Source organism: Saimiri boliviensis, chromosome 5 (assembly GCF_048565385.1).
Source record: "Saimiri boliviensis isolate mSaiBol1 chromosome 5, mSaiBol1.pri, whole genome shotgun sequence".
NCBI classification, from domain to species: domain Eukaryota; kingdom Metazoa; phylum Chordata; class Mammalia; order Primates; family Cebidae; genus Saimiri; species Saimiri boliviensis.
Window position 1 is genome coordinate 83,900,997 of NC_133453.1, and position 144,179 is coordinate 84,045,175.

The following is a 144,179-nucleotide window of genomic DNA, read 5'->3' on the forward strand; positions in this document are numbered from 1 at the left end:
CAGTCTGCACTACTGAAATAGCTAGACTTTTTAAGATACAGATTCAGATTGCTCTTTCAATAAGTCTGAGGCGATGTTCAATAACATCTCAAATAATGTTGTTGCTGATCTTGAAACCACACATTTTAAGAAGAGCTAATGCTTAAGATCACATGCAAACACACACCATTTTCGAAGAGTCAAATTTTTCTATTAGGAAATTTATATTTAAACTTAATTGCTTTTGACTTGACATCATATATGTTGGATGTACTTTTCTTATTTTGAAACATAAAAAGATGTATCATTCATTACTCAAATTTCAAAAGATAATAGTATAGATAACACTGAGTAGCATAAAATGACCATATACAATTAGTAAATTTATCTATTAAAAAAACTCTGTTAATTTTCCAATTTCAACATTATTATATGAATAGACACGATTTAAATCAGTGAAGTGAGCTTGACAACCAATGTCATTCCACTGTTTGTTATGAAAATAGAGTAACATTTTTGGACTACTTTGTCTATGCTTATAAGTTTGGCTAGTACTTTAAAGGCATCACCTTATTTAATCTTTATAAATGCCTATTATGTGAGTTCCAGTTATTATTGTTTAAAGGAACATAATCGAAATTTAAAAAAGCAACAAAACATGCCCATTTTTGTTCACCTAGAAAGTAGCAGACCTGGCATGTAACTCAGGCAATTTGACTCTATATATCACACTCTAGTCTGTAGCAAAATTTAATGACAATCTTGTTAATGAATGAGTGGCTTGAAAAAATTATAATATATAAGTCTATGTATGAAGCATTTTTTTTTTGTTGTTGATTTCTTGCTGAATTAGCCATGATTAGGTCATACTAAAAGTAGTTAAAGAATAAAACGCATTGGCATAATAAAATAGAACTTATTTTTTTCAGCATTTAGAAATTCAAAAGAGTAATACTAGAGATGTCAAGGACTCACGCTTATTTTATCTTATTTTTCTACCTTATTCAGCTTTAATTCCCAAAGCTACCTAATGGTCCAAGATGATGAATGCTAGAGCCTCATCTAGTTTTATCTGTATCATGGCCAAATAGAAGTAGAAAACAGGAAGACACATGAACTCTCATTAAAACACTTCCTAGCTGATGTACTGAGCATTTCCATTTATAACCTATTGGCCAGAACTTAATCCAGGGCCATATCAAGTTGCACCTTGGCTGTTCAGGAAAATCCTGCAAGTCTTTGCCAAATTGATTGACTAGCAATCGATGAGTCATGTCAGATCCACAACTGGACTTTAGTCAAGCATGATTGGCTTTTCACATTTTACCACCTAAGATGATTTGAATTTTGACATAGATAGTATTAAATAGTCATCATATAGTTTTCTCTTTCTGACCACAGAGGATGATTACATTTCCCAGACCCATGTGATATTAGATTAGATATAAATGACTCAGAATTAGCCAATGGAATATGAATAGTAGCGATGTGAGAACTTCAGACCTGGGCCTGAAAAACTATATCAAACAATTCTCCCTCTCTCGATGCAGCAGTTTTGGAAGGAGTTTTTCCTAAATTTTGTATCTTCAGGTTGTATAGGACTCACTGATCCACATTGCATTTTGTGTGAAATATAAACATTTATTGTCTTACACCTTCTAAGTTCAAGATATATTTGTTACAATAGAATAACCTAACATACATGATTATTACAGGAATTATTATGTAGAGTAAGATCGTGTGTAAATGTCATTCATAACATCAAGAATCAATTTATTAAGCCTTTTCACTGTATCAGGTACCTATAATAGATGATACAAATACAATGATGATGACCCAAATGTCCTCCTCTCCATGAGTTTACAAACCAGAAAAGATCTCATAAAGTGGTAATGTACTTCCACACTTCTGTAGTGGAAGATCTCAACTGTACTAACATGGTAAGTATGCCATCAATTCTCAAAACTCTCTGAAAAGAGCTGTGGATAGTTACATTGTCTCTGGTAAAGGAACAAATGAGGAAATAACTTTTAGACAAGGCTAAGCATGTAATTAGAATGAAGATAAGAAAGTATAATATTAAGAGCATGAACTCTGGACTCAAGTTGAGTCAATTCAAACCTTGCTGTACCACCTACTTTCCTTCTAGTTTGGACAAGTTATGTAACTTCCCTGAATCTCGTATTTCTTACCTGTTAAATAAATATAATAGTCCCTACCTCAAAGGATTATTAAAGAGATTACATGGGTTATTTGTAAAACTATTAGGGCAGTGGCTGAAATAAACAAGTATTATGTAAGTACCTGTTAACAATATCTGTGGACTATATTTTCCTTTCATTCTCTTAACCAAGATTCCTCAAAACTTAGGAGTAAGACTTCATACTGTTACTCAATCATTTACTTGTAATTTATAATATTAGCAAGCCATTAAAATGTTGCCTGACATAAAAGCAGCATTTTTCATCTTTGTTTATTTTAAGATCTGTCAAAATAAAGCACAATAATATAAAGGAAGATCTAGACAATCAGAAAACATTCTAAAATTAAAATTGTTCTTGTTGCTATGCTCTATATTTTATTGTCTTTTTAATGTAATATATGTCTGAGCTGCTATCACACAGCAACCCATTGTCAATAAGCTGTCAGATTTAATTGATCTGTATTGTAAAAATATCCCTGAAAAACAGAACTGTCTCACATTAAATTAAACTCAAAAGGGGGGAAATTTTGTTTCATTCAAAACATATTTCACTAAAATAAATACAGGCACAAATTTCAATGTTATAATATTTTAGTGGAAGGAAATCAAGTGCTTTGCAGAGTTGGATACTCTGTAACCTATTTAGTATTCTCAATTGATGAAAAACACATATGTTTATCTAGGCCACAAGAAAATTATCACTTTGATAAAGGAGGGATGGCCTGTTCTTGTAGGAATTTCTCAAAATTCTGCTATCTTAACAGAAACAAAAGTGGGATCAAAAGTGTTGTTTGTTTTTGACAGAATACAGAAAAGCATGTTTATTTACTGAAGAGAATAATTTACTAAGACCTGTAGTATTTATTCGAGTCTAGCTTTTAAGGACTAGAAACAGCAAGTTATGATTTTGTCCATGATTAAATAGAGAGCAAATAATATCTGTAAACACAATCACAATTTAATCATCTTGTCTAGTTAATACAAATAGGAAGAGAGAGATTTATCAATTATTAAAGCCTCTGACTTCAAACTTGATGTCATATGTATTTAAAGGGCAAAACTTTTAAACCTTTTTTTTCCCTCTCAGATATTTTTGTATCAAATTATCACATATTAAAAATGTAGTATATCAAGTACAAGAAAAAATTTCAGACACTGAAGATCAGTCTTTCAAACTAATGCAATCAGACAAAAATTTTAAAAAAAGAGTTTATTTTCTTCTATCCAAAGTAACTCGGTAATGAAGACCCATATCCTATATCTTCTCACTTATAAGTGGGAGCTAAGCTGTGGGTATGCTCACAACAGGATCAAAACCTCACATGTCAATATTAACCTCGAATATAGGTGTCCATCAACAATGGATTGAATAAAGAAAATGTAGTACATATAACCATGGAATATTATGCAGTCACAAAAAGGAAGGAAATCATATCCTTTGAAGCAATATGGCTATAGCTAGATTCCATTATCTCAACTGAATTAATGCAAGAACAGAATGCCACATACCAAATATTCTCACTTAAAAGTGGGAGCTAAATATTGGGTACTCAGGTACATAAACATGGCAGCAATAGAAAATGGAGGCTACTAGGGCGCTAGGAGAGAGGAGGACAAGAGTAGAAAAACTAACTTTTATGTACTAGGCTCAGTACCTGAGTGACAGGATCTTTAATATTCCAAGCCTCAGGATCACACAATATATCCAGGTAACAAACTTGAACATGTACTCCCTGAGTCTAAAGCAAAAGTTGAAAAAAAAAAAATAGTAGGTAAAGCCATCTATATAACTGTGTCAGGTAAACCATGACATATGACTGAAATAGTTACTATTCTCACCACCCAAAATAGAAGAACTGCTAAAAATCTGGAATTGAGTAGAGTCTTGAGAATGGTATTGCCTTTGTATTACAATCAGACTTAATCTTACACTGCAGGCTGCTGTGGAATTAACGAAACATAAAAGCAAGCCTTGAAGAAATTAACTTGATTACAATAATTTGACTGTGTACCAGAACAAAGGTCAACAACTTCTAGGACAATACAACAAAATCAAGTAACAAACAAACAAAAAACATTAAAATGTCTGACATTTGAAAGAAATATAGTTTGACCTAATCCATAGGAAAAATATTAATCAAAACAGATGGTTAAATAATACAGACTTTGGAATTAGCAGAGAAACATGTTAAAGCAACTACTATGAAGGTACTCTATGTGTTGAAAAAGCTCTAATAAATTACAAAAATGAAGAGGGAAAAAAGTGAAAGAAAATACTTGAAAACAAACTACTAGATCTAAAAATTAGAATATCTGAAATGACATATTAGATTTTACCTAAAGAAAGCAGAAAAAGAAGAGCAAATAAAACCCCAAACATGTAGAAGGAAGGCAATAACAAATAGCAGAAGAAATTGAAACAGAAAAACAACAGAGAAAACTCACAAAAGCCTGATTTTTTGAGAAGATAAATAAAATTGATAAACTTCTCACTAGAATAAGTAAGCAAAATAAGCATAAACAATTTACCAATCACAGGAAAAAGAGGGGTCAGCTCTACTGATCCCAAAGACATTAAAAAATTATAATAAGATATTTTCTAAAACTTTATGTAAATAAATTTTAAAAATTAGAAACTGTCAAATTTATTAAACTACTCATTACTAAAACTTATTTAAAATAAATAACTTAAATAATTTCATATTTACTTAAGAAATTAAATTTATAGTTAAAAATCTTTGCTCCAAAAATTAATAATAAGTTCCAGACCAAGAGAATTTCACTGGTGAATTCTACAAAACTTCAAAGAAAGAAATAATAAGACATTTTATAAGCCCAAAGGATTATAAATCATTCTATCATAAAAATACATGAATACTTATATTCACTGCAGCACTATTCACAACAGTAAAGACATGGAACCAACCTAAATGTTCATCAGTGGTATACTGGATAAAGAGATGTGGTACATATGTACCATGAAATACTATGCAGTCATAAAAAAGAAGATGATTACGTCCTTTGCAAGAACATGGATGGGGCTGGAGGCCATTATCATTAGCAAACTAATACAGAAAGAAGAAACCAAATACGCATGTTCACATTTGCAAGTGGGAGCTAAATGATCAGAACACCTGAACATGCAGAGAGGGACAAGAGACACAGTTGCCTACCAGAAGGTAGATGGTAGTAGGAGGAAGAAAATTAGTGAAAAAAGCTAATGAGTACTAGGCTTAATACCTGGGTGATGAAATAATGTGTACAACAAATGCCCAAGACATGGGTTTACCTATTTAACAAACCCGCACACATACACCTGAATTTAAAATCAAAGTTAATAATAATAATAAAAAGGTATTCTTACAGGCATTTCCAGAAAATAGAAGAAAATGGGGCAATTCCTAACCATTTCATAAAGCCAGCATCATCCGGTTACTAAAACCAAAGACACTATGCAAAAGACTACTGATCAAAATTCTTCATTAACATGGATGCAAAAACCATTAGCATATTTTAGGAAAAAATCCAGACATACACAAAAATAGAATGCAACAAGAACAAGTAAAGTGCATCACAGGAATGCAACATTAATGTAACACTTAACAGTCAGTTAATTCAAGTTATATTAAAATATTACAAAGGAAAGTTAATATAATTTTAATCTATGCAAAAAGCTACTTTATAAAATTCAACATGATAAAGAGCACTAAGGAAATCTTTAAAAAGCAAACCCCTCAAAGCCAAAAACTACAATCCTTCTGGAGGAAACATGAAGAAGAGGCTAAGTGGCGTTAGGTTGGCAAAATTATCTTTAAAGAGAACTCAAAAAGCATGATAATAAAATAAAAGATTGCTAAGTTGGAACTCATCCATATTAAAAGACACAAAATTAAAAAGACAAGCCACATTTTGGAAGAAAATATTTGGAAAACATCAATCTGTCAAAAGACCTCTAACTAGATGATGTAAAAAATGTTCACGATTTGGTATTTAGACTAACCATTGAAAACATAGAACAAAGATTGGATACTTCACCAGTGAACATAAAAAGATGACTAATAAGCATATAAATGATGCTTAACATTATTCAGCATTAGAGAAATACAAACTAAAACTACAATAAAATATTACTAGCATATACTTGAATAACAGTAAAGACGACCAACAACACCAAGTGTCAAACACATGGAACATTCATATATTTCTCATTGGAGTGCAAAATGATACAACATCTTTGATAATTAGTATGGTAGTTTGTTACATAGGTAAAATATAATGAACTTATTATACAGCAACCAACTTTCAGATATTTACCCAGGAAAAATGAAAACATAAACCACAAAAATATGTACTCAGGTGTTCCTAATAGCTTTACTCAGAATAACTGAACACTAGAAACATTCCAATTTGAATATATTAGAAAAACAAAATGTGGTTTATTTATATAATAAAACACTACTCAGCAATTAAAATAAGTGGAATACACATAGATGCAATAACATGGATGAATCTCAAAAGAATTGGGCTAAATTAAATAATCCAGACACAAGAGTCTATATACTGCATGATTGCTTTGGAATAAAGGTATAGAATATACAAAGCTAGAGTTAGAAAGTGGCTGAATGTTTGACAGGGGCTGAGGAATAGAAGGAGGTTATGACTGCAATGGTACAAGAGGAAAGCATTTGGATGATGAAAATAAATATTTAACCCCTAAAACACAGAAAAGGAGAAAGAAGGAAAGAATGAAGAAATTAATAAAGGCAAAATCTCTAGAACTGACTACCGTGTTTCTATAGCCTGTTTATTTGATGACCCTTTTATTCTGAGATACCTAGCATCTTTTCAATAAAAACTACTTTTTGTTTTTATTTTGATTAAGTTAGTTTTTGTTATTGGCAAATCATCTTGGTTCATAAAAGTGGTCCCAGGGAGTTAGGTGTAGGAAATAGAACTTTAGAGAAATGTATAGCATTTGGTGTTGGATAAAAGCTGAGGTAGCTGAAAGAAAATGAATTTGGAAAGATTGGAAGTTCTTGTTACATAGTGTTAGAGAGATAATGGAGCCTCATATTTATTTTCTTAGACCAAGTACTCACTAATAGTGAAATTCTAGGTGAGCAAAGAGCTGCTACCATAAAATAATATGAAGTGGATAAGGAATGTTGGCATTGTACCCCCAGAGGGTTACTTGGGATGGCATTGGATAACTCAAAGTGAGAGAAAGCTAAGATCAAATCTGAAACTTCTTTATTTAAAACGCTAAATGAAACACAGATCCCTTTTGTGACCAGATCGAAATAATTTCTGTTTGTACAGAGTTCTGGTGTTGTTGCTGCACACTAACGCCGAAGATTGCTTTCCATTACATACAAGATAAAATTCACCAAGATGTCTAAATATAAAACTAACACACAAATTCAATAGCTTTCCTATTGAAAAGTTTAGTAAGTATATTAGAAGAAGTATCTACAGTAGCAAAAGAAAGATGACTCACATAGGAATAAGGGGAATTATAAGAAAATGAGCAAAATCACAATGCAGTTGGAAGGGAAAGAGCAAGAAGTGTGGGAGAGACAAGAGGGAGGTAACAAAACTGTTGGTAGCAGCCCTCCTCTGCAGTTTCCTGCCTCTGATCATTGTGCCTACCAGCTATATCTCTGACTGCAGGACACTCAAAAGCCAAGCATTAACGGCCTAGATCAAAAAATGGAAGAAAGAGTACATTCAACAGATATTTATATTTTTTGAAGAAAGGGAACTTCTAACTGAAGGGGAGTTTTAGGGTAACAGATGTGAGTGTGTTTACCAGAGAATAATTCTCTTTGTCTTGATATTCCTGGGGTTTGTATTGCACGAAACAAGAAAGACTGGTTGACCCTTCATCTTCAAGTATAAAATCTTGTTAAAAGCCTTTCTTTTTCCTGGTTTTAACTTGAACTTTCTAGAGGCAGTAGGAAAACCGGTAACTCAAAAAAGAAACACCGGCTGGAGCGCTAGCTCATGCCTGCAATTCCAGCACTTTGGGAGGCCGAGGTGGGTGGTCACTTGAGGTCAGGAGTTCCAGACAAGACTGGCCAACGTGGCAAAACCCCGCCTCTACTAAAAATACAAAGTTAGACGGGCGTGGTGGCAAGTGTCTGTAATCCCAGCTACTCAGGAGCTTAAGCCAGGAGAATTGCATGAGCCTGGGAGGCGGAGGTTGCAGTGAACCGAGATCGCGCCACAGCACTCCAGTCTGGATGAGACAACGAAATTCTGTCTCAAAAAATAACAAAAAAAGGAAAGAAAAGAAAAAGATCAAAGTTTTGTTTGTTTGTTTGTTTAAAGTGAGAAAAGGCATTCTAATGTAAGCAATACTAAGGGACTGAAAAATTTCCACAATGGCCCCCAGCCGCTCATTTTTAGTGAGTTTTTTTCATATTTTAGGAATTGAGAAATGCTGTGTAGTACTTTACAGGCCCCAGATAGAAAAGTTTTATCAGTTTCCCAAAGTCCCAAATGAGTAACAGACCCTATACTTGAACTCAGGTATGTTTGCATCCAAAGATGGAGATTTATTTTACCAGTTTTAATATCTGAATACTACTTTGATTTGAACAAAAATTCCTCATGCTCACTCCTATTTCTGACTGCACCACCTTACACTTAAAGTAGCAACAGCTTTCACAAGGGTCGTTCATTTAATCCTTTGGGGAAAGGGAACGGACTGGTTATAGAGATGACTTAAAAGGTAAATTACTGGCCGGGCGCGGTGGCTCAAGCCTGTTATCCCAGCACTTTGGGAGGCCGAGGCGGGTGGATCACAAAGTCGAGAGATCGAGACCATCCTGGTCAACATGGTGAAACCCGGTCTCTACTAAAAATACAAAAAACTAGCTGGGTGTGGTGGCGCGTGCCTGTAATCCCAGCTACTCAGGAGGCTGAGGCAGGAGAATTGCTTGAACCTAGGAGGCGGAGGTTGCGGTGAGCCGAGATCACGCCATTGCACTCCAGCCTGGGTAACAAGAGTGAAACTCCATCTCAAAAAAAAAAAAAAAAAAAAAAAGGTAAATTACTTAAGGTCATCAATTTGGATATCAGATCTCAGAACCAAATACAGGTTTTCTGATTCCAAGTACAGTGATTTTTCCATTAATTAAAAACGTCATTGACTATAAAGGAATTTAAATTTATTCTTACTAACACCAAATGTTAGGGTTTATATTCAATGTTTTGACTATATTCATCTTTCAGTCTCTGTTTACCATTATTTTTAATGATAACATTGATATTTAAAAGTTTTGTAGTCCCTTGAAATTTTAATAATATAAAACCTGCCTCGGTCTCCAGGAAATCTTTTAATAGTTGATTATTGTATAAATCAGTACGACAATAAATAAAAGAATATTTCAAACAGTCAGGTTAAAAATTAAAAGATGGCTGAATCACACAGAAAATGCATAAATTCACCACAAATAAATCAACCAACTTGACTCTAGCTCCATTTCAAATATGTTCTTTCAACATAAGAAACACTGAACCTATAAGAGAGTATATTTGGATAAGCTAGTGATGCTTCTTTCAAGTAATAAGAATAAAACATTCTCTAAACCATAGAGGTGTTTTAAATATGACACCTACTTCTAAATTTTTCTTTATCTGTGTAGTTTTGCCATCCTGAGCTTTTACGATCCTTTATTCTCATTTTCCTACCTTCCAAATGTCTTAGCCTGGCCTTTTACTCAATCTCACTTACATGAACAGGTCTTTTACAATAGAAATAGTTAGCATCAGAGGAAAAATCTATTCACCGAAGATAATTGAAAATTCCTAGGTACTTCTCCATCTTGTTACCCTTCAGCTTTCTTCTCCAAATCCATTATTTTGGAAAGTAAGTTCTATCCAAAGCATAGCTTCTCAAGTTTGATTCTCCCTTTAACCAATGGCCATCCACTATTATAAACTACAATAGAGGTCAAATTACAGACAAAAATCTTCCACTTCACACATACAGTGATATCCGAAAGGGGAAGTTATTTGACTTTACAAGGAAATGGAGGAGGAGAATTATCCAACACTACATTTTGTTGCCATAGCCACAATTATGCAGTATGTGTGAACATGTATGTACATACTCTATGTTTATAAACCTATCATTCATTTTGTTATGTTTGGCAGTGAGATAAATGTAATTCTTCATATTCAAAAGAATATACAAATTTACCTGTAAGCAGATTTGGGTACCTTATGGCTTGAAGCAAAAAAACCAAAAACGAAAACAAACAAACAATAAAAACCATTATTGTTTCAATGACAGGTGCTAAAAAGAACTCTATTTTCTCTTTTTAATGCAAAAGAAATCAGGAAATTAATGTAAATTTGTGGGAGTTAACCAAGTAAATGACTTTCCAGGACTTACTCACTCACCTTTTTTATAAAGCAGTTTCCCTTATTGTTAGGTTATTTAGTGACAAGAAAAAAATTGGTAGATGGTTAATGCATTAGCAAATAACCATTACTTGTACACAAGAGTTCTATCCTCACTCTGAAGTGAGTACATGTACAATAGAGCAAGACAAGGTTATTGTCCTGACACAGTTATGACATAGATTGGGAGAAACTGATGAAGTATATGAAGCAATTACAGAACAGTCAAGTGCAAAATAAATTCAAAGAAGAAAATTAGTGAAAGTGGAAGAAGGCAGATAGAATTTCTTTGACAAGGTTAACTAGAAGGAGAGGAAGAGGGCAAGGAACACGAAAAAGAAATGATATTTAAGAGGCACAGACCAGGCGAGGTACAGTGGATCACACCTGTAATCCCAGTACTTTGGGAGGCACAGGCAGGTGGATCACCTGAGGTCAGGAGTTCAAAACCAGCCTAGCCAACATAATGAAACTCCATCTCTACTAAAAACACAAAGTTTAGGTGGGAGTGGTGGTGTGCACCTGTAATCCCAGCTACCCAGTAGGCCAAGGCAGGAGACTCCCTTGAACCCAGGAAGCAGAGGTTACAGTGAGCCAAGCTCTCACCATTGCACTCAGCCTGGACAACAGAGTGAGAACCCATCTCAAAAAATAAAATAAAATAAAGCACAGAGTATGTACAATATGTACAATGCTTTATTCTTGGCACAGTCATAGTCCCTGAGCTGGGCTTATGAACTGAAGAAGTAAGAGCATTTCAGGAAAGCAAAAAAGCAACAATTAAGATACAAGAATTGACCTAAAGAGGGTAGATTCTATGGACAAGAAGCATGCTTGCTTTCCTGAAATAAGGTGATGTTAACATGGGATTATAGAATAAAATATGGATAAACTTGGGGCAGAACAGGCTATATCATTTGTGGGACCCAGTGCAAAATGAAAATGCTTGATGTTTCTTCCAAAATTAAGAATTTCAAGACAGTGACAGCAGAGTATTAAGCAAGCAAATACCCCTTCTGAGTGTGGGGTTCTGACCATATGCCCATGAATCCAGCCTCTGAGGTTGGGGAGGACATTACACAGGCCCCCTAGAGTTAGGTACAAAAGCTTCATATCTTTCAAGCAATAGGAATCTTGCAACAGGGAAAATATGCTTTAAGAAAGGGAATAACTTGCAATTACTGACTTAAGATTTTCCTGGCAGCATCACATAAACTGAATTGTGGGGAAGCGTCAGATTAAAAACAAGGTGAAGGGTTCAGAGATTATTATAGTGATGTATCCTAAGGAAGATGCTTGCACAAGGATGGTGCAGAGGAAAAAGAAGAAAAATGGATATATAGAACACCATGAACCTTACAAAGAAAAAATTACAAACACAGACATTTTTGTTTTGTTTTGAATTGGAAGAATAAGAAAACAAAGGCAACACATACAAAATAGCATTGTGGAAAGGTGCAGGCATTGGTGGGAAGTTAATGAGATCAAAGTGGGTAGTTGCCAATTTAGGAAAAAGTTTAACATCTACATCAGAATTCAGATCAATTTAAAGAATTTCTTGTATGGGTACATGTAATGCAACACATTATTTTACAAAATGGTGATTTCCTGTCACTATATTTGTTTAAATTTTTGACCACTGTGTTACTTTCTTATTACTCCTCTAGCAAATTACCGCAAACCTGGTGACTTTAAAGAGCATCCGGTAATGGCAGTGTTGTGTCGCTTTTGGAGATATTGGGAGAAAAATTTGTTTCCTTACATTTTCCAGCTTCTAGAGCCTCCCTGCATTCCTTGACTCATGACTTTGTCCTCAAACTTCAAGGCTGGCAGTGTAGGGTAGAGAAGAGTTAAGGACATGCCATCCCAAAATGTGCTGCTTTGGAATTTTTATTAATTTTCAGCTGAAGTCAATTGAGAAACAGTAGATGCAGGACAGGCTCTTTGATTTGCTTCTTTATGCCTAAGAATAGGCCGTAAAATTTCCCATGAGAAAGGCATACGGAGAAGAGACCATGCTATCACCAAAGACTGAGAGTTGAGGCTGAAATGGATGTATACAAACACACTTACTAAAAGTAACCCCGATCTTACCCTAGGCCCATTCCCCCATATATCTCCTAGCCAATTCCTCATACTTCACTACCCTTTACCCCAACTCCTTTGTCTTGTTATTTTTCATAAATTTACCATTTATCTAAAAATTATAAAAACTTTCTGCTGTCATCACTTCTTCAGGTATTTATTCTTTTGTGAAGGCCCCCAAGTACATGTAAGAATTTATTAAAACTTGCATGCTTTTCTGCTGCTCATCTATTTTATGTCAGGTTAAATCTAGCCCAGCTGGACACACTGAATGGGTAGAGAATTGTTTCCTCTCCAAAAGTTCCATCTTGAAATCTCTCTCTCTTTTTCACACACACACACACACACACACACACAAACACACACACACACACACACTCCTTTACTTTTGGTATCTTTTCTGACGCTGACTCTCCTACTTTCTTTTCTTATCAAGAGTCTTGTAATTACATTGGATGCCCCTGGTTAATCTCGGACAATCTCTCCTTCTCAAAATTTTTAGTTCAATCATATCTGCAATGTCTCTTTTGTCCTCTCAGTTAGCATAGCCATGGGTTCTAGGGATTTGGATGTGGAAATCTTTGTGGTGGGTAGTCATTATTCTGCCTACCGCACAATCAATGTTAGTGATTGTTACTTGTTAAGAGTGTAGGCTAACTTTCATTTAGTTTTATTTAGCGTTAAGATTCTATGGTTTATAAGAGACTTTCTGCAATGTGAAGAAAGTAGGAAAATGAGAAAGTCAGAGCAGGATTATAGGTTTGATTTAGCTGAATTTAAGCTATCACACTGAATCAGTTTCCCAATTGTGAGGTTAGATAAGTGAATAGTACATTTGGGGGAGTTAAAGGTGGCTATGATGGTTAGAGGGGAAAGTTGTAAGAGGTGTAGAAAGAAAATACCAAATTTGATATAATGATATAAAAGTGTGTGGGGTAAATTTTTAGACATTGGTTATATGTCTGAGCCCAGAGAACATTTAACTTATAGCATAAATAAGGTTTGGAGGACACGATGTTTTAGTTTTATAGGATTTCCAAATTGATGCTGCCAACTGGTACAGCAAGAAGCAAAACATAATTCAGGAATATCATTTATCAGGTAGAGAGGTGGGTGAACATATTGAAACACATAGGATGAAACTCAATGGAAAATCACAAAGAGTAATTTGCTCAACATAATTTTATTGTGAGAATAGCAAAAGAAAAAATGACAGAGAGAGAGGGAAAAGCCAAGAAGGAATCATATAAAATGTCTCTGGCTTGCAAATTTTATGCCAAACTACTTCTACTTCAAATGAAGAAGAGTTTTCTGGAGGGGGATGGATGGGGATTATTATTTTGTGTAGCCCAATTATGTATATGACAACTGCCATGAAATATTGTCCAGGGTAAGGAAATAGACAAAAGAAGAAAAAAAAAGAAGAAAAAAGTACTAGGTATACTTTCAGTCGAGCACTTAGTATTTGCTATTGAATTCCCTGGAAATTATATGGCTTTATATATGTGCACTTTTGATCATCTATTGACTAGGTTAATTTATATCTCTGTGGGGCTAGCTCCACAAATTAAGTTGTAAGAAACTGATAGTGATGCAAATAATTTTCATCTATAGAAATGCAAATGAGTTTTGTCAGGGAGAGATACAAGTAATTTCAAGATACAAGTGATGTCCTGTAAAAATTAACTTGACTAAGAGAGAAGACCCAAATAAATAAAATCAGAGCCAAACGAAAAAAGAAACATTACAATGGCTATCACAGAAATATAATGGATTGAGACTGTTATTAACAACTATATGCCAATAAATTTGAAAAGGAAATGGATACATTCCTAGATATATACAACCTACCAAGATTGAACCACGAAGCAACAGAAAACCTTAACAGACCAGTAACATGTAATGAAATTGAAGCAGTAATAAAAAGTCTTTCAGCAAAGAAAGTTCTATACTGGATGGCTTCACAGGCTGAATTGTACCAAACCTAAGAGAATTAATACCAATTCTTCTTAAACTATTCCAAAAGATTGAAGCAGAAGAAATTCTTCCTAACTCATTTTTTTTTTAATTGGATTCTTTATATCACAAAGGATAAATGGCTGAGGAGATGGATACCTTATTTACCTGGATATGATTTTTGTGCTTGTATGCCTGTTTCAAAATATCTCATGTACTCCATAAATGTATACACTTATGATGTACCCACAAATTTTAAAATAAATAATAACAAATAAATTTAATAAAAAAGAAGAGAAGGCGGAGAGGTAAGTGTAATTAGGAGGTGGCAGAATTAGAATAAAGGAGTTTGGTTCTGTGTGTGAAGATGCCACATCCTGTCTTATGGTGTTCTAGACACTATGGATAAGGCTCTCAATGGAATGTTCAGTAGGCAGTAGTAGGTTAGTGAACAGATTTTTTTTTTTTAATGGGTTTAGCTAAATCTGTTTTTAAAAACCTATTTATAGCTTAAGACTATACCAACACTTGGAATAATGAGTCCCTTAAGCTGACTCCCCATGGTGGAAATTAAGACTTCCTTTTATTTGTCCTAAATCCTTCTCTTTCACAATTAGAGGGGAATGGGGTAGTGGGGAGAGGCCCAAGGACCAGAACACTTGGATTTAGAAAATAGGCTGAAGGGCTGGGTGCGGGGCTCACGCCTGTAGTCGCAGCACTTTGGGAGGCCGAGGTAGGTGGATCGCTGAGGTCACGAGTTGGAGATCAGTCTGGCCAACAAAGTGAAACCGTGTCTCTATAAAAAATACAAAAATTACCCGGTCATGGTGGCGGGCGCCTGCAATCCCAGCTATTTGGGAGGCTGAGGCAGGAGAACTGCTTGAATCGAGGAAGTGGAGATTGCAGTAAGCTGAGATCACACCACTGCACTCCAGCCTGGGCCACAAAGCAAGACTCCATTAAAAAAAAAAAAAAAGGAAAATTGACTGAAGTCCAAATAGTGTTTGACTGTTTTTGTTTGTTTTTCTTTTCTTTTCTTTTTTTTTTTTTTTTTAATAAGAAAAAGAACAAAGAAGAGAAAGAAAGAGAAAGAGGAAGAGGGTGAGAGGATGGGGATATTGCTTTATTGCCCAGGCTAGAATGCAATCTAAATATGGGTATGCCTATAATTGTCCTTAATAATGGAGACATAAAAGAAAATGAGGGAAGAGAATAACAAACAAGGAGCCAACCAACATTTCATTTAAACTTCTAAATTGATATGATGTGGTACTGATTAGAGTGTATATTTTGTGTATTTAAAGTGGAGAGTTCTATAAATGTTAATTATGTTTACTTGTTCCAGATCTGAGTTCTTCCTAACTCATTCTACAAGGCCAGAACAATCTTGCTACTCAATCTAGATAAAGTCACAACATGATAAAAATGATACAGGAAGCCTCAACGAAATACTAGCAAACAAAATCCAACAACATACTGAAAATATGATCAATGAAAGGATGGTTCAACATATGCAAATCAATAAAAGATATATGTAACATCAATAAGATGAAGGGCAAAACCTTCATACTGATCATCTCAATAGTGCAGAAAAAGCTTTTATTAAAATACAACATCTTTCATGATAAACACTGTTAATGAATTAAGTACAGAAGAAAAGTACCTCAATGTAAAAAGGCCATGTATGATAGATCTGCACCTAATACCTTTGAATGGGGAAAAAGCTTTCAGAACCTGAATAAGGCAAGGATGCCACTTTAACCACTCTTATTTAACATAGTCCTGGAAGTCTTAACCAGAACAATTAGGCAAGAGAAAAAAATAAAATGCATCGAATTAGAAAAGAGAAAGTCAAATTTTCCCTCTCTACAGAGAATGATCTTACATATAAAAATCCTGAAGATTCTACCAAAATATTTCTGGAACTGATAAACAAGTTCAGTCAAGTTGCAGAATACAAAATTAATATACAAAAGTGAGTAGTGTTTCTACATATGAAAAATGAACTATCTAAAAAAACAAATCAAGAAGGAATTCTATTTACAATAGCTGCACAAATAATAAAATAACTAGGAATATATTTAACCAAACAGGCAAAATTACAAAACACTGATGAAATAAATTTAAGAGGGTACAGACAAATGAGAAGACATCCCATGCTCTTTTTGTGAATCTGAAGAATTAATATCATTAAACTGGCAATACTACCCAAAGCAATCTACAGATTCAAGATAAGCCTTATCAAAACACCAATAACATTCTTCACAGAAATAAAATAAACATTATCAAAAAAGACCCCAAATAGCTAAAGCAATTCTCAGCAAAAACAACGAAGTTGAAAGTTTCAGGCTATCAAACCTCAAAAATAAACTGCAAAGCTGTAGTAACCAAAACAGTATCACACTGACATAAAAACATACACCTATACCAGTGGAACAGGCTAGCAAACCCAGAAATTAATCCAAATATCTATACCTAATTGATTTTTGACAAATGTGCCAACAGTATTCACTGGGGCAAATACAGTCCCTTCAACAAATGCTTCTAGAAAAACTGGATGTCTATATGTAAAACAATTAAATTAGACTCCCACTTCTTACTCAATACAAAAATCAACTCAAAATGGATCAACTATCTAAATGTAACACCTAAAATTGCTCAAATTAATAGATACAAACATATTGGAAACACATCAGGACATTGGTCTGGGAAAGATTTTATGAATAAGACCTTGAAAACACAGGCAACAAAAGCAAAAATTTAAAAAAATGGGATTATAGCAAACTCAAAAGCTTCTGCATAGCAAAGGCAACAACAGAGTAAAAAGACAACATTATGAATGGAAGTAAGTATTTTTAAAGTATTCATTTAACAGGGCACTAATGTGCACAATGTACAAATAATCCAAACATTTCAATAGCAAAAAATCTCCAATTAAAAAACGGGCAAATGATCTGAACACACATTGCGTTAAAAAAAAGAATAAATAAATGGCCAATAAATATGTGAAAAAATTCTCAACATCACTAATAATCAAAGAAATGCAAATAAAAACCACAATGAGATATCATCTCACCTCAGCTAGAATGGTCATTATCAAAAAGACAAAAAACAGCAAGTGTTGGCAAGGATAGAGAGAAAAGGGAACTCTTAGACACCGTTCGTTGGAATGTAAATTAGTATAGCCACTATGAAGAACAATATGAAGTTTTCTCCAAAAAATGCAAATATAAATACCATATGACACAGCAATTTCACTACTGGAAATCTATCCAAAGGAAAGGAAATCATTATATTGAAGATATATTTCCACTTCCATGTTTATTGCAACACTATTCACAAGAGCCAAGATATGGAATCAACCTAGGTGTTCAACAGCAAATGAATGGATAAAGAAATTGGTAGATACACATTATAAAATACAAGTCAGTCATTAAAAGAAAGAATGAAATTCTGCCATTTGTGGCAACGTGGATGGAACTGAAGAACATTATATTTAGTGAAATAAGCCATAAACACAGCACATGTTCTTGCTCATATCTGAAAGCTCAAAAATGTTGATCTCATAGAAGGAAAAAGTAGAACAGATGAAAGTAGAAGTGTCCTACTCAGAGAAAAGGAATAAGAAAATATTTGTTAAAGGAAATGAAATTACAACTAGATAGGAGGAATAAGTTCAAGTGTTCTATGTCACTGTAGCATGAGTATAGTTATCAATAAATATGAAGTTTCAAATAATTAAAAAGAAGATATTGAATGGTCCAAAAATAAAGAAATGATTAATGTTTGAAATTGTGGATATGGCCAATTATCCTGATCTGATTGCTCTACATTTGTGGTCCAAAACATCACTTTCTGCCCCCCTGAATATGTACAATTATTATTTGTCAATTAAATAAAACAATATTAAAATACAGAAGAAATAACCATTAAAAAATTATGATACCAAACACTACATTTAATAGATCTTAAAATATTAATCAGTTTTGCATCTGTTAGTGTTTCTGATCTTACACACATCCATGCACACACATATAATCCTCAAAATCTCTGAACTTCTCTTAACAGCAGCTTACTAGTTCCTTCATTAATTAAGGAGTTGACTAAAGCCTGTTTTTTTCTGTGTGTGTTAAATTTATATTTGTTGTTATGATCTAATTATGTGTGCCCTCATAATTGTACATTGAAATCTAACTTCCAAAGTGATCATATTAGGATATAGTACTCAACATGGTCTAACTATGTGTGTTCCTCCCCCAGAACTGTACGTTGAAATCTAACTTTCAAGGTGATGATAATAGGATGTAGGACTTTGGTGATTAGGACATAAGGAAGCCCTTAAGAATGGAAATAGCATCTTAATGAAAAAGGTCTCCCAAAATTTCCTTGCCCTTTCCACCATATGAGAACACAGCAAAAAGGTGCCATTTATGAGAAGGTGAACTCTTCCCAGTCATTGAATCTTTGTCTTGAACTTCCCAATTTTGAGAACGCTGAGAAATAAATTTCTGTTGTTTATAAAATACCCAATTTATGATGAAATGGGCTCTGATTTACAATAGTTTTGCTTAAGTTTTTGAATTTACAATGGTTCAAAAAGATGCATTCTGTAGAAAACCTACTAAATATGAGCACTAATACAACCATCCTGATTTTCACTTTTAGTAAAATGTTCAAAAATTACATGAGACATTTAATACTGTATTATTTTTTAAAAAGCTTTACATTAGATAATTTCGCTCAAGTTTAAGCTAGTAAAAGTGTTCTGAGTATGTTTAATGGTGGCAGGCTAAGATAAGTTCAGTGTACTAAATACATTTTTACCATGATTTTTTCAACTTATAAATTTACTGAAATGTAATGCCATCATAAGTCCATCTGTATTTTGTTATAGCAGCCCAGTTGACATAGTTTTACCTTTTTGAATATTTATATTTTAACATAATCCATTAGGTGTAATACAGATGGATAAAATGATCATTTTAGGAGCTTTAGTTTTTAATATATGAATTTAAACAAAGTAGGCCAAAAAGGGTCTGAATCTATAACTTGACAAACAATGTTCTCCAACCACTGTCTGTATAAGTATTCCAAAATATAAGCTGACTTACATGGTTCCTTATTCATTATGGTATTGATTCCAAAATTCTGTCCATAAACACTTGGAGGGATCATTAAAAATTGCCTCAATTGTCTGAGACTCAATATTTCTTAAAGAAATTTCATTTTGAATGTCCAAGTTATTTCAGGAAAGAAGCAAAATCTTCTAAACTATCAATACTTTCTTTTTTACAAGGAGAGGTCATGGGTATTAAAATGAAACTGAGCATCAATTATAATTATATTTCTCCCCACTGAATTTAATCAGAACATATTGTTTTGATAAAGAAACATTTTTGGTCTCAAATTTCATTCTCAAATGTGAGCAACCGAAATGCATGTAAGAAGTGCTAAGTAAGAAGACATTTGATTTTTTTCTTTGATTAATTACATACTCAGTAAAATTGTTGTTAGTATCATACTGCCATGATATAACCTTCGTGTTATACAATAGCCATATAAAATTTCTTTAAAAAAACTAAATTTATCCATCTGTTTTCTCAGTTATATGATTTATATGATTTTGAGAATGCAGAAGCTCTACAACAGAACACACAATAAAGTATTTAACAGTGCTGAAAATTGCTCTATGGCAGTGAAGAGCTAAATAAGGACCATTTAATTCCATCAGTTGTTAACATGCAAATTCAAAACAGAAAAAAAGTCTACATACAAGAATTTTGTCAAAAATTAATGTTTTCTACTTGTTAGTAGGTTATAAGAGCAAAAAATAGATAAAGTTTGGATCTACCACACTTCATACTTATTTATTGCTCCACGTTTCTACAACTAAATTTGTTAACCTGAGTGTGAATGTTTCAAACAGGAAAAAAAATCAGAATAAAATAAACTAAAAGGAATAACAAATATGTGAATACATATAATCATATTCACTGGAAATAAAGTGCAGATAAAATGGTACTTACCTTAGGGCATTATTCATTATCACACACATGCATATATATATACACACACACACAATAGTGACACATTTGGGAAAAAACATAGACAAAGTGAAGAGTTCAGAAGAAAGGATTGAGGAAAGGTTTGGAAAGCAAGAAGTATGAGGAAAGCTTAAAAGAACAGGGCATGTTCTGTCAAATGAATATCGTAAAGGGAGAATATGCTATTTATCTACAAATACAAAAAGAAGTGATAGAAGACAACCATCAGTCATTCTCATTAGTTGACAAGGAGAGAACAAGAATAGACGGTTTGAAAGAGGGAAAGCATGCAAAATTGAAGAAATTCTCTGAACGAAGTCTGTAAATCCAAAGAACAAGCAATCCTATGACTATAGTATCTGTTGTCATTGAGAAGCCAAGATTGATGTTAGATGCCTATTAAGAAAGGTTCATAAATAATTAAGTTAACCCTGTCTTACTACAAAGGAGTTAATAATAGATGTAAACAAAAATTTCCTTCCAATGTTGAAATCCAATTTTACTTCTTTCTCTGACTTATGGAGAAGTGGCTTATTTTAACCTTCTAGCTTATATTTGAAAAATACTTGAATTATTTATTTATTTTAAGACAGAGTCTTACTCTGTCACCCAGGCTGGAGTGCAGTGGTGCAAGCTTGGCTCACTGCAACCTCTGCCTCCAAGATTCAAGGGATTCTCCTACCTCAGCCTCCTGAGTAGCTGGGATTACAGATGGGTGCCACCATGCCCAGCTAATTTTGTGTGTGTGTGTGTGTTTAGTAGAGACAGTTTTTCTCCATGTTGGTCAGGCTGGTCTCAAACTCCTTACCTCGTCATCTGCCTACCTTGGTCTCCCAAAGTGTTGGGATTACAGTCATGAGCCACTACACCCTGCTGAATTTTTTATTTTAAAATAAAGTACAAAATAAAATTGAAAATAACCTATACTAGATTGGATGATAGATTAGCATATACAAGCATGAGGAAAAATGATTTGTGAGTTATTTTCTGGTCGAGAAACTGAAAATGAATTAGTTTTCCTATATATATGTATTAATTTAATATATCAGACACTGTACTATGTACTAGGCATTAATATAAATTATTTGAAAGAGTAGAATTCAAACACAGTTTCCTGATTTTCAGTATCTCTGGTATTTTACAGAATGATATTTCATCTAATGACTAACCATCTCTCAGATAATGTGCTCTAGTTGCAAAGAAACCACATAAAGCCATTCTCTTCTAAGAAAATAGCAGAATCAGTATAAGACATTTTCTCTACCGTTAATAGAATCACCTTTACAGATGCAGAAAAATACAACAAACTTGAGCAAAACTTTGAGATTATAATTAGGGTATAAATAATAGAAAAAACTTTAACAATGTGTATTTCACTAATACAGAATTCATTATTTGACCATAAACTGCCAGAACGTTATTTTTTCCTTGATAAATTTCTTTCTTTCTTTAGAGAGTGTGAATTAATAATGTAAATAAGATTGCAAGAGGATCCTTGAAAATACTTAGTAGAACAAACTTTCTAAGCACCCTCAAGCACTTTAGAAGGATCCATTTCCACACAATTGATATGCTAATTACAAACCATTAAATCAAGTCAAGAATATGTATTGGATAACACTTTGTTAGTTTAATGTGAGTTAATGTACGTACTTGAAATAATAGAACTCTGTTCCTTTTTAAAATAATATACTTTCATACTTTTTTTCTTAATTGAGATTAAGCTTCCTCCAATTAGTACAGATTAATGACATTTTACAGGAGTCAATATTTAAGAACCAAGAGGTATTACTGACTCTTGTTTTATCTATTCGTGGTCATAAAAGGGCTTTCGGTTTGGGAAAAGCAATCCTAGAATTGATACTGATTACTATGTTACAACTGAAATAGTACTTCCAAACATGATAAAGTAACAGATATGACAAATTTGGATACAATCCAAAACAAAATCATTAATGACTTTTAAATACATATATATGCCTAGCAGGTAAAGGAGAAAGGATATCTTTGCTAGCCAATGTTGAGAGAAGGCAACTTTTTATATACTAAAGAGATTATCTAAGGAAATATGAGTCTTTGTTTCTGCATCTGTACATGAGTACAGGCCTTCCACCTCTCTTACTTGCACACATTCATAAAGCAGCATTAAAACAAGGGCAAGACAGGGATGTGGCTAATTTACACATCATTAGAGCCTATTTTTATTGAGGGAGGAAGGAAGTGGGAGAGGGGCAGGACAGTGTAGAGAAAAATTAAGAATCTCCACAGTGCTTTTCATCATCATTGCTAGTTTATTGTCCATCATAAAAAAAATGGCACACTAAAGGTTACAGGGTTTACTTCTAAAGAGATGTTTATGAACCAGGCTAAACAACACTTCTCTTTCAAATAATTGAAGGGATATACTAACTATGTGCTTTAGTACATTTGACAAGACAATATTACAACATTTAAAAAATATTTTGTTATGTGAAAGTTTCAAAGAGCACCAAAGTAGAGAGGAGCATAAATGACTATCTCTTTACCTGGTACCAGATTCAGCCTTTAATCAAAATGTTGCTTATTCTTTAACTCCTTCAGATGTGGCACTCTTACTATTACTTTCTGTCTCTTGATTTCAGCCTTGTTCATTTTTGGTGAGTTACATAAAACAAATGCCAGAGATTAACTCTCACCTGACATCTTTTGATGTGCATAAAAAATTTATGGACAATTTATTGATAATAACTTTTTTTTTTTAGAATCCATTTACCATTGTAGTTTGCTTCCTATATGTCTTTGATAGCAATAGGAGGCAGAAAAGGCGTAGGCAGCATGGGAGGGTCCCCAGTGAAACCTCACCTTCAAGTGGAAGACAGTTGAAAATCAAGCTACAAGTTTTCTGTAAGTTCATGGACCAGATTGAGAACCTCTCTTCCTGTTTGGCATACTTTCCTATGATTGATCCCGGCCCTTCACCTATTTTATATATACCTACCCCTCCCTAATTGGTTTGTTACACTGTTGTACACCTTCCAGTGGTGCTTTTGTTTTAGCCTGTTGTTTTTTTTTTTTTTTTGCATAATCACAAACAAGTTAGCATGCACCCACCCATTCTGAGCCCATAAAAATCCTAGATCCAGCCACACTTGGAGAGAAACCACCCAACTTCAGGTGGGGATCACCCCCACATCCACCCTCCACTGAAAGCTGTTTTGTTGCTCAGCAAAATTCTTCTTCACACTCCTCACCCTTCAACTGTCAGCATATCCTCATTATTCTCGAATGTTGGACAAGAGCTCAGGACCCACCAAATGTGGGTACAAAGAAAGCACGGTGGCCCTCAGCCCTCCATCAGCAGAGAGAAGCTGCCCTACATTATGGGAAACAGCAGCGGGGCTGAGCCAGCTCCGGAGTCATGGGCTTGAGCTGGGCAATAGGGCTGACAGAGTTGTTAATGTACCACTATCTGCCTGGGCAGGGTCATCACCAGCTGGAGGACTTCAGCTGCCAAAGTGACTGAGAAAAATCCTGTGTCATCTTTGTTCTACCAACTTAAGTGGATAGTAAATAGCTAGAAGGCAGTGACTTCTTTTCATTTAGGACACAGTAAATGATACCATATTGACAAATTTTACTTTTCTTTTGAGGAATTGGTGGTGAACTAGGTGCTGTGTTCAAAATTATTTCAGTTTTTGTACTATCTGATTTTTTAAACACTTTAAAAAGTTGCTAGCTACTGGAAAAGGGAAAAATGTGTTTAAAAGACAGAATCATTATCTACCAAAATCTTGATACTATCCTGACCTCAGCAGAGAAGGAACATTGTTATCAAAATTTGTTCATATTCACTATTGCTTTAACTCAGTCAAGATAAGAAATGTTTCTCATGTTTAGAATATTCATTTGTTTATCAGTTTTTTCCTCTTTCCCATCATTTAAAATAATATGACAAGAGACATGGTTTTGAAATCATATTTTTCAGCTCATCACCAAATTTAATTTTGTGTCTTCTGTATTTGCTCTTCAGATAAAGTAAAAATAGCAACTGTACCTTTAAATGATTCTCCCTGCATATTGTTCTCTTTAAATATTTTATTTATTTAAAAACAATATAACCACATTAATATTTATTTAGACATTTTTAGTAATCATTTTCTTTTTCATATAATGAGAGATTACCATAGGCTAATTCAGTGAATGAAGCATTTCACATACAAATTTTTGCATTATCTGATAGGTTTTCATATGTAAATCACATGCATCTGTTTATCTCCGGTGAATGGTGTCAAATATTCTCATTGCAAAATGCACCTTAAGTAACATTATCTTCCTAATGACTTTTCTTTTCCCAAAGAAAAATTGGTTATTTGTGCCAGATATTTACAAATTGTCATTCAAAAAGAGTTTTTTTGTTTGTTTTTACTGGACGGCATCAGAGTAAAAAGGAAAATGAACTCTGAGGTGAATTACCATTATTACCATTATACAAACCTTGAGGGGTTTTATATTTAAGATTAGAAGATCTCAGGAATACACATATCTGAAACACTGAAAGTGGAATGTTTCGATGAAAAAAAATTCCACTACATATAAAGGGTTTTCATTAGACATCAGGCACTTAAATCACATTTACAAACATGGAAAGACAAATGCTCAAACATCTGAAATAGTCTCTCTACACTCTCAAGTCTTCTTTGAATTCACTGTGTGGGTGAAATCAAAGCACAGAACAAACACTGTTTTGATATGGCTTTGAAGATGATAACAGCTTCTAACAGAGAAAAAGGCAGCTTTGCGTTTGCAGGAAAACGATGATTGACGTGACTCTCAGCCCAAGAAACTTTACCTTTTAATGAGTGCTTGGTGAGAATCTCTCATCCCATGTTTTATTTTTGAGGGAAGCTGCCTAACTAGATCTCAGATGTCTACGGCTGCTATTCAGGATGTAACACACACTCTTTTAAGAGGTGACATCTTTTGATCCAAATGAGCACATACAGGATCCAGATGTGTACAGGAGAGTTTAAGGTGAACTAAGAAGACTTTTTTCCCATCATATGCAAACTTTTCTATCAATCTGTGTAATGTGGTCCCCAGATAGAAGAGCTTAATTAATACTCTAGTAATTATTAAAATAATGGTCACTAGAAGTAAGAGATTTAATTTTCTTTTCTGTTGTTGTTTTTATCTTGTCTTTATTCTTTGCTCGACCTTGGAATTTTATGGTGTTGGTAATAGAAGCATTAATCAGCAACCTTGCTGTCAAAAATCTTAGTCATAAAAAATCTTCCTATATGTTGCTAATTTAGTTTTGAAACTTCCAACTTTCTCATACATTTGTTTTGTTTTTGTAATATTTTTGAGGACTCAAGTTTAAATTATTTTATGTTGACTCAGATTGCTTGAACCCAGGAGGCAGAGGCTGCAGTGAGCTGAGATCATGCCACTGCACTACAACCTGGGTGACAAAGTGAGATCCCATTTCAAAAAAAAAAAAAAGTGCTTAACATCATGCTTGTATCTTAGGGAGATATTAAGTTTAATTTCTGTTAAACAAAAAAATTATGTCTCCAAACACCAGAGATTATTGAAAATTTCAAATAGTTATACGTTCCCCAAATTATCTTTAGAAATAATGACATTGTAGAATAGATAAGCAGTTTCAACTAAATTTGGTGGCAGAGACTGGCTGGATGCCCTATAATCCTGTTTCCTACATTTGGACACACACAAAAAGAGTACATTTCTCAGTTTTTCCTGCAATCGGGATTTTTGGCTATTGGTATATGGGTGAAAGTCAGATATTCTCCTTCTAGGCTTGAAAGAAATTTCCTATGAGTATTATTATGTCTCACAAACAGTGATTCACAGGCCAAATCTGATGTGACCAGACATCTGGTTTTTAATTAAAATGTCCTTGGAACACAGCTATGCCTAGTTATTTACAATTATCTATGGCTTCTTTTCTGCTAAAATGGCAGGTTGAGTGGTTGCAACAGACACCTTATAGATAAAAAGCATAAAATGTTTACTATTTGGCCCTTTACAGGAAAAAACATGCTGACTCTGAGTTAGGAAGAGGCTCCAAGATTGACTGTTGTGATTAGAAGAAAAGAAAGTCAGTGATATTAAGGAAAACATTTCAGAAATTTATGACTTGGAGTAAGAACAATATCCATGGAATGTCTGTACACTTGAGTTGCTAAAGTGGTAGCTGTTTGAGTAAACTGACACAAAGAACAAAGGAATGTATGTCTGTATGTTCTCGTATATGTAAATAATGGAACCTACCCTACCAAATTACACATGCACTCATATCTTTTTTATTTTTTCTATTAATTTTCTTTTTCTTTTTGTTAATTCCTGTAGCCCACAATGCCTATTAGCAGAAATTTCACAATATTTTTCTTAAGGCCTCTCTACCACCTCAAATTGAGCAAAGACCCTATCAGTTATTCATGATAAAGGGAAAGAATTTTTTACTTTTTTCTGGTTGCCAGACTGAGACAAGTAGAATGTTCTTCTTCTTTTCTCTCTCTCTCTCTCTTTTTTTTTTTTTTTTTTTTTTTTTGAGACAGAGTCTCACTGTTGCCCAGGCTGGAGTGCAGTGGTACTATTTTTGCTCACCGCAACATTTGCCTCCCAGGTTCAAGCAAATCTTGTGCCTTAGCTTCCTAAATAGCTGGGATTACAGGTGTCTGTCACCACACTCAGCTAATTTTTTTTTGTATTTTTAGTAGAGACAGGTTTTCACCATGTTTGCCAGGCTGTCTTGAGTTCCTGGCCTCAAGTGATCTGCCTGCCTTGACCTCCTAAAGTGCTGGGATTACAGGTGTGAGCCACCATTTTTGGCCCAAGAAGTAGAATCTTAAATGGTTCACTATTGGTGTTATTTCTTGCAGTTGCACAAGGGAGCTTTTGGAAATTCATTCTACACACATCGATAGGCGGCATTGGTTACCACCGCTGGCATAACATTGTTTTACACTTTGAAACTCCCAGTTGTGATTTCAAGCTGAGCATCAAGGTTATCTTAGTTAATATTAACTAACTCTTTTTTTCTAAGTTCTAACATTGTTACCCTCGGGCCAATAATCTGGAAGAGTTTCTAGCATTAGCCATAAACTAGGCCAAAATCAGTTCCAACTAACAAACTCTTAGTGTATTAAGGGTAAATCAATTTGTCTAGATTTTTCTTCTCATCAACAAAACTTATATTTGAGACTCTCGATTTATTGCTTGGTCCCGGGACAAGAATGTCTCCAGAGTTACTGTGCAGATAGGTTCGGTCTCTAACTCTGAGCTCTGCATAGTGTTGTTTCTTGCTAAATCACATGAGGAAAAAAAAAAAAAAAAGTTTTGTTATATCCTAAGCTCACGACAATGAGTTTTTACTTGCCCCATATTTGCATAACTAAAAGGGTCACACAAATGACTCAGGGCAGAATAAAGAAGATCCACACCATGATGACCTTTCACTTCTGCAGATTCAGAGCAGCTGCCAGCCTGGATGGGCAGCATAGAAACAAAACCATCAAAACAATTACAACAGGGAAAAGTTTACCTTTCAGCACTGGTGTATGTTTGTAAATGTTTGTATGTGTGTATATGTGTTTATATGTGTGTATGAACCTGTGCACATGTGTCCATATTTATGTACAAAATTACATATAGATATATTTGAATAGATATATATTTGATATTAATCACTTGAAATAAATATACATAAATATAACCAATTTTATCAAAGTAACTCAAATAGTACTTATAAATTATGTTTAAAAGGCCACAATAAAAAAAAAGTTTATGTTAAAAAAAAGATTCCTTCACTCCACATCTCTAATTCTCAACTCTGCTCATTTGGCTTTTGATTATAAACTTCAATTCTATATTATTAAATAATAAATGCATAACTTATCAAATTAAAAATAACTAATCAAATTTCTCTTTTGATAGTTGCACTATTTTATTTTATTATTTTTTCAACTGAATTAACACAACTTCGGGTAAAAGCAAGTCAGTGCTTCCGTTTTATGGCTGTGTATGTTACACATTCGTAAGAGAAGAATGATACTCTTTCAGAATTACTTTATTTTTGTTGGATTAATGATAGCATTGTTTTTCATTTTGTTATTGGCAGAAGGTGTTCAGGTACTTGGCATCTTGAACAAAGAATTGAACAAAATGCACAAACAAGCAAAGAAGGAATGAAGGGTTTTTTTGAAAATGAAAGTATACTCTATAGTGTGAGAGTGATCCCAAGCATAGGAGCTCAAATACCCCATTACAGAATTTTGGGGAGTTTAAATACTGCCTAGACATTTCCATTCATTACTTTAGGAACGTCCTATGTAAATGGGGAAGATGAAGTAAAGTTACAAAGTCATTTACAGCCTATACCCTATTGAGAGGATATTTCCTGTTATAGCTGAAGTGTGAATTTGCTTTATGTTCTCTGCCTCCAGACCCTATTTTCCTGCCTCATCATCCCCCTGAAAGATGTGATCCCCATTAATCTTTCTGGGAGACAGGGGGTGATGGTCTTTTCTCTGTAACTGCTTCATGCTGGCTTAGGGTATAATTCCTACCTACTGGGGATCACGGAACTCACCCTGCTCTGTCTAGTGAAGGCAGGATTGCTTATGGCCAGGGGTGGCGTTTTCACATGGAACTGGCTGGAACCTTTGTTGCATGATCATCTGAAGCTTGATGGTCTCTAGGCAAAAGGAAATAAATTTGGTTAAACGATTTAATGGGGACTTCAGTGGGTGGATATCTATGCTATCAGAAATGTTTGTTACAGAGATTTGCAGGAGAAAAAACAAAACTTGATTTGTTCTAGAATCTATGTGTTTCCTTAAAGTCTTAGCACAAGTGACTCCATTTTGGTTTGGTTTGCTTTGGCTTAGTGGGGCCTAGAGCATGAGCTTAGTCCAAAACAATGGCCTCCCAGAATTTTGTTTAAAAAATTACACTTTTTGATCAGGTTGTCACTTAGGTGAGAGTGTGACCAAAACTTAAGGGCTTAGCGCCACTCTCAGCATCATTTTGGGTTTCTGGTCTTAGCAGGTCATTTATAGCTAATGGTGTCCTCATGGTTGCACATTTCTTTCAGCTCCTGTTATTCCAGCTGAAGAGAGACCATATGACATTCTACAGATGGCTGCAGGCAAGCATCTAAAACCTTTGGGAGAATACAGTATACCAGGAAGATTATTATTATGAATATTTGGTGAAGAATACCAAGAGTTTGGAGCTCCTTACCCATGGTCCCCACAAGTCAAACCTCCTATAATCAAATAGAACAAAGAATGAGCTAGATGATTAACTCCTTGTTAATCTCTAACAAGAAGATTAACAGTCTCTTTGTTAATCCTCTGTCACTGAATTTCTATAATCGTCATTTGATGTATTTCTCCATAGGCCACAAGTGCCAGCAGCTGCACAGATACTTCTCTGTTCAGCCAATTTTATTATTTAGCATAACCTTCACAAGAGAATTTAAAATCTGTGTGTAACTGTATCCTTTAGAGTATAATATGTTATAGAGCCTATCACAAGGGATACAGGTCTAATCATTGCTTCTTTAAACCATACAAAAAGAACCTAACAAATGATACCCTTTAAGAATAGTGAAGGCCTTCTGGCAATGTTCTCTTTAATGAATGATGTGGATTAAGAGGAGTGAACCAATGCTTTGTTTTTGATTATGAGGTAACACGTGTACCATTGAAGTTTCTTACCTAGGTTGGGCCTTCATTTTTTTATCTGTCAAAGTATAAGGACATGGCTGGCTGCAAACACCTTAACAAATAAAAGTACACCCCATTTATGCACATAACAGACCTCTTTTCACTTTTAATGTTCATAGAGGCATAAGCAAGAAAGAATATTCAAAGATGTAAGTTCCATGACAATAGGAGTCTTAAATTGTAAGCTTGGGAAAAGCTGTTTATTTCAAGGATGCTATCCTCTTCTTGGGAGAAATTTCCTTGGTTAGTTTTACCTTAAGGTTTCCAATTGGTGCACAGCTCCAAGAGCATGGAGAGACCCTTCTCAGCTTTGAAATTATAAACTCAAATTTCAAGGTCCTGAAGTTTTGTTGTAGTGTGGATGACAAAGAGAGTCTTTCTCTGTTTCCAGAAGACTCAAACCTTAAAACGATTTTTTTTTTAATTTTAACCTGGTGAAAATATACTGTAGCATAATCATCTGCTGTTATAACATCAGCCCTCTTGCATGGGGAAGCTTTTACACAACCAGAAAACATGCATTGAAAGTAACAACTGAGGCCGGGTGCAGTGACTCAAGCCTGTAATCCTAGCACTTTGGGAGGCCGAGGCAGGTGGATCACGAGGTCAAGAGATCGAGACCATCCTGGTCAACATGGTGAAACCCCATCTCTACTAAAAATACAAAAAAATAGCTGGGCATGGTGGCGCATGCCTGTAATCCCAGCTACTCAGGAGGCTGAGGCAGGAGAATTGCCTGAACTCAGGAGGTGGAGGTTGTGGTGAGCTGAGATCGCGCCATTGCACGCCAGCCTGGGTAACAAGAGCGAAACTCCGTCTCAAAAAAAAAAAGAAAGTAACAACTGAATGAAATCCCTTCATAAAATGTTTAAATGGCCAACTAGGAGACCAAATGTATGTGGAGCTTTAACTGTTATCCCAGGAATATGAGATCAAGCATTGGTTGTAAACTAGTTTAAATAATTTCAGTATTAGCTAGTTTAACATGAAAATATTTTCTTGATATTTAATTAACTTTTGCTCTACTTGAGTTAGTAGTTTTATACAAGGAAATTTGGTTATTTCTGTGGTTTACAATAACTTAATTTGATAACCATGTAAAATGGTTGAAATGGTTAACATGATAACATAACAAGGTGAAATATCAAAAATAATTGATAACCCATTACTTAGACATTAGAATTTTAGAAATACCATATGATTTTAGAACATATATTAGTATTATTTACAAAAATATAACAAAGAAGAGTGAACATCATTTTGGAAATCTCGTGTAACTAAGCATTTGAAATAATTCTGTTTACCTCTTTTCTGGATGTTTTCAGGGATCATCTGATCCATCCAGAAAGCCAACCATTAGAAAAACAATTTTGAAACTGAAGTTCAATTTTGAAATTCCAGATTACCATAATATTAATTACTTTGTCAAAATGGTACTGAGAAATTTTAAAGCAGTAAAAACTTTGTATAATGTTTTACAAAACAAAACAAAAAAACATATTATACTGTTTTTACAAACCTTGCATGTAAAACTGTTTCTAGTAGTCTTAGTTGCATGCAACAATGGTGACTTAGCATTTTAACTTTAATGTAAAACCTGGTAAGTTTTGTTCTGATAAGGTCTGACTATTTCCAGCATAGCTAGGGGTGTAGCCAACTCCACATGTCCCCAGATCTTTCCAAACTGAAAAGCAGACAAGTTAAACAATTTGCAAACACCAAAGAAGCAGTTTATGACCTTAAAGCATTTAGCAAACCTAATATTTGAACATAACTTAGATCACATGTTTACATTTTGAAGACAATTGTATTTTACCAATAATCTTTAAAACCATCTTTATTTCCCAAAGTTTACTCAAGTCACATGAACTAAATAAAAGGCATTAAGTTTTTCACTTTTTTGACAAAATATTTGATTTAAACTCTTATTATTATTAAAGCAATTAATTTAAAACATTACAGAGTTTAAAGCAATTAATTATTATTATTAAAGCAATTAATTTAAAATGTTAACTAGTTTGCACAGAGAGAAAGAGGCCAGAGACTGACTGGTAAGAAATCCTTACCTTTTCCCGGCATGTCAGGTTTCTGGGTTCTTTCTCCCTGAGCAGTCCAGGTGACTCTGCTTGACTGTATGCAAACATACACATTGCCATGAATTAAGAGTATTCATAGATGGTTTACAAATTTTGGAGAAACTAGGCAGAGAGACAAATCTGACTCGAATTTTGTTTGTAAAAGTAAAATCAATACACTTAAAGTATCTGAAGGCTTGAAATCTGAAAAGTTAGTTTAAGGATAAAAAATTAGTGTATTCTATTAATTCCTACAGCCTGACAAAAGTAGCTTAGGAATTCCAGATAAATGGAATGAATGATGAGTTGTTAGAAATGCATAGGAAAGAAAGTAACTATTCACAGAGTCAAATAAAAGCCTTCTACTAGATACTAAAAAAGCTTCCTGATTTTGTATATATGAATACACAAGCAAAGCCAAAGGAGAATAAATAGCAAATAATCGAAAGCTAGAAGCAAGAGCAAATAATCAACAACAGAAAAAATCTCTAAATTTTCCCACTCAATTTACCCTGGAGACTACAATGTTACCTAGGGCCCTAGAAAACCCACATAGTGAATATTTTATTCCTGATACACAATTCAATATCCTTAAGTTCACCGATATCATTATACATTCTGGGCAATCAAGAAATCCACTTTAGGCACATGACCCATAAGTACTCCAGCACTCTCCATGCAAAACAGTATACAGTGTGAAGCAATGCAAGCATGTATGTGAAATTTGGCTCCACGGTAAATTCAGTTTCATGCTTAACTATATTTAAAAAAGAATTGCCAAACTGCTGAAATATTTTTACAATACTTCTTGCTTTAATCATGACTAAGAGCTTTTGAGGAAGGAGACCCTTAATCCTCTTTAGCTTCTAAGACCCCTTCTTTCTAGACTTCTACATTGAACTTCAATAGGAGAAGTAAAAGCTGGCAGATCTGGGTGCCACCCTTAATTGCGTTCCTGTAGATCACAGGCATGGTATGGAGGAATCTTTCTGGAAGGCATTGTTTTTGCTTAAATATGATCAAATCTCCACCTAAGTCACATACCCCATGCCTATTTCATGGATCAAGATCTTTTCACATGTAATTTCTAGAGTTGTAAGCCTTTAAAAGGACAAGGATTTTCTTTGTGGTAGAGCTCTGCTATTGGGGCATTCGGGTCTGCTGCAGCTCCCAGCTGAATAAATCACCACTTCTTTCCCAGTTTGTTGTTTGAGAGGTTTGTTTGCAGTCTTTCCTACTTCACTTTAACTATGAAATGTTAATTAACCAAATGTTTTCAATTCTTTATCAGGTTTTAAAGAATATTGTATTATTTAAACTTTTCCACATCTTCCTCCCCTTCTTAATGGTTCCTTACTACATTGTTTCATAAATAACCTTTTCAAATCTATAATTTGAACTAACTTTTAGACAACTTCTGAATTAGACAAAATTTTTCTTTCTTTTTTTTTTTTTTTTTTTTTTTTTACTAATAACAGAATGCTTTTTGGCATATTTTGTATACAGAATTATGTGTTAACTAGAATCCTAAAACTTTAGTGAAACCCTAAAAAGCAAGAAATCCTGAACTATCAGATATGTGTATTTACAGATAATAACAATTCCAGAATTTTAGAAACATCTTGCCTTGTATTACAACCCTTTCTTAATTGGAAATGATAATTTACAGAAAAAAGTTGACCTAAAGCAATTATCCTATTCACTATACTTAATTTTTTCCTTTTTTCTTTTTCCATTTATGTATTTATGTATGTATGTATTTATTCATTTATTTTTGAGACAAAGCTCACTTTGTTGCCCAGGATGGAATGCAGCGGCAAGATCTCGGCTCACTGCAACATCCAGCTTTTGGGTTCAAGCGATCCTCCTACCTCAGCCTCCCAAGCAGTCCAAACCCATGCCATCTTGGCCCCTGCATCGGAAGAAGGGGAAGACAAAAGGAAGCAGGTTGACCCAGTTTTCACTGGTCTCTAGGATAAACTTTGTCAGGCTTTCTTTTAAGGTCCGGTTCATTCGTCTGACTTGCCCTGAACTCTGAGGATGATAGACACAGTGCAATTTCCAGGATACACACAGGGCCTTGGCTAGGCCTTGAGAAATTTGTGCAGTCAAGGTGGGCCCATGGTCCAACCCCAGCTTTAGAGGGAGGCTTAACCGAGGAATAAGGTCCTCTAATAGTTTTATTGTGACCACCAAAGCAGTCTTGGACCTAGTGGGGAAGGCTTGGACCCATCCAGATAACATATCTATAAACACCAGGAGATGTTTATAGCTATTTGCTGGGGGTTTTATTTCAGTGAAATCTACTTCCCAGTGCTCTCCAGTCTTACTCTGAGTCTCACTCCTACCTGGCTAGACCTGTTCCCTCCTGAATTTACTCAGGCACATACATCACACCGTGTAGTAGTTCTCTTTATAAGTTTATGTAAGTGGGGAATGTAGTATTTGGCTTTTAGCAGCTCAGTTAGTTTGGACTGTCCTAAGTGAGTGGCCTGGTGTGTCCTTAACTAGGGCCCATCCTACAGCCTTGGGGACCACAATCCTTGTGTCCGGTAGAATCCACCATGCTGTGGAATCTTGTGTGCCCCCTTGTTCTTTAGCAAAGTTTTCTTCATCAGTACGTAGGGGTAGGAGGCAGAGTTGGGGCTGGCAGAGTTATAAGAAGAGTCAGAGGTTTTATTGGTCCCAAGGCTGCCTGTCTGGCTTGTAGGTCAGCCGCCCTATTTCCCCTCACCTCTGGTGAATTTCCCTTCTGGTGTTTTTTGCAGTGCATTAATGCCACTGCCTTGGGCTTCCATACAGCCTCTAGTAGGGCTAGGATTTCTTCTTTATTTTTGATGTTTTTTTTCCCCCTCTGAGGCAAGTAGTCCTCTTTCTTTATAAATGGCTCCATGTACATGAGCAGTAGCAAAGGCATACCGGCTATGTAGATGTTAACAGTTTTTCCCTCCACCCAGTCTAAGGCCTTCGTCAGAGGTATGAGTTCTGCTTTTTGGGACGAGGGTCCATGTGGAAGAGCCTGGGCCCAGACAACCCGTTCTGGGGTGACTACGGCTGCCCCGGCATACCTGACTCTGTTGACCATGAAACTGCTGCCATCCGTATACAGTACCTCCTCTGGGTTCTGCAGGGGGATGTTGGTGATGTCTGGTTGAGCAACTTGGAGGCCGTCCATTGTCTGTTGGAAGTCGTGTATGGGCTCCTCCGGCTCACTGTCTGGTAGTAAGTAGTTTGCTGTCTGGTAGTAGGTTTAAAACTGTAATCTTTAAAAACTTGATGCAGGGCTGGTCCAAAAGTAAAGCCTGATACTGAACTATGCGGGCATTTGACATCCATTTTTCTGGAGCTCCATGGAGTAGTGACTCCACCACGTGGGGTGTTACTAAATTGAACTCCTGCCCCAAGGTTAGTTTGTCCGCCTCCTTGACTAACAGGGCTGTAGCTGCCACCGACCTCAAACAAGTCGGCCACACAGAGGTTATGGGATCAAGTCTTTTTGAAAGGAAGGCGACTGGCTGGGACCATGGTCCCAATGTCTGGGTGAGCACCCCCTTAGTGACTCCTTGTTTTTCGTGCATAAACAACTGGAAGGGTTTAGAGATGTCTGGCAAGGCCAAGGCTGGGGCCATAGTCAGGGCAGTCTTGTGCTTGTCAAAAGCCCGTTACTCTATCTCTGCCCACGTCAAGGGCTGATTTCCTCCAGTGCAAGCATACAGGGGCTTGGCTATTTTGGCGAATCCCAAAATCCATAGCCTGCAGTACCCTACCACCCCAAGGAATTCTCAGACTTGGCATTTTGTGGTGGTGGTGGGTATTTGCAGCACCGCTTGGACTCAGCTAGGTGCCAGTGCCTGGTTGCCCTTTTCTGTGATATAGCCCAGGTAAGTAACTTTCAGTTGGCAGAGTTCGGCCTTTTTAGCTGAGACCTGGTAGTACAAAGTCTTTAGGGTCTTTAATAATGACTGGGTGGTCTCTTTACAGGCCTCCTGGGTTTTTGTAGCCAAGAGTAAGTTATCCACGTATTAGAGTAGGGTGCACTCAGGGAACTCAGCTCAGAAGGTGGCAAGATCTGGGCTAAGTGCCTCATCAAACAGAGTGCGGAAATTTTTAAACCCCAGGGGCAGTCTTGTCCAAGTGCGTTGCCCTGAGACCCCAGTATCGGGGTCGGTTCATTCTAAAGCAAATATGGGCTGGCTAACAGGGGCCAGTGGGATGCAAAAGACTGCATCCTTGAGATCCAAGACAGTATAATGGCAGTGTTCTGCACCCAAGAGACTTAGGAGGGGGTACAGATTTGGAGCCGTAGGGTGGACAGTTTCCACACGTTTGTTTATCTCCCTTAAGTCCTGTACAGGCCAATAGTCCTTTGTGCCTGGTTTTAAGATGGGGAGTAATGGGGTATTCCAGGGGGACTTACAGGTAGTAAGGACCTCTCCTTTTAGGAGTCTGGTTATATGTGGAGCAATTCCCCGTCTGGGAAGGGCTGCTATTACTGTGCCTTAGTAACTTTTTTGTTTTGTATGGCTCCAGGAGTATTCCTGTTATTAAAAACTTCCTGGACAATTTCCAGCAATTGGGTTAAATTTATTCCCTGGAAACCCTCTAACTTCTGTAACTTTCTTTTAATATCTGGGTCTGACTGGGAATCAGAAGCCAGATTGATGGTCCACTAATTTTCTGGAGCCTCAGGGTCAACAGAAGTGTAGGTGTGAGGTTATGGAAAACAACCAAAAACTAAATTACCCGAGCCTCCAGTGAGGTAACCCGAGCCTCCAGTGAGGTAACTGAAGCCTCCAGTGACATCTCGCGGTAGGCTTGCCTGGTCAGAGTTGCAATGACCACTTTTGGTCCCCCGACTCAGGCCCCCCAGTGGACCGGTCCCCAGACCTGACTTACCTCCGGAGGTTCCCGGGACACTGAGGAATTTCAGGTGAATGTCAGTCAGGTAGTCACTCATCCTCCATGGGGCTGAAACTCTGGGGCCCTGGAACATCTCAGGGGGTACCTCCCCTAGAGGTCCCCAAGGTGAGAGCGGCTGCCCGGGCGAGACTCTGAGATGGCTTTTGTCTGGTGATGGACAAAGATAAATCTTGGTGGGACCTCCAAAATGTACTGGCCCGAGCATAGAAAGTCAACACCAAGACAAAAGTATGCCAAATTGCAGGATCTTTATTGCCGGTGGCCACAGAGGACTTGCATCTCTCCAACCCGTGGCCCCGAAAGGAGGGTGTCAAGAACTTTTATATCCATAAAACCACCTCAGGAGTGAGGGTGAAGGGCAGGAATGGGGGTGAGGGGCTTCAGATGTTCTGAGGGCTAGTGGATTCTGTAAATCACCTCCTGGGTGGAGATGAGGGTGAGGGCCTCCAGACACTCAGAGGGCCAGGGGACTTTTGACATTCTGATTGTTACTTAAGTGGTACACAAAAGTCAAGATTAGCATTTGTTTACATATTGCCTGGGTAGGGTGGAAATTACAGTCTTTAATTACTTGTTACAAGTAGCAGGGGCCAAGATGGCATGGGTTTGGACTGCTTGCCTGTCACATTTGGGTTACAGAGCAGTTTCAACAGAAGGCCGAGGTATGTTTGAGGTATGCAGTTTTATGGGGCTTTTACCATGTCACACTAGGAAATAGCTGCTAAAAGCCTGAAAGAGAGGGGGGAAAAATGAAAAAGTCCCTGGTCCCCTAAGTGAACAGGGTGGTGGTGGTCAGCCTTCTCCACATGGAAACTCTAGCTTCACTGGCCGCCGCCAGAAACATGCAGTTGCTTCCATGTTTAGGTGCTGTCCACCAAGGGTCCCAATTTGGAAAGGAAAAGAGAGAGAGAGAGAGAGAGAGAGAGAGAGAGAGAGAGAGAGAGAACCACTGTGTGAAGCAGAAAGGGAGAAAAATGAATCCCAAATTTTGGGCTTACTTCTTTCTCCAGGTTGGCTTCCCAAAATATGTCACTGGTAGAAGGTGTCCAGGTTCTTGGCATCTTGAACAAAGAACTAAACACAATGCACAAACAAAGCAAGGAAGGAATAAAGGGTTTTATCAAAAATGAAAGTGCACTCCACAACGTGGGAGTGGGCCTGCGCATAGGGGCTCAAAGGCCCTGTTGCAGATTTTTGGGGTGTTTAAATACCCCCTACAGGATTTCATTTGTTACTTGAGTATGCCCCATGTAAATGGAGAGAATAAAGTTAAGTAACAAAGTCATTTATAGTGAAGACCCTATGGAGAGGATATTTCCTGTTTTAGCTGAAGAATGAATTGGCCTTATGTTTTCTGCTTCCAGATCCTATTTTCCTGCCTTGGTTTTACTTAGTGCTCCATGTATTATTTTATTCTTAAAAAAAATGCTCCAGCAGTTATTTTCAATGACCACCAATATTTTTGAAAGCTCAAGTCGATATTGATAATGATATTGATATTAGCTAATCTATTATGTTTTTCCCACTTCGTAGTCTATCACTTGCTTTGTCATCTAATCTTGCCTAGTTGAATTTTAGATACAGACCATAGCTGTCATCTTCACCTGCCTTTTTCTTTGCTCTATGTTGGCTCTGCTGTTTCTTGAACCTGGTGTTTTCCCCTTGATTTACTTCTCATTTTCGAAAGAAGATTCTCTAATACTTTCCATGAAAAAGAGAGCACCTTGTGTTTTTTAAAAAGTAAGTCTGAATTCTTCCCTTACAGTTGTTTAATAACAAATATAAAATTCTGAGTTAAATTTACGTCATCATTTCCAAGGCATTTCTTCATAGTAAACTATCAATAAGGTTACTGTTGAGAAGTTTGATGCCATTTGCAATCCGTTTTTATTTCCACTTTTCTCTGCCTGTGACTTCTGGGATTCTCTCTCTCTCTCTCTCTCTCTCTCTCTCTCTCTCTCTCTGTGTGTGTGTGTGTGTGGTCTTCTCTTTTATCTTCCTCTTCCTTTCTTCCCTTCTACATCCCTATTTCTGGATGTTTTCAGTGCATCCTCTCAGTTTTTACTATTGAAACTTTCAAACATATGGAAAGAACAGTATGAAGGACTTTCATATCCCTTATACACCTATCCCCCAGCTCCAAGAATCAATACACACCCATCTCACTTCGCCCTTCCATCCTTCCATATCGCCTTCATTGCTATATACTCACCATTCACAGTAAATTATTTTTGAGTAAATCCTCACCTTTATATCATTTTATGGATTAGAATGCATCTCTAAAATAAAAGGACTCTTTCTTTATTCCTTTTTTTTCTGTAAAGAAGATAGAAAAAGAAGCCTGAAGAGCTGACAATTTAGTGTTTGAAACATTCAGATAATTCCCTTAAATAAGATAAGAATTTGTTTTTCTTTAATGTAAATTAAACCTGCAGGTAGACAGTCCAGGACACGTTTAGTAACTCACAAAACATTGGAGGTTTAGGACCGTGCCAGTGTCCAGACCTGTCCTTTCAGCCCACTCTGGAGATTCACACAATTCCTGTAAAAACGGACTGCTTCCCATATGCCTCTCAGCCTGAAGACATTCTCAGGACCTTCCCTCTAAGTCATCAGCTTATATCCACATGGCACAGAATGACTACTGCAAAAAGTCCTAAATTCATGCTGTGTTCCAAGTACAACCATGGAGGAAGGGGAGAGAAGACTGTAACATCTTTCTTTTGAAGAAACAGAAGTACAACAAACATTTCTGCTACACTTGTATTGACTAAATACAGTCCGATGATCAGAACAAACTACAAGAAAAGCAAGGAAATGTCGATGGATGATAGATAGATGGTGATGAATAAATGCATATGTACATACAAGTGGATATAGACATACATGCACACACATAATATTTATATATGTGTGCACTGTCATATACTGATGCTCACAAAGTAATGTATTTTGACCTGATGGGGAGAAGATAATGGAAGCATTTAGTATTTTCTGTATTTGACCCTGTGCACCTCTTCTCTTGGCTGATTTAATCGGTATCTTGTCCATGTAATAAATCACAACTAGGAGTGAAATAGCTTTCAGTGAGAGTCTTAGTGGCTGACCAAAACTTACAGTGCTTTGAGAAATTTCCAATCTTGCAGTTAATATTGGAAGAGAGAAGGATCTTGTGTGGATTTTTTTCTCTAACTGTACAGTAGCCGGCACTCTCATAGTTAATTTAAGAAGTGAGTGCTCAGTCTATTAGCACTGTTCCCTTTAACTTTGCAGTTGACAAAAGTGTTCACAGTATGTATCAATCTTTTGAAACGTGAAGTGTCTTTTTCGGGGGTGGGGGGAGATGGAGTCTTGCTCTGTTGCAGGGTTTGAGTGACATGGTGTGATCTCTGCTCACTGCAACCTCCACCTCCCAAGTTCAGCAATTCACCTGCCTCAGCCTCCAGTGGGATTACAGGTGCCCACTCCCACACCTGGCTAATTTTTTTGTATTTTTAGTAGAGACAGGGTTTCACTATGTTGGCCAGGCTGGTCTTGAACTCCTGACCTCATGATCTGCCCACTTCGGGCTCCTAAAGTGCTGGGATTAGAGGCATGAGCCACCATGCCCAGCCAAAGTGTTATTTTTAAAAGCATAATCATGTAATTTAACATCAATGAAATTAATTTCTGATGAAAAAGTGGTCCGTGCTATATAGCATGAATCCATAAAATAGTCATGGATATTAAGAATCATAGATATGTCAACTTGCCAGATGCAGTGACTACTTGCCTTGGTATAAGACAAGCTAGAGGCTGCTTTTTGTCATTTGGGCTTAGGTTGTCAGCAGACTCAATGCCTTAACTAGAGGAAATAGTTTCCCAGAGGACATAGAAAATTAAACAGAATATTGTTAGTGTACGTAAGAGACATTTTTGCATGTCTCTCATCAGCAATTAGAGAGTTCCTGACAAATGTAAGAAAAACATTGATCAAGTTCCAGAAGTGTAGATTGAACATATTCTGGCATAGGTGTGTCCAGATAAGGAAAAGATGTGTCATAAACATCATTCATATGGGCAAGTCGCTCGCTGTCTTAGAAGCGCAACAGGACCTCTTTTGACTAACAAGATGGCAAGTGTTCATCTTGTGTGCCATTTTATGCCTAAGTCATCACCTCAAGTGGACACTAACATTCTCGTTCTATTGCACTTGAAAATATATTTTTCAAAATTTAATGCTTTAGAAAATTATTTCAATTAATAACACCAATGGCTTCAGTGATGACCCTAATTTTTGTTAAACTCTATGTGAAAGAGCATCTGACTATTGTATCCACAAAAATATTTTTATCCCTCCATGGTAATGTAATGGGTGGGCTCAATTACTGCAATCTATAAGAAAAGACTTCCATTCAATAAAATCTTCAATTTTTTTTCCTAATTATACATGTACACATGGCATAGAAGTTCTTCTGACTACATATAATGTTTAGTTAAAATTATTATTAATACCATTTTGTTTTCCTCCTATAAACAACTTAGATGGGAAAAACATACAAAAGAAAATGCTACTTTCCACCTTTTTACTATCTTATAGCTGCCTGCCTGTTGATAATGATTATAATTAGAATTTAGTTTTCTTTTTAACTCTACTTTAGAAGTAAGTAGACATAGAGATTACTTGTATTTAAAAACATATGTAATAATGGGATAGGCCAGGCTAGGCTGTATTAACAAACAAAGTAGTTTCTCAGTTAAGACATAAAAAGTTATTTCTCATTCAGGCTACATGTTCAAAGAAGGTCAGTGCAGAGATTTTGTCATCAGGTATCCAATATGACAAAGTCTCCACCATCTTGAATGACACCATCTCGATCACTTACTATCCATCATAATAGTCAATATTTTAAAAAATATTTTCTTATTATCAACCATACATTGGTGATAAGATATAATAGAAAGGTCAGCTGGGTGCGGTGGCTCAAGCCTGTAATCCCAGCTCTTTGGGAGGCCGAGGCGGGTGGATCACGAGGTCGAGAGATCGAGACCATCCTGGTCAACATGGTGAAACCCCGTCTCTACTAAAAATACAAAAAACTAGCCAGGCGTGGTGGCACATGCCTGTAATCCCAGCTACTCAGGAGGCTGAGGCAGGAGAATTGCCTGAGCCCAGGGGGCGGAGGTTGCGGCGAGCCGAGATCGCGCCATTGCACCCCAGCCTGGGTAACAAGAGCAAAACTCCGTCTCAAAAACAAAAACAAACAAACAAACAAACAAAACAACAACAACAAAAAAGATATAATAGGAAGATAACTTTCAGAAAGCACTGAAAAGTCAAATCATAAGTCTATATTACAGACTGTCCAGCTGGATGAAGAAAGGGTCACTTCAATTGGAGAGGGAACACAAAGTACACATAAATGCTTTTTTAACCCTTTTTTAATGATAGAAATCTTAAGATAATTTTTTCTTATCCACTGTACTACAGAAAACTTGTGCATTGCAAAACATAAAAGCTTAAAACAATAAACCTGTCCCATAATATAATAATAGGAACATTCAAGCTAAATTTAGGGATTTTAAAAAGTGGTATTTTGGAAACTGGTAGGAAAAAAACAGATCACTGAGAATGGTACGAATTGGGATCCTCACCAAAGACAAAAGAGAGAACAGAGAATGCTGGCAGGTTATAAACTAATATACAAAATCAGGCATGTTTATAGGTGATTTTCTGGGATATTACAGGCCTATTGTTTTACTCACTGTCTCTGAAATATATCATTCTACATCATGTTGTTCTAACTCCACATTGATTCATAGGTTCCAATTGCCAGCTTCAGGGTGATAATAAAGAACACTAGGGAAAGGTAGAAAATCTCACTCAAGGAGTCTGTTAGTTGGCCTGAAATTGCAGGAGTCTAGTAAACTTGAGTACTTTGATTATTCCTTCTGCTCTCTACATCATTCTGTGGTAGGGTTCACCCTGAATAGTGAGTGCAAAAGTGACTGTGGGGTCATTTGACTAATGTCTGTCTTCGCTGGATTAGGGGCGTTGTGAGGACAAACCAATGTCTGAGTTGCTTACCACTTTACATCCAATGTCTGCTGTGTGTTGTGTGTGGAATTAGTGTTCAATAAATATTTTATGAGTGAATAATTGAAAAGTGAAAGTTTACATGAAGTTTTCAGATTTAGAGAAAGTGAACAAATGGGATATGTTCTAATTCAAGTGAATTTTATATCTTTCAAAAATACATATCAGAAACAACTTTCAAATACACCTTGATTTGCTGAAAGGAGAAATTTAAAAAATTAAATACAAGAGTTTACAATACTTAAACTTATAGACTATATACTGTAATACCTGAAAAATATAAATATATGAAACATTCACTTTCAGATATATGTTTTTCTCGATGAAAATGCTGCATGACGTGTATTTGTACACATTTAATTAATTATGTGTTTGAACAGTTCCATTGGGGAGCAAATACAACATTTTCTAATATAATTGCCTGAAGCTTAAAAAACTTGAATTATTAAGATTGGTTATTTTATATAAGGTTCTTCAGATGGTTTCTATTTAAAATATTTTTCTTAGAAAGTTTCATCAGAAATGATTTTCTGCCCCTTGCAAAGCTTACATCTTACTTATAACTCTCTCTAATACATGGAGGGCTGGATAAACAAGAATAAGTGAAATACACATATCCCTAGTGTGATTTTAGCAATTAGCTTCAAACTCTTCTGCTACCAATTTTTATGGGAAATTTTTGCAAGTAATAATATCTACTGATCTAAATTTTCACACCTTTTCCCTTCCCCTGCCAATCTCACTAACAAGCAGGGAGTAGAAATACTAACAAGGTGATAACTGTCCGAAAGGTGGACAGCAGGAAGAAAAAGAGGAGGAGCAAAAGCCTTGAATAATTGACAATCTAGATAATCAGCCCCCAAATAATTACAATCTTACTGTATTCTGCATGTAATTTAGAAACAAGTCACATTATTATGGGTAGAGATGGTTTAGGTATTAAACTGAATATTGGCATGTTAACAATTGTAATACATTTGAGATTACAATAGTAATTTTTTTCTTTATAATTTGAATGTTTAGTTTTTCTTCCAAAAGATTTAGTGCCCATTGGACTGTTGTACAAAAGTTAAGCTAAGGTAATCCATAATTCTTTCCTTGCACTTAACAAGAAGTACATGTAAGATATTTAACAATCTTGCTATTTTGGCAGAAACTCAAAACAAACATATGTAACAGTTTTCAAGAGAAATATCAAGCAGGCAGTGCCAAATCAAGGCATTATATTTAGTTTGCTGTAAATAATATGGTGTTTGCACATACTCCATTCTGAGACTGGTCCCGTGTACTTTCTAAAATTAGTAGAATACAGGACAACACCTTTCTTGGAAGCCAATCATAACTCATTTTCTGATTGAAAACTGTGTCCAAAGCAAATGTAGATAAAGAACCAATCCCTTCAAATTAAAGCTAACCAAAGACAGTGATGCATAAGTAAAAGTATTTAAATTATTGAGGAAACTTCATCCATGATATAAACATGTGAAAATTACAGTGCCTTAAAAACAGTCTGTTCCCATGCTTTTTGAAGACATCATCTGAGGTATATTTGTGGGGAACAACATTTCATACATAAAACGAAAGACCCATTGATTAACAGGAGCATGTGTGTCCTCAAACAGAAGCATGTGTATCAGAATTTTTTTTCCATCAGTGAAAATGTAATTTACCTAATATTTGGTATTTTTTAACACATAATATATTCTTAGTTTTAAAGAGTCCGTGTTTTATAAAATTATCCTAATAATTTTACATGTTTGTTGATTGAATTGTCTCAGATTAATTAAGACATTAAAGATTGGAAATACACTGAGGGTCAGCTAAGAAAAGACAGCTAAAGAGAGAACTGAAAGTTGAATCATAAGGTACTGTATTATAGACTGCCCAACTGGATGAAGAAAATGTTAATTCAACTGGAGAGAGAACAGAAAATGACAACAAAAAAGAAATGATAAATGTTTGAGGTAATGGATATGCTAATTACCCTGATTTAATCATTACACATTGTATATATGCATGAAAATATCACTCTGTATCCCATAAATAATACAATTATTACATGTCAATTAAAAATAAAAGGAAAACAAAGAATAGTGACAAAAGTCAACATTTCATGAGGATGGGTGGCTTCTTCAATCTGCTAATAATCTTTTTGCTGAATGAAATTGATGTAAATATTTTCCTGGTAATAACATGTCATCTCCTCTTCCAGTTCCCCACATTCTTTTTTTTTTTTTTTTTTTTTTCTAAATCCATTACCTCTCTTATGTGAAAGCACCTAGTAGAATACCTTTCATATGGCATATTCTCAGTAAATGCCAATTGCCTTCTTTTCATCTTCTGCTCCACTCAAAACACAACTGACATACTGTGTCAGTCTTTAAAAGGAAAGTTGACAACTGAGCACATTTAGAGAAAAGTTACCATAGTCAAAATTTGTCATTGTCAACTGCCCAGCATCTGGATTATCTTCCTAACATAACTAGATGTTAAAGTAGAAATTTTGACCTAAATGATAAGACATCAAAGTGACATACTAAACAGAAGGGAGAGTTTCCAAGATTATGTGTGAGAACTGGTTAGATGCTCCTAAGCTATGCAAATTCATTGAATATATTAAAGGATCGGAGTTTGTAAAGAAGATTTTTAAGAACTTCATATGTGTTTTGAGTTCTCCTTTTTCAAAGGAGAGTGTAAGAATAAGCCTAGTTATCACCTCAATCCTCAGGAAACAATTCAATGAGACTAGTGATAACCTAAATAGAATCTCTTGTGTTATTAGAAGTGACAGAGTGAAGTGGTAATAAATGTCAAAGACAAAAAAATAAGTTTTCTAATTTGATTCTGATGGGAAAACCAAAAACAGGTAGCTGAATTTGGGTGGCCTACATTCTCAGAATTTTAAAGACAAAGTTTTGTATGTGCTTCCCATGGACTAGAAGTTGGCCACATGAGAAAGAGTAGTCTTCCTAAACATTTGGTTAATGTGCTTTATGACCTCTACAGGGCTGGAAAGTAGAGACATGTGAGAGAGGAAAGTTTTTATTAGACTAATAATGATTTAAGTTTCCATTGCTGTGGAACCCTGTGAAAGTCTTGTAAATATTAAAAGCTGCACATAGTTGTAGTTTAAAGAAGTTAAAGGTGGCTGGGTGTGGTGGCTCATGCCTGTAATTCCAGCATTTGGGAGGTCGAGGCAGGTGGATCACGAGGTCAGAAGATCAAGACCATCTTGGCTAACATGGTGAAACCGTGTCTCTGCTAAAAATGCAATAAATAAATAAATAAATAAATAAATAAATAAATGCCCAGCCTGATGGCACAACCCTGTAGTTTCAGCTACTGGGGAGGCTTAGGCAGGAGAATCTTTTGAACCTGGGAAGCACAAGTTGCAGTGAGCTGAGATCATACCACTGCACTCCAGCATGTGTGACAGAGTGAGACTCTGTCTCAAAAAAAAAAAAAAAAAATCTAAATGTTCAGAATACGGTACAGGATTGAAACATACATAATTTTTATGGCAACTTAAACAGCTAAAAACTCATATATTTCAACGGCAGGAATGAGATAGTCAATAATAAAATGCAAAGTTTGGGTCTATGTGTTGCTAAATTGCAATGCTAATTGAATTTAACTCCTTGTCAGATCTCTTATGTTATAGGGTTTTGATTGGGACTTGAAATGGGATGTATGAGGAGATTAGCCATTTTTGTAATACTCTGATTTTCCAACTCCTGCCAAATTGGACACTCTTCTGCTGACTGAGGCAGCATTTGGAACTTGACTTCTGGTAATGATTTCACTTGTGAGAGTTAAGTTCAAGGTGATACTGTTTCGTGCCTGTATCATTTTCCTTTTTCCTTTTTAATTTTTTTCAGTGTTTTCTTTCTTTCTTTTTTTTTTTTTTAAGAGACAGGGTTTCACTATATTCCCATGGCTGGACTTCATCTCTTCGACTCAAGTGGTCCTTCTGCCTCAAGTAGCTGGGACTGTAAGTTAATGCCATCACAAAGGCTACATTTCTCCATTTTAAAACACATAACCAGAGCCAAATCCCAGCAACCTATAGAGGACAAATTATAATGTCAAACTCAGAAGAGAAGGATTACACACCAAAATAATTTCAAAGATTTATTTGTTTATTTAACTAGGAAAACATTGAAGACCATGTGTGTGAATGAATGCTAGGACAAAAAGCTAAGAAAATAATTTCATAACATGATAAAATAAATATTAAATTATAGTGTCCAGGCATTTTGTATTCAATAATCTAACTTGAACAGCTGAGAATGGTTCTAAATGGTGAGTCAATTTGTTGAAACCTGGACTCAATATTGATCAATAATAAATGAGATTGATATCATAGATATTCCTTAATAAGATGTAGAAGAAATAAACGTTTTAGGGAAATTGAAATAATTGAATCAATGTCTCAATTTTAACCATATAACCATCCCCTACTAATGACAAGAGGCCCAGAAGACACATTTTTTTTATATATTGTCCTTGAAAAATACACTAATTAGAGAAAATACATGAGATTTAATCTTTGGTTTTGTTTTGAACACTTTACTGGATACTCTCTGTAGGCTAGAAAGGGCTTCCTGATTTTGGTAGTTCTACCCAATACAGTGTTCTCAATTAAAAGACCTGAATCAGTTCAAATGACAAGAATACCTTAAATGAAGAGGCTGTGTAGTGGACATCAAAATAGCATCACATTTGCGTTCTATAAGCTTTCTATTAGTCTTCCTAAAAAGCATCTATCTATTGCTCTTTATTATGTAGTTTAGAATTGAAGAAGGAAAACACTCAGACTTTTGGCTTTGAGTTACTTCTGATTTCTGGGGAGCCAGACACTGACTGTGAAAGCCAGATATCAAACTTCAGTGGTTAGATGCTAATGGAGTTTTGCCCAAGATTACTTATGGTAGGCTTGTTGGGCCTACAGACACATTCATGTTTATTTATTTTAGAAATTTATGTATACTTGAAATATATAGTCTTTACAACTGAAATGATTTCCACATTTGTTCCCTAACCAGTGAAGTGAGGTCTCTTATTGTTAGGAGTAATAATTTAAAATCACCAGATATTTGCTTCTCTACCAATATGGTAAATTAAAAAAAATAGAATTATAATCAATAGCAGTGTTATTTTCCTCAGGTAACATCATTTTTTCTGTTTTTGTGTACCTCCTTTAGTTCTTAAGGACCATGATCATCTTTATATGCCACAGAATATAACACTGTCTTACAGTATTTTTATGATCATGTTTACAGAACCTAGAAAGAAAGAATTAATAAGTACTCTTAGATGCCTTGTTTAGACATATATAGGCCAGCAGATAGGATAAAAGACAATAGAACTACAGGGTTCTGCTCATAATTTGGGATAATAAGGCAACAAAATTAGAATTGGCTTCATTTTATACCCCCAAGTTCTGAGACATAGGTGGTATGCTTCCTCTTTGGTTTTGGAGACAATATATATAATATCTTACATGGATGTTACCAGGTAAAGTGAGAGGCTTCCATAGGAAACCCTTGCATATGCTTTATTGGAACATAATACAGCTTTACAAGTCAACCCCAAGGCAGCACATCACTCTTTCATGCTGCCATCCAAGCAGCTCTGCACCCTGTTATCCTGAGATACCACTGGGAATAACGAGAACAACATCCTTCCCCTCTCCCTCCTTTCCCAAATGCACACAACTGCAGAGGAGGCATAGCCAGCCCCCACTGTGGTCTCTGTCGAGGCTCTCTTGCTAAGCTTGAGATAAAATGTGGCTACCACCACCTCTCTCCCTTACATGATTGAGGAGAACAGGGGGTACTTGCAGCACATCAGTAATTCATACAATTCCTTTGGGATGTCGCATTTGTTGCAACTTGGTATGTGGGCAGACACTTCAATGTCAGCAACTTATTGTATATATGTGGAGATTTTTAAAGCATTTCTGAAAATTTATTTAAAAATTTAAAGTAAATATATACCATTTAATAGGCCCAAAATATTCCTATATTAGATTATTCTTTTAAGATAGCAAATATTTTATTGTATAATTTAGTAAAACTAGTAGAACTTTCAGAAGTATGCACATGCTTTAAAAAAAAATGCCTCTTTAAAACAGTTTCGCCACTACCTCTCCTAATCCGTCTTTAATTCATTCTCCACAAAGCAACCAGCCATAGTATCAGGTCATACATACTCTCCTGCTTCAAGTCCACAACTACAACCATTCATTGTTCTTGGAATAAAAACAAGTTCTTTAACATAGGCTTGCATGTTCTATCCCCAGCCCTGTCCCATGTCCTGGTTTTCCTAAATGATTGTGCTCTGGCGAATTTCGTCTCTTTCTGTTTCTCTGACAAATAAAACCCTTTCTTATTCTAAAGCCTTAGGTCTATTACTCCCTTGGAATGCTTTTACCAGCCCCATCAGTCCTTCCCTCCTTTTGTTTGCTGTTTTATTGTCATTCTTTAGTTTTCTTGCTTAACTTTTGCTTTCCTGAAATCCCATTGAGAATGTTATTTCAGCATTCAGCATCCAACTTATTTATTTTATAGTACTTACTGCCATGTATAATTATATAGGTATGTGCCTGTCTACTTAATTTATTATTTGTGTACCCTACTAGACTTTAAACTCCTTAAGTGCAAAAACTATGTAACTAGTATTCATTTCAGGGGCTGGGAGACAGTAAATGACTATTGTATTATACATTAAAAATTGAATGAACAAAATGTATGACAAACGCCAACTAATAGATACTGGAAATTTTATTTAATCTCTTTGAGCTACAGTTTTTCTTCACCTATAAAATGTTTTTAAAACTATCTACTTTGATGGGTTGTTATGAGAGTTAAATAATATAATATGAAAAACTCTAGGATACTAATAAGAATTGCATTCCACCAACTGATCCCATCATTTTCACATACATGTCTTTTATTCATTTGTTCACTTGATCATTTATTCAACGAATGCTGTTTAATTTTCTATGTTCCTTGCACTTTTCAAACATTGGCAATATAGCAGTAAACAAGATGAAATTCTAAAGGTGAGAGACAGAAAATTAGCAAATAAGCAAGTAATATGTAGTATACCAGATAATACTAAGTGTTATAAAGTAAAATATAGCAGGATAACAGGATAGGGAGTTGGGTGCTTGCTGCTTTAGTTAGTGTGATTAGCAAAGGGCTCTCAAAACAAGGTAACATTGAATCAGAGGCATAAAGGAAGTACAATATCAAGGCATAGCATATATTGGAGAAGTTCTGGGCAGAAAGGACAATAAGTGAAATGCCCTGAGGTGGGAGGATGCTTCTCATGCTCTAGAAACAGCAAGGAAGTCAGTGAGATGGGGAGGCAGTGATAGATGGAAAGAGCGGCTGGGGATGAGATCAGACATCAGTGGTGGATAGTGGGAAGGAAGATAACATAGATTCTTTTAAGGCATGAGAAATATTTGGGGTCATTCTTTAAAAAATGATAAACTTCTGGAGAATTTTAAATAAATGTGTGAATTGACCTGGGATATATGTTAATGGTTCTAGTTCCTGTGTTAAGTGCAGGCTACCAGGTGCTAAGGGTGGAATAATCTAGGAGAGGGATGATTAGTGGTAGAGAGAAAGTTAGAATCGGTCGGATTTCTGAGATATTTAAAAGAATTGATAATAGAGTTGAATGTGGTGTCAATAATGATTCAATCCTTCTTCTTGCTCCGTGGAAGAATGTCACTGCTACTTAATTTGGTGGAGAAAACTGGGGAAAGAATAGGTAGCAGTCGGGCATGGTCAGACAAATTTAGTGCTCACTCTTGGAAAGCCCAGATATTTTTAAAATCCTGCTGTCACTGCACTGTATTGCTATGTGCATTTTCCTGTATTTTATGTGCCACATTTATAATTATTTTTGCTAGATTGATAAGGCTAACTCAGTGACTTAACAGCTGTCCACTGCTATCAATTTAACAAATCCTCCTGAACTGGCTGATTGGGTCTTTTTGAGGTGCTCTAGTGTTGGGATGTGTTATACAATGACAGATAAAAGAACTTTTGTAAAACTTTATGAAGTTCACCTCTCTTCTGATCTTCAATTTTTGACATGAAAAGTCTATTGTCATAAATACTGCAAGATTTCCAAACCAATGTAATATGTAAGTAAGGATTGGCTTAATTTTCTAAACTGTCAGGAGTTTTAGGTTCAGCTGTCTTCTGTTTTGTCTGAGCCTAGGTCAGCTCAGTTACTTTCATGTCCAATCACATGTTAGGGTTGTATGTTTGATCCTTACTACAGACATTTTGCTTTATTTTGATCAAGAAGTACAAACCAAAACCCTGACTCCAACAAACTGCCTTACAAATGCAAAGAGAACACTGCATATTCTTCACCACAATCACAGAAAAACCCAAACACACATACACATTCTAGCTTAACATATGTCTTTACTTACCAAGAATAGCACACATAAGTGGTTTGTTCCATCACCCTGAGACTCTGATCTTGGTAAGACTGTAAGAGCAGCTCCCATTCAGTAAACTAGCCCCTTCAGATATTGTGATCTGAGTGTGATTTTAGACATTGTGACTCCAGGGGATCGAAGAATGGATGGTAAAGGAAGGGATGTGGTCCAAATGGCTAGGCTGAAATATTTTCTGTGTAAAAGACAAAAAATTCCATTCAACAAGAACTCGTTTTTCCTCACATCAAGGTACAAATTCTACAGTGCAATTTTGAGGTCCAAAATAAACCTTATGTATTTAACTTTAAGAGACACATTCTCAGAACATTAGACATAAAATGTAGTAAACTCTTCAGAAATAGGTTGAAGTACAACACATATCATAATTTATTTTTTTATAAATTGAAGTTAATGAAAGGTTTTCTCATTGTTTAGTGTGCTTATGTTTATTGTCAATAGTTATCTCCCCAATAATCTTTCTATAAGAGCTCTGATCAATTATATCTAATGTATTTTGGTGCCTTTGGAAATAGTAATTGATACTAATTGTTTGACAGAACCACTAGAAAAACTATTTGATCATAGGGCTGCACATTCACATTGCAAAAATCTCTTTAATTTTTTACTCCACACCTTCTGCTACTTCTTCCAGCTAAATATATTTTAAGTTTATATTTTTATAGGAAAGGGTATTTGCAAAGTATTTTTTTTCTAATAAAAATTTAACTTGAATGATTTCTGTAATCTCTTGACTGGGCCTTTAAAAATTGATGTCCCAGGAGTCTGTGAAACTAAATCAGAAAGAAGGAAACCTCACTGCCTTTTAGAATTCCAAAGGTCTGGCCCACAGCTCTATGAGGTCAGGAGGTGGGATTAACCTCTCACATTCTAGTAATGGTTTTAGAAGGACTCTGAAAATTCACATATGATTAAAAACATCCAACTCACTGGCACTCAAGAAGAATATGGAAAGTAAATTTCATTTGTTTAACTTCTCTATCTAATGTTGCTAGGCCAAGCCACCTCAGCCATGATCATAGATTAGAGATCCATATACCTATCTGTCTGTTTATCATTTCTCAACATTCCATAATATAGCTATAGCAGTTGTTTAAAATTTTCTTTTCTCAAACTAGAAGAGTTCCTGATATCATCTTTTCTAATTTCCTTGTTTTCTGGAGTGCTAAAATGCAGACTGTGTGTCACATACTTAGAAAATATATAGAATACTGTATTTAACTGTCTCAAAAATATTGACTTATAATGGTTATGTCAACTCTGAAATATCCACGTGGTAAATTATGTAGAAGAAAAATATTTCACAGTTGGTTATTATAAATTTATCTAAATAAATGTTATTTTATTTGTACCTTCCATTAAAAAGAAAATATCTTGAACTACGTGTTGAAGCTTTTCTCTATGGGTCATATAGTGATATGTGATTAGAGTTATATTTATATTTTTCTTAAAAAGGTAAAATGTTATTCTATGTTTTGGCAAAAGGTTTACAGCATTTTTATAAATGTTATATTTGACTGTCTCCAAAATTACTCAATGCGTTTTCAAATGGTAGATCCTGGGTGGAAGGGGGAGGCAAAATTAACTATAATATTAAACATAGCTAGTGCTAGTATTAGTGTTTGACTCAGCTAAGAGAAGTTATCTGTTTAAAGACTACACATCTTAACATATTCAAAAATGTGCTATAAAATGTATTAATTAGTCATTGTTTTACATGACCAGAGCTTTCCTCCCAGAGGGTGGATCATACAACGTTTACTCATGGTGATGAGGCCATCCGTTATCTCTTTCCATCAATACTATGAAAATGAATGTGAATTATGACAGGTGTAGAAAGTAATAGCCATTCTCATTTTCTCATAATTCAATATTGTTTTCTTCAGTCAGTGAAGACTTCACTTCTCTACCCTGGACTGCTGTGCCTTACTATCCAAGGAGAACATTGATTTTTAACTAAGAGTGGAAGTAGGGGGCTGGCGAGGGCATCAAAAATCCCTGTTTAAAAATACTTATTTTTACTCTCTATCACTAGAGAATGTGATTTAGTAAGCTTTGGAAAGCATCTTGAATTGTGTATTTCTGAAAAAAATATTGATTTTGATGGATGCCAAATTTAATACTGTTAGGGTATTTTAGAACAATATTATAATGTGAGTTCACCAATGCTTAAAAATACATTCAAGATATGTCTAGTATCCTTTTTCTACTGCGATTCAAAATGTTATCCCAAACACCGTCCAATGAATTAAATAGTTAATACTTAAGCCCTCTTTGCTACACCGAAGTGTTTATTTTCTCATCATCATTGTGTAGATATCACAACTTGCAAGTTATGATTTCCCGTATATGCTTAAATTAGTATTGTACTATAGTTCTTAGATTGATTCTATTAAAACTAGAAAGTAGTAATTCAAATGACTTTTGATAGAGCAGTTTTTTATACATCCATTTTTAAAATACCACAGCCTCCATTAACTTGGGCAACAAAACATTTATCATTATACCACATTGCATTACAAATATGTCTAAGCATAAGGATTATCTGGTCCCATCTCAGACTCTCTGAGGGAGAGGCAAGAAAATCTTTATCTTTAGCCAATGCTCCTTGTGGTTATTATAACCAGACTACTCATGAAAATAATAAACAAGACTATAAGTTCCTCAAGAGTGGGAATGACAAAGTGTTCGATATTATGCTACTATTTGTTTAATGTTTTTTAAATGAAAGAATTAAGAGTGAATGAAAGACTATATGAATGAAACAATAAATTATGGACACACAATTCCACAAGTATTAAATAAATAGCTTTCTGTTAATGTAGTTAGCTAATTTAGCCCTTGATTTCTGAGCAATATTTTAGACATCATGCAAAGCAAAGCAAAATATGCATGTGACTAATAAGGAATTTTGCTGGAGGTGAGCCCTCTGAGCTGACCTCCAAACTGAGAGACGCAGAATCTTCTGCTGTCAGTCTGCTTTGGCCTTTGTAAACTAGCAGACTAGTCAGAGAAAGACTGAGCAAAGCTGAAAACTGTTTGTAGATTATATATTTTGATGAGCATTTAAAAGATCAGTTTGTCAATTATAGGACCTGTTTAGAACCATGTGTGTATATGTGTGTACATTTACTCACTGATCTATAGAAACATATTTATTGTTTACCAATGCAAATAATTTGCATGAGATTTCTTTAGCTTTGTCTACATATAATCACTATAAATCTATGATCTCTAAAAGATCTGAAAGAATCTGTTCTTTTTTAAATAATAATATGTTAACACTGTGCTATGGATTTTCTCAGATTGTGTAACAGAATACAATGAGAAGCTATGTTGAGATTAAAAAGAAGAATGTGTGCACTTGTGTGCATAGGCTCTTTCAAGAGTATCTTCATATGAACGAAATTAGTAGGAAAGAGTCAGAGAAAAGACAATGAAATAAATGGATGAAGGAGGGTAGCAATTGTAACACGGAGGGCAAGTGTGTCCCCAGATCATTAAAGTAGGGTCAAGGAGATGAGACGTGAAGAGGCTGGAATGTACTGTGGAAGCCTACCCAACTCTCTCCTGATCTGTCCCTCTGCTTCAATTCCCAGACTTCACACTGCCTCAGCTCCTGCTTTCTCTCTGAAGTGATTCCATGTAAGAGATCCAGCACCTCCCATCCTGTGTCTCTTTTTTTCTCACTGTCTGATGGCTCTTGAGCCTGCTATGCTGCCATGGGAACCTGCAGGAGACAGTAGGTGCCCATTACATTTATTCCCTTTCATCCCTTTTTGAAAATGAATTAAGCGTTTTCTGTTTAAGCTAGCATAAAAATGTGTTCTGACTCCAGAGTCCAAAAATTTGCACGTTCAAGATACTTAATTTAGCATTGAAAAGCATAAAACATGTGACTGCTAACAATGTCAGCCTTGAAAACCATACTCGCAAATCTTGGTCATTAACCAATATTTACACAAGTATGATCCCTGTCAGCAGTCAATTTCTTCTGTTAATGAGAAATAGCTGAGACTAAAAATAGTAGGCAGTATATGTATTATGATGACTAAAATGATAGGTTCTATAATCATATGTATGTGGGTTCAAATTCTAACACCACCTTAATACGTGAGTTGAGGAAGTTATTTTACTTTTGTAAAACTTGGTTTCATAAATCTGTAAAATGGATTGCCAGAACCGAATGGTCTCATTAGATAATAGAAAGAGGTTAAATTAGAAAGTTTATGTAAAACACTTATTGCAATGTCTGATACACTAAATCTTCAATACATATTTGATATTTTTAATAGCAAAATGCTCTGCCCTACGGAAGTTAATTGTGGAAAATGAAGAGTTAGTGTTTTTGTACCTACCAAAAATTACACACACACATACCCTCTCTAATTTTTAATGCCATTAACCTGTAATTTAATTCCTTGTCAGTACATAACTATATATAGCTGATATATTTATGTAATGAATTCAATTCCAAATAATCCTATAAATGAGATAAGAAAAGACATTTTTAACAAGTAGAGACAAACTGAGAATAAATAATTTTCTTTTAAGGTTGCATGTTAGGATCAATGAAGTCAAATGACTTGGTATTTTAATCATATAATGCACATGATTTGAAGAATAAATTAGTTTGTATACATGGGTACTAGGTTGATTTATTCCAGATATCACCAATCTTAATTAAAATATTCTTTTATCAGAGTATTTCCATTTCTCATACAGAAACAAGCTCTGCTGTTAGAATATTCACTGTACTTTTAAGATTTAATTTTATATTTGATATACAGAGATGTTATGCTACAAAACAGAATTTTATGTCATTCATAAAGAGAAGTGAACTGAGAAAAGTAGTTTTTTGGCCTTTTTAATGCTATTACTATGATATTTCAGTGCTGATACTTACCATATCTAATTAGTAAATTGCACAAATACAACAGGAGTTTGAATAACATGTTATGAATTTTCATTTGTACACATGTGGCTTTTGGAGCTCTGCCATTTCCTGAAATAGGAAGATTGTTCTGAATAGTAAACAGTAAGATTTTCTGTTTTAGCTTCAACTTTAATTTGTATCTGGCTTGAGAAATGTGATCAAATTATCTAATCAAAATCTTTGACACCGTCAATAGGCTTTTTAAAAATAAAGACAATATTGAAATGAAGCCTGCAAATTAATCTCATTATCTGCATAAAATTGAATTGAGGACTAAAATAGGGCTTGTGCCTGGCAAAGTTTAGTTTTCAAAGATGATGTTGACATACATATTTTTTCTGTTCCATGGTGGCCCTTGGATTAATTTCAAATCTGATATTTAAAATGAAATAAAATGAAGACTAAGTAGCTGATCCCAGAGCAGTCATTTTCAGTTTTCTCCATCTCATCGAGATAGGATGATTTTGCATGTGTGTATGTATGTGTCTGTATTATATCTATCTATAAATATATCTGTACACATATTTTGTAGATATATAGGTATACATTTTCCTTTGAAATGTAGATTTCTTTATAAAGAAATATATTTATATTAACAAACATTTCTGTAAAGATCTGAGTGTGTGAGGTATCCTGAGAATAAAATACCTCTAATTATTGTCACCTTGATCTTCAGATTCCAAATGCTTTCCATTTTTACTAAAATGTCAAATTATTTTTTGTGTAAAGAGAAAGCACTCCTTGCAAACTGCCAGATTGTATACCTGATTGTTAAATACTGCCAAATTTTTAAAGCAGATAAAACCTAACTTCTTACATTTAGGAGAAGCATTTATCCCATCAGAAAGATGTGTAGGGTAATATCACCTTGAATTTATAAGAATTGACTATAAAAATAATTATTCCCTTACATAGTAGTAAAGTCCAGGCAAGTTTTGGTAGTATCATTTTACAGATTAGCAAAATAGAGATCTGTGATGCTAGAAGCTTTCCAAAGGTGACATAGGTAATAAAAATGGCAGAGATAGGAACCAGGTTTTCAAATTTTGGTCCCAATATTCTTTCACTGTGGTTTCCCACCCTCAGACATTTGTGCCTACAAAGCAACTACTCACTGCCCACCAGTTATCTCTCAAGAGAACCTTGTGTTAATGCAAAATGAACTCGTTTTATAAAATCAATAACACTATTAATGCATTGTAGATTTTTTAGTGAAATAAATTTATAAGCCTAATAATTAAAGATTATGTCTATCTTAATCCAATCCTTTTTTGAGGGAAAACATCATCAAGGCAATTTATACAAATAAAATTGAAGAATGCTTACACATGAATCCCTGTAATTTATGAGACAACACATTTTTTAAAAAAATTTACAATCATGCTAATAGAATCTACATTTCTAAAGCCATCTACTTTCTTTGAATTTGTCTTAAAGCACATTGTCTTACTTTAAGACAATATTAAAACACAATTGTAAACAAGTATGCTGCAAATAAAATGACCATTGGTTATTACGGTAATTGTAACAGAATTATTTGGTATCAGGAATTTATTTTTAAAAACTCTGTGAGAACTGAATACAGAATTAATAATCAAACAATATAAATGGTGGTCTGGGTTGTTTATTTCAGGTTCTCACTTAAAATATATTTAAAAGATTCAAAATGTGTCACTGTGATGGACAAAATTAGTTTAACCAAGTTAAATTGACATTAATACTAAACATTATATTTAAAAACAAAGAAAATTATGTTACACGTAAACTTTTCAGACAAAGTTCTATGCCATGTGAAGACACTCTATTTTCCCTAAGGGTGCTGATATAAATAGCTCTATTTACAAGATTTCATGCAACATATATCTCTTTCAAGCTTCAGGAGTAAATTTAAAATTGATAAAGAAGTAAAAAGCTAAAGCCAGTGTATGTGAATCTAAGGTTCCGTATGTAAGTGTGTGTGTGTGCCTGTGAGAGAGAGGGAGAGTCCTAATGAGGAAGCTCAGGAGATGCCCATTTGAGAAATACACTGAAGAGTATCTTCACTGAAAGAACTTAAATCATATCCATAGTAGTTCTTTAAGACGTTCAGGGCAGAACAATAACAATGGAAATATCCTTCAGCAGACCAATGTTTTTATGTAGATTATCTTTTATTTCTTCAAAGAGAAAACTTTATTTTTTTCTACACAGAAAATGAATACTTATAAATTATATCAAGAAATAAGCTGTATATAAATTGACTTTGGAATACTGTACTAAAAAACTTTAACTTGCTTCATATAAAATTTAAAAAGTTGATCAGAACACTGGCTAGTAGAATTACAACTGGGTTTCATTTTCAACATCAGTATTCATTAAGCCACATTATAAATTATAAAACCATACAAATAAACAATATGAAAATGGTTATCTCATTCAGTTTCAGTAGTTACATGTGCTCTCTCCAGAAATATAAATTTGAATACAGAAAAATTCTGAATCAGGAAGCATTTTACTTTGTGATCTTTAAATGCATTAAAAGGAATATGAGAACATAAACAAGAGGAATTATTTGACATTGTTGTCCTGGAGAAAACTGTTTTGCTTTTAACATCTTGGTAAGACTGTATGATATGTGAACAAATTTCTGAATAAATTAATAACACATTATTTTACAAGGTAAAAAGACATTCAAATTTGAGCTTAAAAATCTTGACCCTAGGTACTTTGTCAAGAAAGTTATCTAAAATCTGTTAAATGTATGTAATTAATTATATTGCTGAACATTTTAGCACTATCAGTGTTGAGAATTGTAGCTACGAGCATCTGACTTTTCCTCCAGGTAACTGATCATTGCAGACTAACTCAGCCAGTCCTTTTTTTACAGTTTCCTCTTGCCCATTAGACAGCAGTCTAGCAGAAGTTTGCATTATAAATTCTTGCAGAAATTCTTCTGCTTAGTGCATATTCACAGCTAAATCAAGTTTTCATGTGTAATCTTAGTTTTTGTGGTTTAAAAGGTCTGTAATGTTTACATGTAGTTCATTAATTAAGCTTATAGTGAACTATTAATTAATTAGGTGGTTTATATTATTGCTCACTCTGTCCTGCGGTTTTAATGTTCTCTTCATAGAAATTGAGAGTGTGTGCTCTGAAGGTTTCTGTTAGAAGAATGGAAAGAGTTAGTTTTCCAGACTCGTGGGAAAGTACTGATTTGGAGATGGAGGAGGGCATTTGAAAAGGAATGAAGTAACAAACCTAGTCAGAAAGTATATACTACAGCTGTGTTGCAGTCTGCCAAAACAACTGTGCCCTATTGTTTTAATAAAACAAAAATATCATTTTGTGGTGTGGGTATTTCTAGCATCCCTTCTTGTAAATAGGAACCACCACCCACAATGCATTGTACTTTTTCTGAAATATGTAGATGTGATGTACAGTAATCACACACAGAGTGTATGGATGATATCACCTAAGTGTGGTCTGGGTACACTTTATAATGCATTTTGGATTTGTATTCATTTAAAAATAGCATGGTATTGCTTTTTGATAACACTCATAATGGAATGCTTTCGCTTCTTCAGTGGGTTCTCACTTAGAACAGGAAAAGTGCTAGATTATGATAACGTATGAAAACAAAGCTAAGGCCTATTTTGGAGGTGGAAATGGGTTGCTAGGCTTATTGAACTGGTCTTGTTGATCTAAAGGAAATAAAGAAGTAAACAAGACCCTCTTTCAATAGAATGTCACTTAATTTGATTTTAATGTGCAGCATTAATGGAACTAAATCATAAAAATATCATGTGTTAGCAATGCCCTGTATATCCCAAGGCCTTCATTAGCTTACAGGAAGCTCAGTGGAAACTTGGAAATACTAACAGAAAAATGACAGAAATCAGGTATGCTGTTTTCTGGTTTTGCTTCAAGATAATAATAATAAAAGTTTGGCTTAGGCATCCATTTACATGTGAAAAGTGAAGAACACTGAGCTAGGCAGAATCCAGAAGCCAAGATATAGCCAGCAATGTTTAAGAGAAAGAGCCCCGGCTGTAAATGTGCACAATATTCCACATTATATACATGTCATTTCTGAGTACTGTTGGAACGATGTGGTGTCAAATCTGTATGACAGATTGAGGTGAAAGCTGGGAAGAGAGAGCTTGTGAAAAAGCAGCCCTGACTGAATGGGGCATCCTATAGAATTTATCCTGCAGGCTAAGTAACCAGTTTCAACACATAAAAGGGAGAGGAGAACCGGGATAATTGTCTACTAATTTAACTAGCTCATTTGGTCATTGTATTATTTAAACTGCATTCAAGTGTAACAATGCCATCTAGTGATGAGATTCTAAACTTATCTTTTAACTGAAATCCTGGTTAAGGTTAGATGGCAAGTGTTTGGCTATTATATAGCACTTTAACTTAATATTCTATGAAATAATAGAGCACTCCCAACATCTGTTTTAGTGTTAGATAAATTATCTCTACAAGATAACACAGATAACAAAATGAACTCCCCCTTTTTGCCTTTTTATGCAGCCTTCTTTTTATGTGGGAAGTTCATGTTCAATAGTAAAACATCCTATGATTCTCCATCAGTCTGTGACCTGAGTTTATAGCATCTCTGATATTTGCTCATTCAATAGATCTTTACAATCAATTCTAGTGAAAGCATATCTTTTATTTAATCTTTGATTTTCAAAAACAGTCTTTGTAAAACTTCAGCTTTTACCCTTCTCCACTTTTTGCTTCCAGCATAAAACCAGTTTTTCTAAAAAATGGAGGTCAAAGTTTTTCAAGATCATAGTTCATGTTTCTCCATGGCAATGATTACTTACCACATAGTCCCATAAAAACTTGAAAACATCTTATACCTTTATTGAGAGAAATATAAATTTGCCATAATGTACATTTCAATTGTAAGTGCTTGCCTGAAATTTGGGCAAAAGTGATTTAAGAATAAGAACTGAAATCAGTGAAAACAGATTTTAGGATTATCTTTACTACTAGTTAATTATATAAGCTTAAATTTAAGAGAAGAGTTCTTGAACTTCAGTGTCTTCTGAAATGAAATGTGTGGATCAGACAAAGTAATCACTAACATATTCTCAAGTTACAAACTTCTGGGACTGCCAAGTAGCTGAAAAATAAAACTTAAACAAGTTCAGCAACAGGAAGAGTTTACTTTGTTCTACTTACTGGTCTTTGTGGCTGCACTCCAAGACTTTGAACTCTTCAGTAGATATTTGATACTCTATCAAAATGTGTGTTTTGATAGATTATACTTAATACTTTAAGCATATCATCTTTAGACAGAGAACAGAGTAAGGGAAAATATCTCAGTGCAAGATAAAAATGTGTAACATTCAAAATATTGCTTCATATCCATTTTATATCAGTGATATTTTAAAGTGTTTTAGATAGACATATGACCTCAAAAATGAAAAAAAAAAAGTTACGATATAAAAATGTTGCATTGTCCACTTTCTTCCCACACAATAATGAGTACTTACATTGTATCTTTTTTTTTTTAACCTTTCATGGAGAAAACAAAGTTTATATCCAATCTCGAAAATTTCAGATAATATTACAAAATTTTCTCAATTATCTAATATATAAGCTTTTTAGAAGAGGAAAAGGTGCTTTCTGATACCATGAAAACCAATGTATATTTTCAGTTTATATGCAGAAAAATTAAAACATCCCTATTTTAATAGTAATAAACTGATACTAAGACTTTCTTTCTGATAAATAAATTAAAAAGTCAGCATTAGATCTTCTTCAAATAACTAAGGGTCATTTGGTATTCACTTTATTTTAGTTGTTGTTGTTCTGTAAGTTTTATTACTATCTTTCATCTTCTCCATCATAGTAACTACACAATATTAAAATAAATAGCATATTTTTCTTATTTTAAGTGTTATAAAATGAAATTACTTTTAGTAATCACAACAGTGTTGTGATTATTTACCTACTCTTTTCAGTAGTTGCATATTATAATTCAGGATTATTAGTGAAGAATAGGTGACTGCAAGTCCAAATTATTTATCATATATATAAATCCGTACTTTGTTGCAGAAATTTGTTTTTAATAACAAACCAAACAACACAAAAACATAAACAAGGCAGGTATAAACTCTACCTAATAATGTGACTTGAAAGCAATACTTGGTAAATTACAGCTTCTAATCCCAGATAAAAAACAAAGACCAATACAATAAAAAGAGATATGCTAGTGGTTCAATAGCAATGTTAGGAGCATACCTGTTGCATTTTATAATAAATATTTTCTTTGAAAATATTTATAAACTAAATTTTATATTTGTAAAGAAACTATGTGTTCAATAATTAATTAAAATTAAGACACATTATATGTTTTAAATTCTTCCTCCAACTTTTTACACTTTTTTCTTTTTTATCTGCTTGCACATACTCTCTCTTGTGTGCCCTCTCCTTTTTTTCTTCCTTTGCTTTCTTTCTAACTTGTTATTCTTATGTTATTTCAAGCAAAATATATAATTTTATTGATAAACTCTCTGGTTTCATGAATTTTCTTACTTTTTTTAGCCTGAGCTACAGTAATAGATGTAGATCCATAAGACTTTGAATAATAAAATAATACATGTGAAGAATTTTAATTTGTTTGGAAGAAACTTATTTATTTGAAGTTATTAGACTTTATCATGCTGATAACCTGCCAGACTTATAAATCTGAATTTTTTGGGGGGGCTTGGTCAAGGGTTTTTTTGCTTTAATACATGCCAGTTTATTTCCACAAGTTGCTGACAAGAATGAAAAACTGGCTGATAATTAGTTCACTAACATATTTTACAAATATTTACTGCAATCAAATCACTCTCTAAAATTCCAATATAAATTTTAATACATATTGAATCATTTTGAAAAACCACAGGTTCTCTCTTGCTGCTCTATCGATGTGGTGCCTAATTACTACTATATTTACTATTTATTTCACCTGAACGTCTCTATGGTTATAACAACACAATCTTGATTTAATCAATTAAGAAGTAGAAAAATCAATAAAGCAACTAGATGTTTTTCAACACATTGACAAAAAAGATATTTAAATTTGTGTTCTTTTTTAAACCTGACCTCAGCTGTTATTCGACTAATGTGATCATATTGGTAAGTTGCAGTTTTGTGCAGTAAACAGATCTTGTATGTTATAGACTCTTGGGACTAACTAAAGCAATAGGCCTAGCTTGTCTGTAAAGGCAGGCTTATACATTCCGAAACTACTCAAATGGTTGATTTAGTAGAATTACAGATAATAGAATTATTCGTCTAACACATTTGGCTTTAAGGATGGCAAAGAAATTGGTTTATGGGAAAATGTTTCATTACTCCAACTGCTGTTTTTGTTTGTTTGTTTGTTTGTTTGTTTTACGTTATCTGAGAAGATTGGTAATATCTAGCCAGAGAAAAGGAAGAATCGGTAAAGTAACAAAATAAATTTTATAAATATGAACAACTTAGTCAAAGAAGGCTCCTGCCATCATCATCTTAGGATTCAATTGTTTGTCAAAGATTTCAACAGTGCCTCCTTCATGTATATGAAATAAATTTAACAGTTATGAAGTTGCAAATAACTTATATATTCACAAATATAATTTTTGAAAACACAATTTCTATTATTTAAATGAATTAATTTATCAATACATTCATTTTCTTTGTGATTGATTTTGTATGCTTGTATCCTTAGAAAGAAGTTAAAAAATATCCCAAAAAAGAAGGAATTTACTTTCAGTTTTATTTGTGTATTCAAAATTTCTGTGACTTTCTAAGATATTGAAATTAGATGATAGCTAAAATAGCAAAATTAAAACAGAAAATGTTTGTTTCTTTTCTTTTGCTGTTTTGTTTTTTGGATTTATTTGGTTCATGATTCAACTAGTCAGAAATTATGTGAACAGTAAGGGGAGTCTACACTGTTAGCTAGTCATGACGTAGAAAATTTAGCAATCTGATACAGGAATTGATTTTTAAAAATAACGTAATGAATATTTCAAGCAAATCATGTCAACATTTTTTCTTATCTTTAATGTTTTAAGTTATTATAAACTATGATTTGGTAGCACACTTCATCATTCCTTTCACTGGTCATTTTTCTTTTTCTGAACAAAAATAAAAATAATACCTAAAAATTATTGGGTAAACTGTATTTTGTTGTATGTGTTCTAAATGGTTATTACTGACTTTAAATTACATACATATGAGAAAAATACCAATAATTTGTAAATGAGCCTAGAAACATTCCATGAGAATATGTTATGTTTTAAATATACAGATTTTTTCACAAAAAAAGTATGTGAATGAATATGATTCAAATTCAAATGATTCTACTAAATGGCCTTAGAAATAAACTCTTAGCTTCTCATAATTTTCCATTGCTTTATTACCCTAATGAAACAGCTTAAGATTCCTTAGAATGTGTATCTCAACATGGACATATTTTTTATACTTTGGCTCCATCTAGTAGAAACTGAAGAAATTGCTTGAAGATGTGACTTCTCTTTTTATAGGACTTAGAGCTGCATTTTGTGGTAATGGAAATAAAATTAAGGATGGCAAATAAAATGTATTTATTATAATGTGGCATCTTATTATTTGAAAATGTAAACTACTATTCTATATTGTGACATATGATTTTTCCTAGAGTATATCAATTGTTTATTATTTTGACAAAATTCGGGATTTTGCCATCTTAAGTTGTGGGTGAATAAAAACAGTTTTAATTCTTGTTTCATCACTTTCTCCTCCAAGTTTCTGACTACATAACATCATAGAGTCAACTTCCCTTCAAGACAGAAGGTAAAAACTACTTTTACTATATTTTCAACGTGTATGTGAACTAAATGAGATGTGTATACAACAGATATGGAAGCCTGTATAAAAGTTCGTTTTGGATGCGGAGCAGGTATCAGCTAAATTTTAAAGATGAGTAATCATAGGAAGATTATAGAGCTTTTCATATTTAAAAAAAATATTATCAGTACATCGATAGTTCTTGGATTCTCATATAAAATGTATTTTCTCTTTTTTATTGCTCTTTTTGTTTTTTTGATTCTTGAAGGTCACAGTAGTTCCTTGACTGCTAAGACTACAATATCTGCAATAGAATGTGTGTTTTCTATAATTGCTTTAAACAGGTAAACGTGCTCTAATCAAAATGACCATTCAATCTAAACAGAAAACAACCTTCATTTTTTTCCGGGAGAACATGTAGTGTTTAAAACAACATCCTTAAGGTTGTAAAGGAATGGATAATTTAAAGTAGCTGATGGGAATGACAATATGAGTTGTACTGCCCCAAATCTAATTGCCAATAAGACCGTGTCTGTAGTTTTACTGCCTGAAATAATTCCCACATAGGCAGCTAATATACCCTGCAATACAGCCAATTCAGTCATTCCTGACACTTCACCATCAACACTGATCAGTGTTGCTTCATCAGTTGTGTCATGAGCAGCCATTGATTTCAAGATGGCTAAACTTATTGGATCACCACAAAATGATTCAACTGGTTAGTGCCTGTACATATTTCCATACTTTGCTTATTGGTGGGAAGCATAGAAAATTTTAGAGATGTGACTAGTGAATTGGTTTGACTATTTAAAATTGTAATGCAGTCTTCTGAGTAGAGAGTAGATCATTTCTTTTGAAAGGAAAACTTTTTGAAAAACACAGTGGCTGTAAAAAGTTATGCCACTATCAACTTGATTTTGAATAGCTTAAAAAATAAACTTAAATAAAAAATACCATTGAATTGTATCAGAATGGAAGAGGAAAGATATTTTAAAAGATATGCTTCATAATAAAACATCCTGATACACTGTTGTAGAGCTAACGTCTGATAATCAACAGTGAACATTTATTTTGTCATTATAATAACTCATACATATGTTTAAAAACTCCTAACAATACAAAATTCTGTAAAACAAAATAAAATATAAAAGTTCATCCACTCTTGGCCCCATTTCCTAAGGTTAACATTTTATTTCATTTTTGTTTTTAGTTCTTTAGATTTTCATCAAACTCGAAATACAATGTTTTAACTCTACTTCTGTATATATCTAATGAAGGCAGGATTTATTGTGGCACAGATTAAAGAATTAAGCATATTTATACCACCTCATTTCATTTGCTCATGTAAACATTTAGTTTCCCTATTTGTTACTTTTTCTCCGTGAGGAAGACACTTAATGAATTTCTGTAATGATCACTTTAGCCTGTGTAGTGAGCACTATATCAGCCAAGAAAATGGCCCATATATACTTCTCCACATGTGGTTGATTGACTTTCACTTCTTGTGGGTTTTCAGTTCTACAACTACTTTAGGATTCAAGATTATAGAATCTATTTATTGCCTGAAATATAAGCAAAACTTCAATAACCTGTATTTATAAGTTGATTATAATAATTAAAAATTGATAAAAAAGATTTATAATATAAATATACTTTGATCATTATTGATAGCCATACCAAACACTGTTTGATATACAGTATATAAAAAGAAACATCATCTTTGTCATTAAGTGTGTATCATTAAAAAGAGAAGGTGCCAAGCATCAAGTTCAAATGAATTCTTAAGCTGTGTTCATTGAATAAAATTACATTATGTTTTAACTTACTTTGTAAGCTTTTATTGTAAAGTTTTACGTTTTACTTTGTTCCTAATTTCTTCTCTCTTTATTTTTTCCCGTTTGTATGTGACTGACTAGGCATAAGAAAGTCTTTCATGGCCGGGCGCGATGGCTCACACCTGTAATCCTATCACTTTGGGATGCCGAGTTGGGCAGATTGCCTGAGCTCAGGAGTTTGCGATAAGCTATTATTTAAAAAAAAAAAAAAAAAAAAAAAAAAAATTAGCCGGGCGTGGTGGCATGCACCTGCTACTTGGGAGGCTGAGGCAGGATAATTGCTTGAACTTGGGAGTCGGATGTTGCAATAAGCCGAGATTGCACCATTGTACTCCAGTCTCAAAAAACAAAAAAACAAAAAAACAACTTTTATTTTCTTAGCCATAGGTGTGCTAACCAATTGCCAAAGTTTTCCAGGACAAGACTATCTAAATATTGATTCTAATTTGCATTTTTAAAATATGTATGTTTATGTATTTCTATTCACTAAAAAGACTCAATTAAGAGAGGTTTAAAAAAATCACCTACAATTCTATCAATCATAAATTACTAAGAGTCATAACTAACTTTACCATTTTTTATATATATTTCCCGATATTCTGACTGCATGCATCAAGAATGCAGGATAGCTATTGAAGTAGAAATATCAATTGATAGGCACAAAATTTCAATAGACATAAAATGGCTACACTATGTATGCTGTATTTATAAGTAGACATATATTACATAATTAAATTTAATTAAAAATACTATAATTGAGAGGATTTTGGGGACATGGTGCCAGTGGCAGAATCACTCTCAAATCTTTCTGAATTCACACACACACACACACACACACACACACACAGAGAAGAAAACCAAGCGTATAGAAAGTAAACCAAACCTACAGACATTTAAGACATACTAGACTTCAAGATGATTCTAGAGCCATTCCACACACCAGATTAACAGGTGAGGCAAATCACCCAAAGTCACAGGGCCATATATTAAAATAATAATAATAATAATTTATCAGCATTTGACACACTGAGGGAAAAAAGAAGAGCTAGAGACATAGGGATCAGTTTAAAATCCTTTGAGAGAAACACATAAAAGAATGAGAACTAGATTAGGTTAGAAATAGAGGAAAGGGGATCGAAAGAATAATACAAGTACTTAGTAAATGTTTGATGATCTCTATAAGCCAAGTCTGTGAAATTTACATCTCATTGAATAAAGAAGTAAAGGAGATTAAAGCAAGAACCAAAATCGACCATTTCAGTTGGCCCTGTTACAGAAAAGAAATATTTTGGCAGCAAATGCTTCCTCAGTAAGCAAAGCCCATCAGTTTCAGTGAAGCATTTCTGTTAATAACTTGTCAGAGGGAAACGGTGTGGATGTTAGGTATCCATGCCAACGTGTGCCAATTTCTCACTTCTCAGAATATTTTGCCAAGGTATAGATACAGAATGATTTCAGACTTTCACAGGCAAGGGAATGTGGACTGAAACAAGACTTCAAAAAATTTAGGCCGTCACAATCTTATTCTAATATTAAATCAGAATATTTCACTTCATTTCATTTACGACATTTTTGCACAGTTGTTTTTAATTGGCATGCAGGGCATCCATTCACTTAATGAACAATTATCAACTTTTTAAAATCAATCCATATTGTGCTTGGTAGTAGGAATCCACCCTGTGCAACTTGTGCTAATTAAGTTTGCCTTCTTAGAAATAAAATATTTTACTGCCATCTGCTGGCATAAGGTTATAATAACTCTAGAAATCTAAACTGTGAAGGTGAATGTTGTTCTGATAGGGATGCATGTATACATGGGGGACAGCTTTCTAGTACGTGTATTCCTACACTTTACACAGTCAGTGTCATGCAATCCCATTTACAGATTTAACATAGTACATCCCATTATGGCCAAAAAACAGTCACATCATGAAAATATGATTTTAGGGACCCAATCCTGTTTGAAAGAAGGCTGCTAAATTTTTAAAAGAAGAAGAAAAAAAAAAAGCAATGAAAATGAAAACAAGATCTCAGGAACAAAGTCTCTACCAGATCAAATGGCAAAGAGCAAAGTCCTGTTGCTGAGCCTGCATTCTATAAATGTCTGATGCCTGTGCTAGGCATCAGGCAGGAGCAGAGGCCACCCAGGAAGCTGAAGGCTCTAATCTGAAGATTTGTAAAACCATTTTATATCCACTAGCTCAATGTTTTCAAACATGTAAAATGTTTGGAAACTTAACTCAAATAAAATTTTATATAAGATCTCAATTTAGACAGAAGAATAAGTCTCTGGGTGATGAAGAGGTAGAACAGAGGAGCAAAGCCTTTTCTGCTCACTCTGTTGTCCATTTTCCACCTCCTGTGGAAACACTGATAGTCCCAAGGATTTCTATCAACTCCAAAACAGATAAGGATCTATTACAAATCTCTTTCCTCCTTAGATTATTTTTACTCATCCAATGTATTTACAGCTTATATTTCCTATGAAAAAATATTATAAAAGATTCTCCAAAGTGTGTACAAATTTTCACAGAAAAATATATCTTTCTGGAACATAAATCTATGAAACAATGATTTTAATTTTACTTGAATGCACAGACATCAGAGACTAGAGAAACAGGATTTAAAGATTCAAAACTACCTTCAAAGTTGTATTTTAATATGTAAGGAGAAATAATCCTGCATATTACCATCCCATTGCTAATATAGCACATTAATATATTTACTACCTCATCCAAATGCTACCATTATATTTTCATTACCCTAGAATATAACCATTTAGGCACAATTGCCATCTCTCCATTAAAGGAAGTAAGAAATTCATCTATTGTACAATTCTAAACTGTGAATCCTTTTTCAAGTTAAAACAAAGTCAAAGATGGAGCCCTATAGAAATAGAGAAAATTTGATGAGAAAAGAAAGATGAGCGATAAATGGTGTGATTATTGCTCACAGTAGAGAGAAAGAGAAAGAATTGAATTGAGGGGGAGTATAAGAATGTCATAGTTTGCTAAAGTTGAAACAAGAAACCATTTATTCAATTTTGCCCAATTTCATACCTGGAAAAGATTTTAATTTATTCTAGTATAGTTAGCCATATTTGTGGGTCAGAAATCATTTCCATTTCCTTTGTTACAACACTGAAAAGGAATGATAGATAGAGGCTCATGGCTGTTTTCTTATATTTTATATTATTCCAAAACTCCATATACTGCCAACTATAATGTACTGAAATTGACTTAATATAGCTATGAGGTTAATATTTCCCATGCATAAGGGAGGACAAGTTATAGTTAATGGAGACCTATTGACTAGTTATTGACATTAAATGTGAATCTAGGTGCCTTGATTTCAAAAGTCAAAGTCCTTCAATATCAAAATCATGTTGTCTATCTTCACTGACAGAAATCTCTAGAATGTCTGTTTTATTCACTGTAGCATGTTTACAACCACGGGAGCATGTAAATACATTATATATACTCATTGTATATGTATTCAGTGTGTGTGTGTGTGTGTGTGTGTGTGTGTGTGTATAATCTCACTATTTAGAGAGAAATTTTATTTCCTAAGCCTTAATTATATCTCTCATGACTATTGTATTTTCTGAATACTCTAAGAAACTACTGTTGAAGTAGAATAGTAGGGGGTAGGCATGATTGAAAAATATGTGATTTTCTTCATGCAACTACTTAGTTAATTGTAAATTTTGAGTTAATTTTAAGTGAAGAAGAATAGAAAATTGTAAATTTTAAGTTAATTTTAAGTGAAGAAGAATAGAAAATTGTAAATTTTAAGTGAAGAAGAATAGAAAACTGTAAATTTAAAGTTAATTTTAAGTTAAGAAGTATAAAAAGAGTTTCTTAGAGTTTAGTGGAGATAAAGAAAGAAGTCAGGTGTTTGGGCAAGAGAGAACTTCAGTGAAAGAAATGCAACATCTGAAACTTGTTTAATGTAGATATATGAAAGGTAATATAAACACTGCTCCATTTCTTCAGTAAAAATCTACGTTTTCTTGATATTACATTAGAGAGTTTAATCTGTTTGAGTATGAGACACAGTCAAGAGTTCTTCATCTTTAGCAGAAACCAAGACTGGCCAAGGAGATATTATGCTTGAGATACTGTAGCCACTAAGCCATCAATCTAGCTATCCATTCCTTAAAGTATTTTTGGAATAAGGTGGAAGATAAAGATATTTTTATATTTGTACATATGTACAGTCAATAAGAGGTAAACACTAGATAACTTTTCAGGTAGACTAGAACTGTGCATTCTTCCTCCCAACTGGATATTATGCATAAAAATAACAGTGAAAATACTATTAAAAAAGTTACCAAATAATGATAATTGTGAATAAATGAATATAGATATATCAAGTTTTCTGCATTTTTTTTCACTTATTTCTACTTATACCACTTCTAAAATTAGCCTTTCTATCTCATGTAAGTCACAGAAATTGGAAATTTGTACTTTAGAAAATACAGTATATTCAATTTAGGTTGTATCTAATCGATAGGAAAACATTTATTGTAGATGACACAATTCACATGAAAGTACTATACAACACATTTGAATAAAAGAAAATATGTTAAGAAGGGTGAATGCAATGTTTGAATTATTTTTGGCATTAATTCTACAAGTTATTTTCATTACACTACTAAAATGTTTGATATTTTAACATCTTAAGTGTATAAAATGTGCATTTAATTTAGATTTAATAACACGAGTTTTGCTTATGAAAGCTAAGTCAATTATTGAAAGCATTTCCTAAGGTTTAGCAATTATTTAAGAGCTGCATTTACTCTAAAGTAATTAGTTCAAATGGCATGTTCATGAAAGCAGATTTAGAACAACTTTACATATTAGTATGAAAGGAAAATGTTTAATACTAGCATAGCTAAAAATATTCAAATTTATTTGATCTGGCAAGCATTTTACTTTCAACAAAGGAGAAGTAGATATTTTAAAGTATATTTGTAACATTTTCCAGATACAAAATTGACATATTTATGGCTAGAATTTTGTATAAATAAGGTCAAAATTAATTGAAACAATGTAAAATTTAAGGGAGTTCTTATTTTCTTTTTATTAATGTTATCAACTTTCTTATTTGAATATCATATAAGCAAAAAGGTATAGCTTATGTGTAGGTATGTGTTACATAATAAAGAAGGAACAAAACAAAAACCCAGATACTTATGACTCAGTACTACAAATAAAGTTGAATTCCCTGCTGTGCATTAACTGATCACATTGCCCACCCTTCTTTAAAGAAGTAACCACTGCTCCCAATTTTGTTTTACTCATTCCCATGTTTTGCTCTATAGTTTTACAAAATACATACTCACACACTACACTCATTTAATATTGTATTAGTTGGTTTAACCGTGTGTGTGTGTGTGTGTGTGTGTGTGTATGTTGTGTACACACAAATACAAAATTGAACTTTTTCTTCTGTGATAAATCTATTTAGTTTATTTTCTTTTTTTTTGTTTTTGGGATATTTAAATGCTTGAAGCAGGAATTAATTTATTTTTATGATATTACAATAAATGTTCTGCTGTATATATTTATTCATTGCTTCTTCAGTTAAGAATTTTTTTAACTACTTTTTCTGCCATTACGAACAAAGCTGTTATTAGCTGTTTTTTGTTTGTTCGGTTGTTTCTTTTTTGAGACAGAGTCTCACTTTGTTGCTCAGGCTGGAGTGCAGTGGCATGATCTTGGCTCACTGCAATCTCCACCTTCTAGGTTCAAACAATTCTCATGTCTCAGCCTCCCAAGTAGCTGGTAGTACAGGCATGCCACATCACACTCAGCTAATTTTTCTTGTCCTTTTATTAGACAGGGTTGGCCAGGCTGGTTTCAAACTCCTGGCCTCAAGTGATCCACCTGCCTCGGCCTCCCAAAGTGCTGGGATTACAGGTATGAGCCATTGTACCTGGCCAGCATTCTTGGAAACATTTCTGTCTCACATGTGTAAGAGGCTCAATCATAGTGTTAGAGTAGATAGCTAGGCAGACATGAGCAGGACAGGAAAGTCCCCACCAAGGAAGGTCAGGCAACCATCACGTGATGGTCAAGCAGTTATCAGGTTGTCTCTCTAAAATAATAATTGCTCATAACTGATGCCAGGAAAAGGTGGTCTCCTAATAGATAGAAAACACCTGAAACTGGTGGTCAGCAGCTTTCCAATAAGATCTCGGGAGCTGAGAAAGTGGGCTCAAGCATGCACACAAAGAGGCAAAATGGCAGAGTTTAACAAGTATTCCACCTTCCTCTGGTAATACTCTGCTGTTAAGGGAAATAGCCTTAGTGACCATGCACATAACTTCAGTAAGCACATTGCACATGTGGCCCTTTCCAAATGAGGTTGAGGTTGCTGCAGACCCCATATGGATATGAAGACATTCTACCAGTAACACACTCACTTGTACTTTAAGACTCAAAGTCGATAACTGAGCTGCCCCTGTCATTGCTACTAACACTCTAGGAAATGTAGAGACTGATGGTGCTGCTGACTCTACCTGGTCTGCCTCAACATCAATATGATCATAACACTGAAGTTCCTTCTTCCACCTCTGCTCCACACACACTCCAGTTTTTCCCATCTCAGAGCCTTGAAAACCCCCGAGACCAGCATATATCCTCCTCTCTGTCATATTAGTCTCATTACTCTCTCCAGGATTAGCTAGTTCACAGGATGTTTTGATATGGAATCGCTGATTTTCTAACAAGAGAATAACTGCCCCATCCATTCAAGCATTGAGTTTGCTATAGACCCACCTGATTTACCACTGCTGACATACCTTGGTGTCTTGACTTCTTCTGCCCCAAGCATTCAACCTCCAGAGTACGTTAGCAGTGGTGAATCAGATGGGTCTGCCCAAACTCAACTCTTGCCTCTTCAGAAGAAATAATTCAGCTGAGGGACATAAGGCAGAATGAGAAACTGAGACAAATTTTAGAGCAGGAGTAAGAGTTTTTTAAATAGCTTTAGAGCAGGAATGAAAGAAAGTAAAGTATAATTGGAAGAGGGCCAAGCAAGCAACTTGAGAGACCCTTGACTTGAGGTTTTATATGTTGGCATGATTCCAGGGTTTGCATTTCTCCTCCCCTGATTCTTCCCTTGGGGTGGGCTGTCTGCATGTGCAGTGGCCTGCTGGCACTTCAGAGGGGCCACGTGTTCAGTGCGTTTACTGAAGTTGGGCACATGCTCATTTAAGGAGTTTTTCCTCTTACCATTCAAGTGTTCCCAGAAGAAGGTCATATATCAGTTAAACTCTGCCATTTTGCCTCTTAATATGCATGTTTGAACTCGCCTGCCCAAATCCTGAGATCTTATCCAGAAGCTGGTGATTACCAGCTTCTGATGTTTCTATCTATTGGGAGACTGACTTTCCTCGGCACCTGCTGCAAGCAGCTATTATTTCAGAGAGACATATTAACAACCACTTGATCACCACCTGATGGTCCCCTGACATTCCTTGTGGGGAAACCTTTTTAGCCCTGCTCATGTTTGCTTACCTGCCTACTTTAATAATAGAATATAATATGTTTAACTTCAGTAGTTTTTCAAACTACTGTTTGTAATTTTTGTTTTCTTTTTCTTTTCTTTCTTTTTCTTTTTTTTTTTTTTTTTTTTGAGACAGAGTTTCGCTCTTGTTACCCAGGCTGGAGTGCAATGGCGCGATCTCGGCTCACCGCAACCTCCGCCTCCTGGGTTCAGGCAATTCTCCTGCCTCAGCCACCTGAGTAGCTAGGATTACAGGCACGTGCCACCATGCCCAGATAATTTTTTTTGTATTTTTAGTAGAGACCGGGTTTCACCATGTTGACCAGGATGGTCTCGATCTCTTGACCTCGTGATCCACCCGCCTCGGCCTCCCAAAGTGCTGGGATTACAGGCTTGAGCCACCGCGCCCGGCCAATTTTTGTTTTCTATAGTGCTTGTTCTGCCACAGATTTATATGAATTTGAATTTTTCTTATTTTTTATTGCCATGATATCTGATAATATTAAATTCTATTACTTTCTTTAATTTTTTAGAGTAAAAGTATAGTTATTTGTGGGTTTTCATTTTTATTTTAATGAAATAAAGCTGAATAATTTCCTATATTTTAAAATCCGCTATGCATTTTCTTTTCTTGGAGATTCTTGCTTATGTATTTTTCCATTTAAATACTGTGTAGTTTTTAAAAAATTTACTAATTTTAGGATCCCTTTATATATACTTGATAGTACCATTTTATAGTTTTTATATGTAGCACGTATCTTTTCCCAAAGTATAATATCTCTCAGAATGTTGTTTACTTTTGATTTAGTCAGATAAGGTATGCTATAAAATAGTGATATTTTAGAAAATTGAAACATTTAAAACACATAGTAAGTAATTAATCTAAATATTCCAAATGAATTTGAAAAAATATATTTTTACACTTGTTGGAAGCAATATTGTATAAATGTTCCTTAGGTCAAGTATAATTTTGTACTGTTATAACTTCTATATCATTACATTTTTAGTGTTTTTGTTTGTTTGTTTTGTTTTATGTTATCAGTCATTGGGAGGTATGTATTTAAAGAAAAGTCCTAAGTCAGGTGGGTTTGTCAATTTTAATTTGTAGTTTTATTAGTTAATATATATTTAAGCATATTACAAATTTTATACGTTTAGTTTGTAAAATTATGTTAGTATCAAAATAGTACCAGAAGCTTCACATCTTCTAGAACTAGCCAAACAACTGATTCTAAAATTTGCACTTAAAAACAGAAAAGAAGTACAAGCAGTAACACCTGGAAGAAAATTCAAGAATAGCGGACTAATAATCCACCCAGCAATGGTAAACATAGCATGAAGCCTCCATAAGCAAAACAGCACAGCACTCTTTCACTATCAAATTGATTGAATTGAAGGAACAAAAGTTTTCTATACTGTAGAAATAGAGCCAAATAAGCATGGACATTTAACACAGCAAAATACCATAACCAATCTATGGGAGAAAGGTCAACGGTATAATAAATACTATTTTAGCTAAAAGTTGGCTACCAGAAAAAAATAATAATCATAAAAGTATTATGTAATATACCTTAAATTATGAGTCAACTCAAGTTTTGAATGTGGAAAGGAAATGAGAGAACAACCAGAGAGAAACCTGAGTTAATTTTTTTGTATAAGCCCTTGTCATTGATCAGGACTTGCCATTGTGTCACAAACAACAAAAGCCACAAATGAAACAATGGGCAGATTACGTTACATAAAAATAAGAAAGTACATCCGTTAAAAAAATTCCTAGTAAAGATACAAGACAAATTACCAATGGGAAGTGTGTGTATGTGTGCGTGTGGGTGCATGTGCACATATGTGCATGTGTATCATTTATACTACAGATTTATACCATTGAAATAGGGAAAATCTATGTACTCAACAGAAGATGGGTAAAGAAATTGTAGATAAACCATCTTTCTCTTCTCACTGAGTGTTTTGAAGATATTTTTGTTTGTTGATTTACCATTTCACAAAAGATGTCTACAATTGCTTTTATGTATTTTTATGTATCTATAATTTTACTTTTTTTGCTTCATATTTTTTCTATTTCTTCTATTATCTATTTCTAGACTTGTTATTAGAAATATGTTAAAGCCACACTTCCAAAATCTTGGATATTTTCAATCAGTTTGATAATTTACTCAGATGTAATTATTGTTGATATAGTCAATTCTAACTAGCAGCTTACCAATTATTTCCCATCTCTGTCTTACCCCGTTTAACTTACATACTTTTCTTATTTTGTGTTTTAGTTTAATTTCTGGAAGTTCTATTTTTTGAAGTATTCCTGTTTGTTTTCATAGGTTTGTCTTTTTTATAACTTCAATAGTTTTTGTTTGTTAGTTTCTTAAATTCTTGCAAACATATTTTTATATGGTATTTATGGGACTGACACAAACATACATGTACATATATATATGTATATATATATATATATATATACACACATATACATATTTATAATGGATATCATCCCATACATATTTGCTAACTCCAGCTTATTGTGTTGTATTTGAATTTATTTTTACTCTGTATATATGTTCCGCATAATTTATGGCATTGACAAATCAACTGAATGAAGACATACCTACCTACAGTATTCAACTATAAAACTTGTCTAACTATAAGAAAAATTGCTTTCAGACATTAGACAACAGATAGTATAGGACTGTAATCTCTTAGAAAAAATAATAAGCTAGATAACATCTATGTTCACCTCAATTTTCTGCCTAACTACTATTTTGAAGGACAGTACTGGAGAAGAAACCCATTCAATGACAGAAAGAAAAATTTACTGAGTTGAGACAGAGACCAGACGTTAGAGTAACTGACACAGCTGGAATTTATGGGTCAGAATACCAGGAAAGAGGCAACTACTAAAATAAAGTTTTCTAATATGTGCATTTAGGTCACTCTGAATCATAGCTAAATGATTAAAAGATCTCTTCATGGAGTGAAGTTCCCATAGGCCAGGCAAAGAACAGGTACTCACAGATACAAGATAAACAATTTCAAAGCTTATAGAGAAACAGCAGACGTAAGAATTCCTATCAACCAGAATGGAGAGACCTCAGAGAAAAGCTTTGACATGAGCAGTAGGGCTAAACAATTACATAAATAAAGATTTCACTAGACTAGCCCTAGACAAACAAAAGTAACCTTCAAAAGTTTCAGGCTGATTTGAAATGAATCAACTCTCTGCCAAAACATGTTTAAGAGAGCTTTCTTTTAAAGTTACTTTTCAAGATTCTTTAAAAGAAGACAATAAAATCCAGAAACATGACAATATAATAATCAAAATCACCTGACCATCCAATAAAAATTACCAAAACTGGAATAAAGAACAAATATGTAACCAATCAGTAGGAGAGAAACAAAGTCATAGGACATTCTTAAACAATAATTATTAAGAGTATTATCAGCAAAATGCTTTACAACATGTATCACAATTGTTTTCCAAAGTTTAAAGAAAAACATGAACATTATCAGGAGAAATATGAAAACTACAGAAAAGAAACAAAGGTAAAAGGTTGAACTAAGAAATTTATTGAGTGAAAAAATTTAAATGAATGTGATTAAGAACAATTTAGATATTGCATAAAGATAACTAAGTTCAAAGATAACAAAAACAGCAAAAAACAAAAACAAAAAGCATCAACACTGAAAAACCTGTATAAACTGACAGAGTGAAAAAATGCCTCAAAAGATTGAGCCCATAACAGGGAGGCAAAAAACTATTGTCAGAATCATAGCCAATTTTGTTTTCAATTCATTGAAAACCATAAACTCAGAGGTTCAAGAAATATGACAAACTTCAAACAAGATAAGCATATAGAAAAAAATTAAAAATATCAAGACTGGATGTAAGCAACTTTTTAAAAATCATAATAGCAGAGAGAAAAAAAGTGCCGCATTTCATACAATGAGCAAATAAAAAATAACCATAGACATGTTTTATACCAGAAAAAAATGCAAGCCAGAAGAAAATAAAGCATTATTTCCAAAGGTTTAAATGTTAAAAGTCAAATGTAATCTTATATATTTCAAAAATGAGGACATGAAAGGAAAACTTTCTTAGAGGATAATAGAGTAGTAAGGACCAAGAGTCTGTCTCCTAATCTAGACAACTGAACAAGCAAAATCTACTTGTGTAACTATTTGTGAAACTCTGGAGTATGCTCAAGGCTTGCAACTTTTAGGGGAAGGCCTTCAAGGTAAGTTGGAGTAAATTTCACTCAAGTTCACCTGCTAGCATATTGGCAGCTACCCATGTCTTACCACAGGCCTGCAAATGTGTTCCTACAGAAACTTACACCCAACGTGGTTACAGTGGCCAAAAAGTAGTCTCTCCTCCAAACCTCAAAGGTCTGTCTTTTGCTGATTGCTGCTTCTGATCACATACATGCAGGCAGAGAAGCAGATGGCCATTGTTGCACCTCTCCCTCTTTTGGGAGCCAGACAATAAAGACTAGGAGATTCAAAAGCAAGTGCACATACAGGAAAAATTAGAAAGTGATTGTACATGCCTAGAGAAAAGTGTGGGTTCAGAAAAGAGATGAAGTCAAGCAAGTTAAACCTCAGTATAATCCTTGGTAAAAAGTCTAAAACAATTTTAAGACAAATAAAAACAATAAACGAGAGCAGTAACAACAACAACAAAAACAAAAACAGCAAATATTGGGGACAAGGGAGAAACTAATTTTAAGACTTAAAATATCATAGATTTAAATATCCTGTTTTCAACAAAACCAGTGACAACAACAAATCATGAGGCATATGAAGAAACAGAAAAATGTGACCCATTTAAAGAAAAAAAAAATCAACTGAACTCGTCCTAGAAAAAAAATGTGATGACATATTTACTAGGTAACAACTTTAAAATTACTGTCCTTAATATACCCAAGGAACTATAAGAAGATGTTGAGAAAATTTTAAAAAGTATGAACAAAATATAATACCAAAAAATAGAAAACCTAAACATGAAATAAAACAAAGTTCTGGAGCTGAAAACTACAGTAACTGAACTGAAAAATTTACCAGAAGATTCAAAAGCAGATATAAGCAGGCAAAAAAAAATATGCTAACTTGAAGACTGAGCAATGGGAATTATTGGATCTGAGAAGCAGAAAGCATAAATTTTGAAGTAAAATGAATAGAGTCCAAGGGACCTCTGGGATATCATCAAGCAGACCAACATATACATCGTGGGACTATCAGAAGGAGAAGAGAAGGAGAAAGAAGAGAGGACATGTGAAGAAAAATGGATAAAACCACCTTAAATTTGATAAAAGGCCTGAATATAGCCATCCAAGAAGCTCAACAAATTCCAAGTAAAATGAACTCAAAGAGATCCAATTAGAGATATAACATAATCAAAGTTTCAGAAGATGAAGAGAGAATCTTAACAGAAGCATGAAAGCAATGACTTGTCATATACAAGAGATTCTTAGTAGACTCTTCAATAGGTTTCTCATCAGAAAGATTGGAGGCCAGAGGCAATAAGGCAATATATTCAAACTGGTAAAGAAATAAAAAAAATGGCTAACCAAAAATCATATCTATAAAAAATTGTCTTTCAAATGAGGGGGAGAAATTAAGAAATCCCAAGATAAACAAAATACCAGGAAGTTTGTGTCCACTAGATGTACCCTGCAAGAAATAAGCAAGGAGGTCTTGTATAATGAAATAAAAGTATAATAGGCAATAACTTAAAACCATACAAAGAAATGAAGATTTCACTTAAGTTAAAAAAAATTATAAAAGCTAGTATTACTGTAACAATGGCTCTTCACTTTTTGTTTTCTATATGATTTAAAAGGCTAAAATTCCCTTTTTAAAGAAATAGTCTAAAATTTAGCATTATTCTAATTTTATTTTGTAATTCTATGTTTTGTTTTCTACACAATCTAAGTGATTAATGCATTAAAGGCATTAGTATACATTTTTTATTTCATAATGTATAAAGATGTAGTTTTGTGACATCATCAACAAAAAGGGATGGGTATTGAGGTGCTAAAAGAGCAGTTTTCCTATGCTATTGAAGTTATGATGGTAAACTCTCCAATCAAAAGACAGAGATTGGCAGAATTGATTTTTTAGAAAACCAGCATAACCAAACCATACGCTGTTGCAAGAGACTAACCACTAACCTTAAATTCAAAGAAACAAGTAGATTAAAAGTAAAAGAATTTTTAAAAGATCTTTCTATAAATAGTAACCATAAAAGAGCAAAAGAACCTCCCACACCATTACACAAACTATACTAATATCAGAAAATCTAGGATTTGGAGGATGAAAGAGGGCTGACTAGAGGCAGGCGGCTGTGATGTGTCTCTTTCATGGAGAGGAACCAAAAGATCAAGTAAATCCAAACACTTGGAAAAGCACTTTTTAAAGAAAACACTGAAATTTAGCAGCTAGGCAATGGAAGACACTGTGGTTGAGGAAGGAGTAAGCAATGTTGCCTGCTTGACATTGCTGGACACCAGCACTTGCCTCAGTACTCTAAGCAGCTGCAGCAAAATGTACTCTGGGTGCCCACCTGCCAAGGCTCTGCATCCTGCCATAGTGGCTGCAGCTCCTGCTGTCTGCTGCGCAAAGAGAGCAAGGCCTGAGCATGTGAGCATGATCAAGACAGTCCCTACCACCATTGCCACAGGTCAGAGGTACATCTGAACCAGACACTCCCATACCTACTGGTGCTTCTCAAGACTGTCTGCCAAATTGTTTCCACAGGGTCAGTGCCATAGCATAGCCTCCATTGTTCCACCTGAGTGGTTTATCTATTGGCAGCAATGGAGTAGTTCATCCCTCTATCACAGATAGTGCTTGACCAAGAGGGGTAAAGGACAAATCAAGTGTCATGGTCTCAATTTCCCAGGATTCATCCCTTTACCCCTGGATGAATACACCACCCGGGGCTAAGGCAATGAGATCTATGGCCTGATCTCAAGCAGAGGAAGTGCCTCCATTGGCAGAACACAGAGAAGAATGTGGAATGGGTTTGTGTGATGGTGTGGGATCTAGGTGCCCCTCTTTTTGTGAGATAGGATTGAGAAGGGTATGGCCTGATAGCTGTAGTTTCTGCTGCAGGGTGCCTTATGGTCTAGAACATCTGGGATAGCATGGTGATCTAGGAGCAGGTGGCTTGAGATTAACTTAACAAATTGGGCTTGTTCTCTGAGATAGATGCTGGGTGGAGACTACAGATTTAGGGATAGGAGAGCTATGTGGGACACTTAAACACTGCCTGGGCTGAAAACACCAGATGACTTTTTCCCCTGAGTGGGCTCTGGGGTAAAGGAGAGGTGCCTCTGCTTCTTCCTAAAGTGTTGTCTCAGTAGCCTGAGAACTTCCCTTAGATTAATACCAAGACCTAATTCACCTTAGAGAGCATGGTTGCACTGGACTCAACCCTGCTCAGCTTTGCCCCTTCTGTACCTTGCAGGCAGAGTACAGAACAGGGCCTCAGAAAGCCCTCAAAATTCCACTGTCATCACTGCAAGTGCCTCTCACTTGCAAGCCTCACCTACTGACCGGGAGATCAAACTGCAGGGCCTGTCACAACTGCTGACATCATTATACCACACTCAGCTGGCTCTTATCTGCAAGCATAACCTGCTGGGGTGTAGGATGAATTGCACAAACCAACATAATTCCTCCTGACAGAAGTGCATAGAACTATACGGGATGAGAAAAAACTCCAGAGACCTCTACTTCCCCATCTCTGCAAGTGAGAGTGAGTCTGAACACACATGCAGCATACCACTACTACAACCTACAAACAACAAGTGTTTAAGGAAACCACAACACTAAAACTATCTATAACCAAGGAATTCATACAGAGCCTTTGCCCTCTGAAAGCACATAGGGTCCAATCTAAAGAACCTTACCCAACATACACAATAGTCACATCCTGAAGGGGCTGGGGAAACCCTACCAAAATAAAAATGAACCCACAAATAAGAAGTTATCTCTTCTACAGACAAGAAGGCAGCAACACAAGAACCCCAGAACTATGAAGAATCAGAATATTGTAACATCACCAAAGCACAACAGTATAGCAATGAATCGTAACCAAAATGAAAACTGTGAAATGACAGATAAGGAATTCAGGATATGGATTGTAAGGAAGCTCAATGAGATGCAAGAGAATGCTGAAAGAAAACACAAAGAAACCACACAAAAATAATCAAGTCGATGAAATAAGAAAGATACATTTAAAAATAACTTCTGGAAATAATGACTGAAGAAATTTCAAAATACAATATTAAGTTTTAACAATAGCAGAAGAAAGAAATTCAGAGCTCAAAGAATAATCTTAATTAACCAGTCAGACAAAAATAAATAAAAAATAATTTCTAAAATGAACAAAGGCTTTGAGAAATATAGGAATATGAAAAGTGATCACATCCATGACTTATAGGGATCCTAAGGAAGAATAAAAAATTATAAGTTTGGAAAACATATTTGAGGGAATAATTTAGGAAAATTTTCTTGATCTTACTAGAAATGCAGACAATCAGATACAAGAAATTCAGAGAACATCTATTTGATACTATACAGGATGAATATCTTCAACACATACAGCAATCAGACTCTACAAGGTCAATGTGAAAGAACAAAATTCAAAGACAGCCAGAGAGAGAAGTGAAATCACCTATAAAGGGAATCCCGTTAGGCTAAGCAGAATTCTCCACAAAAACTTTACAATACAGAGTAGATTTGAGGCCTATTTTTAGCTTTTTTAAGGAAAAAAAATATATAACAGTAGAGAATTTTTTATCCTGAAAAACTAAAATTCTTTTTTTTTAAATATTTTATTGCACTTTAGGTTCTGGGGTACATATTCAGGACATGCAGGATTGTTGCATAGGTACACACATGGAAATGTGGTTTGCTGCCTTCATTCCCGTCGTCTATATTTGACATTTCTCCCCATGTTATCCCTCCCCAACTCCCTACCCCTCCCTGTCCCTGCTCTAGTCCCCCCCCCAAACAAACCCTAGTGTGTGATGCTCCCCTCTCATGCATTCTTACTGTTCAACACCTGCCTATGAGTGAGAACATGCGGTGTTTGATTTTCTGTTCTTGTGTCAGTTTGCTGAGAATGATGGTTTCCAGATTCATCCACGTCCCTACAAAGGACATAGCTCATCATTTTTTATGACTGCATAGTATTTAGTGGTGTATATGTGCCACATTTTTCTTGTCCAGTCTATTATCAATGGGCATTTGGGTTGGTTCCAGGTCTTTGCTATTGTAAACAGTGCCACAATAAATATACATGTGCACATGTCTTTATAATAGAACAATTTATAATCCTTTGGGTATATATTGAGTAATGAGATTGCTGGGTCAAATGGAATTTCTATTTCTAGGTCCTTGAGGAATCGCCACACTGCCTTCCACAATGGTTGAACTAGTTTACACCCCCAGCAACAGTGTAAAGTGTTCCTATTTCTCCACATCCTCTCCAACATCTGTTGCCTCCAGATTTTTAAATGATCGCCATTCTAACTGCTGTGAGATGGTATCTCAATGTAGTTTTGATCTGCATTTCTCTAATTACCAGTAATGATGAGCATATTTTCATGTTTGTTGGCCTCATATATGTCTTCTTTTGAAAAGTGTCTCTTCATATCCTTCTCCCACTTTTGAATGGGTTTGTTTGTTTTTCTCTTGTAAATCTGTTTTAGTTCTTTGTAGATTCTGGATAATAGCCCTTTGTCAGATGGGTAGATTGCAAAGATTTTTTTCCCATTCTGTTGGTTGCCAGTTCACCCTAATGATTGTTTAGAGCTGGCTAGAGTTCCGTATTTCACTTTTCCCAGGTTAGTTAGACCATGATAATACTGTCACAGGATAAGCTCAGGTTAACTAGCTTATCCAGAGGTCAGGCCTTGCTAAAAAGAACAAAGTACTCTAGAAGTACTCTAGCATATTTCAAAAGGGTTCATATTTCCTCCCCATCCCAGAAACAGAAGAAGATTTTTCTCCTATATTTACTGAGAGATCCTGGTTGACCTTCTGGAGGTAAAATTCACAAAAGTATGTGTAGAGGAAAGGTGGCTTATGAATGGGTTCCCCTGAAGTTTTAAACTCTAAGAGTTGCCCATACTAACCCTCCACTAATTTATTACTTACAGTTTAGGTTTCCCTAATTCTAGTCTGGATCCTGAGGAAGGTCCTGCTAATGAGTCTTTGCTCTGGTAAACTGTGACTCTCTGTATTTATCTGCCTATCTCTCCAATCTTGGACATATTTTCATTCCATGTTCCCACTTCACTTATGGATTTAAGAATAATTGTTGGTTTTACAGCCTATTCACCTTTGTACTTGTTGTTTTGAGTGATGACTTCCAAGTTCCTTACGTGAGGAAGTCTGGATAGATACGAAAGCTTTTATTCTTGTTTTTATTTTTACTGTTTCAAAACAAAAATAATAACAATAGATTGGATGATTTGTAAAATATGTAACAGATGCATGAAAACATAGCACAGAGAACAGGAAGAAAAACAGATTCATTGCTAGTTCTTATACACATGAAGTGATATTTTAGCCACAATAAAATAAATTTAAAAAAAAGATCTATGACTTCTAAGTTAATGGAAAAGAAAAAGAGTGGAATTTATATAGGCCCAATTAAATAATCAAACAACAGATGTAAAAATATAGAAAATAATAGTCATATAGTACTAGCAAAGCCTATCATATTTGCAATAACATTAAATATAATATCTAAACATTCTGATCATGAAGCATTAAATGTAATAATTAATAAATGAATAATAGGCAAACACATAGTCTCCACTTTGAGATGCTTCTTGAACAAAGGCATATCTGGTACCAAAACAGATATTTAGACCAATGAAATAGAACAGAGGCCTCAGAAAAAAAAATACCACACATCTACAACCATCTGATCTTCAACAAACATGACAAAAACAAGCAAGGGGGAAAGGATTCCCTATTTAATAAATGGTGCTGGGAAAACTGGCTAATCATATACAGAAAACAGAAACTGGATCGCTTCCTTACACCTTACACAAAAATTAACTCAAGATGGATTAAAGACTTAAAGGTAAGACGTAAAACTGTAAAAATCCTAGAAGAAAACCCAGGCAATACCATTCAGGACATAAGCATGAACAAAGACTTCATTACTAAAACACCAAAAGCAATTCCAACAAAAGTCAACATTGACAAATGGGATCTAATTACAATAAAGAGCTTTTGCACAGCAAAAGAAACTATTATCAGAGTGAACAGGTAATGTACAGAATGAAAGATAATTTTTGTAATCTCTCCATCTGACAAAGGTCTAATATTCCAAATCTACAAGGAACTTAAACAAATTTATAAGAAAAAAACAAACACCCCATCAAAAAGTGAGTGAAAGATATGAACAGATGAATCTCAAAAGAAGACATTTATGTGGCCAACAAACATGAAAAAATGCTCATAATCATTGATCATTGGAGAAATGCAAATCAAAACCACAGTGAGATAGCACCTCCCACCAGATAGAATGGTGATCATTAAAAAGTCAAGAAACAACAGATACTGGAAAAAATGTGGAGAAATAGGAACATTTTTATACAGTTGGTGGGGGTGTAAATTTGTTTAACCATTGTGGAAGACAGTGTGGCAATTCCTCAAGGTTCTAGAACCAGGAATACCATTTGACCCAGCAATCTCACTACTGGGTATATACTCAAAAAATCAGAAATCATTATTCTCTAAAGACACATGCACACATATGTTTATTGCAGCATTATTTACAGTAGCAAAGACATGGGACCAACCCAAATGCCCATTAATGATAGAATGGGTAAAGAAAATATGGCACATATACATCATGGAATAATATGAATCCATAAAAAAGGATCAGTTCATGTTCTTTGCAGGGACATGGATGAAATGAAAACCATCATTCTCAGCAAACTCACACGACAACAGAAAACCAAATACCACATGTTCTCACTCATAAGTGGGAGTTGAACAATGTGAACACATGGACACAGAGAGGGGAACATCTCTCACCGGGTCCTGTTGAGATGTGTGGCGCAAGGGTAGGGAGAGCATTAGGACAAATACTTATGCATCTGGGGATTATAATCTAGATGGTAGGTTTATAGATGCAGCAAACCACCATGGCATATGCATGACTATGTAACAAACCTGCACGTTCTACACATGTACCCCCAAACTGAAAGTAAAAAAAAAAAAATGAATAATTGTAAATGATTAAAATAAACATAATATGCTCTGTTATAAAAACTCGTTCTATTTATAAATCGGTCAAAAAGGATAGGTTATTTTTTAAAACCCCAAATAATTGAAAACGAAACCCCACATTTATAAATAACCCATCGGTGAAAAAATAAAGGGAATTAGACGTGTTTTCACTTAATAGTATTGTTGTAACATATCAAAAAAAATTTTTGATGCAGCCAAAGCAGTGCTTAGAAGAAATTTTATAATTTTATCATTTCTATTGACAAAATGAAGACCTAAAAATTCTGATTTCACTTTATTCTAGAGGAAAAAAAAAACAACAAATTAAACTCAAAATAACTAGAAGCAAAAATAATAAAGATAGAAGCATAAATCAATTAAATAGAATATAGCAAAAATAATAGAGTCAAATCAATATAACCTAAATTGAGTGTTTTGAGAATAAAATTATTTATTTTTATTTTCATTTTTTAGGGGAGGGGATGGAGTCTCACTCTTGTTGGCCAGGCTGGAGTGCAATGGCTTGATCTCTGCTCATTTCAAACTCTGCATCCTGGGTTCAAGTGATTCTCCTGCCTCAGCCTCCTGAGTAGCCGGGATTACAGGTGCTCGCCACCAGGCCCAGCTATTTTTTTTTATTTTTAATAGAGACGGGATTTCACTATTTTAGTCAGGCTAGTCTTGAACTCCTGACCTCAGGCTATCCACCTGCCTTGGCCTCCAAAAGTGCTGAGATTACAGGCGTGAGCCACCACACCCAGCACAGAAGAATAATATTATTACAACAGCTAGATTGATTCAGAAAAAATACAGAAATAACAATTTGTCAATGTCACAAATAAAATAATGAACACTAAAATAAAAATGAGATAATATAAGCAAATTATTCCAATAAATTAAACAATTTCCATGCAACGGTCAAATTTTTGAAAAGTACAAATTTAACTTAAGACATAAATGGCAAAATTTCTACAAGAAAAGTCTTTGCAACTCTCAAGTAGGCCAGGATTTTTTAAATGTACAAAAACAAGTAACCGTAAAAAATTAAAACACTGGAGTTCATCCAAATTAATATATTTTGATATTAAAATGACATTATTAAGGAAATAACAAGTTTTTGAAATGGAAGCAACTGATTGGTGTAAAATATGTGCAATGTTGTATTCAGAATATAAGGTAGAATAATTACAGCTTAATACTAGAATAAAAATGCTAAATGAAAATGGGCAAATGTTTTGACAAGGCATTTGAATCTCTCTGTCTCCTATTCTTTCTCCTCTCTCTGTCCATATATCTAGCCATGTACAAATGATGCCCAACCTACAATGGTTCAATTTGTGGTTTTTGTTTTGTTTTGTTTTGTTTTGTTTTACTTTATGATAGTGCAAAAGTAATAGATATTCAGTAGAAACCATAATTTACATTTAGAATCTTGATTTTTTTCTTGGGGTAATGAAATATATTACAATATTGGGATGCTGAGCAGAGGCAGTGAACCTCAGATCCCAGTCAACCAGAGGATCACTAGGGTCAATATCTAAGGTCTACAGTGTGCTTCTTAATAAACTACACAAAAATCCAACGTTTGATTTTAAAATTGGCTTTATGTTAGATATTTCACCCAACTATAGGCTGTAGTATGTGTTCTTGTTTTTCGTTTGTTTGTTTTTGAGACAGAATCTTGCTCTGTCAATCAGGCTGCAGCGTAGTGGTGCAATCTTGGGTCACTGCAACCTTTGCCTCCCAGGTTCAACCTCTGCCTCCCTACATCATACGCGAAGAAGTATTTGTGTATGCTTGCCTAATTTATATCTATATATTATATATCCATATCTATGTCTGTCCTTGATGAAAAGAGTCACACTCTGTAAAATATTTGAAGATACTTATTCTGAGCCAAATATGAGTGAGCATGCCCTGTGACACAGCCCTTAGGAGATCCTGAGAACATGTACCCGAGGTGGTCAGGGCACAGCCTGGTTTTATCCATTTTGGGGAGACATGACACATCAGTCAAATACATTTAAGATGTATATTGGCTTGGTTCAGGAAGGTGGGACAACTCACAGGGGGACTTCCAGGCTACAGGTAAATTTAAAAATTTTCTGGTTGACAATTTCTTGAGTTTATCTAAAGATCTGGGATCAATAAAAAGAAAACATTTGGGTTAGGATAAAAGATTGTGGAGAGCAGTTTTTATTGTACAAGAGGAAGCCTTCAGATACCAGGCTTCAGAGGAAATAGGTTGTGAAATGTTTCTTATTTGATTTGAAAAGGTGACTGACTCTTAGTTGAGTATCTCCTGGATCTGGAAAGAATAAAAAAAAAAAAAAAAAAAAAAAAAAAGGAAAAGGAGACTCTCAACAGAACGTAGATTTTTCCCACTAGAGAAAACTTGGCAGGGCAATTTCAAGATATGACAATGAAATATATTTAGGGCTAAAATATTTTGATTTATTTTCTTATTTGTTATGTGATGTTAAACCCGAGTCAGGTTGGAAAGCAGGCCATATTATATAGGGTTAAATAAAATCCTTCTGATTAAACTTTATGGATTTGTAGGACATGACACCCCAGACCCCATATGCAAGAATTTGAGCAAGAGAAGAAATAAAAAAGGTCTGACTTTAGTCTTCACTGTATAGTCAGCACCAAAAAGTATGAAAAGATGCTTAATGTCAATAATCACCATGAAAAAACTAAGTTAAAATAAGAGTATATACTTGTAAAATAAATCAAAGAATTTCTATAAATTAAATTTTTAGCATAGAAGTTTGGGTATTGTTCTGATAATGTGAAATTCAGTATTTAACCCATTTAAGTGCATACTTTTGACAAAAAATTCTGAAGAATTTTTAAATTTATTTTTTCTTCCCAAAGCTAGAACAAAGACCAATAACTACATTGCCCCACAGTTTGGGTTTGCTTCCTCTACCTAGATTGCCTATTAAGATATTATCTTGAAAATATGGCATTATGTAAGTGTGTCTTCAATCAGAAATTCTTAGAAAACACCCACAACAGATATTATTCTCAAAGCTGAATATTTTCACCATGGGTTTGTCATTGTCATTTCTTTCTTGTCATTTCTGGCCTTTGAATAGTTCATAAACTTTCTAACTCAAATATGCAGAAAAAGGTTGTCATCATTTTATTCAGCATTTTAAAGTGTACAGTACTGAGAAAGAATTCCACTGACTGACTTGTCTGCCCTATTGCCAAGAAATATCATTTTGATTTTCAAATAGATTTCACCTCCTCTGCTAATATTAAAATTCTGAAAGTTTAAAATTAAATGAAGTATATATTTTTATTTCTGTTCCATATAACATTTTGCTTTAAATAACATATGATTAAGTTGAATAATTTACACTGTCAGATATTAAAACTTAAAAACTACAGTAATTTTTACAGCATGATAAAGGTATAAGTAGAGACAAATAGGCCATTTGGGCAAAATATAAACAAGAAACAGATTCACAGTATATGAACACTTGATGTGAGACAAAGTTGAAACTGCAGAGCAGTGAGGAATCACCAGTCTTTTCTATAAATGGTCTAAAATCAATTAAACATACATATAGAAAAAAATGAATTTTTACCTTCATACCTAACAAAAAATCAATTACAGACAGATTGAAAGTCTAAATTTCTAATGTGTATCAGGAAAAACTCCACAAAAAAATAACAAAATAAAACATCCCAATAAAACAGAAGAGTCAGTGAGGATGTAAAAAACACTAATTATAAATGAAATAATAAACTCTTTAAGTAGTTTTTGTTCATCAAAAGATAAAACCAACAGAGTACGAGGCAGACCACAGACTGAGAAAAGATGAATAAATACATATATTGAATATAATCAACAAACATCTTGTGTTCAGATCATGTAAAGTACTCCTAAAAGCAATAATATAGACAACTTAAAGAAAAATGGTGACACCAGAATAGGCATTCTACAATAGAAAAGTTGTTAATCTTTTAATGAATATCACTATACATAGCAGACTGGGTGAAATTAAGAAGACTCATTATAGCAAGTTCTGGCAAGTGTGAAGAAAGATATACTCTCTTATATTACTGGGGAGGTTGATAAATATTTACATAATGTCTACAATTTTTTGATGGTGTTTACTAAAGATAAATAAATTCATATCCTTTGAACCAGAAAATACATTTTGAGTTATATACTTAATACATATGCTTTTTATATCTGTGTATACATAATATAAATGTATACACATATACATGTATATACATAGATATAAAAAGCATATGTATTAAGTATAAAACTAGGAAATGTATTATATAAGTATATTACAAGATATAATATACTTAATGTAAATGTATATACATTTATATGTGTATACATTTATATTACGACACACAAAAGACACAAAAAAATGTTAATGGTAAAATCATTCATAGTAGACTCAAACATAAAAATAATTCAAATATTCATAAACAGTAAAAAATATGTCATGGCATAGCCATACAATTGACTATTACATATTAGTTTAAACTATTCCCACATTCTACAACATCAATACATTTAAAATCATAGTGTCAAGATTAAATATCCAGACAAAAATACTATGTTAATGAAAATTGATTTAATAAAGTTCACAAACAAGTAAAAAGCATCTACGGAGATGGTAATCGACGGCAAACCATATTTTGGGAGAATCTGAAGTTCTGGTAATGGCTCTCTTTTCTTTTCTTTTTTTTAATTGACTGAGTGTAGCAAGCCACATTGCATACATAGAGGAGTTTTAGGGGAGTGGTTTCAAGGATATAATCATTAAGGGAGTGACAGAAGCCCAACTGACAAGATAGTGGTTGAATTGTAATATATTTGCAAAGAACAAGAAAAGGCCTTAGTCTAACGTCTTTGGAACGTTTAGAAGCTAAGATAACTCTTTAAAATTTACCCAAATTGAGATTAGAGTTATATGCCCTTGTATTCTTGCAGTGACAAGTCATTGATTGAAAGTGTCCACAAAAAGAGACATGACTTGGGTCAGGTGTCTCTTTAGTTAAGAGCATTTCCTGTAGAAGTCCTCAACAGACAAAACTCCCATAAGTTTGGGGGAATGAGAGCCTCATTGAGAGCCGTAATAATCATTGTTTTGGCCTGAATTGTGTTTTCTCCAAATTTATGCATTGAAATCCTAACTCCCCAGTATCTCAGAATGTGACTATACTTTGAGATAGGCCCTTAAAATTAAAATTAAAATTAGTCTTTAAGGGAAGGTTCTAATACAATGTGACTGGTGTTCTTATAAGAAGAGAAAATTCGGACCTACAAAGAGACACCAGGTGCACAGTGGAAAGATCACATAAGGACACAGCAAGAAGGTAGCCAACTGCAAGTGAAGCCCGAGAAGTGAAGTGAAGCCTCAGAAGATACGAAATCTGCTGACACCTTGATCTTGAATTTGTAGGCTCCAGAAGTATGAGAATATACATTTATGTTGTTTAAGTCTCTTATTTTGTGGTATTTTGTTATGACATCTCTAGCAAACAATTGTGAAAGGGAATCCAGGTGAAACACCACAGAATTTATTCCTGCCAAGTTTTTGCTGTGTTTTAATCTACTTTATGTAGAAAGTTTACCCCATTAGCAGTTTCTCTGGGACTCTAGTTGGTCTTTTTTTCCTGAAAAAACTTAAAGGAAGAAAGTTAATGAGAGGAACCACAGGCCCATGGCAGCAGCTAATCTAGAGGACACAATTGGTGTCAATATTTTCACTCTCTATACCTATTTTAGATACCCAATTCCCCTAGATAGCATCTCTTCTGGTGTATAAGGCTAATTTGGTCAGGGATATGCAACACTGGCCACCATTCTCCTCAGATTGCTGTTGCACATCTTCCATTTATCATCACTATCTTGCCAGTGGGGAGCAGTTTCAGAATCTACCATTTGCTTTTTTTTTCTGATTGTAATAGCTCTTAGCCCACTGTCAAATAAAATAAATGTGTGTATTCTGATAACTATTGAGTATCTATTCTAATTTTATATTTATAAACCAGGTTTGGTCTCTCACATCTATAATCCCAGCCCTTTAAGAGGTCAAGGCAGGAAAAATGTTTGAGTCCAGGAGTTTGCAAGAAGCCTGGACAGTATAATAAACTCCATCTCTAAAAAAACAATAAGAAAGAAAAAACTGGCCAACCACAGTTTCCTGCACCTATAGTCACAGCTACTTAAGAGTTTGAGGTAAGAGCATAACTTGGACCCAGGAGGTTGAGGTTACAGTGAGTCATGATTATGCCACTGCACTCCAGCCTAGGTGACATAGCAAGACTCTTTTTTAAAGATAATAATAATAATAATAATAAAATACATAAGTAAATTATATATTTATCAACCAGGAAAATTGCCATCATGTGGATCCATGGACCACATGAACACATTGTGAACCACACTAAGCCGAGGCTCTCATATATACTCAATGTAATGGCAAGATATGATGATACTTTCAGTTTTAATATGATCTGTGGCCTTGTATAAAAGAGTCCTTGAAAGGTTCAGATATCCTCTTATAATAACCTAAGGTATAGCCTGAGGTTAATTTGGAGAAAAGTCTGGAGAAATCAGTCCTGTAAATATTTGTAATATTGTAGGATTCCTTCTCATGGAGACTCAGGCATTCTGCAGCTGAGAACTAGCTCCGTTCCATAAACTGAGAAAGATGCCATTAATGTTTATTACAATTGTGTCAGGCTTCCCAATGTTCATCCTTGATTTATTTTGTTTGCATAAACTAAGCAATACCATTGTTGGTGTCCCTCTGTTTTGCCTTTAGAAACAGAATGCTCAAGTCACTATTTATAGAGATCTTGGTGAGTCAGGCTCTTCTTGCTGTCAATTGGAATTTACTTCGAATTACTTTCGTCTCCATTGCCATCAAAGAAACTAACATTTAAGAGTATCTCTTACCATCAGCCCTAGGCACAAGAACAGACAACATCAACTTTTTCAACAATTGTGCTGCCCTTCTCAAAAGTGAAATTTCTATTGCTTTGTGAAAAGAGTATCTTCTAGAATAGGTGGATTTTCTCACATGACCACGTGGCCACTTATTTGAGCTTTTTGTTTCTTTCTCTAGTGTCTTCCACGACAATTTTGGAATTTCTTTATCCCATATTATGGGTCATGGTTTTTCTGAACTAAGAATTTAGCAACTTGTTAGTAATATTTCCTGGGATCCTTGTCAATGTTGTAAGTCTTTTATCAAGGGACCAACTTTCCATACGAACAAACATTTCCTTATCCAAATTTCTGCCTCAAATCCATTTCCACACACCGATCTGGTACCATCAGGATTTAATTCTACATACTCCTGTGCCTCTTGCTGGTGTATGTATGTGTCTAGGTTCTACAGCAACTTCTGCAAATTTCCTTTTAAACTTTCACAATGCCAGTATTTTTCCAGCTACGTTGACTGTACTCATTGTTTTGGTGCTCAAGATGAGAGAAGGCAGCAAACCCTGAGGTCATTCAAATGATGTCTTTTAAGGGAGATGTTCTGCATCATATTAAAGCAAAAGGGACCATTAGTGTCTACCAAGGAGTGGATCAATTCTTCAGGCCCAGAGAGTTCAGGGGAAATTGGGAACTGAAATTTTCAAGTACCTTGACTTAGGTGTCTCTATCCTGAGTCTAGAGTCCCATTCCTTTCCAATAAGGTGCTCATATTAGTTAGCTGACCAGACATTCTGTGACTGAATATCATCCTTTTCTGGATCTCTGCTACCACTATAACTAAGTCCTGAACCTGATCATCTTTTTCTGCCTTCTTACTGCAGCAAATGAGTCTCTTTACATACTGCCAAAGAGGCCCCCAAGATTTAACATGTCACTTTAAATTGATGATTAATCACTGCAAGCCTTTCAAAGTTTTTCTTTGATGCATGGTTAGCCCCATCCAATTCCATAGTACTTACTATTTTTCCATATGTCTCAAATACTTCTGATAGTGTGTCCACTAAATGTATTCATTTTGACTACTATTCCAGCCCAGTTAATTACCAGCGTAAGTTTTAACAATTACACTTCTATGGCATGCCACAGCTATTAGTATTCCATCTGTTACTTTTAATTAGGGTCCTCATTGCCAGGAGCCCAGTGAATAATGCATTTCTAAAATCTCATTTTAAATTCTTCTTTCTAAGATTAATATTGTTATCAACTCTATAGGTTAGATTCCTTGGGAAACAGATTTTGAGACAGAAATTTGCATTGATGGACCTTACTCGGAACTGCTCTCTTGAAAAATTACCTATAAAGGTGTGAGAGAAGTAACGTTGGACAGAAAAAGAAATTGAACTAAGGAAAAGATGCGGGAGCCTCAGCTGGCTCAATGGTGAGCCCTGAAGCTTGGATTGCCTTTAAAATTTATCTTATTCAAGGCAATGGTTTTATTCAGGCATTTGTACTCATCTGTAAACGTGTAATTGCATGAGTTCTGTCCCAGGGAAGAAATGTGACTTTGGTAAAGGCAACAGTTTTGTCCAAAAGCAGTTTCTATAGAAGTACTAAACTATGAGTTGTGAGAAGCCAGAACTCTTGGCAAGTGTGTAAATAAAATTCTCCTTATTAAGAAAGGGAATTTCAGTGGCACATACAGCATCCATCACTGCTACAAAAGATTATATAGTTATATTAATTTTACTGTAATTCCATAATATATACATTTAATCATTTTTAATTTTTGTACATGCACATTTTTAAATAAAATACTAAATATTATAGCAGAATAATTTATAATTATTTGGATATATACCCAGTAATGGAATTGCTGGGTCAAATGAAAACTCTATTTCTAGGTCTTTGAGGAATCGCCACACTGTCTTCCACAATGGTTTAACTAATTTACACTCCCAGCAACAGTGTAAAAGTGTTCCTATTTCCCCACATCCTCTCCAGCATCTGTTGTCTCCAGATTTTTTAATCATCACCATTCTAACTGGCATGAGATGGTATATCAAAGTGGTTTTGATTTGCATTTTTCTAATGACAAATGATGAAAAGCATTTTTTCATATGTTTGTTGGCCTCATATATGTCTTCTTTTGAAAAGTGTCTGTTCATATCCTTCAATCACTTTTGAATGGATTTGTTTTTTTTTCTTGTGAATCTGCTTTAGTTCTTTGTAGATTCTGGATATTAGCCCTTTGTCAGATGGGTAGATTGCAAAGATTTTTTTCCCATTCTGTTGGTTGCTAGTTCACTCTAATGATTGTTTCTTTTTCTGTGCAGAAGCTCTGGAGTTTAATTAGACCCCATTTGTTTATTTTGGCTTTTGTTGTCAATGCTTTTGGTGTTTTAGTCATGAAGCCCTTGCCTATGCCTATGTCCTGAATGGTTTTGCCTAGGTTTTCTTCTAGGGTTTTTTATGGTGTTGGGTCTTATGTTTAAGTCCTTAATCCATCTGGAGTTAATTTATCCATCTGGAGTTAATTTTAGTGTAAGGTGTCAGGAAGGGGTCCAGTTTCTGCTTTCTGCACATGGCTAGCCAGTTTTCCCAACATCATTTATTAAACAGGTAATCCTTTCCTCATTGCTTGTTTTTGTCAGGTTTGTCAAAGATCAGATGATTATAGAAGTGTGGTGTTGCCTCTGAGGCCTCTCTTATGTTCCATTGGTTTAATTCCCTGTTTTGGTACCAGTACCATGCTGTTCTGATTACTGTAGCCTTGTAGCATAGTTTGAAGTTAGGTAGCATGGTGTCTCCAACTTTGTTCTTTTTGCTTAGAATTTTCTTGTCTATGTGGGCTCTCTTTGGGTTCCATATAAAGTTTAAGGTGTTTTTTACCTGTTCTGTGAAGAGGGTCATAGGTAGCTTGATAGGGATAGTGTTGAATCTATAAATTACTTTGGGCAGTATGACTGTTTCTGCAATATTTATTCTTCCTAACCATCAGCATGGAATATTTTTCCATCTATTTGTGTGTCGTCTCCTATTTCCTTGAGTAGTGGTTTGCAATTCTCCTTGAAGAGGACTTCTACGTCCTTTGTTAGTTGTATTCCTAGGTATTTTATTCCCTTTGTTGCAACTGTGAATGCCAGTTCGTTCTTGATTTGGCTCTCTTTAAATCTGTTATTGTTATTTTTGTTGTTTTTTATTTCAGAACTTTGAAAATGTCGTCCCCTTGGGATAGTTAAAGTAGTGTGACAGTACTAGAAAAATGATGTGGGTAGCTTGTATTCAGGATTCACAGTTTCCTGAATTTGCTACCTTATTTTGGAGCATAGACATTCATTCCGTTAAATATAACAATGGGTAATATCCTGAAGCCAAATGTCATAGTGAGTTGCTCTTTTTTTTTTTTTTTTTAATCTTCAATAGCCTGTGAAAATCTAAAGTTAGTTCTGACTTTTCTCTGTAATTCTTTCTTACTCCATTTATGAAGATGGGCACCATCTTCATAAAAGACAACAGTTTGTTTAAGTAGTCTATCACTAGTTTACCCTGGAACAAAACTCTGACTGCTGACTGCTCAGTATAAATTAGAGAGGTAGAGAAGAGATGCTTAGCAATTAGAATAAATGCAGTATTATAAAGACTGCAACAGTTAATATTTTAATTATTTCAACTCTTATTTTTGATTCTGATGATATAGGTTCAGGTTTGTTAGATGGGTATATTGTGTGATACTGAAGTTTGCAGTACAAATAATTCCATCACTCAGGTAGTAAGCATAGTACCCAGTAGACTTTTTCCCTTTCCTCCTTCCCCTTTTAGGTAGCCCTATGTCATTCCCATCTTTACGTCCATGTGTACCCAACACTTAGGTCTCACTTATAAATGAGAACATTTGGTATTTGGTTTTCTGTTCCTACACTAATTTGCTTAGAATAATGGCCTCTAGCTACATCTCTTGTTACTGAAAAAGAAATTATGTTATTCTTTTATATGGCTGCATAGTATTATGTGGCATATATGTACCATATTTTCTTTATCCAATACTCTGTTGATGGGAGGGAGTCTAGATTGATTCCACATCCTTGCTATTGTGAATACCTGTGATGAACATACAGGTGGAATGATTTATTTTCTATTGGGTATATACTCAGCAATGATTTTGCTAGGTTGAATGATAACTCTATTTTCAATTCTTTGAGAAGTCTTCAAATTGCTTTCCACAGTGGCTGAAGTAATTTACATTTCCGCTACACTGTATAAGTATTCCCTTTTCAATACAGTCTCACCAGCATCTGTTATTGCTTAAATTTTTAGTAATAGCCATTCTGATTGGTGTGAGATAGTATCTCACTGTGGTTTTAATTGCATTTCTCTGATAATTAGTGATGTTGAATATTTTTTTACATGTCTGTTGGCCACTTACGTTTTTTCTCCTGAGAAGTGTCTTTTCATGCCTTTTGTCCACTTTTTAATGGGCTTATTTGTTTTTTGCTTGTTGAATTGTTTAAGTCCCTTGCAGATTCTGGATGTTAGACCTTTGTTGGATGCATTATATTTTCCAATTCTGAAGGTTGTCTGTTTACTCTGTATATAGTTTCTTTTGCTTTGCAGAAGTTCTTGAGTTTAATTAGGTCTCATTTGTCAATTTTGGTTTCTGTTGAAATTGCTTTTGAGAACTTAGTCATAAATTCCTTACAAGGCCAACATCCAGAATGATACTTTCTATGTTTTCTTTTAGGGTTCTTATAGATTGAAGTTTTCTATTTAAATCTCTAATTAATCTTAAGTTAATTTTTGTATAAATTGAAAAGTATAGATCCACTTTCATACTTTTGCATTGGAATAGCCAGCTACCCCAGCACTATTTAATGAATAGAAAATGCTTTCCCGATGCTCATTTTGTCAACTTTGTTAAAGACCAGATGGTTGTAGGTGTATGGTTTTATTTCTGGGTTCTATAGCTTGTTCCATTGATTTATGTGTCTGTTTTTATATCAGTACCCAAAAAAACTGTTTGGGTTACTGTAGCCTTATGATATAGTTTGAAGCCAAGTAATACAGTGGCTCTGGCTTTGTTCTTTTTGCTTAAATTTACTTTTAGATATTTGGGCTCTTCTTTTTGTTTCCTTATGAATTTTAGAATAGTTTCTTCTAATTCTGTGAAAAATAATATTGGTAATTTGATAGAGATAGCATTTAATTTGTAGATTGCTTTGGGTAGTATGGCCATTTTCATGATATTGGTTCTTTCAGTCTATGAGCATGGCATGTTTTTCCATTTGTTGTGTCATTTATTATGATCTCTTTCAGTAGTGTTTTGTAGTTCTCCTTGTAGGGATCTTTCATCTCCTCAGTTAAGTGTATTACTAGTGGTATTTTTCTGGCTTCTATTATAAATGAAATGGCATTCTTGATTTAGCTCCCCCACAGCTTGAAAGCTACTGATACATAGCAATGCTACTGATTTTTGTACATTGGTTTTATATCCTGAAACTTTACTGAAGTTGTTTATCAGCTCTAGGAGCCTTTTGGCAAAGTATTTAGGTTTTATGTAAAATTATATCATGTCCATGACAGTCTTAATAGGTATGTTTTTACTGTGTTCTGAAGTTTAAGTATAGTATAGTTATTTTTAAATGCATTCATTTTTTCCTGCCTAAGTTGTAGGTTACAGTTTTTGTAATACTGTGTTTTTTTCTTAAAATTTTTATTTCTATTGTACATAAATTCTTAAAAGTCTCTCTAACAGCATTTTTCTTGAACTTTTAAACGTATTTTATATGCTTTTAGGATAACAGTAATCATAACAGTCATTAAATAGTAAAGATATAAAATATATATCAAAATATGAGTAAAACAAAAACCAAGTTTCCAATAGAGAGTGACATTAAAGAGAAAGAGACAGAGAGACAGAGAGAGAGAGAGAGAGAGAGAGAGAGAGAGAGAGAGAGAGATTTTCCTGCATTTGGCCACAGAATATTGTACAGGTTTGGTACTTTGGAAGGCTAGTGCAATAAACACTGTAAATTTATGTCAGAGATGCCCAAGATTGGTAGAGTTGTTCAAAAAGATTAACAATAGGCTTGTAAGAGAAGAATTACAATCATGGACCTGATGATCCCTAGAAGAAATGACAGTAGTGCCCCTACCACATAGTGATAATGCCCAGTGATAGCACAGCCAGTTTAAGAAGTGGTGGTCCAGTAGAAATAACAATGTAAATTAGAAGTGGTGTTCAGTGACCACGTCAGAACTGATATAAGGATGCCATGGGATGATGGTGCCTGGTGAATGGTATGTTGTGAGCAGAAGCAGCTGCACTGGCTAGTAAAAATGGCATGGTTGATAACAATCATGCCAGAAGATGAAGCATAAAATAGAGTAAGTGGCATGAAACTATAAACAGCATGTATTGCCAGTGACACTTTTCAATTATGTGTGAAGTACTCTCTAACAAATTCCTATTAGCAGGTAGGAAGACATACCAATGAAATGTTATTTGAAATGGAATTTGCTTTTCTTTTTTCTCTAGAGCCATAGCCTTCTATCAATTTATTGATGATTTTGAATTGATACCTGTGTCCTAGTTCAGATCTAGATTGGAAGATTCTATTTCATTTTCCAAAGTCACCAATTCAGCTCAGATATGTTATCAATTTTTCAATAATGTATAAATATGTACTTTAAATGTGTACATTTTCTTCTGTTTTCTCTTTTGTGAGACAGGATTTCATTCTGTCACCCAGGTTAGAGTACAGTTACACAGTCATGGCTCACTGCAGCCTCAACCTCACTGCCTCAAGTGATCATCCAACCTCAACCCCTAGGGTAGGTAGAACTGCAGGTAAGCATTACCACACCCAGCTAATTATTATTATTATTATTATTATTATTATTATTATTATTATTTACTGTTTGTAGAGACAGGGTTTGAGGCTGGCCTCAAACTCTTGGGCTCAAGAAACTCACCTGCCTTGGCCTCCCAAAGGGCTAGGATTACAGATGTCACTGTTCTCAGACCACATATTTAATTTTCATCAAGGCAATTAAATGTATGTCTATATATATGGCTGCAATAGGTAGATATAGATATAGGTGTGTGTGTCTAAATAGATATAGGTGTACACACACATACACACATACACACACATACACATACACACACACATATGGCTGTAGTTTCTTCAACTTTATGTTGTCTGGTACAATTGAATTCTCTAGAGAAGGGTAGTGCTTCCTTGTTCATTTAGGGAAATATTTTGGCCAGAAGTAGTTCAAGCACAACATATAAAGCTATGGGAGTGTAGCAGACATTAGTATTCCACTGACATCTTCTCTTTATTCCTTTATCATTTTCTTACAGTCTGGTACTCAGTATGTTTTCTGTCCCTGCTGCTAACATGTGCATTTATTTTATTTTATTTTATTTTATTTTTTAGGAATGTCTTCAGGTTTCTAGAAACCACTTTTCCTACACACTTAAAGAGGTAGAAGTCCTTGGAAATTTATATCTCTTTGAGTGCAGCCATTCTCTACAGCTTAACGGGGCAGGAAAGTAAATTATTTGTCTTCTCTACCCCATTGATGGGTAAACTACTGAGCTACAAATTGTAGTCTTCAGAGCTTCCCTGAAGTTTGATTCACTTACTTTTTGGAACTTTACTTGATTTAATACCATAATCCAGGATTTATCTCCCACTTTCTAGCTCCCAGAGATCAGTTTGTCCAGTTCTGGACAGAAGTTGGAGTTGGCTTGTTGTTTCAGTCTTCTGTGATATTGTGAGGTTCCATGTACCTGGGCCAACTTTGGGATAAAATGACAAGAGAAAAATGAAAGAACAAATAATGTGTATTCACTTTGTACTCTGAACAATAGAAGTCTTGTTTCCTGGTTTTTCTGGCCTCAGATAATTATTTTCTCAGTATTTTGAGCACCTGATTATTATTGCTGTGGTACTGCAATTTTATAATGAGTTAGAACCAAATATAGCCAGCCTTGGGTAAGAACCAAGACAGAAAAGGGAAAACAACAACAACAACAAAAGAAACAAAGTACATAGATCCTCACTCCAAACCTCTTCAGGCACCAACCCCTTTCCCCCACCAATAGTATAACTATAAATATATGGTATCTCTTAGAGTTTCGCTGTCAGCTTTTGCTGTACAGTTACTGGATTCAGCCCATCCTTGGGTCAAGGCAGAGGCAAAGTTAAATGGCCTCTGCCTCCTGAGAAAACTCATACCTAGCAGGCGTCCTCAAATTACAACCCGCGGGCCGCATGCGGCCCCCTGAGACCATTTATCTGGCCCCCCGCTGCACTTCAGGAAGGGGCACCTCTTTTATTGATGGTCAGTGAGAGGAGCACAGTATGTGGCCGCCCTCCAACGGTCTGAGGAACAGTGATCTGGCCCCCTGTGTAAAAAGTTTGGGGACACCTGTACTAGCGGTTAGTACTAAATTTTTCACTTTAGTTCCCAATTTACCTGTTACGATTTTATTGTTTTATATGTTTTAGAATATTTATATAATTTTAAAACATTTTGTCTAAAATTTTAGTTGTAATCACTGGAAGATGAAAATTGTACATACTCCGTCTTGTCTAACACAAGAAATTAAATTTTCTTTATAGTTTTTATTTTTCTGCTGAAATTCTTTAACAGTTCATACCTTTTACCCACCTTTCTAGATTTAAAAATATATATTTCTTGTGGGTATTTCAAATTCCTTGTTTGACAATTTATACATCTGAGTCATCATTGAGTTTAGTTGTGTTGACTGCCTTCTCTCTTGCCTTTTTTGTGTCTCTTTTGATTATTTTTAAACGAATGCCTGATATTGCGTAAAAAACAGCATTTTTGATTTTTGTCCAGAAATAGATGCTCCTCATATTGTCTCAGGCTATTAGTCTATGTGTATGTGTTGTGGGAGACATGAGTGAATCTGATTAGCAATTGAATCACATTGATATTTTTCTTGTTATTATTATTACCTTCAGTGCACTCCAGGCTTCAGATTCCTACACTGGTGAACTGCTCTTACATTGTGCTTAGTGTGAGGCCTAGGGATTCTCTCAGAAGTAGTAAAGCATTTTCTGGGCTATGGGAGAATGGACGTGTGAATTACTGAAAGGTGTCTCTTCCTTTGGAGCATGAATGGGTTCAAAGCCCACCTCATACTACTAAGTATTTGGTTGGACACTACCAGTTGTCTGTGAAGCCTGTGTGTGTGTGTGTGTGTGTTTGTGTGTAATTATGTGTGTGTGTGTGTGTGTGTGTGTGTGTGTGTGTATGTGTGTATCTGTGTTTCTGTTTCCAGGCCTGAGCAACAAATCCTTCTTCCTGTGGTAGCATGTTACTCAGAAGGTTGGATAAACCCAGCCCTCCTAAAAACACAATACATGTATGTTTTAAGAAATTTATTTTGATGATGAGTGAGAGGGTGGTGATTGAAACCAGCTCATTTTCGCTTTACCACTGAGGCCAGCTCACCTTTGCTGAAGAGGGTTCTTGACTCTTACTTTGTAGCAGGAACTTCTAAGTTAATCAAGTCTTTTTAAGATTTTCAGGTGGAAAAGCAAGATCTCTCAGGTTAGACCCAATGTTAAAATTTGAACCAGTCAAATTCTCATTAGAGACAAGGGGCCAAAGACTGAGCCGATGGAATCTAATGTCTTTTAATGTTGACTTCAATCCAGTAAAGCTCTCGTTAAGTCATTTAAATGTTAAATTGGGCCTGGGGGAGGCAGTGCATCGTCTGGAATTAGAGGTCCGAAGATTTGGATTTGATTTCAAGCCCTCTGTCAGTCAGTCAGCCACTCACTTTCAAGTGACAAGCCTTAGGTGAGTCACTTTCTGTCTCTGTTTCTCGATTTCTGCACAGGGATTTATGTGGGCCTTAAGGCCCACTGGGAAACGATCCCTTTTTCAGCTCAGTGCCTGGTTTGTTGACTATACTTGTCAATCTGGACTTTAATACACCTATGGTTTTGGATTAACTTTATTACCTCTGCTAGAAATTAACACAGAAAATTGACAGTTGATCGACAAATTGAGAATCAGTTCTAAAGAATTCAAATATAACTTAATTCCTTATTACTAAAAGAATGCTCATCTCAAGGGGACACAGATCACTCATTTTGACTTCATTAGCTATGACACTTAGAGACAACTTTTTGAAAATACACAGCTAAAACAGTCCCCGCTTTAAGTGCTTTAGCACTTTATATTGTATTTCAAAAAGGTAAAAATAAAATACATATAGTTGTCACGGTTACATGTCAGTCTTAAAAATCTGCTGTGCAGTAACTCCAGAGACTTTTAGGTTTCAGAGCAGGATACAGTTTTTAGAATTAAAAAAAAAAAAAAAAAAAACCTTTTCTTTTTTATTATGCCTCATGGCCCCTATGCGCTCAGAAGAAAATTTGCTCTCAGGGAGAAATTCTCTTGTGTATAAACCTCTGTGACCATATCTGTAGTATCATGCAATATGCTCTTAGCATCTACGCTACTTTGATGACTCTTTCTGCTTCTGTGGGCTTGGAGATCCACAGCTGGCTTTAAGGATGAAATAGACATGGCCTTTGACGGGTCAAACTCATGATTTATTTTTGGCAATGGAAATCTCCCAAAATCATATTGGACTTTAACTCTATATGCTTCCACTCCTTTCCCTCCTTTTCATGTAATAGTAACCACATCAAAAAAGCTTATTTTCACATAGTTCTTACCTCCAAGGATTACACTTTTCAATTGACTGCTCTTTGTGCATGGTCCCCTTACCTCAATTTCAAGTTAATGATACTTACCTTATGAGTGTCATAAACAACAGATTTGGGGGAAGACAACACCTCTAAACTATGAATAGATATTGGGGACGTTGGCATTTGAAAGGCTTTGTGCGGTGGCTCATGATTGTAATCCCAGCACTTTGGGAGGCCGAGGTGGGCCGATCACGAGGTCAAAAGATTGAGACCATCCTGGCCAATATGGTGAAATCCAGGCTCTACTAAAAATACAAAAATTAGCAGGGCATGGTGGCACGCGCCTGTAGTCCCGGTTACTTGGGAGGCTGAGGTGGAAGAATCGCTTGAAGCAAGGAGGCAGAGGTTGCAGTGAGCCGAGATTGTGCCACTGCACCCCAGTCTGGAGACAGAGCAAGACTCTGTCTCAAAAAAAGGCTTTGTCACATATATTCTTGCAGTAGCTGAGGTGAGAGAGGATGGGGTTTAGAAAAAGCTAGTAGCAGGTAATATTGAAAGAAGAGGCAAGATTTGATACTTATTTTGGAAGTAAGACAGATAAAATAGGCTACTGGGTTATACATTGAAACACAGAGAAAGAGAAAATCACAGAACATGTTTACGGTTCTGTCCAAAACAATTGTTTTGATTGTGATACTATTAACAGAAAAAAGAATGTTTGGGAAAAGGAAATATGTACTGTGAGAACCAGTGTTATTCTGGACAATTTCTACTTGGTCCTTGGGTTTTACCACTGTATTCTTTATAAACTTGTTTAACCATACTGTTACTCTTTCTCTCGCACCTTCTGAAAGTATAATTAATTCTACTGTGCTATCCCAGTTTTTTGGTAGTTTTTTGGACTATGGAGTCAAGTTTAAGGTATGATGTACTTACATCAGTTTTTGTTTCAGATTTGAAGTTGAGCTCTTTCTTTTTGTATTTTCTATTCTCATATCACAACACACTCACTCCTCGCCTGTGTTGTGATATGAATTTCAAAAGGTCCATTCTGCTGTAATCAGCCAGCTAAAATATGTTTTAATAATTTTACTTTCTTGTCTTTCAAAAATATGTGCATGACCTTTCATGATAGCACTGAGAAAAGTCATCAGTGGATACATACAAAACATACTCAGTGTTTTTTAGCAGAAATAAGTCAGCTCATCATTTAAAGACACTGTACTAAGATCCATCATGACAGAATCGTTAAAGAATCAGGTATGACATGAAAAAAATGAAGTCTGACTTCATCCCTTGAGAGGTGATTATCTAATCTTCTGTTCTCTTTTAACTTTCTTTGCTTCCTATATTCCAGAAAAAATAGGAAATCTTTGAGAATCTTTCATAAAAATATAAATTAAATGAATCATGGAATTATTAAACAACAGGTGAAAATATCCATTATAAAAGGTTGGTAAGATGTTTTATATTATTTTGTCAAGATTCTTAACAGTGTCTAACAATTAGAGAGAATGTAAATAATCACCAATTGTGCACAATCTACTGCAGTGAAATATGAGATTGTTTATAGTTCTATTTTTCTTTTTTTCCTTAATGACTCTAAACTTTTTTCTTTAATGACTTTAAATGGTATTGAAAACTATTTCACAAGTGAATATTACTCCCTCTTTCAAATAGTAAAATAAGTGGCCTATAAAGAGAAACCAAAAGAATAAAAGGAAAGTTACAAAATATGGGAAGTGTTGTTGGTGTCAGTTTAGATTTTGAACCACAGAGTTCCCAGCCTAGGCCTTTATAAAATGGTGTTAGACACTGGGATATTAAACAAAAATGTGTTTTCTCTAGAGCAATAAATATGGTGTTCACCTTATCTACTAATTCTAAGAATGATTATTTTGATATTTTCATTAAGCACTTTGCATCATTTCTTGGTTTATCCTTAGGAGTAATAATTCTCCTTACCATACTTTTATAATTGCTTCTCTTTCTCTCTTCATTTAGTTCCTTAAAAACAGTCTAATAAAATGCCTATTACTAGCAGGGGAAGCAAATGTAAGCCTTATTCAACAGACATAATATTTTTCCCAGTGATAGTATTTATTAAAAACAAACTCCAAAGTGTTTGACTTCATATGGGGAAAAAAAAAAATGATCCTTTGGGAACATGGTAAAAAAATCTAGAGCTTTAATTTGTGTTAATTTTGTAATCTGAAAATGGGAAAGAATTAAGCTGTACTAACAATATTTATATTGACAAGGGAAAGTTTATTACCGAAATACGTTCATTTTGTTACACAAATGAGGCGTTTAAGATTAACTTGTGCTTTCTTATTCTTCTTATATTGGCAAATTAAATCCAGCATGTTAGAATTATCAGAACAGGAAGAATTAGGTGGCAGCAATGAAACAAGATGTCATCAAATTAGATAATACTGTTAGACTTTTAAAATTAGAGTATTATATAAGAGTACGGGATGATGGTGATGATTGAACATGGTCCTATTAATAAATTATTTTTATCCTGATGTCTCAGTTTTAAAAATTGACTCTGATCTCATATTTCTAGCCCTAAGAGGTTGAAGCTAAATCCTTGGTTGGGCTTAATATCAGGTAACATGTTTTTATTATACAACCAGGATTTTTGCTACATTAAAATGGTGTCTAATATACAAAATAAGTATTCACTTATAACTTTACCCTTGCAACAAAGCAAACTTTGTTTTATGTGGTCCTCTTGTCTTATTCAATAAAGCTACATACTTTTTAATGTTTTACACACTTTTATTCATTTTTTAAAACAAATTTTATATTATAGCATTGTTTGAAGGGATAAAAGAAGAAAGAAAGCTCCTCCAGATATTTCAGAGATATAGAAATTATTGCTATAGTCTAAATTTGAGAAATCATTTAGAATTTAAAGAAATCTTCATTCCATGTTACATATTTTTTCACTGAGAAGTTGTCTGTTCCAAATCTACTATACTACAATTATTGAGCAACAGACTAAGGGTATAACAATAAAAGAGAGATTCATAAATTTGAGTTTAATGCTTCATTTTTCCAAAAATCTTTTTCAGGATACATTGGTTAAAGCATGAGAAACTTTGCAAAAGTTTTAACACATAGAATCTATGAAAAAAATGATTGGAAGGCAGGATAAATCCACAAAATCGGTTGGAAAGGATTATTTCACTAGAGGAAAGTATTTAATAGTTTATAGATGTTTGGCACTCAGGGACCTTGGGGGTCATGGAGCCCTTGACAGAGATTAGGAAGAGACAAACATAAGCAGCTGAGTAGAGAGACTGTCTCAGGAGGGATTAGATTTATAACCACTAAAAGAGACTTAAAACTACAAGATTTCAGAGAAGGAAACCTGGAAGAAATTAAGTTCCCTCTGACAGATATAGCAACAGAGAAAGGATTTTGTTTGCAAAAAATTTTGGAACACTGGAAATAGTTCAGTGCAAGCTGAGCCCACACCAATTCCCTGTCTGATAAGACAGAGGTTATTTGACATTAACTCCATCAATAACTTTTCTATCACAAAATCTGCCTGTGACATCTTCCTTTGTTTTTGTAGTTATCAAAAATAATATTTCTGCTCTCACTTCTCTTCACTTGTTTGTTAATATTTTTCTTCCTGTCTTTGCAAAGATGGAGATTTAGGAGTCATTTCTGTCTTTCCTTGCAAGCTCTGAACCACTTTGCAACACTCTGCTGGAGATCTTCACATGCAAGTTTCACTAGTAACTCAAATTGGGAAGTTCAGATAAAACTCATTATCTTCTTCACAGCCTCAAATCAATTTTTCACTAGACTTTTCTCTTTCTGAGAAACTAGCTTTACTTTAACAGCCATTTTTCCAAAGAAGGAATGCAAATAGCTGATAATCATATGAACAGTGCCAGTGCATATTATTAATAATTAATGAAATGTGAACAAAAACACAACAATATCCTAGTATTGACATAAGATAACTTAAATTAAGCTTAAATTAGATATCAGCAAATTCTAATTGAACAAAAATTAATGACAACTCTCATATGAGCTGGTAGGAGTATAAATCGAAACAGATTGGAAAAAATAGTTTGATATTATAAGGTAGTTACTCTTGGCACCATTCACAACTTTTGACCCAGAAATTACACTCCTATTCTTATACTCAACAGAAACTGATGATAATATGTTTGACAAAAATTATTACAAGACTTTTTATTGCAGCATAAGTCATAGCTTTAGGAGGATGGATAAATATATTGTGGTATACTCATGCAAAACAATACTATCCATCAGTGGAAGCAAATAAACTGCATAGTACAGATGAGTCTCACATAGCATAGATGAGTCTTTATGCCATAGCATAGATGAGTCTTACAAACATGATATTGAGTAATGGAAATCAGACGCAAAGGATTATGTGCTGTGTATTTCCATTTACATGTAAAGTTGTAAGTACTGAAAATCTAAGTTAGAAGAAATTCAATGAATGTTAAATATATAGCTAAATAAATGAATGCTCTCCCCTAAGCCTGTAATATTCTTGTTTGCTTTGTCTAGTCTTCCCTTACAGGCACTTCAAGCCCCAAATCATAGCTTAAAGACTAGACTTTTTTCATCTTTATGCTCTTAGACCTTATAATTCCTTATGTCATAGAATTTATCACCACGTTATAAGTATCTTTTGACAATATCTTTTTGTTAATTTATGTTAGTATTTTTCATTTTGTCCTCTCCCAACCCCGATTTTCTAGCATGTAGCCTGTGACACAAACTCCTGTAACTATGTGATTGGTTTTTGAAATAATAAATGTTATTTAGCCTGAGTATTTGGTGTCCTCAATAATATGTCTTTCAAATGCTATCTTCTATTACATTTATGTTACCACTTATTCAAGTGTTTTATATATGAAAACATAGAACAGTGTATTTTCATTTAATTGTTTTATTCATGTTTTTTTATCTTTCTCACTACTAATACTTTTCAAACTTATCTTAGTTAATTAGTTAAGAGATACCTTGATCTCTTAAATAAAACATGATTTCTTCCTACATGATAAAATAATTGTCACACATTCTATTTGCTTTTATATAAAAGTAATGTTAATGGAAGCACTATTCATAATTGCAAAGACATGGAATCAACCTAAATGCCCATCAGTGGTAAACTGTATAAAGAAAACGTGGTACATATTCAGCATAGAATACTATGCAGCCATAACAAAAAACAAGATTTTTTTTTCAAGAACATAGATGAAGATGGAAGCTATTATCTTTAGCAAATTAGCACAGTAACAAGAAAACCAAACACCACATGTTGTCACTTATATTTGGGAGCTAAATAAGAACAAATGGACATACAGAAGGGAAAAGCACACACTGGAGCCATTTGGAGGGTAGAGGGTGGAAGGAGGGAAGAGATCAGGGAAAATAACTAAGGGGCACTAAGTTTAATCCCTGGGTGATGAAATAATCTGTACAACAAACTCCTAAGGCACAAGTTTACCTATGTAACAAACCTGCACTTAAAATACAAGTTAAACTGAAACCTCTGAACTTAAGATACAAGTTTTTTAAAAAGTAATTGTATATTTTTCTTATACTTCATGTTGGACTCTAAACTGCTTAAGGCCTAGAACAATTTATTAATCATCCCTTTATCCCTTTATTACCTAACTCAGCATGTTTCACATGGCAGGAATTTAGTAGAACTAAACTGAATTTTGCTGAATTAAATTAGCTAGGTATACTCTGTACTGAAATATTGTTACACAGTACAAATTAAAATGTGGGATAAAAAGGTTTTAAGATCTTAGAAGCAATATCAAGCAGTAAAATCTGGTGAGTTACATTTAAAACTTTAACTTAATATATATTCATTTCTAAATGAGTAAAGAAAGGCAGTACTTCTCCAATTATCTATAATGAAGGACTAGGCTATTTAAATTCCAATTTATTGTAGAGCAATTCTTTCAAAATACAGTAAAATTGATTTCAACAAAATAAAATGCAAAAGCCAAAAGAAATACAACTCTAAATTTTATTAGTAGATACAACAGATAAAATATTTTAATACAGTAAAAACAACTAGACATATTATATAGGTAAGCAGAAGAGTTATAAACTGTGGCTACTGTGTGCTGAAAGCCTGTGTATATACGTGATTACTACAGCTAATTTTATATTGTAATTTTTTTGTTCCATGCATATAAATAAATGAGTGAAATAGCAATTGCTTCAACTGAATGCTTATGTAAGATGCTTTAAATAAATACTGCGTATATCAATATTTAAAGTTTTTTTGGTATCAAATGAGATTTTGTTGTTGTTCTGTTTAATTTAATCTAAATTACATAAATAACAGGGCTACATGTGTTGCAAATATACATAAATAAACAGGTTTTTATTTTCATTTTAATGGAAGGGAAACCATCTCACAGAATTATGTTGTAAGAACTTGAAGAGATTTCAATGCAATTCCATGAACCTCACAATGGGTTTTGTTTTTCTACAAAATAAAGCAAAGTGACTTCATTTTGAAATCATTGATCATTTTCAATCTTTCATTAGTAGCCAGTTCAGTAATTTAATTTTACTATTACAGTTTAATTTAAAATCAACTTTTGATGAAACAGACAGATTCTGTATTTGTGACTCTCCTACATGTGAATCTTCTTTCTTCTTCCTCTTTGTAAAAATATTACGATAATAAAATGAAAAGGACAGAAAAAATAGCAAAAAAAAAAAAATGTATAAAGAATTGTTAGAAGGGAAATAACCACCAGTTCATACACCAAACCGTTGCCAACTATTCCGGAAGCCCTTCTAAATGTCCTATTCCAGAATAAATTTCTCTCTGTTCCCCAAAACAATAATTCTTTCATGTTACAATAATTTCCTCCTAAAAAAATTTTAGTACACAAATGCACATTACTAGATAATATCACTTAATCATGTCAATTTTTATAACTGATTTTTTTTTTTTTTTTGTCTTATTCAGTGTATCCCTCATTTCTTTCTTTGTTTTACAATTTCTCTCTTGAAGTACCCTAGTGTTTGACCTGGAGAGTTTTCCACTATCTGGATTTTGCTGGCTGCACAGTCACAGTGCATTTCTATATCATTCTCTGTCTTTTCTATTTTCTAAAAGTTGGCAACTGGATCCAGAAGTTGGATCAGACTCTGATCCTTTTGTCGAGACTAAAGGGCGTGTTGGACAAGACTACAGGAGGAAACATAGAAAGTCTGGCCACCTCTCTGTTTGTAGCATTAGCATTACAACATTTGTAATGTTGAGGATTAATGTGCAGATTGACTAATTCATTGTGGAAGGGGTTATAAAATGGCGGTATTATAATTCTACCATTTCTTTTCCAATCATTATAATATTTTCATAAAGACGTACTTTTATTTTATTGTGTGATAATACAATTTATAAAGGAAAGAGAGGTTAAATATGCTATCATTTCCCATTATTCCTCAGCTTTCAAGGTAATGGATACATTTCTTATTATCCTCTAAAACTGATAATTTTGTTTTTTTATGAAAATATTATGGGCTTATAGATTTAAGCATCTTTGATGGGTAACAATCCATTGCAATTGTTATGAATGTTGAAGCTCAAGTTATTCAATTTTTAAACAGGATCGTCTCTCTAATTCAGCTTCTGATTTTATTTCAAATGAGGCTGGCAGTTTTTGACAGCTGATTCTTCCTCATAATCTGGCATGATAAAATATTATTGCATCATCTTTTACATTTCCTGCCCTAGACCTGTAATTCGATATTTTTTAAGAGTACTGTATATTTAAGTGAAAATGGTATTTTTATGTTATTAAATGGAACCCTTTTATCATTAAAGGGCAGTATCTAGACTTTCTGAGATGACAGAGATGTTAAAAATTATCTATGTAGCTAGCTAGTTATCACAATTAACAATTTTATATTGTCAATTTAGTTTGACTTTTTTTAATGGACTCACACAGTATTTACTCTTTTGTGTCTAGCTGTTTTTCCCTTGGAATACTGGTTTTGAGATTTTCCATGTTGTTGTATGTATTAGTCAATTTCTTTTTATTGAGAGTTAGGATTTTACTTTATAAGTATGCTATAGTTTAAGGATTGTTCGTTGATCTAGTGATGGGCATTTGAGTTCAGTTTTTCTTATTATAAACAAAGCTGACATAACCATCTATGTATAAACCTTTGTATTGGTATATACTTTTATTTCCCTAAAAGTAAAATGTCTGGTTATATGGCAGTTATATGTTTAACTCTTTAAGAAATGGCAGAAATATATTCTAAAATGGTTGCAGTACTTTATGTTCAAGTTCACATTGTATGATAATCTGAGTTTTTCTGCATCTTCATCAACACTTGCTTTTGTTAGTCTTCAATTAATGTCTCTACATTTTATCCAGTGTTTAAGTCTCAAAAACCAAAAATGCTACTTTGTGGTAAGTCCTATAAGAACTATTATTTCTTTCACAGTGAATTCTTTTGATTTTTACCTTATTTCTCTGTGCTTTGTATGTACATCTGATTTTTAAATCATGACGGCTTACTTGCTTCGTTAGGCAGCATGTTACTGTAAATGACACCCAGTTGTTTTATCACTGTATTATTAAATATAGTTATGAAACTTAACTCAGCATATAAAGAATCATACTTTTTGTTAAAATGTTTGTGAGCTTCTTTTGATCTCCATGTTTCATAAATCACCTCCATTGTCATCACTTTAGTATACTGGTACCATTATTGTTGATTTCAATAAAATAATATTTTTTCTTAATTAAAAAAATCTAATTTAAGCTTCGTTTACCACAATGGTAAATTATGACTCAACATAAATAATGTAAATTTTACTCTCTTAGATTAGCTGGTAATTGTTAAACTACAATTTTCTTTCTCTTAGTTTAGATGGTAATTGTTAAATTAAAAAAATTAAAATAGTTTGAATAAGATTAAAGTGATTATAAAAATAACGTTACAAATATGAATAATGCTTACTTACATTTAGATTATTTTCCTTTTCAATTTTGGGTTACCATTGAGAAACTAACCATAAGTTGTAATGTTGCCACACTATCCATCACTGGGATGTTCACCATACAAGTTCAAAAACACTCAAACTAGTCTATGCCCTGTTCAAACAGACAAGTCTGTTGATAACATGTTTGGATATCTTAAAAAAATCCAACTGTCATAGAGGTTTTACATGTTTATATTTAATTTTTATACTTACCTCAACATAGACCAGAAATAACTCTTCACATACCAGCATCAGTTTGCACAGTCCATTTTGAGTAGCTCAACCGCGGAGGATACAATGATTGTATCCGACTTCAAGGAGCATAATATGGTATACAAAAGACAGGTATATAACACCTTAATACACAGGACAAAGGTTCAGAAAGAAAGCAATGTATGCCATTTTTATGGATGCAGAAGGATTTCACAACATGGCTGGCACTTAATCTGAAACTGGAAAAAAAGTACATTTTAACAAGTGTGCTTTCTGCAGGTGAAGATGGAAAGGGATTTTAATCTAGATGGTTAGCACAGACCCAGTGCAAAGAAATGGCAGTGTAAAAAAGAGTTCATTTTACTTAGTTTAATCCAATAACTAGTTTGTTAGTTTTATCAAAGTAACTATATTAATAAGTACATTTATTAAAATATATTTAAATATATTTGTTAGTAGAATAGATAGAAAAAATGAAATAAAAATGCAGGAAAAGTGAGAATATATCTCAGACTGATCATACGTAGCTAGTATTCTGAACAGTGATGCAGTATGAATCCTCTGGTTCTCACCATGTGGCCTTGTCATAAGGCTGCTCACAATGTGGCGGTTGACTTCCTCCTTGGGCAAGTGATGATAGAGGAAGAGAGAGATGAAGACAGGCGAAAACAGGGGAGAAGCTCAGAGGGGAGGAACCAAGATGGGACCAGTGATTTTTACAATCTAATCTTGGTTGTGATATATGGTCACTTTGAAATACTCTACTGGTGATATAGAACAACTGTGTCTGGTATTGTGTGTTAGGCTGTGGAAACCACGAGGTAGGAATAAATGGGCATGACTTGGAAGCTGGCTATCACTCTGGGACAAATGGCCACCAGTTACTGCAGCCAGGAATGCAGGACAATGCTGTCTCGTCCTTGAAATGCACTTGGAAGTTGGGTGTTCAAAATAATTATTGCTAATAAGTAGAGAACAGTTCCCGGGGAAAGAAAGGAGGCTGGGTAGACACTCCCTGCCCAGCCCCCACATAAATGTACAATGTCTGCTGTCAAATGAGGACTTTTAAAATCTTATTTATTCTGTGTCGTTTTCAATTAATTTTTCTATTTCACGTTCCCCCAGGCCAAATAAATAAAACTTTCTAACTCAAATACTGTATTTGCATATTCAAAATATAAAATTAACATTTCCCCATATATTTGTATTGGTATTATCATCTTTTGTATTTTAAAGTGCTTCACACATAATGAATTGACTTTCAGTTACTGAAATAAAAAAATATGTTATTAATTGCACTTACCTTCAAGTCCCCCAAACATTATTTTCTATGAAAACACAAGAAAGAAAAATAAATTATAAAGTACTACCATATTTTCCCATTATCTTTTATATCTAATTCTACTCTCTCATGGTAGTTCTCTTTATAAAACAAACAAACACAATTTTGTTTTTATATCTCTGATGTGAAAAGACTGTGATCATGATTGGGTAACTTGAAGAATCTGGAGTACTTTCTATTATTTTAAGTAACCTTGTTTTAACATTTTATAGATATACAGAAAAAAGCCTAAACAGTTTCACCTATCTCTCAGAGCACTGAAGGAAGTATTTTTCCTATTTATTTCTGTAGTTAAATTTTTGTGGGACCATAAATTTATCAGTATTTTTTTATATGTCATGTGAAATTCTAAATAAAGCCACTGAGAGGAGCTCTAACCTAGAGTATGGATTTTGTAAGCTCTTCATTCTTTTTAGGTTGGGGAAGAAGTTAACAAGAATTTGTTTAAAAACTTGAGTTTTAAGTTTTATTCATGAAAGAGCTGAAGAATATAATCTGCATTAAATTTACAACAATACTACTTTACTTTGTCATACATTTTCTGTAGTTTTTAGTATTCTGAAATTAAAATGAATTGATGTTAATGTAACTTGCATACATTAATCTGTGTTGATGTATAACATATGTTAGATTATGAAAATTGTGAAGACAGAGAAATATTACAGCAAGTAATTTTTCTATTTAAAAAATTAGGTTTTATTTTTAATTTCTAATGATGGAAATTCAAATGGACTTTTTCAATTTGGCAGTTAAAGGAATATTAGTTGAACAACACAGTACTTTGGAAAATCAAACTTTTACTTTTGAAGCAAATTTCCGCAGAGGCACAGACTGCATGTTTCTAAGAAATCAACCCTCTCATGATTTACTATTCGTTGTCATAGGTAAATATCTATTCTACTTTTTTATCAGAGAGATTAGGACTGAGACTTCCTTGAAAAAATATCTTACACAATCACCAAGTATAACTCAACACATTCTATGGATCCAATTCTGTATAGATGTCCTTGAGCCTAACGTGTAGACTCTAGAACTTGGTAAATTTGGGTTGGAGAATCTCAACTAATGTAGTCATATGAACCACATCTTGTGATGGAAATTAAGATTCTTCATTAGCAATTCAAATTTAAGAGGCTTCATAGCTGTTAGTACCTTCACGAGTTGTGAATACATAGTGGTTGTTTGGTGACTGAGTGTCTCTTGAAATGTTGAGAGAAGGCCTTAGTTAGAGCTGACATAACTAATTAGGTGACATTTTGTCTTCCTGAAGCTTATATTTCAGATGTGATGTAGAGCCTTTCAGTGCTCATTAATTGCTACCCACTCCTGGTGATTCATTTTGGAACAAATAATCAGAACAAATTTAAAATGTATTTTTAATGGCTTTAAAAATGTAAAAGATAAAATTGAATTTGCTTATTTGCACAGGCATTTATAATTTATTTATTTTTTAAAAACTTTTGTTTGAAAGGGAAAAAAAGTAGAAAAAAATCAGAGATTAAAATGTAGAAACCTAACTGCTGCTGCTTCCATATGATCCTAAGAACCAGATACTAGAAACTTTTAGGTATGTCTCAGAAGAAGAAGAAAACAAAAAGTATTCAATGTTGTAGTGGAGCGAGCATAGAAAATCAATGCCAAGACAAAAGTGTGCCAAATTGCAGGGTCTTTATTGCCGTTGGCCACGTAGGACTCGCATCTCTCCAACCCGTGGCCCCAAAAAGAGAGTGTCAAGACCTTTTATACACGTAAAAATCACCTTGGGAGTGACGGTGAGGGGCGGGGGTTGGGGTGAGGGGCTTCAGACATTCCAAGGGCTAGTGGATTCTGTAAATCACCTTCTGGGTGAAGATGAGGGTGAGGGGCTCCGGACATTCTGAGGGCCAGGGGACTTTTTGACAACCTGATTGTTACTTAAGTGGTTCACAAAAGTCAAGATTAGCATTTGTTTATACGTCGTCTGGGTAAGGTGGCAATTACAGTCCTTAATTACTTATTCACTTTTGGGTTATAGAGAGCAGTTTCAACAGAAAGCTGAGGTATGGTTCAGGTATGCAGGGTTATGGGGCTTTTCACCATGTCACATTCAACAGTGGTGTTAAAGAAGAATCATTTCCTAGAGTGGGCACCACCTCACATTATTTTTTTCTCTCGACTCTCTCTGAGATGCTTGTTTTGCAAATCCAAGCCTCCATCAGGAAACTAGCTACTAAACTGCCTGTGACATAAAGGGTTTAGCTTTCAAACATCTACATTCCGGAAAAGCACGCTGCTCGCCTGTTGGAATAAATGCTGGGCAAGACAATTAATATTATTTTCCATGTAAGTAGTAGTCCTCCAAGTGGGGTGTGATTTGTCTTACAAATACTTATTTCTTATAGGATCCAGGTAATCTTCTACATGCTAGCATACAGTGATTAACAAAATAGAAATTATATTGCACATAATATTACACAATAGGCTCGATTAATGACAAAATGGCTCCAATCTTTCACCCAACTCTTCAAAAATAGTGTGACTTTAAAGCTTCTCTTTTCAGAAAGTGGAATCTATTTCTCATTTCTTGACTCTTGGCTGTCCTGTGAACTGCTTTTGACAAATAGATACAATGAAAGCGATGTGTGAGTTTCACACTTAGGTCTCAAGATTCCCTGTGTGCTTCTGCCCTTTCTCAGAATCCTGGCACCTTCATTAAGAGAAACCTAGGGTAGTCTGTTTCATGCTAAGAGACCATTTGGTAAAGCAGCAAGTCATCCCAACCTTCTGATGAAGCCATACTTGAGCAAATATTAGCCCACTCTCAAACGTATTACAGAGCAGAGCAAATATTAGCAGAACTCTGTACCAGACCTCTGTCTAACCAAGGATACATGTTTGAGCCCAGGCAAGAGAGGAAAAGCTGCCCAACCAACTTTAGATGTGAGTTTGAAATGGTTTTCTTACGCCCCCAAAACTAACTGATACAGATGGTATACTTTCTATCAGAAAATGTATATTAGTAAAAGAAATAGATATAAAATACTTGTATTTAGAAATGGCATGTGTATAGAATATAAAAAATATAAAAAATGCTTGTGTGTGCAAATGGATGAAACCATGTTGGAGAATATTTTGCTGATGTAAAAATTTAAGGAAAACGGGGAAGATGTGAAAATTAAAATAGGTATTTACTATAGATTAATGAGTGAAGAATATAATTAACTAACTTTATATTAAGCATTATAAAATTAATATTAAGGTTAAATATAATAATCTTATCCTTTTTATATTAATAAAAGTTTTCTTTAAATAAAAAGACTATGAATCCTTTTTATTGACTTAAAGAAAACTCTTTTCTCAGAAGTCAATAAAGATCTCCTGAGAGAAGTTATTCTGTCCTTAATTTCTGTCAATATGAACGTTTATTTGAGAATGTTTAAATCAGAAAAAAATCTTGAGGTAAAGTAAATATGTTATTTTGGAATTAATATTATTGGTGTTAGGGAATTTTTGGCCCCATTTAATGAGTTTCTTAGATTTGGAATTATAGTAAAATGCCCACAACAACAAAAATAATCCCATGAACCATGGAATGAAACTCATGTGAAATGATTCAAGTTGGATAGTAGAATTCTAAGAAATGAAATTTCATTATAAGTAATTTTGCTAATCACTATTAAAGATGATGATGTAGTTCTCATCTAGACACAAAACTCAGCAAAAAGTCTGAAATTTATAATTACTGCAACCTCCAGAATAAAATTGCTAAAATATTTTTTCTTTGCTGTAAGTTTCTTAAATGTTGTGATACGTGTCTCCATTTTTCAGCAGCTTAAAAAGGGGAGCTTGCTGGTAACTTCTTCCTAGAATGTTTAGGATTAAGCGTGTACTCTTGCATTTTTTCTACTACCCCAGGATTTCCCACCATGAGGTAGGTGATGGTTTGTGTATACAAATAACAGGCTGTTTCTCTGAGACATGTGAGTCCCTCTTTGTTTATATGACTGTACTAGATATTATCCTTGTTAGAATATTCTACATTAGAATTTGGAATAGGAGACCTAGAAATGATTTTAAGGATATGCTAATCCCAGGTCTTCATGTAAAACAAAGACCTTTAACTTTTTCTACAATATATAGATAGTGTGTTTATATGTACACCAAGATTTTCTTACTTGCTTACTTAAATATGTGATTTGCAGAATTATTTTTAACAGTATGTTCTTATTGATTATTTTTAAGTGGAATAGTAAAATGTTGTTTATATAATGTACATTTTATATTAATTGTTTATCATTATTTCTGTTTTACAACAAATTTCTACTGAGCACTAAATTTGGTTATTACGGCAGTGGCAGATGGAAAAGAGCCATTCCCTAGCTAATTACAAACGTTGTCCAGGTGTAGCAACCAGAGTCATAAGAAACCGACAGCTGTATACTTTTCTAATCTGTCAGGAATATTAATAGAGGTAACAAAATGTGTTTATGTAAAACAAGGTTATCAACTGAGTTATAACAAACATCAGTCTTTCCCCTCTGAGTGGCACTCCAGCATGACATGTCATAGAAAGCCAACAAATGATTTCTGCTCACCTTTCTATATTATTAACCTCTACCTCTTATTTGGGTCTTCATGCTAGAGCCAAATCTCAAGTAACTGGGATAATTGGGGAATAGATCAATCTGATTAATTTAATACATTTCAAACATTATATTCTCAAGAATTTGTATTCTTAACATATTTCAAATTTTTTCAGAATGTATTAATTTATTTTACGGGGTTAGTAAATAAAATAAAGAAATTAAATGATTTCATTCGATTCAGTAATTATAATTTGTTGTATTTCTAATCAACTTCATGTTTAGAATTTTAAATTTTTGAAAATAAAAATTATAACTTGTATGGTCAATTATCTAATCTAACTAAAATGTAGAAAGAAAATGATTTTATGTTTTTAAGAGCCTAAATTTCTAAGTAATATAATTTATTTGTATGTAATTTTTTGTTATGTTTCCTTTTCCTTTACATTTTGATGGCATAGAATAAGGTCAAATACTAATTTGCCTACACCATTTTATTATTTTGAAAGTAAAGGTAAGTATTTCATGTGATGAAAACTCATCTTTATTTACCAGTATTTTCATTCTCACAATAACACTGAGTACAAAAGTAAAGATGCTTTCCAAAATACACATGGAAGTCTCTTTTCATCTTCGGTAAAAAAAAAAACAAAACATATGCCCAGAATGGTCAAATCATAAAAAATTCTAAATAAGTATTTTTTTTCCTGAAATTTAGCAACATTTATTGTAAACAAATAAGTGGTTATAAAGATGGTAGTAAATAAGGACTTTTAAAAATGACCTATGTTAGAGAACTTTTATATTAATTTAAGCATGCTAAATGATTAAAGACTATATTAAATTAAAATAATTTTAAGTCTGTGAATGTTTCTAAATATGAAAAATAATCATAACATAAACTGAAAAGATGTAGGAATGCAAACACAAACAACAATTCTTGCTTATCAGTTCTCAACCAAATAATTTAAATTTACCATCCACACTCATTTTTAAATACATTAATCCATTCTCACGTTGCTAATACGGACATATCTGAGACTGGGTAATTTATAAAGGAAAGAATTTCAATTGACTCACAGTTCAGCATGGTTTGACAGACCTTGGGAAACTTACCATCATGGTGGAAGGGAAGGCAAAAATGTCCTTCTTCACATAGTGGCAGGAAGAAGAAGTGCCAAGTAAAAGGGGGAGAAGCCCCTTATAGAACCATCAGATCTTGTGAGAACTCACTCACTATCACAAGAGCAGCAGCATGAGAGTCACCTCCCCCATGATTCAATTACCACCCACTGGTTCCCTCCAACAACAAATGGGGATTAAGTGACCTGCAATTCAAGGTAAGATCTGGGTGGGCACACAGCCAAACCATATCAGCAAATGACTATTGTTTCAAAAAACACATGTAATGCCATAAAATGGATTTGAGTGAGCTGTTTTTCCATCTGTATCACTGTTTATGCCTCTGAGAAAGAGAAAGCATGCTCTGATATCTAGGATCTGGCCTCTTTCTATCAGCTGAGACTTGGTGCTGATATAAGCTGGCCTTCTATTCAGAGATAAGACTTAGTATTCTGTTAAACGTAAATAATTTCACATAATATCAACATCAGAAAAGGCCATTCTGTGACCTGATGGGTCAATACAAAAATGTTCCATAATCATATCTAAATACAGACAACACATAAACGTTGCCTTTGCCTCAAAAGGCCAACTATTCCCCATTCACAACTAATATGAGTGACTGTTGCTTTACTAATTACGGTTTTTAAATTGCTGTGGTCTTCTGCCCTTCTAGATAAGATTTATTCAGATATTCAGTCATAATATTACTCCTGCTTCTTGATAGCATTTCATGCAGAGAAACGTATGCTTCTTGAAACCTTTCACAAACTTACCTAACACACACCCAAATTTTATAACTAGTCCTTTCTAACACCCTGTTGCCTTGATGGCCCATGGTTTTTAACAGTGTGTCTTCTCTTTTGTTTCAAGGAGCAATAATCACAGCTTGTTCAAATACAAGTGTGTTCCTATTAGTCTTTGGATGGAGGGCATTGACACCCTGACTAGATCACCAAGATACCTGAATACAGACAGATGATAGTATAGCTACCTCCCCCAAACCCCATTTTAATTCATTAACTATTTGTTTTTGTTAACTAAAAAATAAAGGATAATAACATTTTGAAATTATTTTATTGTTCTTTCCATGTGTTTCTGTGGATCATTCACAGCTCAGATGTTACTTCCCCATTGCAGTTTCTCTGAATAACTCCATTGAAATAAGTTTGTAAGAGATCTTGCTGGTCTCTGAACCCATCAGTCCAGTTCAACTGGAAGTTTTCAGTAGACGACTCCTACACATACCAATAGCTTCCTGTGTCTTCCTCCTGAGGGTGTTCTTTCACTGGATGATGTCCAGGGAGTCACAGAGCTGTCTGGAGGAGCTAGATAGAGGTGGGGCTATTAATGCAAAGACGCAACCTCCCACCAACAAAAGATGGGAGCTGACAGATGATCACGACTTTTTTTTCCTTCATTGAGACAGTTCTGAAATGCTCTCTTTAGTCATTCAGAGGACTCCTATCAGAATTTAGCTGTAGTTCCCACCTATTCATCCTCAATGCTTCTTTTATTGACCTTCTTATCTTTTTTTTGTCTTACTTCCTCACTCCCTCACTTCATATACCCTCCATGTTCACTCACTGAGTAAATTACATTCATTTAAATGCTTTGGAAAGAACTCAGTGAGCAGGCATAATAGTTGAAAACCTCTAAATTGGATCACTGTTCATTCAGATGGCAACAAGGAATCAAGCAGATATATATCCTTAAGAAAGATAACATCTTGTTTTTCTAATTTCTAAACCACACGTATTTTTACTGTAATGAGATAACACAGAAAAAAAAAAAAAAAAAAAAACTTAAAGGCTAAATAATTAGTTGTTTGGATAGTAAAAAGAAATTGGTTTCTTGTTAATTATTATAACAATGTGAGCTTTCTTTTTCTAGGATCACTAAACTTCTTTTTATAGTAAAATATAAAGTCCATGTTTGGGGATCTCAGAATTAGCCTAAGTTCTTATCCATAATTTCATGGAACATAGACAGGCTAAGTCCCAAAATTACACCTACATGGTTCAGTTAAATAGGGATTCATTGATTATGTTGTGATTTATGTAAAAAAAAAAAAAAAGTCCTATTCTAATTAGTTAAAATCAACTAAGGTTTATTTTGATGTTTTAGATCATTTGTATAAAATCAAAATGAAGGTCGAAGAATGGATGAGGATAATTTTTCATGCTACTGTTTAAAAATCTTCAAACTGTTACTTTTCATGTTTTTATTAATGATATTACTTTCACCAAAAAAAAAATTAGAAACAAACAAAACAGATGGCAACAAGGAACAAATTGCTGCTGAGATCTCTAGCTTGGTATAATTACTAAGCTTTCATCATTTGCCACATATTTGAATGAAATGTATACCTTAAGAAATAGTTTTAAAGCTTGAAAGATAAGAGGACATTAATAATTATAACAACTAGTTATACAATTAGGAAAAGGATTGACTTTTGTTACCCACCAAGTATACCTTGAAGAAAAAGAAACAGAGGATTTGATTAGTCAACTACCAACTCAGGGCATGCTGGAAAAGACAGTATATAAAGGAACTCTAATTTCCTGTAGCTAGAAGGCAGATTTGTACTGGTAATAAAATCGAAGATTTAATCATAAAGGGTCATAGTAACAAAGGAGTTTATATTTACAGTCCTGGCAAGGATCTAATCCAGGGATCAGAAAATTATCTGATTTTTCTACCTAGCCCATAGGTAAATTTTTCTACCTAGCCCATAGATTTTTCTACCTAGCCCATAGGTAAAAAAAGTATCTGATTTTTTTACCTAGCCCATAGGTAAAATTCAGCCTACCACCTGGATTTTTTAAATAAAAATTTTTAAATAAAATTTAATGTGAGTACAACCATTACCATTCATTAGCCTGTTTTTTTATAACTACTTTCACTCAACACTCTACAGAGTTGAATAGTGACAACAGACACCATATGGCCTGCAAAGCTATAAATATTAATTATGTAGCTCTTTCCAAAAATATTTAGTGATTCCGGTCCTATCCTTTAATGTAGGCCTGACTTTATTCAGGACCATGGTGATAAAGAAGAGCAATTCTAAGATTTGTGCAGGGGACATTTGGGGAGACACATATGAAATTTTGAATTTGTTGATTGCCTCTTTCTTCTGGTATCTAATAAGCTAGCAGATTCCCTAGTTAGAGATAAGGCCTCCTATTTCTTGGAGACTCAGAAAAGACCTTGCTTTGGGAAGATGATTCAAAATGTAATGATTGAGCCTCTTAAATAACTAGGGTCAGATCTCACCATGACCTAGGAAGATCTCAGAATGTTCTTAATATAAACACAAATTTACCAAAAGATATTCAAGACCTACATAATGTGTTGTAGTGGGGACCAGGATGACATGACCAAGAACAGATCACTGGAAAGACTCCAGTGACTAGTATTATATTTATGGCTCAAAACAAAAGAAAACAAAGCAAAACAAAAACCTATTAGGTGCTACAGTTTTGGGTTCCTATTTTCCCCCAAGAGATAACTTGATTAAAAAAAGAAGAAAAAGTGAGCCTCAATATGATATTTGGAAAGGTAACGACTCAAGAGGGAACTCTGGAATAGCTTTTTCTATCCTTAATCTTCTTCATATTTTATTTAATAAGCACTCTCACATGGAGAGTGAGAAAAGTCTTGTATTCAATGGTTCAGAGATCCATGCTGTGGAAATGTCAATAAGCCTACAGAGATTTTTAGGTTTCCTGTACTGTGGAGTAAAAGTCATGATACATGGTAAGTAAGGTTAAGTGCAACCTCTGAAACTTTCCTCTGCCATCCAAGGTTAAAAGAAAAAGCAGTATTATATCCTGGAGAATGGTGGTGGGGGATGGGTGGTGAAGTTTAGTGAGACTACTGTAGACTTACAGGATAAAGAAATGATGGTCACTGCCATATCTCCGATTAATTCTCTAGTCTGCTGCCAGGAAAAATATGGTAAATAATTATTGGATAATTACAGTAGCCTACTGCAGGCTTAAGTAAGTGGTAACCCCAATCCCAATTATGGGAGTACAACCATTACCATTCATTAGCCTGTTTTTTATGACTACTTTCACTCAACACTCTCAGAGTTGAATAGTGACAACAGACACCATATGGCCTGACAGTCACTGACACAAATGTGGTATCACTGCTAGAGAAGAAAAATAAGGCCTTACCTACATGATATGTGGCCATTGATTTGGTGATTTGGTTCCTTCTTATTTCAAGTTTAAAAGGGGCTTAGAAATTTTTGACATTTACACACATAGACACAATTATTCAGGTTTTCCTCAGCATTATATTAACCTTCCTATCCACTGTAATCATATATACATATGCATATGTATGTATATATGTATGTATCTATATATCTATCTTTATATACATACACACACACACACACACACACACACACACGCACACATATATATATTTTAGAGACAAGGTCTCACTCTGTGGCCCAGGCTGGAGTGCAGTGGTACTGTCATAGCTCACTGTAAACTTGAAAGTCCTGGGCTTAAGCAATTATCCTGCCTCAACCTCCTGAGTAGCTGGAATAGCTGGAACTGCAGGTGCACACCACAGTGCCCCACTAATTAAAAAAATTGTAGTGAACAGTTCTCACTATATTGCCCAGACTGATCTTGAACTTCTTTTTTCAAGTGGTTCTTTCACCTCAGCCTCCCAAAGTGCTGGGATTACAGGAGTGAGCTACTGCACCCAGCATGTAATAATTAAGGCTGTCTGGAACACCTTGTCATTTCATAGATCCATTATATTGGTGACATTATGTGGATTAGATAGTATGAGAAAGAGGTGGCTAGTTCACTGCACTGGGTGGTGCTTAGGAAGACACATGTATTTTACAGGGTGAAAGATAGTCACTATGAAGATACAAGCACTTGCCACATTGGTAAAATTTAGGGATCTTGTGATCAAAAATATTCTAGTATATCTACTCCAAAGTCAGAGACAAATAGTTGCGTTTTGCATCCATTACCGCAATGAAAAACCACTAAACAAGATGAACATTTTCAGGTCGTGGAGGTAAACCATCTCACACCTGTAAGAAGTAAGCTGCAAGTTTAGAGTTGAACCTGAAGCAAGAAAGTGTTTTGTAGCAGATCCAGGTCATAGTGCAAGAAGCGATACCAATAAAGCCATACCTTCCAAAAGAGGCTATGGTATTAGAAGTGGTGGTGATATATGGAGCTATGACAAGGCCCAATGCTGTAGTGAAAATGCAGAAATTTGGGATTCTACAGCAAAGTTAGGTCAGCCTCAACAGTGATTGTAGAGACCTTGAGAAATCTCCCTTGGCATGTTATCGGTAGAGACTAAATCCTGGATAAAAGATCCTAGTAACTATGCATCTAGACTGATAAAAATGAGACGGGATCTGTCAGCCCCACCAAGTTAAAAATTTAAACATGCTTGTAGGTTTTAAATGGAATGTCTAATATTGAATCTAGATAGGACTTGATAGTACAAGTAAGCTGCATAATCAAGTAAATAAAATTCACGTATTACTCAACATGTGAATAGGCTCATTTTCCTCAGCTTGCAACCATGGTCGTGTGAGGGTCATGTATCACCAACTGAGAGAGGAAAGCCCAATTTTGTTTTACAGATGTGTCAGCTACTATGTGGGTGAAAACCAATAACAGATGAGTACAGCTGTGAGTGGCGACCTCGTTAGGAACTTAGGGTAAGAGGAGAACTGAGGCCCTGAATCAAGAATGTACACAATCACCTGAGCAGTGGACAGTGGTCTGTCATTTCTCAGGGACATGACAGAAAAAGGATTAGTAGATACGAGACAGAGATCTAAGGTAGGAGCATGTCTATGAACACATGATAGTATATGTGAATTGTGAAGCATCACTTGTCAGAAAGAATCTGCCATGGAAGAATCACTGAACAGCCAAGTTGACAAAATGATTCAGCCAGATGAAGTTAGCCAGGCATCATCACTGGCCATGCCAATCTGTTATAATGGGCAACTGCATATAATGATCATGGTAGTAGGGATGAGAACTACATTTAGGTCCAAAAGTATGAACTTTATCTTAATAAGGGCAATCTAGCCTCCATGGCCTCTGTATTTTCCATTTTCAGCCACAGCAATCAAAACTGCATTATTGGCCAGCTACGGTGCTAGCACCGGTAATCCTAGCACATTGGGAGGCCGCAGGTGGATCACTTGAGGTCAGAAGTTCAAGACCAGCCTGGCCAACATGGTGAAACTCAGTCTCTACTAAAAATACAAAAATTAGCCAGGCATGGTGGCACATACCTGTAACAGCTACTCGGGAGGCTGAGGCATGAGAATCCCTTGAACCAGGGAGGTGGAAGTTGCAGTGATCCAAGATTGTGACATTGCACTCCAGCCATGGCCATAAAGTGAGATTCTGTCTCAAAAACAAAATGAAACAAAACAAAACAAAACAAAACAAAAACTGCATTATTTAGCTAGATGATTTTAGCAGTATCAATCAAAATGTAAATATTGCCAATTCTCAAAATTATCAATTTCACTTCTAGGAACATATACTATGAAAATAGTTATCTATTTAGGCACAAATTTTATAACATGTATGATTTGACATACAGTACATACAAATAATATTGTCCCAAAGTATTTCCATTGCATTTACAGTTTGGTTTTGTAAGATGTCTTTTTCCCTTTCTTCTTTTTTCCCTCTTCTTCGGTCTTACTTCTGATGTTCTGCATTTTGATCTTTATTGATAAAGAAAAAACAACAACTTTTAAAGCATTTAAGGGTTGGTAAGTAACCCTAGGAAAGCCTAGATGCAACAGAATTTTCTGATTTTATCTTTGCTATATGCTGCTGAAAATTTATACTAAGAGAAATTAATACTTGGAAGACTTTATTTCCTAAGGCATTGGTGACTCTTTTTGGGGTAGGAAAACACATTTTCATGATACTTTAATGAATATACATGTAACTCTGGTGTGTGAAAAATGAAAAAAAACAAATTAAACCCAGAGCCTTGAAAATTGGTTATGAAATTCCTGAGAAAGCAAATGTAATTGTGGGTTCAACTTTGCTCAAAAGTAATTTTTCAACTGCAATCAACTTTTACCTTCCATAAGAAAGGGGACTGAAATGCAAAGAAAAGTATTTAATCGTGAATGTTCAATCAGGAAGGTACCTAAAAGATTATTTGATGTCATATTTTTATTTTGTTGGTGATAAAATTATAATCTATTTGATTAAGTCAGATAACAACTATCTGCTGATTCTGTGCTCCTCACTGTGATTCTCACTCCCTGCTTGTTTTATGAAGACCAAGGCAGTCTTTGTAAATTTCTTTCCTTTATTAATGATGTTTTCTTTAATTTACAAAAAAAAAATCCTATAAGCTCTATTACTAAAAATACGATTAGTGATAAAATATTTTAACCAACAATGAACCTTTAGTTTTAGAAATAATACAAATAAAAAGAAAATTTTATCCCTGTTTGTTTCCTGGAAAATAGGAAATTTTATGTTTATTGAATAAAGAAGAAAATGTTTTGTCAAATATATATTAGTTCATGACTTATATCACTGTTTTTCATATCAGAGAAAAATGCATATCTTTTTTTTTTTTTTGCAATTCTCAGATCTTGTAACTTAAAATTTTATCCTGGATTATAGCAGAATTTCAACAGAAGCAGCACATGTAATTATGAACTTTATATTTTATTTGTGGATTATCCATTAGATGGCAATATTATCATATAGATTTGGAATTTTGACTCTACTTCTATGCAATACTGAGAAAAATATTACTGCTTTTTTATTCTCATAATTCTAAAATAAGATTTTTGATGGAAGCTACCTTATAGTTTCAGCGTGATTGTGTGCAAGACAATGTTGCTGTGTGGGGTAGACATGCTCTGTTTGAAAGTCATTTTATAAGTTTATACATCTTACACAAGACCTCAAATACTTCTATCCATTTAAACTATAGTACAACTGATGACTTCAACCTGGTGATTTTTCTTTTTTAAACGGGGTTTCACCATGTTGGTCAGGCTGGTCTTGAACTCCTGCCCTCAGGTGATCCGCCCGCCTTGACCTCCAAAGTGCTCGGATTACAGGCATGAGCCACCACACTCGGCCCAACCTGGTGATTTTTTAATAACATTTGGTCAACACATAGTGAGATATATATGTGCTGTAAAAGTGGGAATTCTAGATGATGACATATTATTCCACTCAGTGGAGATAAAAAAAAAAGTCTTTCCTTACAATTATTTTTTTAATAATAAAAAACAGAAAAAATTCAAAATAAAGCAGTGATACATAATGTAATAGTGCTTGGCTACTGTGAATTGTGTGACCTTTAGACAAATACCTAAGTCCTCTGGCCTCAGAAAGAGTACTGCTCAAAATGAGGTTTGTGGACCAATGCCTTGCTCACCTGCATTAGCAACACCAGCAACACCTGACAACTTATTAGAAATGCAGATTCTCAGAGGATATCCAGAACTGCTGAACTACACATTCTGTGAATGAGACCTAGCAATCTGTACATTAACACACTCTCCAGATGATTCTTATGCCGCTAAAGTTTAAGAAGTTCTTCCTTAGAGTTTCCACTTGAAATGAGAGATTAGACTATATTTCTGACTGAAGTCACTTCCAGCAGTTAAGTTAAATGACTTGGTAATTATAAGTGTATAAGGAAGGGGATAATGATGATGAATGATGATGAATAACTGTAATAAAATTAGTGTGATTTTATTATCTAACTTACTGATTGACTTACTTTTTTTTGACTTACATTTTAATATGTCGGAGGCATAATAAGATAAAACTCTTCTTTTAATAAGAAGGTGTTCTAATAGCAGATGTACATATTTTAATTGTTAGGACTAATTCAATACCTTCTGTAAGCACATGCTCTTCTTCCTTAATTGAATTTTTCTTTTTCTGAGAGACAGGGTCTTCCTGTATGCCCACACTGCTCTCAAATTTCCAGGCGTAAATGGTCCTTTAGTCTCAGTCTCCAGAGTAGCTGGAACAATAGGCATGCACCAAGTGCACCAAGATTAAACTTTATTTACTTATATTTTTTAGATTATGGTAGATTCACATACAGTTGTAAGAAAGGATATGGAGATTCCATGAACCCTTTATCCCAGTTCTCCTGAAGATAGCATCCCACAGAAGTACAGCGAAAGTTTAGATAGGAAATTGATATATATATACAGTAAAGATAGCTATACCCATTTCCTTCTTTTCCTTCCAATGTTCTAAGTTGATTGTTTACTTTTTTATTGTTGCTTTTAAAAACCATACACATATTCTACATAATAGTCCTTTGTATAATACCTAGTACTTAAATATTTTATTCCACTCTGTAATTTATCTTTTCATTCCATTAACAAAGTCTTATCCAAGGCAAAAGTTTTTAATTTTGATGAAGCCCAACTTAACAATTTTTTTTAAATGAATTGTGCCTTTGTTATAAAGTATAGTAACTTTTTATCTAGCCCCAGACCTTCAAGATCTTCAACTGAAGGTTTCATAGTTTTACATTTAAGTCTATTATACATTTTGAATTAATTTTTGTATAAGACATGAGATTTATGTCAAAGATTTTTAGACATTATATAAATGTAATTTATATGTAATATAATGTAATATAATTTGCACATATAAATGTAATATAATTCACAGATATAAATGTAAGTTACTCCAGCACCATGTGTTGAGAAGGCTAACTCCTAACTGAATTGGTTTTGAGCATTAAAAAAAAAAATAGTTAAATTTGGATGATAATAAGGAGGATATATGTAACTGAACAATAAAATTTTAGGAAGTTATTAGAGAGGGACAGAAAGAAATGGATTAGGGCTGAGAGTACATTTGTGTGTTTCATGCCAGTTTGTGTTTTTCACGAGAGCTAAAGAGGAGGGAAAGAAAGAAATATCTTTGAAGGGGGACTAATCAGGATTAATTAATTAATTACGCAAAAAAGTAGAGAAAGAAGGAATATAGTGCAATAAAACTCTGTGATCTATTCAAACATATGCATTCAGAGAGCCATCAGGAATTCTGGTGAAGATGGGTAAGCATCTTCTTCCTTTATTGTGTACTAGACGTTCTCCGAGTTGGAGCACCAGACAATGCTTTGAGATGTGAGATGTAAGTGAATTGAAAAATCTTTTCATTTGCTTAAATTATCTGTAGGTGCAAAAGACTCTAAAATATAAGTAGTATAAATAACAGTGACTCAATTACTATAACACGTTTAGAAATATAATATTGCTTACTTTTGAAATTCACTCTCTTCCTTGCCTCGTCCATTCCTTTCTCTTCCCAATAACGTGAAATGCCACACCACTGTTCTGAATTGTGTATTTATGATTCCCTTGCCTTTCATTATAATTCCATGTGCTCTTCTCCTATACTTTACATAGTTCATTTTTATATGTACATGATGAAATTAGGCTTCCTGTATTCTCCTATAACTGTGTTTCTCAATCATATCTAAGATTTTAAATATGTTTTGTTGTTGTGTGTAGCTGTAATGTATTCATTTTCAGTGTTGTATCACATTCTAGCCCATAAATACAGATGAAACTTTTAGGTCATTCCTCTTTTAGTGGATAATAATATTCTTTGCAGGTGTCTTCTAATGTATGGCCATTGATATTCTTAAGCAGATCTCTTGGAGCATATAAATAGCAAGAACTCCTCTAGGGTGTATTCTCAGGAGTGGAATTTCTAAGTGTTTTACATATCTTCAGATTTATGACAACTTTTTTCCATGCTTGTTATTACATATTATATTATCATAAGTTATTTGTTCTTCTGAGTGTTCCACGTTTTTTCTAATAATTGACATTTTCAGGCTTTAATATTCTTGCCTATCTAGTATACCTTTGAAATGACATCTTATTGTGGTTTAATTTTTTATTTCTAATTTCCAATTTGATAAAAGTAAAACTTTAAATATTATATTGGTGCAAAAGTTTTTGCAGTTTTTGTCATTACTTTTAATGCACTAACCTAGTTGCTAGTTGTTGTTTCCTATGTAGAGTCTCAACAAGATTTTTTACTATTTTTTAATTGAATCACTTATCTTTTCCTTATTGAGTTACAGACATTATTTATTTATAATATATATAATATGATACACAACCATTTATATCCATTATAACTTAAAATATGTTTTCCTGATTTATTGTTTTTTGTTTGTTTGTTTGTTTGTTTGGTTTGTTTTGCTGTCTTTGTATGAGCAGAATTCCTTAATACCCAAACAATTATTCTGTATGGTTTTTGGTTTAATATATTTTTAAAGAAATCCTTTTTAGCCCTGAAGCAGTAAGTACATATTCCTATACTGTCTTCTCAAAGCTTTAGAATTTAGTTGTTCAAAGCTTTAGAATTTAGTTGTTCACATGTAATTCTGTAGTTAAGATAATATTTATTTTTGTCTCTGACATCAGGGAGTAGTTTAGTTTTTGTTGTTGTTGTTGTTGTTGTTTTTTCTATATGGACAATTTTTTGTTCTAGCAACAGTTATTAAAGATTCTATCTAAGACACAGTAATTTAAAAATTTGGCTCTGTTCTAATCAAGTTCTCAAGTTCATATTTCCAAATATCTATTACTTATCTTTATTCCGTGTCCATGCATCTATCTGTCTTGCCTTGGCCAATACTACAATTTAATTATTAGCTTTATACTGACGTCTAATACATGGTAAGGTGAAGTAATTTATATTGTACCTTTTTTTCCTTAGTGCCTGTTATTCTCAGATCATTTTATTTTATGTGTATTTATAGATTCAGTTTCTAAATTTCTATTAAAAAACTGTTGTTTTCAAATTGCATTTGAATCTATATTGAATTAAGAAAAAATACCTTATTCAAATAATTAGTTTTAAATCAATGAGCATAGTTTATTAACTGAGGTTTTCCTTATTTGAGTTTTCTTGAATGTAATTCTATAAAGTTTTACAACGTTTTAAAAAATATCTTGGATATTATTTGTTACATTTATTCCTAGATATTTTATGTTTTCAATGCTACTATATAACTTAAGTCCTTAAAAATTATTTGCTTCTGGTATTTGGAAATACACTTCTTTAAAAATTAAACTTTTTATTAATATATAATACTTATACATGAGAGAGTACAAATAAGTGTGGAGTTCAATGATTTTAACAACTACATTTTATGTGTTGATTTTTAAAAATTGGGTAATCTTGTTAAATTATTAATTTTAATAATTATGTTTTCAGTTTTTAATTTAATTAATTTTTAATTTAATTGACTTATTTTTGATTTAATTTACGTTCTGGGATACATGTGAAGAATGTGCAGGTTTGTTACATAGGTGTACACGTGCCATGGTGGTTTTCAGTACCCATCAACCTGTCATCTACATTAGGTATTTTTCCTAATGTTATCCCTCCTCTAGTATCCTACCCCCGACAGGTTGTGGTGTGTGATGTTCCCCTCCCTGTGCCATGTGTTCTCACTGTTCACCTCACACTTATTAGTACAAAAATGAGCTGGTACCATTCTTTCCGAAAGTATTTTAAGCAATAGAAAAAGAGGGACTCCTCCCTAACTCATTTTATGAGGCCAGCATCATCCTGATACCAAAAGCTGGCAGAGACAAAATAACAACAACAATTTCAAGCCAATATCCCTGATGAACATCAACACAAAAATCCTCAATAAAATACTGGCATACTAAATCCAGAAGCACATCAAAAAGCTTATCCACCACGATTAAGTTGGTTTCATCCTTGGGATGCAAGGCTGGTTCAACATATGCAAATCAATAAACATAATCCATCCCATAAACAGAACCAATGACAAAAACCACATCATTTTCTCAATAGATGCAGAAAAGGCCACTGATAAAATTCAACACTCCTTTATGCTAAACATTCTCAAAAAACTAGATATTGATAGAACGTATCTCAAGATAATAAGAGCTATTTATGACAAACCCACAGCTAATGTCATACTGAATGTGCATAAACTGGAAGTATTCTCTTTAAAAACTGGCACAAGCCAGGGATTCCTTCTTTCACCACTCCTGTCAACATAGTATTCTAGCCAAATAATGTTAAAGTTAATTTTTAATCCCAAAATATTAATTAAATTATTTTTTCTAATATTTATTGATGATCCATTATAATCTCATCATACTAGATTTGAACACTGTGCTAAGCATTGGAGACAGTTCTAGTCAATTTAATTGAACTATGTATTTTGAAATGTATTCTTGTGGTTAAAAGTGTGCTGCTTAATTTTTATCAAAAAATACCACTTTTATTTAATTTTATTATTTTTATGTATTTTATTACCATTTTTAATAAAAAATTTTACCACTTATATTCAGCTACAAAGAGTAAGCCATTAACTCATATATTTTTAAAAAACACTTCAGATTAATTTTCTATCTCAGCAGGCATACAGGCAGGAAATTCTTAGTTGATCTTTTCCCCTTCATTTATTGCTGCTGGGAATTTGTCATCTTTCCTGACTCATAGACTCTCAAGATATTGCCTACTCTCTAGTTCCCAATGGTTTTCTTCTTCTCTTAAATTTTCTCTTGAGCTCCATTTTGCAGCAAGATCAATTTTGCTGTCAGCAGCTTGTTCTGCCACTATAGAGAATGTCTCAAATAATGTACTTTTGCCATTAACCCTACTTCTGTGTAAATTGAAGTCTCTTCTAACATACTTTAAACTTTTACAATCAAATAGTATGTTTACTTTGTTTACCTCTTTTCAAACTATGATCTTCTAGTTTATGCCTGGATTAAAGTACAGATCATTAATTTTCTGAAAATAAAAGTGAAATTCTAAATTACTTTTTCATGCTGATATTTTTAATACATAGTCTTAGCCATTTACACTAGGCTTTATTTGTTTTATCCTATTTATTTAATGTCCCTGCCTTACTCCAAGGAGGATTTAAATTACTTTAGGAGTTTAGATAATTATTTTTTAGTCTTGTCCAGAATAATAAGCTTTGGGGATATCATTATTTTTCTGAAAAGTGCAATCTGTGTTCCATAGAACTGACTTGAAAAAGGCCTCATATAATGCATCTATTATAATATTTGGATTACAGCACTGATTTTGCATATGTATAGATATCCACTTCTTTATTTTACATATTAATTATATACCAGACAAAACTTATAGTAAAATGAAAGCAAACCTCTTCAAAAGGCACCTTTGGATTTCCCACAGAGACCAATTAGTTTTATTATACCAAGACATTTCTGAAATTTATGTGAAAACATTGAAAGATGGGTTATCAGAGAGAATTACAACTCATTCCCTCTGGATTTAATTATAGGATATAACTCAAAATACAAGGTGATACCTGTAGAAGAGAAGCAAATCTCTTTGAATTTGAGTAGATGTTAGCTATGTCAAATTTCTCCTCTTTGTATTTCACCCGAAAATGTTCATTAATTTAGAAACTACACCATGTTTTTGACAAAGTACATATTATATGGTACCTCCCTGATTGTAATATTCATTAGTTTTATATGTCAGGACTGCTCCTGAAGAAACAGAATTGCAATAAAACTACAAACCAATGGTTGATTTTTTAGTCAGTTACACATGTTCTAAATCAACTACTGACACTTTCATTTATCATATGCCTTAATTCTCCTTTTCACTCTTTCTTAAATTGTTGCATTTTCTTAGCTGAGTTACTTAGACATATTAGTACCAGGTTTGAAGGCCTTTAAAGTAACAGGATGTTTTTCTCTTTGCCAATGTTAAGCTTATTGTTAAATAATAATAGGTCACTATACACAAATTTTTTGCACCCTATAGCTGTTCTCTTCAATGTAACATAAAATCAAAATTGCTTAAAATAACACATTGATGAACAGTCATACACAGATATGCTTTTTCACCAGTCAACTGCAGAATAATCACAATAAACAAAGTCTTCAATATAAAAAAACTGGGACAAAAATAATTTTGTCCATAAAAACCCTAATCTACATTTTCTTCCTTTTTTTTCTTTTAGTTCTTAAAGACAAATTAAGTTCTTAGAGGCAAATTATTTTGAGTTGAAAGAAAACCTATTTATTCTCATTTTTATGTGTGCAAGGGTTGGCTGAAAATCGCTTGGACAAAGTGAATGGTCTCTTCATGCTCCATTATGAAACCCAGGCAATGTAGGATATATTCCTCTCCTGGCAAACCAACCATAACATTATAATAGAATCCAAGCCCTGTCTCTACTTGCAGCAACCTCATTACCTTCTAATAGCCAAAGTAAGTCACATGGCCAATCTCAACATTAGCACAGGAGGAATTCTATTTCACTCCCAGTAAGAGAGAAAAAGAAAGTAAAAATTTCTGAAAAATAATCCAAATGATAATTTGTATACATTTATTCTGTATTCTCTGCCTTGACTTTGTATTGTAAAGTATGGTTTTTGCTTCAAGACTTTTATTCTACAGATGTCTTATTCCATCAAATAGATTTTTTTTGTACTGCATGATTTCTGATTTCTTTTTCTCTTTTTCTTTTTTTCTTTCTTTCCTTCTTTCTTTCTTTCTTTTTCTTTTTCTTTTTTTTTTTTTTTTTTTTTTTTTTTTGAGACAGAGTCCCACTCTGTCCCTAGCCACTAGGCTACAGTGCAGCGGCATGATCTCGGTTCACTGCAACTTCCACCTCCCAGGTTCAAGCAATTCTCCTGCCTCTGCCTCCCAAGTAGCTGGGACTACAAGCACGCACTACCACGCGCAGCTAATTTTTGTATTTTAGTAGAGACGTGGTTTCACCATGTTGGCCAGGATGATCTCAATCTCTTGACCTTGTGATCCACCCGCCTCAGCCTCCCAAAGTGCTGAAATTACAGGCATGAACCACCATGACCAGCCAGGTTATTTATATTGTGATTATACATATACAGTAACTGTTCAATGTTACTAATCTAAAATGAATACATTTAATGAGCTTCTTTTCAAACATTTTTACTCTCCTACTTTTTCTTTCATTCATGAACATACTGTTACATTCATTTCAAGAAACTATTTTATGTAAGACTATTTACAACTTCATGAAATTATGCTTTGAATTGAGACAGCTTTGGAGATTCGTGTGTGACCTCACCAATAATTAATTTAGAATTCTCTTACTCCAAACTAATATTGAATTATGGCTTTGAGAATCTATTTTATCTGTCTAACTATCTTCTGTCTATGCCTATTCTCCTCATACCTTATGTTTTTGAACAAGTATGACTTTTAAAGATATAGTCTAGTGATATGGCTTATATCTAGATGAGAACAATTACATAATTTAATTTTTCTCCACTTTGAATATTAAATGATTCTCAAATAAAATGAAGGTCTATTTAAATCCTGTTCAAAGCTTCTACCAAAGATGGAGCTTGTAATCAAGCAAATCAAAATTTGTGGTTCTTTGTCAGGTAATTATGATTTTGCTCTTTGTAGATAAGAAAGACAATATATTTTGGAGAGGCAATTTCCAAGATAATTGGTGTTTTGCTCTGGAAAATGTGATTTATAATGTGTAAGTTTTATAGAGATTTTCCCACTCATTGTTTTTCATTTGCGACATTAGACGAACCATTACCTTTTGGATACTTCTCCCAATTTTTGGTACTGGTACGATATTCTTGATGGATTTTTCCCTGGGTATAGAATAGCACATGGAAGGGTAGGGAAATTTTCTTACGCACCATTAAATTGGAGATTCTTGGAAAGAGTTATATTTTTCTAAGCTTCTGCTTTAACTAGAAAAAATTGTTTCTCTCCTGTGTGGTACCTATTCTTGATTGACTAAGTAGTTGTCGAATATTTGGTTGGCTAATAAAATGGAACCTATAAAGATCACTGGTGATATTTACTTCAGGAAGCCACAGTCTTCAGGAAAAAAAAATGAGAAGCAAGTGTGATATTCAGGAATCTGCTTACTTTGTGATCTCCTCTTAGTAGAGATTTTCCAAACCTATTAGAGAGTGATTATTACTCTGTATTTTAAGGATTTTAACACCTCTCATGGCTCTAATATATTAATGGTATTCTAGAACCAGCCCATCAAAACAGAAAAGGGGTATCCAATCCTTTCTGCTTCCATATATGAGTAAAGCAGTGGTATTAAGATGTAGTCACATAGAAAGATGTACCTTCTGAACTTGAATGAAGGAGACAATATTGATTATTAGAAATAGAACAATCTGGCCAGGTGCAGTGGCTCACACCTGCAATCCCAGCACTTTGGGAGGCGAAGGCAGGTGGATTACCTGATGTCAGGACTTTGAGATCAATGTGGCCAACATGGTGAAACCCCATCTCTACCAAAAATACAAAAATTAGCCAGGCATAGTGGTGCATGCCTTTAATCCCAGTTACTCGGGAGGCTCAGGCAAGAGGATTGCTTCAACCCAGGAGGCAGAGATGCAGTGAACCGAGATTTTGGCATTGCACTTCAGCCTGGGCAACAGGGTGCAACTCCATCTCCAAAAAAAAAAAAAAAAAAAAAAAAAGTCACAAAAAAGAAAAGAAATAGAACAATCTAGTGCCCCAGTGCAAAATAGATTCAGTGATATAATATGAGGATTAGGAAGAATGTCATCTTTCATAACTATAAATCCTATGTTGGTCATATCTCTCTCCTGGTACTACAGTTTCTCTCTTATACACAAACATGTATATTATTTGTCTATTGTACTCATCAGATGCTAAATGAGACAAAGATGTAAGAGAGCCATCCACATACTGATGTTGATACTTGTTATTTCTAGTTTCTAAAATTCTCAATTTATGTAAATCTTGGCACTCTCACTAGTCTCTTGTAATTTTGCTTAGAGTTACTTCTTTCTTGTTGCATTCCCAATGATTATAAATTACTAAGAGCACCAGTTTAAATTATGTGTTATTTCTGCTAAACATACATACTTCCATTGCTACAAAAGTTACATTACCAAGATGGCCAAATAGAAGCTTCCACCAATTGTCTTTTCCACAGGAATATGAAATTTAACAACTACCTACACAAGAAAGCACCTTTCTGAGAACCAAAACTTAGGTCAGCTATCACCTGGTTTTAATTTGATATTGCTGAAAGAGACACTGAAAAGAACTGGAAAGATAGTCTCAAATTGCTGATACCATACCTCTTTTATTCCTCAGCAAAGGCTGCATGATATGGGTAATCTATATGCTTGGGGAGGAGAAGAGCAGTGATTGTAGGATTTTGCATTGGAATTCAGTGCTGCCCCATCACAGTGGAAAGCAACACTTTGTAGAACTCAGCTGATGCCCACAGAGGAAGCATGTAGAACAGCTTTAGCAGAAGAGAAATTGTCTATCTTCTTGCTTGGAACTTGAGTTTCAGCAAGCCTCATGACTGCAGGCCAAGTGCTCTGGTGTTCCAATTAAACTTGAAAGTCAGGCTGGGTGGAGTGGCTGACTGTGGGCAGTAGCTCAGGCTTTTAATTACAGAACTTTGGGAGGCCAAGGCGAGTGGATCACTTGAAGTCAGGAGTTTGAGACCAGCTTGGCCAACATGGCGAAAATCCATCTCTATTAAAAAATGCAAAAAAAAAAAATAATAATAATAACTGGACATGGTGGCGTACACCTGTAGTCCCGGTTGCTAGGGAGACTGAGACAGGAGAATTGCTTGAATCCATGAGGTGGAGGTTGCAGTGAGCTGAGACTGCCACTGCAGTCCAGTCTGGGAGACAGAGGAAGACACAAGACACCATCTCAACAAAAAAAAAAAAAAAAAAAAAGAAAAGAAAGAAAGAAAGAAAGGCAGTCTAGGTCATAAGATCTGTAACTCCTAGAGAATTCCTAGTGCTGTGTGGGGCTCAGAACCAGTGGACGTGGGAGACAAGTGACTTAGTGAAACAGCAGTGGGGGTAGACCGAAGGAGTACTTGTACAACCCCTCTCCCAACTCCTGGCAGCACAACTCACAGCTCCAAAAGAGATTCTTTCCATCTGCTTGAGAAAAGGAGAAGGAAGAGTAAATGGAATTTTGTCTTGCAACTTGGGTACCAATTCAGTCACAGTAGAATGGGGCACTGGACAGAATCCTAAAACACCCATTTCAGGCCGTTGCTCCTCGTCTTTTACACATATACAGTGAAAAAGAAACCCACTGCTTTGGAGATAAAGATCACATTCTGCTCTGGCCCGCAGAGCAACAGACAGGAACCCGGGCAAACCTATCGTGGATGAAAAGAAGAGGGACAAGAGGCGCGAAGAATGGCAGCAAGACAAGAGTTCTGATCAAGCTGCAAAATTTATTTCAAAATGGGTTCCTTATATAGAGAGGGGAGAGGGGAGGGGAAAGTGGCTCTGATAGGTTGAAAAGCGAGTGCTCAGCTTGTGATCAGCAATCCCATTGGTGCAGCCGTGCATGTACTGCGCGTGATCAAATCCTTATTTGGTGGCCCGCCACCACGTCCGTGGTATGCTTCTGGCGGGAGGCTGATGCAATCTTTTGCTTCGATTGCAGCAGCTTAGCCTGGGTTCCCAACATCTCCTCCCTTTTTCTTTTAAAAAGGGGGGCGGACCTTAACCAGCTAGGGGAGGTAGAGGCTGTGCTCCTCCTGAGCCTTGATCTTTAGGCTTGTAGGTACCTTTTGGGGAGGAGAGGACTTTTGGGTACCAACCTCTATGCAAGCCAGCTTACCTCTCAGGAGACTCGACAATAGCCTTAGTAAGGCTTCTCCTTGCAGTGCTTTGCCTTGCACCTAGCGGTGTCCATTACCTTTGTAAAGCATAGTGTCGAGCGGTATGCTGCTCCCGTAGGAGGGGAAACCGGCTACAGCTTGTTATTTTCTAGATCACGCGTTGCTAGTTGGTGATAGTGGATTTGTATAGGCTTTCCCAGTATGGAATTAAGCTGATCCTTAATTAATGCTGTCACTCGTCTTAGGATCCAGGGGGCAAAGGAAAAGAATAGGATGATAGCGAATAAGGGTCCAAGGAAGGGGAGGAGGTAAGGGAGAAGTCCATTGAGGCCGGTGAGGAAGGGATTATCGGTGAGTGCTTTGCGTCTTCGTTTGAGATCTTCCTGTAGATTTTTTATTTTATTTCGGGTAATTCCTGACTTGTTGGCATAAAAGCAGCAACGTTCCTGTAGGGCTAAACAGAGGCCTCCCTGTTCTGCAGTGAGTAGATCTAAGCCTCTTCTGTTTTGTAAGACTACTTCAGCTAGGGAGTCTAGTTGGTCCTGTATGTTATTGATGGTGCTGGACAAAGTTTGGACGTCGCTAATAAGTTGATGGGAGAGTTTGGTGTAAGAGTGGACAGCCACCCCGAGTCCTGCCGTACCAGTGGTGACTGCTGTAGAGATACCCAATCCTACTAGTAGAGGAATTAGTGTAACGGCTCGTTTTTGCCGCCCTGCGATATAGTCAAAGGTAGGGATGGGGACAGGGTCATTACCAGAAATAATGTCTATATCTGGCAGGAGGGTGGCTAACACACATAACCCTGTCCAGTTTGCAGGCAGGGCGGTAAAGGCGAGGTTGTTGCCGCAAACAAAAGTTTGGCTTGAGCCGGGGCAAAGGGCCTCACTATGGTTAGAAACGGTGGAGCAATTAGCAACGCTGACAATGCCAACTGGAATGTCATAGCTGTTGTTTTGTGCACCTTTAAAGAAGCAAGGGTATGTCTGGACAGGCATAAGCTGGACTCTAAAAGGTAAGCTGGGGGTACAATTATTTTGTGAGACATTAAGACTGGATATATTGACAGGGAAAGCTAGGGGCATGGGAGTACCCTGATTTAAGCATAACCAGCAATTTTGGGCTAGGGTGGGGTTGGAGATATTGAGGGCTTGGTGGGTGGCTGACAAAATATCAAGCATTTGTGCATTAATATTAGCTCCTCGTGGTTTTGGGTGAGCTAGGGGGTGGTAGGAGAGTTGAGGGAATTGGCTTTTAATAATAAGCTCCATTTGTTTTTGTACAAGAAGCTCTCTCACAGTATCCTGGGGTCCGCCACCGTCGGAGACATGAATAGGAGCTTGCAGATTCCAACAAACAGATTGGCCAACCGTGCCTTCACATCCAGCCTGGAGGACCCCATGAGGTTGCAGGCCGCTGGTGACAGGATTGGTTACTGAGGAGCTTTTTGTTCTTTGTAGAATGGCAGTAAAATAAGTGTTATTGCCTTTGGTACACTGCGAGGCACTTTGATAGCAGGAGGAGTGCATTTGAAGTTTAAAGTCTTTGCACTCGCTTGGGCACAAGCCTGGGCGGCCATTAATGACCGGTATGTTAGGGGGCTTGGGCACACAAAGCCACTTAGGTGAAGATGCTCCCCTCATATTGGTGTTATAGCTAAGATAGGCACTTTTGTCTCCACAATCTGTTACCTGAGTGTAACTTGTGGGAATGGCATGGTTAGTTTCAACCCCTCCTTTACACTCGCATGGCGCTCCGAAGAGGGCAGAGTAAATGTCTCCGGATGGTTTCCCAAGTCCTCCCTTCGTGACTGGGCAGAGGCATGAGTGCAGTAGAAGGATGAGGATGCAAAGCATTTTTCCTAGAAGAAAAGGAAAAGAGGTCCTCAGGGCGAGTTTTCTGGCCCTGGGTCTGTATTTAGATTACTTGGACTGTTGTTTAAGGGGGTTGTCTGATCATTGATATGTCTGATTAGTCGTTCAGGGAGCCAACGTGGGCCATCCTCCTTTTGATCGTATATGCAGGCGGAGCCTCGTCCCCATATAAGGACGGGATCAGGGCCTTTCCAAACATTGGTGAGAGGGTCACGCCACATAACTGCAGCCTGTTGCTGAGAAGTTTGGGGATGCCATAGACGGTCAGCCGCTGAGCGACCTTGAGTGTCAAGCTGTAGAAAATTTAGTTGAAATAGAGCATGACTGAGAAAGTTTCTAGGTTGTTGCATGGAAAACCCAAGGGGGGAGTGGGCTAAGTGATTTAGGGCATTCTTTAGAGTTTGATGTGCTCGTTCAACTATGCCTTGACCCTGAGGATTGTATGGTATACCGGTAACATGTTTAATTTGGAGTTTTTGGCAAAAGTCTTGAAAATTCTTTCCAGTATATCCTGGGCCATTGTCGGTTTTAATGGTGTGTGGTTTTCCTATGGTAGCAAGGCAGTGGATAACATGAGATATAACATTTTTTGATGCCTCACCTGTTTGGGGGGTGGCTAAAATGAAACCGCTGAAGGTGTCAATAGTAACATGAACAAATTTTTGTTTTCCAAAGGGGGCGAAATGAGTGACGTCCATTTGCCAAATGGCATTGGGGACTAAACCACGAGGGTTTACACCTAGATGGGGTACAGGAGTGGCAATGACACACTGTTTGCAGGCTTTTACAATATCTCTGGCCTGTTCTCTGGTGATTTTATAGAGTAGGCGAAGGGTGTGTGCGTTGAGGTGATGTAGGGTGTGAGCCTGGGTAGCGTCCTGTATGGAGTCACTTAGAATGGGGAAAACCTGTGTGGCAGCATCTGCTAAAGCATTGCCTTCAGCTAGGGGTCCTGGAAGCTTTAGATGTGCCCGAAGATGCCCAATAAAAAAGGGGTGTTGCCTGTTTAAAATTAGTTGTTGTAGTTTAGAGAATAACGGGGTTGCATTGGTTGAGGGTTTGATAAAGGGGACTGTCTCCAAAAGAGGGACTGATTGAGCGACATACGCACTATCAGTGTACAGGTTAAACGGTTGGTGAGCTAGAACTGTGAATACTTGGAGAATAGCATAGAGTTTGACGAGCTGAGCTGACAGGTAGGGGGTTTTTATTGAGATGGGTTGGTTGTTAATAACGTATGCAGCAATCCCGTTTGAAGATCCATCAGTGAAAGCTAGCGTGGCCTGAGGAATTGGGGCAGATTTTGTAAGTTTGGGAAATATGAACTGGTGAAGCTTGGCAAATTGGATAACAGGGTCACTGGG